Below are 121,896 nucleotides of genomic sequence, written 5' to 3'. Positions count from 1 at the left end.
GTCTTAAGCAATGCAAATGGTGAGAAAACAACTAACTAGCTTGCTAGCCTTACGCTGAATTGCATACTGTATATAGTAGGTCTTGTCATCCTACAACAGACATGTGCTATTCTAAATATAGAAGATTCTTTAGCCCCATGTGGACAAACCCCTTGCACAGCTATGTGTTAACTGAGGGGAAGAAAATGCATTTCCTGGGGCTGATTTCGGAATGTTCAAAGCCCCCTGTGTTTCCCTCAGTGAAAGCATACCGGCATACAGCCACCACGTTCAGCAAAAAAGATTATGCATAAAAATATATATATTTGGGTCAATTTGTACGGTGTATTTAAAGTTTACAGAGACAGCTGGGAGCTCTTTCTAAACAACCTTAAAAAAATAAAAAATAATAATAAATTAGAAATAGACAATATTATCCATGCAAAAAAAAAAAGGGGGGGGGATCTGTATGCAAGGTATGGCATCTAGAAGTATCAGAAATTACCCAATTCAAATACCTTTAGATGGGGAAAAAGCTTTTTTTTTTTTTTTTTTTTTTAAATGCAAATCCATGCTTTTAAAAGAGCGGAAGTCCACTTCAGTTTTGATTCATCACTGATGAAGTGTGAATGTAATAAAGAGACAAATGTGATCCATGTTTGTTTATTGCACAAATGTATAATTTTTCTAAAAAACACTTTTTCCAGCGACATGCCAATTGAATTTGGATCAATGTACTGTACGGGAAGCGCTTGAAATATTACCAGATGGTGAAATGGGCAACATGTATGAAGGTAGGAACAATGCCACTTTGAACCTGAAGAAAAGATGCCTTATTCTTTTAAAAGAACAATGTATACAAAAAGCATCAAGTGTTTTTACATAGTATAGTTGATAAGGGTTAGGGAGATCAACAGGTTGGTCTATGGTAAAAAAAACAATCTTTTAGGTCTTCTGTACTTCTGCAGCCAACATTAAAGGATACATAAGCAAGTAAGTTATTGAATTCAATAATAAAAAAAAAAAAACTTTATATAAAGTTTTTAAAATATTTATTTTTCAAGCATACAGGAACAAAACCAGCCCATAGAACACACATATATTTGAATATTTTGTACATCTCACACTAGTCTGTCTATAATTTTGGTCACTATTTATGTAAATCTTTCTAAATTACAGAAACCGTTTATTGCACATTAATTAATTTCACAATTAAAAAAAAAAAAAAATGTTTTGCTGAATGTACTTCCTAACCCTGAATTGCACAGCAACTCCAAAATAATCACAAAACACAATGTACACAGCAAAGGTGTGAATTACAGTTCTCCAAGAAAGACACAAGGCAATATACATTACAACGTGTACGTGGATGTGACCAAAAACAGGGAAGAATACATGAGTAACGTGTTTTATCTATTTTCAATAAGAGTTGTGGTTCCATAGATTTCCTACATACAAGCCTTTTTCGAAAGACCCAGAAGAAACTAAATTCTCTTTTTGTCATATTGTAGATGGCATTAACCTTAAACATAATTACAAATCATCATAATTCTACCAAGTTTTTAAACTATATCTGGTCTATGATTATGACAATAAACAATAATAACCTTAAATAAGAATGTGTTTAACCCTTTAAGGTACATAGGACATGTGTCACACACATAAAAATGACGAGTCTCTCTCCTAATGTATTTTAAGAAGACACCATTTGAACAACTACTCAATTCCTTGTGCATCTTAACAGGTTAAAATAATATAAAATGGCTCCTATCACTTGTACAGTAGTATCCAACTGGTTATTAAAGGGAACACAGCACTTAGAATAGCCTCTCTTGATGGACTTCACATCTAAAACATGCCTGGTACCCCCAGAGAACTCTGGTGTAAGTTCATCTAGCATATGTTCACATTTTGTAAAGTACAGGGATCCTGCAGATCTGTGCACAGTTAAACATTGATCGAAGCACCCAATGGTACAACTAATAAAAAAAAATAGGAGAGGGTTCCTGCATTGATTGTTTTTTTCAGTCTATTACTTAGATTTGGTCTGTGTTTGTAAATCTCCAAACACATTCTATGAAGAATAAACAAGGTTTAATCAATTTTTCTTGGGGCGGCGGGGAATCCTGTTTTTTTTTTTTAATTTTGTTTTGTTATTATTACTACAGCTTTTGCACGAGTTTAAAGCAGTACATAAAGTGAGATGAACCAAGTCTCCTGGAACTCGGTAAGGTATTTATTTTTATAGAATAAAATACTGCCCGTACCAGCTTGTTGCCATGGACTGAACAATAAAGTGATGCTGCCATCACCCGACTAGCCTTAAAAGAACAATTTAGTTACATTTAATGGTATACTGTGACAGCCAGTCTTGACATCGATTTTGATAAGAGTCAGATTCAGTAAAGCATGGTTTTACGTTGTGTCCCGCAGTCCTTCCAGGACTGTTGCCTTGTTCTAGAAGAAGGACAAAGGGGTCACGAGAGTAGAAGTGCCAAAAGCCTGGTTGTCCATTATGAGCTCTTCAGCACTTAGTATCACAGATGCTAAAACTGTGCTTAAAGCAAAGGAGTAGCAGGACTGATGAATAACTACTGTGCATTAATCTACTGTTGGCTAGTGTAAAAATTCATATAGCAGACTGGCTACATGCATGTATTGTTAATCATGTATTTAAAATATTATATATAATTTTAGGCTAGGGGGTTGTAAATCAATCTTCATTAACTCTGGCATATTTATTAAGATTGAAATGATGCAAAATCCTATTGACTGATTAATAAAATTCTATATGCAATAAATACGATTTTTAAATCGTGCACTTGAAATATGGACCAGTTGAAAAGCGTATTTCTTTTTTTTTGTGCAAATCAAGTAAATGCCAGTCTTATGAGCCACTGGCTGCAGGCTTAAAAATGAAGTTCAAAATGTGTGCTGCAAGTCAAGATGAGAACAAAGAGATCAAACGCAGGCTCTTGTTGACACATGCACGATTTAGCTGATTTTCCATTAAAAAGAGTACTGGGAAATCATCACGTTGGTCCCAATTACACAAAGCACATTTTAAAATCGTGGTTTTTTTTTTTTTTAAGATTGAAGGAAAATCTGCAAAAACGTATTGCAAAGTTTTGTGACGAATCTTGAACAGCTGGCAGTAATTGGCTGATGATTCTGCAGTCTTATCTCAGAGGGGTTTGGGATTATTTCCCTACAGAAGGGAAGATGAAAGTGCATTGGGCAGACACTGATTGAGATGTATTCTCACCGTCCTCATTACACCTGCCTGCTTTTCTCACATATACTGCACACACACACACACACACCAATGGAATTCAAATCCCACATCATTGATAAAATTTAAATACTAAACCCCACTCAAATTTTAACAATAGTTTTTCAGCGATGGGACAAATGGTTTTTCATATTTTCCTTTAGAACAGCTCCACACTGTAATGAGGTATGAAGGCAATTTGCTTTTACTAGACAATGGTAATAGCATTTGCCATAAAATAAAAAAAAAAGAAATCGCCAGATGGGAATACGTCAAATAAATCCAAGCCAGGGATAATGATGAAAGAAAAAGGCTGAAAGGTCAGGCACAGGATCCAAGCCAAGAGACAGTATGGTGGTGCCAGTTTGCTGTGTTAGGGTTTTAATAACATTGCTGTCATTCGTTAAAACATTACAATTTGTTTTTATTTATACAAAAAGAGCTTGCTATTGCAGTAAAACATCTGTATTTATCCTGTTTCTAGATTGCATGGCTATATATTACATACCGATAAATGTCAATGAATAACAACATAAGTATGCAGAAATTTCTAGGTTCCTATCAAAATCACAGGCTTACCAAGATAAACACCATTGGATATCCAGGATTTACAATTTAACTAAATAACACACTATTACAACCCTAATCAAGACTACAGTAGATCATATTTCTATTAGTGATACAGCACTAGTTTACATTCTTTCCATAGGAGTCTTCACTCTCTTTGGCTACAAACAGAGATATTTAACTTCATGGATAATCCGGATCGGATTATAAAGACGGATTTTGAAGTCTTCCAGTCATGTTTTTGCTTTTTTACTTTGTCCAAGGGGGTCAGGTGTTTCCTTAACCTCATTCCAAGTTTTGGATCCAAATGAACACTGCTGTTTCCAATCGCTAAATAACATTATTTTAACATGTACAATTTACAGTAATAATGCCATCATGAAATGAACACACACCAGCCAACCCCTAACCATCCCAGCCACGCCCCTGCCCCCGTCCAATCACAAGAAAGCAAATGAGGTCACACATATACTAAAAACCTTGCAAGGACCAAAGAGCATAAAAACATAAAAAATGGTTAAGTTGTTTTTTTTTTTTTTTGGTTTTTTTCTTCATTACAGCTAGTAAATATTCAGATTTAAATAATTAGTTTTGCAAGTATAAACATCTGACAGTTACAATACTTCCCAACTGGAAACTGTATATCCATATACAAACAGCTGATTTAAATCCCATAGTATGTAGGACCCCACAACCCTAACTCCTAAGGTCACATATAAGTCATGTTACATTCAGTGTGAATGCCTACTACTTAAAAGGGATTGTAGCTAACAAACTAATGAATTGAATCTGACCTGTTTTGTACTTCCACTAGCGCCATAGGTCTAAAATGTGCAGTTAGGAAAAAATGCATGTTACAGCAAACGTGTGTTTTCATGTATTATATGTGGTTTACACCAGGTTAAACAAAGTTCAATTCACAGCTTACTCCCAGGAAATCTGTTACACTTGCAAAACTGCACATTTGATACCTATATAATACATGGAAGAGCACAGCAGCTAAGATTTAGGGAAGGATTTTGTTAGCTACACATTATTTTAAAGTTGAACAGATGATTGATGTTTGAATCATCATCATCCTTCTATTACAACTTACATCAACATTATTAATACTGGTAATTAATTCGATCTAATTCCCTGTTTTAAGTACTGTACAAAGTGGTACTGATAAACTAGGACCGGAAATAACGCATTCTTAAAATAATACATTTATTTTACCACTAGCAACATTATCACCAGTCGTCCCTTCTACTGTACCCCTCCATTTCCTTATTTATCAGGCCAATGTTACAGTGAAATACCTAATGGAGCCAATCTGTATATCCCCCAATTAAAGACCTTAAATTATAGTTTGTTTTTTAGTATTTTAAAATGACCCAACTTGCTGTAAATACAACAAAGAGGTGAAAAGTAGGGATTTCTGAAAATGCTGTTTTACTTTTAAAAAAGGACATTATGTCAATAATAAATTAATTTAGTAAATCCTACCTTGAATGGTATTTTTTATATATGCTCAATGGGAAACCTGTATTGGAATTTGCATTGATACATTCTGATGTACTGGTGTCCAAGGAATCATGCATGTCACATAATCACGACTTAGAGACACAGCGGTTGGAAGATTATTGCAGCAGACTTTGGAACATCCTTCCAAACGCTGTGTCTCCTATGGGTTGCATGATTATCTGACTTTAGTGAAACCTTAAAACCAGAAAATCCGAAATATTCAGCAAGCTCCAAATGAACAAACAGACATTGAAACATAACCAGTTCAAATACAGATTCCCCAGTTATTCTAAGGTACGATTTATTAAATTGGTTTCCTATCTAGATGCCCTTTAAATACATCACATTATTTAGACAGCTAATTTTGACCAGACCCTTGTACTACATCCTTAAGTAGTAAATAGCAACTCAAAATGCCAAATTGGTAAACAAACAGTAAACTGTTAGAAAAAAACAACTATCTAATTCTGAAAAAAATATAAAATGTGCATTTTGTTTGATAAAAATTCTGCAGAACATCCCATAACAAATTCACAAAAAAGTAAAACAGTTTTTATACAGCTAAGCATTATATAAATACCTACTAACTCTTATAAGAAATATGCTTTGACTGAAATTCACCATGTAAAAATACAGGCATTTAGCAAAAACACACACACTTCAAGGCATTCAGAGCAGCAAAGGTAAAATAACCGGCTTCATAAAGCTACTAAAATAACAAGTATACAGTACCAGATATTTTATAACGGAAGCCAAAAGTATGCTGGAAAATAATTTTTTGCTGGATAGTATATTACCAAAGAATGCAGATCAATATAACAGCTTCATTTTCTTAAATTAAAATTGTACAGTGATAATAGAAAAAAAAAATTCAGTGTAAACTGTCTCTCCTAGTCCGGAACCAGCGCTAACCAACATAGTCTGAGTAAACAAAACATCCAGAAAATCACTTTTAAACGGTCTTGAAGCAGTCAAAACAAAGAGGGTTAGACAGAGAAGAAATTATTTCTGCTTCTTCATCGGTCATTTCCAAACCCACTCATCTTTTAAACCTAGTCATAGTGGACTGGCTTTAAAAACACGTCACTTTGATCCCTAGTACAGTACACTTTAAAATCAACATTCTCCAAACAGAGTTTCAATGTTTCAGTCTGTTGGGCAATAATTAGACAAATTAACCTTTAAACTAGCACCCCCCACCTCCCCCCCAGTTTGACGGTTGCTGCAGAAACACAGGCCTACTGTAAACATCATTCCAGGTTTGTGTAAATCCTACCCCACCAAAAAAATGACCAGTAAGTTAAATGTTTGTAATTCCGATTTTCCAACCTGCTTCCACCAAAATATATGAATGTGGCTGTGCAGTTTAAACCTGATAAAAATCTATTGAAAATCACCCTATATCTGAATCGTTGGAGCTAAACTCTTGCTGTAGGAATACAATGTATGACCAGACGAGAAAGGCCATGTGATTTTTTTTCCCTCCTTTGTCCCGGGTTCTATTTGTTTGGTTCAGGATTGCTTGGCACGTCAGAGCAAAAAAATCACACAGCCGTTTCCTGGTCCTCCCGCTGGATCATCTGGTAATGTTGCCGGTTTTCCAGGTACGCTGCCAGCTCCTGGTCCTCGGATTTCTCCGCCCGGTGTTTTGGAGTGTCACCCTGCGTAAACAAAGAAAGAGGGGTAATCAGGCAACTGGACTCAACGTGGTTCAACAGTAAGTACAGAGGGGGCTCAGAGTGTACTTAGTAGCAAATCAGAAATATTTACAGGACTAGATCACTATAGGTCTCTCATTCACAAGAAGCAAGTTACTTTGAGAACCTTACTGTAGCTCCTTACTGGAGAACTGTGCAAGTATTTGGTTGTAACACATATGCGTAAACTGAAAGCAAAGACCTTGCAACACAATTCAAAGCATCTACTCTGTTTCAGAACAAATAAAAGGTGAGCATCTATAAAGATATGCTGTACAACAGTTTAAGCCATTTATATACACCGTATCTGAAGAGTTTACTAAAGCAGCGAACACAGGCAATTCTGTTGTATAGTGGGATCTTTCTATATTACTCACCCACTCTCAATATAAGCCATAACGCAGCAGCTATATCTGTGCCATTGTCAAAACAGAAAACAGCACAGTTATATAAATGCATTTCATCTCTGGATCAGTAGAGACCTGTGAGCTACATGGAAAATGTTAGAGTTTCTGAGCTCCAGTCTCCTGGTTGGGGATGAAAGCTAATGCAATAAGCTTGCTGTGCTCTCCGACTCCCCCACCTCCTATCCCTTTCACGAATACCAAATGCTGTTTAAAAAAGAAAAAAAAACATCTGCATGCGTTTACAGTGCCCTGTTCTATTAACAGGGACAAATCTCCAGTATGTTGTTTGGTTGGTTGGTTTTTTTTTTTCCTTCCCAAAACAGCGTCTGTTCAGGTGTCATGTTATCTTTTCACCATATGGCTGTACTCAGCATGAATATTCCTTGTTTTTTTTTTTTTTTACTTTCCCTACTGAAAAACCCTTGCTTGATTGCTAAGGCAGGATGGGATGACAGCAATGAATACAGGCACAGCGGTTGTGATTGCTGTACACCAGAGTACAACTGCTTTGGCCCATTTTCATAAAGCGTTAGTGCAATGGATGGCAGTGTGTGCACATCTCCCTGGTTAAAGTGCTAAGCTACTTCAGCAAATAGGTAAACTAGAGAATACAGGCTAGTACACCCTAGTAGAAGTCTGAATGGATCTATGTGGGTCGATTCCCAACCCAGCTCTTTCCAGCTTTCGTTCTTTCTATCAACAGTTTCTCGGGTTTTTAATTGGTTCTGGTTGCCAGTTGGACTGTGTCCACTAATGAGCTCTGTCATGCTATAAAAACAAAATCTGTTAGCGGCACTCAGTTACTGCTCTCGTACTGCCAGCAAAGCTTCCAGCCTATTCTTAGTGCAGGAGCTGGCAATGAAAGAATGGAACCCATTCACTTTACCTTTGGTGCACATATGGATTTAGGTTTGCAACAGCGCTATGAGAGTCGTCATGAAGTCACGTGAATTTTAGGGTAGTAGTAATGCAGTATAGTGCAGACGATTGGGAGATGTTTATAGTGTATAAACATGCCGAGTATATGTTGAAACACAGAACAGTTTTAAACCTGTCATTCTGCAGGCCAGTAACGACTCCTTTTCCCTAACACAGAACAAATGTTGTTTTTGAGGAAACGGAGAAACATTTTTCCAGGCCCCAGAGTTAGATGTCTGCCCTTGACTGACAGCTAAATAGCATGCAAAAAAATGTACAGTAAAGGGGAAAGCTGTGCATAGAGGAAACAAAACTAAACTAAAAAGCCTATTTGAAATTAAATTCCAATATTATGTTTTGCTGCATTCGGAATGATTGATGCATGCTGACAGACTGTGTCTTTAAAACTGGAATTCATTCTTCGGAAAAGGGCAGTTTTGAACGTGTCTCATTGGTGTATTCCTGCTCACAGCCGACACTGCTGGTGATATAGATACTGAGCACTGGGGAAGCACTAACTTAAAAAAAAAAAAAAAAAAAAAAAAAACCTGCCAAAAAACGCAACAGCCAGCTTTTTGGCACCTTGTGGCATTAAAACCAGCTCTACTAAAAAGACCAGACTGACACTACTAAGTAAAGAATATTTCACAGCACATTGGAACACAAACAAAATGCACCGCCTTTTACAGTACAGGTGCAAATCTGAGCGATTGTGTTTCGGCTTATGGCACACTTCCATGTGTAACCAGGGTAAAAGACCACTTTCAGAACAAGATAATCCACATGCCTTTTTTTTTTTTTTTTTTTTTTTTTAAGTAGATAAATTGCCAAAGCATGACATATATGCAAATGCTGACCTGGAGAGGGAGGACAAAACCTTTTGTGTTGCACTATAAATCCCCTGGCCCTCCCTGTTGGTCTTCTGTGGTTGCTGAAGGAATTCTAAATTGGAGTGATGAAAATGCTCCCTCGCTCCCTTGATAATCTGCACGGTTGTGCACTTTCCTGGATTGTGTACATCTGCTTTAAATAGTTCCCAGGGTTCCTGTTAGCAATAGGTTAAAACTGCCAACATTTTTAATAATATGGTTGTTCTGTTATATCAAGTACAGATTCTACTTTCTTTACCTGATTTTGTTGGGATTACTAGATACATAGTCGTTATTTATCTATTTCCCTACATTCATATATTTAGCATACAACAAAACCCCAAAAAACGGTTCCTAAAAAAAACCTAAACACGTTCCTTGGATTGTTTTTTAATTTTCCCAGTACCATCAATCCACAACTGTGCATTTCTTTCCTGGTGATCGATCCAGGATCCACAGTCTGCACTTTACATAGCAGACAGATAGAGGTTTCAGGTGATAAGGTTACATGCTTTCCATTAAACAACGTGTGACCTGTGTCATTTGTTAAGCATTTAAATGGGCTGAAGCCGGACTAAAGTACTTTTTGCAATTTGAAGCAGAAGGGTCTGTATAAATCGGACTGTACAATCACTTCTCTGTAATGGAACGAAAGAGGTAAACGTGTATACAATACTTGCAGCTTTTTAATAAAAGCTTTTTTCTGTTGTCTTTCTAAACGGCTAGTTTGTTCAATAAACTGGTGACGGCATGCTGTACTGTAGATGTTAACAGTATGTCAGGATTGGGTTAAACAGGGCTGGGCAAATCTTGGTGCCCCAATTGACAAGAAAGCCAAATATCTTCGACCACCGCCTGTTACCTGTTACAAACACAACAGTAAATCATCACTGCATTATACATTATATCATTACACACAGCATACCTTTCAGTAAAGTTCACACAGCCTTCAGCCTGTCAACATTCTGGATCTTGACAGGAGCCCTAATGCTAATCTAGAAAGGCGGGAGGGGGGGGGGGGGGGGGGGGGGTGTAAAGACTTGTTGCCACACTTCTGGGAAAATCTATGTCTTTCTGTCTGTCCCCAAAAACGCACTGACTAATGATCACGCAGTTCGGCAAGTGTTCTGTGTTCTGTGTTCTGTCACAAAAACCCTAACCCATGCCCATTCGACACTACAAATAGCACATTTTGGGGGTGATAAAATTACCCAAAATGAAGGCCAAGGGATTTGGCTGTGAAAACAAAATTTGCAGTAAAAGCAATTCCTCACTTTACACATGGATCATATAACAGATCAGGTTCCATTTGTCTGGTATGCTGCCACTTGCAACCAAACTAAGGGATTTACCACAGGCAGTTTTTATTTTTTGTGCCTGTTGTGTTTTATTAAGTTATACTTATTCATAGATTAAAATGCCAACGCAGACACTGACAAAATGTTAAGTTCAGAACTGCTAATCACTGCCAATTTCTTTTATTTAAAATAGTTTAACCTCATGTTGATTGTTACAGGAGAACCTTCTAAAAACCAGGACCTAAAGAAAAGCAGCTGAGTTTGTGGAATAGCTCCAGAGCGCCATGCAAACTCATCGTACCCAGGCGCAGGCTTTAGGCTGTTGATCTATATAGTACATCTGTCTGCATAAAAGAAGATGCATTCCAGGCTTGGAGACTTCTCTCTCGCACTCTCCCTACAGGTAGGCAGGCTGTGCTCTGTCCAGACAGACTAAGTAAATAAATCAGCCTGTCGCCACTGTTCCAGAATTACATTTCTCACGACAGCCGTCATCCATCATTCCAGCTGTATCTGCACCTGCCACAGTTAATATTGCTGACATTAACACTGGGAGACCATTGCTGAATGCTGCACTAATATAACAGGTAGTCAGAGTAGGTATGACTAGAGGGGGAGGGTGTTTTCAGTGCACCTGAGCTGGCACGACATGGAAAGTCTTAGCTTTAAAATATTCTGAGTAACTAAGTGCATGCCACAGTTACAGCTCACTGACTTCAATTGACAACGGAATATAAACTTCTAGTTCCTTGGCTCCAAACTATGTTCCAGAAACAAACAGTCAAAACCCAGATGCCTGGGAACTCAAAGCACAGACGGCTTTCTCAAGCTTTCTACTTTTATAATGTCACGGTTATTTACAAAATCCTTCTCGCCGCTCAAGTGCGAGATCGCTGGGAAGGTAATGAATGCAGATTTCTCCAGAGTCATTTCAGCTGTTAATATAAAAAATGTCTGTTTCTCTTTGTAACAGATGACTAAAGCTAGTCTTGTTCATGTTGTGGTACCTCTTAGCACATGTGTATACTTGAGCAGTTTGTTTAGTGTGCTGATGTTATGATCAATCACACCCCCCCCCCCCCTCCCTGATTAGGCCAGCCTGCCTGCAAAGCCACACTGGCGTCTTGAGTTCTCTTTCATGTGGTGGATGAAGGCATTGTTTCAGCAGCATTTCATTTCAGCCTGATTTTCAGCTGTTGAAAAGCTAATAACAGACCTCAGGCCCTCCAGATGTTGCTCATCTCTTTACCCTGAGAAAGAAATTAGAGACTGGAAAGATATTCCAGCCGATGCTCTACCCCCTAATTTGCCATCCATCCTTGGGCGTTATTTTAAGAGAGTGGGGGTGGGAATGGGGATGGAGTTTAACGTACAATATCTTGTGCTCACGCATGTGCTTCCCTATGTATGTCTATTTACATATGTACAGTAACTTTTTGCATTACAAGGGCAAGGATTATGAAGAGGTTTGCTTTATACAATAAATGCGCGTTCATGGGGAGGTTATTTTATTAATGCCTTTGCTATGCTACCAGTCAGTGATCGTAGTGTAGGCTGCACATGTTTCCAGACATGCTCCAAGGACTGGGTGGTAATTTAGTTTGCTACAAGGATGAGCCAGTGGAGACAGCTGATCCGATCCACCCTAATCCCAAAGTATCTCAGTTACATATTCAACATTTTCCTATCTTATAAATAGTCAAATGTATACATAAACACACAAATCCCAGGCAATGTTCTGTAATTGTAGATACTTATGGTACCCAAATGAATGGTGCACCACAACCCACGCCTCACAAGTCTTCAAAGCAATAAGACGCATTTGTGTTTGTTTTCAAAGGTCTTGGTTTGAGATCATGTATTTTGCTAAGAGTTTTTTTGAAGCAGTGTCTGGCAGAGTGTTTGTGTTCTCTAGAGGCCACAGTACCCCTGGCCCTTTTAGTGAACTTTAAAAGGATGAGTCAAAATGCCCTGCAGTGACTTACTCTGCTGACAAAGAAGACAGACTCATTTTTTTCTTATTAAAAACACATGTCTACATACAGCATACAAAAGATTTGTATTACTTTACTTGCTGTGTATACAATACCTAACCTTGCCCAATACCATTTATTTTAGAGGCTGTTCTTCAAATGTCAACCTTTCCTTTTCAGTGTGGAATACACCTAGCCTTGTTAATTTCACTGCTTAAAAGTTGCTACAGCACCTCACCAGATACCAATCTCCCCACCTCTTAAAAAATGTTATGCAGTAGAGGGTGGAAGTACCATAAAAGCTGTTATTACCTGCAGATCTGTTTTCATTAGCGATGCCCCGGCTTCCACGAGGTAGTGGCAGATCGATCTCTGGTGCAGGGAAGCTGCTTTGTGTAACACTGTCTCACCACTGGAACAGAGAATTACAGAGCTGTGAATATAACTCAATACTGGGACCCGAGACTGCCTTAATACTCCATACTTGTCTCAGCTTAAGGAGACCGTGTTTAAGACCAGTGTACTGTAACTGCCCAACAGCAGTCTAGTTTCAAACAATCATGATCCAGACAGTAAGATATTTGGATCTGGAAACAAAATACAGGTTCCAAACGATCTAATGGAAATGAATTTGTGAATGATTTTAGCCTATGTAAACAAAGTTCTATTTAAAATGGCTAACCAGGAGGACAGTTCTGACCTATGACTTTGCGCTAAACATTTTTGAAGTTCTTTTTTTAAATCGGCTTTAAAATTCTAAATTCAATGAATCCCAAAACTTGCTATGCAACAAATTAGCCCCTTGAGGATCACCTCATATTTCTAGAATATACATTTCATCTCTAGCCAGGACTAACTCTGCCTTGACACACTGTAAGCCTTCAAGTAAATAGATGCTTGTCTTAGTTGTAGGCAACATACAATCTACATACAATACAACATACAATCTCTTTAGTTGGTTTGATGAGCACACACCCACATGGACCCCAGTTGGTAGCTACAGTGGCTTGCGAAAGAATTGACCCCGTTAGCATTTTTCCTATTTCGTTGCCTTACAACCTGGAATTAAAATGGATTTTGATTTGGATTTCATGTAATGAACATACACAAAATAGTCCAAATTGGTGAAGTGAAATGAAAAAAATAACTTGTTTTAAAAAATTCTAAAAAATAAATAACGGAAAAGTGGTGTGTGCATATGTATTCACCCCCTTTGCTATTAAGCCTCTAAATAAGATCTGGTGCAACCAATTACCTTCAGAAGTCACATAATTAGTTAAATAAAGTCCACCTGTGTGCAATCTAAGTGTCACATGATCTGTCACATGATCTCAGTATATATACACCTGTTCTGAAAGGCCCCAGAGTCTGCAACACCACTAAGCAAGGGGCACCACCAAGCAAGCAGCACCATGAAGACCAAGGAGCTCTCCAAACAGGTCAGGGACAAAGTTGTGGAGAAGTACAGATCAGGGTTGGGTTATAAAAAAATATTCAAAACTTTGAACATCCCACGGAGCACCATTAAAGCCATTATTAAAAAATGGAAAGAATATGGCACCACAACAAACCTGGCAAGAGAGGGCCGCCCACCAAAACTCACGGACCAGGCAAGGAGGGCATTACTCAAAGAGGCAACAAAGAGACCAAAGATAACCCTGAAGGAGCTGCAAAGCTCCATAGCGGAGATTGGAATATCTGTCCATAGGACCACTTTAAGCCGTACACTCCACAGAGCTGGGCTTTACGGAAGAGTGGCCAGAAAAAAGCCATTGCTTAAAGAAAAAAAATAAGCAAACACGTTTGGTGTTCGCCAAAAGGCATGTGGGAGACTCCCCAAACATATGGAAGAAGGTACTCTGGTCAGATGAGACTAAAATTGAGCTTTTTGGCCATCAAGGAAAATGCTATGTCTGGCGCAAACCCAACACCTCTCATCACCCCGAGAACACCATCCCCACAGTGAAGCATGGTGGTGGCAGCATCATGCTGTGGGGATGTTTTTCATCGGCAGGGACTGGGAAACTGGTCAGAATTGAAGGAATGATGGATGGTGCTAAATACAGGGAAATTCTTGAGGGAAACCTGTTTCAGTCTTCCAGAGATTTGAGACTGGGATGGAGGTTCACCTTCCAGCAGGACAATGACCCTAAGCATACTGCTAAAGCAACACACTTGAGTGGTTTAAGAGGAAACATTTAAATGTCTTGGAATCGCTTAGTCAAAGCCCAGACCTCAATCCAACTGAGAATCTGTGGTATTGCTGTACACCAGCGGAACCCAGCCAACTTGAAGGAGCTGGAGCAGTTTTGCCTTGAAGAATGGGCAAAAATCCCAGTGGCTAGATGTGCCAAGCTTATAGATACATACCCCAAGAGACTTGCAGCTGTAATTGCTGCAAAAGGTGGCTCTACAAAGTATTGACTTTGGGGGGGGGGGGGGGGGTGAATACTTATGCATGCTCAAGTTTTCTGTTTTTTTGTCTTATTTCTTGTTTGTTTCACAATAAAAAAATATTTTGCATCTTCAAAGTGGTAGGCATGTTGTGTAAATCAAATGATACAAACCCCCAAAAAATCCATTTTAATTCCAGGTTGTAAGGCAACAAAATAGGAAAAATGCCAAGGGGGGTCAATACTTTCTCAAGCCACTGTAGATCCTGCATTCCTGCTGGCAAGGGTTTACTGTGTTTGCAGGCTCAATAAACCAACTAAATCTTTACAAGCTACCAAAACAAAGCTGCAATGAAAAACAGAATCCTTCTAACCTCTCTTTCTCTGTTAGATCCAAAATCTCTGGAGGAGCTGAGGAAGAAATGAAGAAACTTGAATAATACCCCAACAGTTCTAGTTGATAAAAGTTTGAATACATTAGAACAACACAACTTTAAAATGAATTAAAATAAAATGCATATTTGCAGAACTGGTTTGAATGAGATGATATTATAATGGGCAATTGTTATTATTTGATGTGATCTGTGGTGTCAGTTTCAAAGCGATTTATAAAGCCTTGAGTCTTTATCTCTCCTAAATACCAGGGTCTGATAAGCCAGAAGGCTAAGAAAACAAACAGAAAAAAAAAATTGACCAGAGGTGTCGTCTGTCACTGCTAGTGTATTAGCTGGACTCAACATATTCCCAGGGCACGTTCTTTATCTTACAAGGAGAAAGGAATAAATGTTCACGCTCTGAACCGCGCTGCATGCAGAAAGGAATCGTGACAGAATCCAGCGGGGTGACCCATTCAAACATGTGGTTGATTTTAAAACAAAACTACAATTTTACTGACCCTTGTTAAAATTCACTGTGGAGTATCATGATAAAGCAAAAGCAGGCCTTGTAAATCATAGTGAAGCACACTAGCAGACGTGAGAGTCTTGATAAACAGAGATGCGAGAGTCTTGATAAACAGGATGAAGTGTTGCTGTACTACCCCAAGAATGCTTACTGCAAATGGGAACATAGTCAGAAATAACACAATGATAACAAATGTGATAGTAGCTTCTCAAATACGAGGATCTAGAGGTCAAAATTATATCAATGTTTTCATAATGCAGTTATTTTGACTTGGGTCGAAACTAGAAAAGAGTATCTTATCCCATTTTTATCAATTTGCTCTCCAGCCCATTCGTTCAGAACAGGAACAGAGCTGGAGAACAAAGACTACATTCCCTCAGTACATTCAGTCAGACATATATATGAGTAACTAGGAGAGCCACTGGGGACTACCAACTCCCAAATATGAGACTCTGTATGAATTTATGCAGAAGGGTATTGAACTTTCTTACCATTGTCAATGATGTATCTGACAATCTCCTTACTGCCAACAGTAACAGCATGGTGGAGGAGCGTCCAGCCTGTGCAATCTTGCACCATTAGGTCACCTCCCAACTTGTGCAGCTCCTGGAACTGAGGGGGACATTTTTTTTATTAATTTCTTCCATGAAAAAACACACCAGAATCATTCTTTCATCCTCTTGCAATTTAGCTACAGAATTCAAGTGTCCTGTTACTTACCTTCTGAAGGTCAGTGCTCTTCACAGCTTCTATTAGTGCCTCAGCTGATACTGAAAGTAAAAAAAAAACTTTTACTGACGGAAACATCTAACCCTCAATAAATGTCACAGGATAAAATTAGGATGTTTCTCAAAAACTTTGGTATTCATTTGAGCATGAATACATTTTTTATACATTTTACTGTGCATACGAACAACCCAATATTTATCATAATTTTTCTTAATCTCAAAGATGGGTGTCAAAAGCAAAAAACTTAATAAAACAGCAAAGAGAAAAAAAAACAAACAGTGGGACTTGTTTAACATTTCTGTTAAGAATATAAAGCAGTCTTACACTTTGCCTTAGTCATTGGCAGTTTACTGAATGTTTGGAGCTACAGTAATCTGCTTTCACAACAGTAGATGATAAAGTGTGTGTGTGTGTGTGTGTGTGTGTGTGTGTGTGTGTGTGTGTGTGTGTGTGTGTGTGTGTGTGTGTGTGTGTGTGTGTGTGGTGGGGGGGGGGGGGGCGCGATATGGATTTAAACCTATGAATGTCTGGAGTAAACAAAAGGGATACAGCCATCAAAGTCATATCTACAGACATATTCAATCTGAAGTGTTTGCACCATCTGTGTGGGTCCTGTATTACCTTTGTCTGAGTTACACACTGGAGTCTTCTCAGGCCTGAAATAAAAGAAAGTTACATTTATAAAAAACACGCTCAAGTTTCATTGTCTGCTGTATTTACAGAGAACAGTACACAATTAAAATAAAATCAATTTCCTTTTATTAGAGAAACCAGATTATCGTTCAATAGCAACTGTAAGGATCCCATTTGACACAGCAGTGTGACTATTTTTCTATCCACAAACAATCCTGCACACACAATAAATAAATCAGCCTTCCCATCTATTTTTGTAAGTTAATTATTCCACACACTTTGCCATGCCATGCCAGAACCATATTCCAAATCCTACATGAAAAGAGAAAAAGAGCCAATGAGACACACTTGTTTCAAATCATGTGGTGGCTTTCTTTAAAAGAACCAAAATACTGTCTGCTTAAATCTCCCAACAGAGTGCGCCTCCCGATCCGGGGCAGGGAAAGAGTCCGGGCGTGTCAGTGTTGCGTCTAGTCGCCCCCTGATCCCTGTCTCCTGCCCCCTGCCCAGGGTGAGTCATGGAGAGATCTGCCAGAAGCCTGTGCTGTCAGCCTCGCTCTTTCACACTGTGCCCTGACTGCCCTGTCAAACCGCAGGAGGGATGAGTGAGCTGACACCAGACTACATTCAAACACAGCTCTGTCACTGCCGGTTAGTCTGCGCCAGACCCCGCTGTCACTTTGCTTCAATCCCCTTTAAGCTGACACACTTCAGTTTCCAATATAAAGGTGCTTCAAAAAGGAAAATACCCCTCGGCTTTCTTTATGCAGACTCCTTGCCCAAACTAATTTATAAAGCAGTGGGAGTACTGTCTACTGTACAGGCTGTTTAACACAACATGACCCACACACATTCTTGATCTGGCCTTATTAAAAAATGGAAAGAGAAATGCATTACACAGTCACGCAAGAGAGATGATGCGCTCAATCATATTTTAGTGGGGGGAGGGGTTGAGAAGAGTGCATGCAGTATTTGGGACCATGTTACAAAACAGTTCAAGTTCATTAGAATAATCAATAGGAAATTGCTTTAGAAGTAGCTGCAGAAGTTTAGCTGGATTTTAAAGTGTCTGGCTTAAGACTAACAGGATTTCTATTCAACATCAGTAAATTAGACTTCCTATTAACTAAGTGAATGTTCACACCACAGGGTTACAGTCTTAGCAAACACCCCTTGACTTTTACAATACTCCCACTGCTTACAAGGAATTGTTGCAACACCATTACAATGTGTTGATATTTTTATCCACAAGCATTGCACGATAGCTGGGGATTGCTGATAGTTCTGCAATGGTAGGAATAGTACTATTTTCAATTTCCAGACATCATAGCGCAGGAATCCCTCTCAACCCTGTTGCTATTTTCTGATTCAATCAAAAAAAGGTGTTCACCACTGCTAACTGCATGCATAGAAATGGCTATTTTCTACTAAAAACTATTTGTTTGAATCAAATGACCGTGAAATCGAGAAAGGCACACAGAGATATCTCTATACTGCATCGGTCTGGCAATACAAATGCAACAGTCTCTGATCCAACACCAACGATCAAATCTAACAAAATAACAGGGCACGCAAGAATGTAGAAAATATTTGCATTGCATCTTTAAATTAGAACTGATTAGAACTGATTTAACTGCAGTAGAACTGAAGCCTAGAGCCCCCATACTATTCAGTGACATCAAAGCCAGAGTTATATACCTAATTGTAAAATAATAATCAGTAGGCTCTCTTCAGCTCAGTGGCCCAGCTTTACCCAAAGAAATCTATTCCCCTTGTGTTAGGATAATAAAAGGCTATTCAGCATTCATATCTCTGTATGTATTATTCTTCTACTGACCACTTCTCCTGCTGCTGCTTCTCCTTCAGCACATGCTGACTTTTCAAAACAAAAGACCAAATACTTGTAACATGGTCTGTGGTCATCTTTCTTCCCCCCCCTTCAAAATGTACTATTTTGCTGTGCCAACCGATTTGCAAAACAAGCCCACATATGCCTCAAGCCAAATCATTCTCATTTTTCCCCATTTTTATCTGTGTTTTATAACAAATAGCAAGTACACGGTCATGGAAGTATGGTACGGCCTTACGTGTTCGGAATTGCAAATTGTGATGCAACAAAATGACGCCCTGGGAAAAGCATGACACCGTACATCAAATCACCCGAGATAAGAGCAAAGACAAAGCAGAATCTTCTGAGAGGAGTCTGACTTCAATCCTTGTACATACATTCATACCGTTAGAGCAGAAGTTTTTTAAAGCTGTCCACAGAGGCAACTGTGCTTTGCTCCAGTGACACCTTGAGGTAGTGGTTGGAATTAAGCAGCCATAGGTTCCTCAGTAATGGTGATTTCATCAAACTGTCTATTTGAATTTGAAATCGACGACACAGATGCTGAACTAATTCCACTGCCAGATCGCCCCTATAAAACTGATTATACATTAACATCACGTATAATCAGCCCCACAATTCAACCATTATTATCTGCATCAAGTGTCATTGTTCTTTCTACAGTATTACCACAAATGGGATTCTAATTTTAAGAACTTAAAACAGCATATTCAAATTGTTGCGTGGGCAAATGTAGCTTTATGTGAGTTGATCCTTTAGTCAGAGAGAGAGAAGCCTGGCTCTTTAAAAAAGTCACCGGAAGAAACAGAATGGTCTTCTGATTACCAAAAGAACACAAAGAGATCGGATTAGCCTCTGAGCCAAGAACCTCATCCTGACGCAGCTTCAGAAAGTTTTATTTTCTCTAAAGTGCATTCTGTCACTTTGCCGATTAGGAGCTAACCATCCGGTTAGAAGGAAAGAAGCGAGACTCGCGGTAACACAAAATACTCAGACACAGATGGATCAGAATGAATTAAGGAAGAAGAAAAAAAACTAAAAACAAGACAATAGAAAGATGGAGAACAGTGCGGTATCTAGCACATTAGGAGACGTTGGCGCAGAATGATCAATTTCACTTAACACTAAATTGTCTCCCTTCGATTAGTTCAAACTGTTTAATAACTGCTCGTGGGAGTGTCATCTTCAAACTGGAATGGAACAGCAGCCACTCTTGTTGGGTTTGTTTCAATGAGCTGACCAGCAAATCTCAATACCGAGGTTCTGTCCCTGTGAACGGCTCTTTCCTCAGTACCTTTACTCTGTTTAGTGATACTAGTAGATCGCAGCTGGGCGGTGAATGATATTTAGTTAAAAGGGTGGAGGTGTTTAGACCTATCGCTATTCAGATGATTAAAACAAACAAAAGCATTGAAACATGCAACTCTCTGGCCCGTAGGGAGGTCAGGACATTCTCCCGAATGCCAAAGCAACCTCTTTTTTTATATCGCTTCCTCTTCTTTCCCCCTGTGGCTTCTTTTACTTGGTATAAACAGACGCTGCAGTTGCACACAAGTGCCCAACCAGGTGAAGCAGAGGGGGTCATACAGGGAAAGTGCTTCCCATTCCTATGGGATCACAGACTGAAGATGTAACTCGGAGAACCCCAACTATATACATCAACGATGTAGCAGAGTGCCGTAATTTCCAGGGAATAACAAGGGTTGAGTGCAATACACAAGGCATGCTGTACACTGTACTTGAATTGCAGAGCTCTATAAAAATACTATGATATGATTTCTAGGGGAATTATGCAAGCAGAGTGTGTTATACACAGGGTGCACGCTACATTGGTAAAATTATGGTATCGGAGTGCACCAAGTGTTTTTTTTCGTGGTTTGCAAAATAACATATGTACGCTGTACCACATGTACCCAAAAAACATAAATGACAGCCAGCGTGTTCTATGGGGTTAAAAATGTGTCCAATTAAACCCAAGTTCCAAGCTGAAGTGATTTTTGTATTACTTTTCTGCATTATTTACTGCTGCGTCATTCTTCAGCGGACACCACAAGCTCTGCAGGCTTGCCGGTTTCTACACACCCTGCCATCGTTGTCATCTCCATTTTGATTTACTCCCTCTCTGAAACGCTCCTTTGTGTTGTCTTGTTTAGATGAGACGATTGGAACATTCCTCTCTAGTCTTACCCACCCCACCCACACAGCTTCACAACAGATACATTAATCTGTTAAAAATCTCAAGGAAAAACAAACAATTAAACAAATCTGTGTTTACCTGAATATTGCCGTTTCATCCAATAGGGCATTGTGGAATGATTTACCTCTAAAACGGAACCCTTGATGTGATGTTTTTGGAACAAACAGATTATGCACGTAACTTATACTGTCTACATTTCATTGCTCTCTCAAGTAGTAGATTAAAATCCAGCAGATACTCATTGTTCTCGTAAATAAAAAAATTAATGGTTGCTTACAAACAAAACCATACGAGACAGCCCATGCAGATTGTCAGGCAAATGTAGATATTTTGTTTGCCCAGGCTTGTCTAATTCAGTTCTTTATAGCCAAGTCAGCTGTGGTGACGGATGTAAAGAACATAACATCACTTTTTCCTTCCTTTCTTCTTGCTGCAGGCACAATGTCTAAACAGCTGTCTTGTGAGGAAGAGCACACACTCTATCCTTCGTGCTCCTTGCAGCTGTGGGAGTCGAGTGTATCACTGAGATACCTGGAACTAGATTAGACATGTTCCCTGTAACCAATGGTAAAAACAGCAGTGTTGTGACTGAAATAACAGTAATTGTGTTCAACTAGGAATGTCTCATACTCTGTAACAGGAGTCTTATTTGCATCACTTACTGTGCAAATACACTATGTAGCTAAACTGAGATACCGGGACAGATGAACCAAAAATATACAGTATCGCTCTCTCTTAGCCTTGAGAAGTGACTGCTGAGCATTGTGCACGTCTTCCAGTTCTCCGTCTCTCACCTGATTGATGGTTTGAAATCGGCGGCGGTCGTGTTGGAACGATGGACAGTCACATTTATTGGACCCATCCTAAAAAAAATTAAAATACAAATACATTCCTAATACAGTTCCGGGCATGAAAAGAGACGCAAACACACAAAGGCAGCCACACAGTGTTCTAGGTATAAATCGAGAAAGAGACAACTTTCTGAAATATTAAAACCTAATAGTCAAGTTCCCTGCCAGTACGCTTAATCTGTAACTAAATAAATTGTCTTGCATTGCATCTGCTGACAAGACGCACATGGAGTCAAATCCACTCTGTATAATAAAATCTAGACTCTAGCAACTACTCAGAGCTCTATACGTCAGGGGAAATATAGAGCTAATATACTTACTGGCTTTGAAAAGATAATCGTTTTAAACTTTCTTCATGAGTTTGAGATGAGCTGTATTTGTTAAGGATTTGAGATATGCAGTACTCCAACACTATCTAAGGGACTTTTACATTTCTTTTTCACAATATCGCAAGCTGTGCTTACCAAAGGAGAGGGGGGAGGGGACTAGAACCTTGGGATGTGATGAAAATGTTGTTACTGTATGTGGCATGCATCAGAGAAGTACTGCTGATCTCCACAGGACAGAATCTCAGAGCTTTCTACATAATTCTGTTGCATAATGCCTCGTTGTGCACAACACCATCAGACAATCGCCTTAGTGGAAGAAATGGAAGACATGTAAACCAATGTGCATAGGCTCTTGATCTAATATTTCTACACTGCTGTAGAACAGGATGCAAATGTAATTATCAGATTATAATGGCAGTTCGAAACTTATTTTATAATATGTTTTGATTTACAATTGCCAGTAATAGATCAAGTTCCGTCACGTTTAAGTTTAGAATATGCAGATTATCAGTGATGCATCAAGGTCCCTTACAACAGGCCCAGTTTCAGGTGATACCATCCACGCTCTGTCAAAGGTTTTCAGGGCTGTACTGCCCTGTACAACCACCCATTCCCCACATGTGACAAGCACCCTGGCTAGTTTATTTGGCCAGTTTTTACACTGGTATTGAGGTATGCAGATGGAGTTCTACGAATAGAAGCTGTGATTGGCTGCCCTACCGCAGTAGCCTTGACAACACAGGAATTGTAACTAAAGTCCAAAGCTGTGACGAAGTGTTAAAGAGCACAAGCTTGTTTCCTCCATCCCCTTGTTCTCGAATCCTCTCACCTGCTGAGGGGCGGCTTTGTGGAACTCAGAGACTCGCTGTGGGCCAGCGCCTCGGCAACCAAACTGTCGCTAGAAATACGCTTACGCTGGGAGGCCTTCTGTGACTCCAGGATCCTGCGGGAGGGGTAAGTGAGGCAGTGAGAGGCACAGAAAACAAAGCTGGCTCGCCAGGGAGGCTGAGATAACAAAAATCTGCATTGCTGAGATTATTCTGAACAGTATTATTATTATTTCAGTCTAAACCTTTTTTTTTCCTTCACCCAGGATTGGGATCAATGAGATCTTTTAAAAGAAGGCTGTATTTAGTTTATATCTAATCTAGTGGTGGCACCGCTAATACAGCCCTGGACCGTACTCCCCTTGAAGGGCATCTCCAAAGAAATCCAGCATGCCAGGTCCTTAGACAACAGCTACTTGGGCTATCATCCACATGTCAATGTCTGTCACTATACATTATATAATACATTCATTATGTAATTTAGTTTTTAATACTAACGAGCTGAGAGACACTTAAAAATTTGAATTATTACAGGGAAAACATTTTTTTCGTGAATTGAAACACTTTTACGTTGCACACTTATGTTTGCACTGTATTTGCCACAATATGTTTTGCAGAGGCATGTAGATTGTAAATGTATGGCAGCTACTTCACATTTAATCCAGGACAGCCCACAGCAACCCTGCCTATTCATTTTTTTTTTTTGAGAGGTTTATGAATATTTATAACCTGCAAATCAACAGGAATTTGCAGAGGGCTAAAGCAGCTCTCCTTCATACCTGATGTTAAGTGGGACGCAGCTAGGCCTGGTATAGTATATTAATTTACAGGATAAAATTTTTATTTTATTCCATCTTATTCAACAGCGAACAGCGAGGAATTTGGGTTTAGTATTTACTACAAGAGTAATACACAAGACAGGACAGCGGGGGTAGAATACACAGCTCACTTCTGTCTTTTCAAAGCTCTTTAAAAATCATGAAAATGCGGCTCCCATGTTTCAAACTGCCCTGACAACTTCACCTGTTCCACTGTCTTAAACATTCCCTACACAGGCAGCCGAGGCTGGTACCCTTAAAAATGTACAGAGAAAAAGGATGCACGAACGTCAGAAGTATTTGAGTGCCAACGAATTTGGAGCTAAAACAGAGAAGGAAATAAAAGCGTTAACGAGAACCAGGGCTCTGGTGGAAGCAAGTGCTGTCCAAGATTGTAACGGCCTCCTTCCAGCCTGCCTGCCTTCCTTGCTGCTTTCACATCCTTTTCATCCCAGATTTTATCAGTGCAACTCTCAGCTCAAAGCCCTGCTGTTTTCAGTTTCCATGCTCGGAAACTTTAATTATTGTTATTATCCTTTTCTCTAAATCCCACACAGACCTGTTTTGCAATTCAAATCACTATAATCTAGGTTATAAGTACAGAAAACAATGATTGTAATTATTATTCGTTCGGGGAGAGAGCTGTCTCCTTTAAATGGTGCTTTTTTCCCCGGTCTTCTTTATGTTGATTAAAATCCTCTGCTTTGGCTTTTTTTGGGGGAAGCAAAAAAGCATGCTGCATTATCATGATGATTCAGGCACGCTGCTTTTATGTTCTTTTCTCTCTTTTTTTGCTAATAGCAGGGTTCTACAAGCAACCGGTCAATGAAGCCTTCCAGTTCGTTATTCCCCAGTCAATCGTGTTTTTAACTCCGCAGTTGTGCTAAAACTCTTCTAGAGCTGATTTTCAACAAATATAATGTGTATAAGCTGTACTTTAAAATATATACTGTTTGATTTATTAAATCTTGCGGATCTCTTAAAATTGGACAATTGTTTTAAAGGGCATAAGACTTTCCACACGTGCTCTAGCAGGGGAGATGATTCTGAAGGTAGTGTTTTCAGAAATAGAGAAGCATGACTGAAGCAGACGGGTGTGGAGTTAGAAGAGGTGGTTGCAGAGACACAAGGGAGAGCAGAGATAAGTACCTCTTTTTGACAGGAAAGGGGAAGCCGGAGTGAGAGGAGAAGAGAGACTTCTTCTGGCGCAGAGCCAAGGCCTCGCTGTCTGATTGCGGGCTGGTCGAGCTAGCGGGGTGGGGGGGTCGGGTTTGGGGAGCAGTTAGAGAGGTGTTGGTGGGAGGGAAGAAAAGAGAACAGGAGAAAGTCAGAAATGAAAAAAGAGACACGCTGCAACAGAAATTACGAAGACAGAATTGCATGATGGCTTGTTTTGGACATTGTTAACCTTGTCATCGACGCGTAAGCTTGTCAACAGTCCCCTTCAAATGTGTGCAGTTGAACTTTTCAGGTTTTAATACGGTTTTGTGACACTGAAAATGACCGATTCTAACTGCCAGATTCTATAGTAATTATAACAAAGAGAGTGGTCGGCACATCGCATTTCCAGCAGATACTGACGTTCACCCCGGGAGAAATTGAGGTTACAGATCTTTGTCCCGGGTGCATTTCAACTCCTTGCCCTTTTACATCTCTTACAGCTGTTCTCTTTCTGGATTTCAATAATGGTGAAAAAGGAACAGCTTTCAACTTGTCTAAATAACTCTGTAACCATCAGCAACCTGAAAGAAACTAAATATGAAACATCTCAGAGTATAATCTTGCAACGGTGAGCAAAAACAGGAAAGTGTCTTCCTTATCTGCTCTGATAACAGGACGCAGGTGGAGGTGGTAGCTGCACACAACAAAGGAACTGGGCTGCCTATCTGCATTTTGCCCATAAAAGTGCCAGTATCTTGCACATAACCTCTATCTGAGAAGTGAGGCCTATCGGTGGGGGCAAATCTCTGAAACAGGGTGAAGAGAGCTGAAGAAAGGTATTTGCAGAAACAAAGAGACAAACTAAAAAGGTAAGACTTGCAGGATTTACGAACAGGGGCTCCAGTCAGTCCCAAGACCCTCTGGTAGGTCACATGACAAACTGACAGAAGATTTCCATTTTTTTTGTATTTCAGCATTCTTTGGTTCTGAATGTTCTGTCTGGGAATATGAGATCGAGACAGTAGCTGTCTGAATCTATTCACAGACCAGGTACAACTCTGCACCTGTCTTATTAGATGTGTCAGGCAGCTAATAGGGACTACTACCTCTACCTGTATCCCAAAGTTATTGCTGCTAGGAACTATTTACTTTTTTTTTTTTTTTTAAACTTAATAGGTTGAAATACAGCGTGAGTATTCTAAAGTTAAAACACTGATGGATATTGAGTTTTGATCTTTGAATATTACTGTCTGACACAATCTAATTTTAAACATACTACTGTGAAACCATCTGAATCTGTGGAGGTCTGGACAACCTCTTTTAGAAGAAGCTGGCGGTAAAGATGAAATCAGGTAAAGCAGCTCTCTCTTAAAACCTCAAACTAGGCAGTCCTTTGGTTGGCCATTTGCAGATTGTAGTTGGCTGCTTGGGGATCTGTTTTACTTGAACTCTAATCTGGACCTGCCTGCAGTCTCTGAACTGCATCCAGATTCACAGAGCTGCTGTTAGTTCTTACCTTGGGCCTGGGGAGGAGGGCGGAGAGGATAATGGGAAGGCAAAGTGCCGTGCCCCAGGACCGGAGAACTGCCCCGAAGAATCAACCAGGTCTGGCATTCCTGGAGATGTGCCAACGGTCTCTGTGATGACCAGCTCTGGGTCCAGAACAAACAGCTCATCCTGAGAGATCTCCGTGACGTAGTTTAAATGTTCCTGGAACAACCAAAAACAGCACGCAACTTCGTAAACAATGACAGATATAGGCGAGAATGCAGAAATTACATTACTATCAAAAGCACTCACCTGTGCACGATCTATTCGATAAAACCGATCCGCTGTGGTGGCTACAAAAAAAAAAATATATATATATATTACATTTTTAAATCATCAACCACACGGTACAGCCCACATCGATGGGCTCTATCGTTTAAACAGCCGGTTTACTATTCATTTACTAGGTATTTATCCTCTCATTTCTTTGATAGATAATCATACACGTTACTAAGTTTATTTTACATTGTTTCAGCCAATTCAACATGTTCGTCCCAGATTTCAAAATGAAAAAAAGAACTTCTACTTATTCTTCATTTTCAATGCAAGGAACTGCTAACAAAATGTAGCCAATACCTTCACCTGACTGCAAAGGCTTAGTCATACAGCGTGGACTCTTACAGAATGTCTGCTTAATGGGACAGAAAGCCAATACCTAATGAAACATGATAAGGCAGAATATTTGCTAATTGGTATTTGCCATCTGGAAGGCATTAGCAGGTGGTATCTGATATTATTCATCCCTGTATGGTGCTGCAAGCCATATACTGTATCTGGACTTTGTCTCCAACACAACTAAAACTGGAGTACATTGTATTAAGTTTTGCCTGATTAATATATTACACAGGCTTGATTGTTACTGAGCCTTAGGATGAAAAACAAGGCTTTGACCTTTTCAAGACCAGCTAATATTTCCTAACTCAATAAAAGGTAATATGCTTTGGTAAAGTTCCTGCTTAACAAACGCAATGACAGAAATTCCAAGATACTAAAAGGGGGATGGTTCAGTTGTATTGTTTCACATTATCTTAATGAAACTGTATGAAGGTCATTATTCTAACCTATTGATCAATTCAAACCAAATGACATTGCTACATCCTCCAAGCATTTTACTGTGCACCAGGTGTGCCAGCTTTTAAACAAGAAAACCTAAACCTTGCCACACAGCAGCCTATGGCGTTGGTCATTCTTGATCCAAACCAGACAACACCTGCGTTAATAAAAAATTCACACCACCAGCAATTATTTAAAAAAAATAAAAATAAAAAGGGGGACTAATCCAAACGAGACACTTTTCATTGCCCAACAGAAACAACCAGAGGAAATGTTGTACAAATGACAGTGTGTTTTGTAATGCATATATAATCTAAACTATTTTCTAACCCTACACAAAGAGTGTGTCGCCTCTCGCCACACTTCAATGCAAGTGCTGTACAACCCTAAATCTGTGCTGCTAGCTCTGTTTCAATTATGGATTTCAGTGCTTAATGTTGAGAGATATGTGATGAAAGGAGAGAAGTGTTATTCTTAGTTGATCAAACTAGTGACCCCTGTATCTAACCTACACAGATGCTGAACAGTACAAAACCCACCATACCATAACATACCATACCAGCTTGGGCTGGGAACATGATGCATGGGAGCTTGTCCTTTATATATAGTTTAAGGTTGTTCCAAAAATGAAATTAATTTTAAATGCTTTATTTTCTAACTAAGTCCATTTGTTTTAAATGACATTAACACTGTCTTCACTTAAACAACTGGCAAAAAACCAAAAAAAAAAACCAACTTTTTTTTTTTTTTTATTATAATATATATATATATATATATATATATATATATATATATACTATAAAACATATTTATAGCCCAAAGGAAAATCTTACCCTGACAAATGGAGAATATTAGCAGCACCAAAAAAGGTTTTCAACTTCAATTTGTTTCCTAATATTTAAAAAGCCAATGTTGGAAAGCGCTTGCTTAGTGTATTCATGCTGCAGATGAAAACAATTACACTCGCTTTCATTTCTGCAGAAACCATCATCTTTCAGGGACCAGAGCCACATGTTTTCCACTGAGCAATGGTCAAAGCTTGGGACAGATCTGAGGATTTTTGGGATTGAATTTCAATAGCCCCCCCCCCCCCATTATTTTTAATTGCTTGCTGTTTTAACTCTTAAGATTAAGCTCTTCTAATAACATTACTTTCATTCTTGCCACAGGATGTGTCCATATGTCCATCGCAGCCTGGCAACATTCACTGAACTGACTATGCCATGATCTCTTTGCAGCCTGAACACCATAATGGGGTACATTTTTACCTCAATTTTTCTACCCAATGTGCAATGTCCGATTTGAATGCCAGCTCATCACTGCAACCCACTTATCGATCAGGAGGACTAAAGATCAACACTCTCACCTCGTCTCCTGCCATACCTCAGCTAATTAATGCTGCCAAGCTACGAAACCATGGAGACGAAGCCCAGCCTTGCTGGTTTTCCTCAGGCGCTCCTTCAGTAGGGGGGCTTGCAGAATGGGATGATGTTTACAATCCCCAGACGAGTTTCCTGCCCAACCCACTAGCAATGAAAACCTTCCACAAGTTGCATAGCCATACAATCTCTACTGGCCAGGCAATTCACATTGTAAGTGGGCCTGCTGGGTGCTGTACATTCACTCCTTTACTTTTCTGTGCTGTGCACTTGTGTCAAATTGCTGGGTGCCCCTACACATTCCAGACACATATGGCAGCTAAAAACACAACAGTACAAAAAACAAACAATTCATGTTTTTAGCTTCAAACTATTTACAGGTTTAAACTGTGATCCGTCATCAACAGAGACCCTTTAAAATAACCTCAATAAGATACAGATCTGGGAACAGTTGGCCCGAGAGGGACGTCTCTCTAGACATGTCCTGCTGTATGTTTCAGGTTATACCTGTAATTACTGGAATCAGCGAGGCAGAACAAAGAGAACGTAGAGAGCAAAGAGCGAGAGGAAAGGGTTGCAGCAAATCAGCTCTGGACTGGCTAATCACTGCAGTGCATCCTTCTTATTGATCCCACGATTCTGTTTGTAGCTGCTTTCACTATTATATTTTTCTTGAGGGCGAATACTGCTCTGAAATGCATTCATTTCTCTCCCACATGCAGGTGTCATGAGTGTAAAGGTGATAAATGAAGCACTGAATTACGTGTGTGTCCGTGTGTGTGCATACGTGCGTTTCAATGTAGGTGGTTTCTAAATACTACTTTTAACCTTGATGGTTCGGATCAGTGACATTTTCTAGATGGCTGTTTTTGAGTTGAGACATTTTCATTGATCACTGCACTGAAATACAGTGTTTAAAAGTTCCTGAACAGTGCTGGTCTATCACTTTTTACTGTAAAATGTGTCGGGGTTTTATACAGCAGCTAGTTATCCAGTAATTCTAAATATGTGTTCCATTTCTCAGATTTTGCCAAGAGCACCAGCAGTTGCTGGAATTTTGAGTAGGGTTGGTCACATAAGTTTCCAAAGGCTTTCCATACACGTCATGCTGCTTCCATGGACGTTCTGGAAAGCAATGCTGGTTACTGACCCCAGCAGGAAAGGAGTCTGGCGTAGAGCGGAAATCCACACAAAAAACAAAACACAACGAGAGCCCCATGTCCTCACAATGATGCTGAACATTGACCGCTATGCTGAAAACTGTCACAGCATAAATTGAATTTCTAATATATTACTTAAAAAGAAAACGCACACACAAAAAGTAGTGCTGAAGAGAAAGAGAAAATGGAAATGAATTCTGGGTCCAACAATACTTTGCTATAATATTGTTCTTCCAACCTTAGCTTTTTTGTATGCTGTCAGACCATGTTATGTTCTATCTAGATCTATAATAATTCTAAGACAATTTTTAAAACAAGCTGTTTTTTTTTTTTTTTTAGCCTGAGAAGCCTCCAGAGAAAGTGTTGCCTGAATTTCATTCATTATAACCTTTAACTTTTTATTTTCTTTTTTTCACATATATTACTTTCAGATTTCGTTACTTTCAGAATTCAGAAAACATATAAAAGTCAGGAACGCTGTAGCTTTAATATGATCCCAAAGTCCCTTTATTCTATTTGTTGGATGCCTTTTTAACTGTTTTATTACAGTGCTCTTATTGCATTGTGCTGTGAAACGCTAGCAGAAGAAAAAGATGCTTTTCAGTAAGGCAAAACTGTGTTTACTTTTAAAGCCAGTGTCTGAAACCCTGACATTAAAACCAGGGCAGATTTAATGCAAACCTCTTACGCAATGGAATGGAGATCAACGTCTTAATCCTTCTAGGAATGTATAACTGACCAGATAGGTGACCTTAAAAGAACTTCACGGTGTGTATTTTGTAAAGGTTTAAAATTATTTTATCCCATGAGTTTGAAGGGCCACACACTTCCAAGAATGTGCAAGCACAGCAAGAAGAGGAACCTTCATCTAACTTCTATCCAGCACTACAAGGTTTCCAAAAAAAAACACTTCAAACTATAAATGTTAAAAGTTTATATTTTTCAAATATTTATTATATATATATATTATATATATGATATGCATATATATATATATATATATATATATATATATATATATTTATATATATATATATATATATATATATATATATATATATATATATATATATAGATATATGGCTTTTAACCCTTTCATGCATGGCAACCCTATATAGTCTTTATATGGGGACATATGGAAGAGTGAAGTGTGAACTAGGGAGTGTGAACTATGCAATCAGCTGCAGGGTCACAAACAACAACGTCTGAGCTGAAAGACGGAGCACAAGGAGGTTAAGTGACTTGCTCAGGGTCACACAGAGAGTCAGTGAGTGAGCCGGGATTTGAACCGGGGATCGCCTGGTTACAAGCCCTTTTCTTGAACTACTGGACCACACAGCCTCCTTTTAGGGCTAGGATTATAGCGTGTTACTTTAATTCCATGATGATCTCATATAAAGCAATGGAAAATATATTCATCCAATGTTTTAATTTTTTTTTTTTTTTTTTTTTAGCTACTTTCAATAATTTAAGCATAAAAAGGTTACGCCAAAACACTCCCAGCTGCATGAATTTTCATTAACACACACACACACACACACACACACACACACACCCCCAGTTAGAAACGCTTTCCCACAAATCAGTACTCACAGTCCAGGAAACACCATTTTGGAGAGAGTTTCTGAGAGGAGAGGGTCTTTGATTTTGCACCGTCGCCCTCCTGCAAAGCACAAGAACAAAGGTCAACTGCAGCATCCCTTTTGACTACACAGAGATCACACAGACTTAATCCCTTTTACAAATCAGCCAGATGCAGATCAAAACCTTCATACAAAAAAATAAAACACGCAATTACACATTACACACAATTGCCCAATTGAATTACCATGACCAATAATTCATGTTTAACTCCACACTGAACATGTACTGGTCACCTTTTATGTCCTATATAGGTATATTTCTGTAAATTCTATTATTTTTAGGGTCTTTTGAAGTTAATATTCACTTTGTATCCTCTCTAAAGCCTTTCAATGTGCTCCCGAACTCCTAATCCTGCACAGTTGTTCAGCATGGGGGGGTAGCACAGGACTTGCCTATAGATTTCCTCTCAACCTTGTTATCCTGGAATCATTTATTTTGCCAGATTCCCTCCCATAGTCTGCATGACTCATAAACTGGACACATCTCTTCTGCTTCTTGGCTGTGGTTCTTTGTATGTCACTGCTATAGAAAAAGCTCATTAAAAAGCCCTCATCTTGCTTGCTTGTGTGCTGGTGCATGCATCATCCTGTTTGGTCTCTTTTCGACTGTCAAGTGTCACCACTAGATAATCGCAAACTCCCGTTTTTTAATCATGTGCCAATTCAACTGAATCATCTGTGAGCCAGAGCAAGTTGCAGAGCAGCACTTATGAGGTGCTATCTGCGTATTGGATTAAGGCTGCATTAAATCTTAAAATATCACCTCTACGAAGTAAACAATCATGCATGGGCATAACACAGAGGAACAGTTACTGCATGCACATTTACACTTCACAAAAACCACAAGGAGCAGTCCATGCTCGCCTTACTAATCTAATCAGCTCATGCACTTCACAGAACTGTACACTCAAGGTACATGTATTCAAAAGGAACAAGTCTTTGCCGGTCTTTACGTTCTAGCGTCAGGTAAAGCAGTCTAAACTAGGGGAGGTTTATCTGGATTTCAGCCTGAATCACATGAACGTCTGTCCAGTCTCAGCCAAGGAGACTGCACAGGTGTGATGAGAACTTCATAACTGAGAGGCTGCTGTTTCACTGAAGTCTGAAGTGGGACTTAGTATGCAATTAGAAAGATTCTACCTGCCACTTCAGATCACCTTAAATATTCTACAGCTCCACTGCCATATTTAAACCCAAATGGGTTCATGCTCGGTGGGAAGTTCACTGAAAAGCTTGGGATGAAATCAGATTAATAAATTGCCACAGCTTCCTAGTGCTGGGGAATGTGTGGAGCCAGGATTCTTGGTGAGTGTATTTCTACAGTGTATTTCTACCCGAGACCTATCCTGTATCAAGAGAATTTCTTTCTTTTTTTTGTGGCTTGTTCCTTGCAGTACCAGTACAATGCCGAGGCGTACAAACCTGCAAGACAAGGCGCTGGAAAGAGGGGTGAAACGAGACGAAATCCTGTGGGAAGACATTTGGTTTAGAAGAACCACTTGCAAGACCCTCAGGAGGCAGAGACTGTTTATGAATGGGCTTCCATGCATTTCGTTGTTTAATAAAACACTATATATACACTCTATATTGCATGCACGCAAACATCATAAGGAAGCTTACTGGACTGAATGCCAGTAAGGCTAGACAAGATAAACTACATCTGAAAAAAGCGCACTTTCAATTTGACCTATAAAGATGAAAACTGAATAAGGATTTGAAAAAGAGAACACAATTTCAAGCTGATTGCAGGTACAGACAGTACATGCAGGGCCCCTTAATTGTTTGCACATTTCATGCATGACTTATTGTATAGATAAAAAATAATATTAAAATAAATAAATACGAAGGCATTGTGGCAACAATCCAGGCTTGTTTTTACTACATTAGAAGGCAAGACAATGCCGCCAGCTCTGCTCACACTGGACCGACAGGGCTGGCCGAGACAGAGAACGTCTTGCTCTTGATTGTCCAATATCAGGACTCAAAGTTACTGTAATTCAGGGAAGGGCACCAAGTTCTTCTTACCTCCTGTAACCTCTCAATGTGGGATCGGCACAGCTCCAAATCACTGTCTCCCGGGATGACGATAATGCCCATTGGGATTGCTGCAAATCAAAGGTTAAACAGACCTCCATTAGAATGTGCGGCATCTCAGACAGATTATTTATTTATTTTTAAAAGCCTTAAAATCTTGGCTAGATCCATCGTTTCCCTTTATCACAGGGTAAAGAGTTTCTATAGCAACATCATAAACGTTGAGTGCCACTAGGATGTGGACTAATTTAGATGGGTATATGTCGGAAATGTTTTGAGGGCCAAAACTTTTCAATCAAAAAATATATACAAAAATAAGCAAAATTTAGAACAGGTGTCCTTCAAAATCATGGTAGCATATTGCCAAATTTTCAAAGTGTAAATTCTGGTCCTGAAATGGTTAAACATACCTGGGGTTGATCTGCCTGCGATCCCCCCCACCCCACCCCCACAAAAAAAAAAAAAAATGGTCAAGTTTAGTTTTGAATCTGTTATTCTGCCTACAGAACTTATTATATGCAGTTGCCAGGAGAACACGTGCGCTTCTTAACCTGCCTCACTGCGTCCGCAACTTCATCGATAACGCCCGTCTCAATATTATTGAAAAAAAACTCGATATCCTGTGTGCTGTACGAGTTCCCAGAAAGTCGTCAAAATGGTTCATACTCAATTTCCGTTGGGAAATAAAAGGTTAATTGCTAAATGTAAGCATTGTGCAATCACAGGCTGCATTCTCCAGAAATAGCTTTTATGAGACAGCCATAAACTTGCTTTAAAAGTACAGCATCTCCTTCACAGTGAAACAAAAAGCCACGCAGCTGGGACCTTTTTTTTTTTTTTTGTCTAACTATTTTCCTAATAAAAAAAATTAATAAATTTAAAAAAGGAATTGTGTTTATGAGCTTGGAGAACAGACAACGGATGGAGTTGAATTCTGTAGCCAGACTTGGTAAAGGATTAATGGATAGACATTGGGATTGGCTCAGCATCACTGGACAGTAGTGTGCCATTGGCCGTCCGTGACCTCAGAACCCACCAGGTAATGTTGCTTAACAACATACAAAAAGTGTACCAAATAGCCTGTCTCAGTATCACTGCACTTTCATTTGAAGATCAGCCTTGACAAACAACACCTCCGGTGGTTGTAAGTACAAACTGCTTTAAGGGATGATTTTCATAATATTGCTTCATGCCAAGCTATACTTTCAAAACAGAAATGGAGCTTCATTTCAGTTTGCAATGTAAGCCCAACTGGAAAACGAAAGGGACTGTGTTCAATCAATTGAACAAGTAAAATGAGCAGGATCTCTTCAAACTGCCTATAGGTATAAGCAGAACAATGGTCTCCAGGGATAAACATAAACAGCAGTCCCACTGCCAATCAATACCGATTGACTACTGCTCGGCCTTTCGGAGACTTTAAATGAAAGTAAAGGTTTACACATAATTAACTCTGGTTTTGGGGTCAGATTGGGTCAAAATTTCCAGATTTTCAAGCACATTACTGTCTTGACGCTGAATGCAGAGCCACAGTTTCTGTACTGTTCATGCCAACGTTCTGTTTCATTTGATTTCCCTTCAAACGTGTTGGCAACCTCACTTGGCAGCCAGGATTTTATTTTACTGCATCTTATTTATTTTTAAATGAAGACTACTTAGAATTTGAAGAGAATCGGAATGATAAACGTCAGTGAGCTGTAGTTGTTTTTTTTAAAGCTGCATTGTTACAAAGCAGTAATGGATACTGCATTTTTATAAACAGCTGCTCAATTACTTGAAACGCTCCTGTCGTAAACAACGGACCTGCCAACATTAGGACACAGAATTTCTCTCTCCTATTATCAATGCATTAATACATGCTCATTTTCTCTAACAAACTGAAGGAAATAAAGTCTGGCAGAGCAAGCAGAGAAAAGCCAATTGTTTGAGTTATCATGCAATAATCATCTATTTGGAAGGCAGGCAGATATGAAAAACATGTCTAATTTTAGCAGTGTCTGAATACTAATTTGTAGTCTGAAATGTCAGGTCCCATTATCTAAACAGTATCCAGAGGGTATTGCTATACAAAACAAAACAAACAAAAAACACTATTGGTATTCCAAATGAATATAAGGAAAAAACATGCTTTTAAAATAAACATCTATTTTGTATATTGAATTTTTATTTTATAAAAGATGCAGACTATATATTTCAAATCATAGCATGAACCCACTGATGTGTGGGTAGCTTGTGTTATACATTGTGTAAATACTCAAGTAGATGTGACTAACAGTCCTGAATGCAACTTCTTCCTATTGCTGACATCTAGTGGATACCTTTAGAACAGCAGGCATCTTGTTGCAAGTTGGAAAACAGCAGCGATCTCAAGGAAAGCGTATTCAAAATCGTCAATATACTATATTAAATCATTGGCTTCAGACAGTATAGTGGCATCTATACTGTATCAAGCCAGGGATTTAATACAGTATATTGCTCACCTGAGGCATGAACAGATTACTGTACAGGCATGTTAAGAAGGTTATATATATATGGTTATAAGGTAATAAATAAGATTTATTTGATGTTTGTTTCTTATTAAAGTTAATTCTGTACATAGTGCATACATGTGTGTGACCCTAATACAGTGACTGTATCATCAATGATTAACAGTCAAATAAGATCTGAAACAGGATAATCTCACAAGATAACATGGGAGCAGTGTAAACAAGACATATTTACCTGCTAAGTAAACTGACTCATTGGCCAATGCATTATTTTCTGAAGACTTTCACTGCACAGTATTGACCAGCCTCAGTCAATAAACCACAGAGTGCATTCTGGATCTCTAATTTATACCAGATTAGAGAATTTAAGCACTGCACCACTTCAAGCAAGGGCAATTACCAAGCATGATGGAATGATTTTGTAATTAATAACGCCAATGTCAAAATGTGCTCCGCTTTACATTGTGGTTTGCAAATCATTTTATCGACCTATGCTGGAGAAGGAGCATAGGGTTTAACACATGCCTTGCCTCATGTACACTTATCTATTTGTCATGCACTGCAGACTGTGGTTTGTATAAAAACTATCGATTGAGTCGGTTTTCCAATAATGTCAAAAATAGATCAGGCTTCATAGCCACAGGTCACTTTCCATAATGAAGGACGGAGTTAGAAAAGCTCTTGATCATCACTACTGTGCTTTTTTTTATGCCGTGTGTTTGCTAACTTTTCTAGATGCTGCATTTATTTTTGCAACTAGACTCTCTGCACTTGCATTTGATGAATGTTTAGTGATTTACAGAACAGCTGGTGGCATTATCAGTAATCCCAAAGTAGCACGGGTCAGAATCATTAAGCTTTTGTTCAAATGGAAATAAACAAGCCGCTTTCAGGGGAGGTACGGCTGCAGTCACATGGGGATAATGTAAACAAACCCAGCAGTCAACAAATCTAAAATAGAAACGATGGCAGGCTAAACTAAACCGCATGCGCAATCACATTTTAAAAGCAAGCTGAACGCAGCGTTAAAAAAAAAAACAAAAAAAAAAAACATATTGACCTACACTGGACCAGAAATCCAAAAGCTGGGACACAGATGGAAAGTCTCACAGCTGCAAGTATCAATTAGTGACAATTTACAGCAGTCTTCTCATTATGCACTTTCATGTACAGCAGGCCTGGCCAGCATTGCTAGTAAACACCTTGCATGGTAAGCGAACAGCTGTTAGGATGGAGTGGTTTTTGAGCACAGCAGTGTGAGCCAGACTCTGGCCCTAGAAGGAACAGGGAAAGGTGCAGCGGCAGAGGTAGCAGCTAAGCACCCTGTAAATCAACCTTCCTGGTAATCATCTCTCTTCCCTGTCTATTTATTCAATTTAAAAACCAATAAGTCTATCTCAGCCAAATGCTGGATTCTCTCGGGAAACCAAATCAACAGCTGTGAATAAAAAAAAGGAAGATGTTCTAATATGTATACTTACAGGCCTCCCTGAGTTTCTCTTTGTCGTAATGTAAGGCTTCATAGTCGTGCATGCTGATCCGATTCACTCGGATCCGTAGCCTCTCTGGGATTGGCTGCTGGCTGCAGGGACAGACACCAGGATTACAGTGAGACACACGGGAAGACTTTGAAGGCACTGCTCCATGTTACGTGAAATGGCTAAGCGTGGGTAATGGTTGCATCACATTGCAACATGGCATCCTCGCCATTGAACACTTCAAATTGTTTACGATTCTGGAACAATTAGATCTGTGAATGTACAACAATTGCATTCGGTCTCCCAGCATTGTTAAATCAAACACCCATTCTCTTTACTGATGTACTGCACAAAGAAACCTGAGTAAGTACAGTAGATTACATTAATGGAATGGAGAACAATACATGAGCTATGTCTTTATCTGCAGAAAACCTACACACTTAGTGTGAATAAAGCCAAGGGGGACACCAGTCTACATGTTGCTAGAAAAATGTTGAATGAAATCAAATTTTAGGGGACACTGTTCTACAGTATGAACAATGTTGATGGACAGACAACACAGAGAAGACAATACAGAGATGATATTTCCTATCAAAAAGTATTTTAGTGTTTTTTAGAGTCACAGATTTTCAACAGAATTCCTAATTGTCAGGTGAGGTTATTTATATTTTTTTTCTACAAAATCAAAAATTGATAACTCTGTAACAATATTTGCAAGTTGTTCAAGCAGCACAAAATGTAGGACCCACTCTGTCCCTTACTATTAATTTCCATCAGATGAAATTCTTTATTTGAGATTAAATGACCAGTGAAAATACAATTTGGGGACCTTAAACGTAACATACCGTACTAATGCTTCACCATCTGTACCAAACCGGCTTTTTTTTTTTATTTTTTTGTAATTTCTAAACATGAGACTACAATGCCAACACAACAACAACAAAAAAAAAAATTACCCTGAAAAAAAAAAAAAAAAATCATAAATTCGTTAATTGGACTCCCTCACAATATCTCACATCGGCTCCGCATTCCGCAAGTCACCTGACTTTTTACATCACTTTCATTGACTGATTTATTCTATGATGTAATGTTGCTTCTACAAAATCAACAGTCCTTTCATTCAATTGTTTGCAACAAAGTTGCCTGAAACCTGTAGCTTGCACGTCAATTTCTACAAAAAAGTATCCCTTTCTACATTTTTCTAGCAGCATGTAGACTAATGTCCCTTTGGCTTAAGATATTTGCTATTTTACATATTTATGTGAAAGCTCTAGTTTATTAGTTTATCTTACTCAGCTGAGACTGAGCACTCATTTCCAAACCACTTCTTCAAATCACACAGCACATCTCATGAGGACATCCAGATGTTAGCAGCTCTTGCTAACTGATCATTAATATGTATAAGAATAAGAGGCAGGTTCCTAGCGATTCAGTTAATATGCATGCAACAGATGTGATGTGTTTTTAAACCTAGAACTACAAGCCTGTACACTGGATATAACAAACCATTTCCCAGTGGGGTATCAGATTACAAACCTCGAGCATGAAACAGAACTGAAGCAATCAAACAAGCAGCAAACCATGTACTGTGATGGAGTAGACCAGTCAATATTGTGGAAATCAAGGGGAGGGGGTTGTGTCACTTGTCAAAGAGCTTTTCTTCCTGACCTTTAAGAAGGCTGTCTTTCAGTAGCAGTTTTTCACACTCAGATGTGCAATTGCAATTTGATCTTTTCCAGTCGTACGCGCTAATCAGAAATGATGCACACAAGTTACAGTTACAGTGTGTGGATTATTTTAAAGTTGGGAACTGGAGTTGCTTTCATTGCTTTTGTTCTTACTGTAAGCATGCGTTTAAGGTGTGGAAGGAAAGTGTTAATGAAAAGATTGCGAGTACAAAATTAGGGTTGAGATGTAGCTGTCTGCTGCTGTTGTCAGGGAAGGAATGTTTTATTGCTTGGGAAAGGGGCAATAAAATGAGCAGAACTGACCACTGGGAGACCAGGTGCAAGCAGGAGTTGTCTGATCAAAATGTTGCAGACAGAGATAACCCAGTAATTTGCTTTGCACGCAAAGGGGTGTAGAGACGGTCCTCTCCTGACGACTGACCATTCCCGTGCCCGGTGCCGTCTCCCAGAAAATTAGGTGTTTGATCGCTGCTTAATTTCCATTTATAACTAGGTGTTACATTATTGTGTCTGATGATAATGTTTAAGCAATATGTATGAACATTTTTTATTATTGGAATCAAATTAAATTCTGCTTCAATTCAATACAAACATTATTTCCTTACAGATGTCATAACCAAGCATTCCATTTTCCAGATTTTACTCGGACGAAGCCTACTTAGCCAGCTGCAACACTATACACAATATTTGAGGATAGACACAAGTCCACATCCTGTGTATCTGGTATTAGGGCCCCACCTGATCCCATATGGAGTCCTATACTATGTGCAGCACAGAAAGTTAGTATTTTCTTCAAAAGAAGTCATCCTATATTGTGTGTGGCAGAACAAACATACCAAGGTGGAAACAAAAGGTTTAGGTCAGTTACTGTATTCGAAGTTTCATATAAGGGTTGATTATATGTATGATTTTCTACTCTTGAAATGGGAAGGATCGATCATTTTAAAAGCAACCCTATCCAATACATGTCTGTGTTTTACAGGAAGTTGATACACCTTGTCGTAAGATATTAAAATCATTGAAGGGTTATATGATGGCAATTCCACTAAGTGATTTCTAACACTAGCCTTTCTTTCAGGGTACAATCGAGAATGTCAGTACTGGCATTTAAAAAAGTTATTCGCGCCAAAAAAAGAAACTCTTCTTGTCAGCTTAACATACAAGCAACCTTTTCACAAATCCACTTCCCTGTGCGGATATTTCTGTTCCCCCCCAGTCTCAAATATCTTAGCAAGGACTCCCTTCAATATAATGAGAACACGTCGAGGGACGGCAAATATGTATGAATGACGGACTGCTAACATTTTCACTCACATTTATAAAGCTTGTCAGTATCTCAAAACAGGCTAGGCTGTAAATGCAAGCCCATATGCAAAGATTGAATATGATTTCACTTTTTGCTTGGGACTCAAAAAAGAAGTCTGCTTGCTTGGAACGCATGTCCAGCTGGAGGATTTGGATGATAGCAGCTTCATCTGCATAACCTAACAGCGGTGGAAACACTTGCTTCTCTTTCCAGTCCACAAACCCTCACATCTTTAATAGCCATTACAGCCCTGTCAGACCTGTGGGAGAGCTATATATGATGCAATGTGCATTCAGGATTGGTCTACATTGATGTAACCCAAACTCGAATTAGCTTAATTAAACACAGAGAGCATTGATCATTAAAACAGCAATCTTGCTCTGTTCCTGCCAAGCACAGTATGTATGTATGTATGTATGTATGTATGTATGTATGTACATACATACATATATATTGGAACAGTGGCGCACAACTCAGGCCATGGAGGGCCGGTGTCCGTCCCGGTTTTTGTTCTAACCATACATTAAATTGGTTAATTGGACCAATTAAGCTTCTAATAAGGTCCAATAAAAGTACATTAGAGTGCAGCTGGAATAAAAACCTGCAGGGTCACCGGCCCTCCAGGACCGAGTTGTGCACCACAGTATCGGAACAGCTGTTTAAATGTATCCACCAGATTTGCCATTAATGCAAAGCATTCAACACAGCTCTAGTGCATGCGGTAACACTCACTCGTTGAGTAAGGGGATTGAGGTGCGTCTCTTGGTCTTCTGTACCATGTTGGCCTGGTTTCTTAGGGAGATGCGAATGATTGATGGGGCCAGTTTGCAGGGCTCCCCATCCACCTGCATGGGTATAGACTTGAATGTGGTCAGAGTAACCTCCCGGCACTGATTCAGTCTCTCCCCATGACCTCCCACCTGCAAAGCAGCCTGAAATAATAATGAGAAGAATTATTACACTTTAGACAGGGAAATCTCAGGACACTTGCAGCCAGCCTTTATAGATTTTTTAAACACCATATCTAATAAAATTAAAATAAAACCAACTGGGCACACTTTCCAGTCCCAAATGAACCTGATGAGGTTGCCTGTTAGTTTTGTGAAATTAGCAGTTTTTCTTTCATCCAGAAAGTATGAGACTGCACTTTGGCATAACGACCTTGGTAAATGTGTCCCACAGGATATAGAAAGATATACACCAAGGTGCATGGGTCTTAAGACTACAATTTCCACAATTCAATCTTCTGAGACTCTGCAGTTCCTGGCATTTTTACTTAACCAAATTTCAAAGACTTGAGCAGATGATTAATGGAGCTTTAGCTGGCCTACCAGTGATGTCATGGTGAAGCCAATGACTTCAATGTACCCGTCGTCGAGCCGCTGGGGTTCAAAGTCACGGTGTTCACTGGGGTTACCCCAGGGCATTGTACCAGCACAATACCTATTACAGGGAAAAGCAAGAGAGGTTAGAATACACGCAGTCAATTCAAAATGAGAAGCATTTTATAATAGAACGGTAGCGCCTTCGTGATCTTTGAACCTCAATTCCTGGTTTCTGTTAATCCATGTAGTAAAGTTAACAAAAGTCATTACTGGGGAGAAAACCTGAGTTGGGTTAATATCTGAGCAGTGGTGTTTAGAGCATTAAAATAAACCACAATGTGTCTCCTGCATCCTGTTATATATGTTATGTAATATGTTAACAGCGAATCTCGGCTTCTGTGAAGGTTAAAACATGTACAGATGAATTTGTTGTTAGTGAGCTGTGATAAAAAAAGATAAAAAGTTTTACAGGTATGAATGCATTTTATGATCGGCAATATTTGTTGTGGTATTTCAGATTAAAATGTTGATGTAAAAGTAATTTTGTATGTGTTGCATTACCAGTACTACAGCAATGTTATGTCTTTTCAGACTTAATGTGGGAAGTGACTAATAGTAGATTAAAATCTACCCTATCACCGGTACAGCCCTTGAATTATCTTTACTTCTCTCCCAGCAAGTTACATGGATTTGAAATTGATTTAGACGTGTTTAAAAAAAAAAAGAAAAAAAAATTTTTAAAAAGGCTACCGTGCAAAATGAAACTCTCTGTCTGCCAGACATCAACCTACATCCAGATGGCTTCCCTCCCACCACTGCCGAGCGCGAGTGTGAATATCACTGGGATGAGAGGGACACAGCCAAGTCACGGAGGTCAATGCAGCCCCCAGAGGGGCACAGCTGCATTAAGAAGCTATCATCTTGCTCTCTCCTACTCACTCTGTTCAGCCTAATCACATCTCCACCTGTGGAAGCCATTTGCCAATAGCAATTAGCCAGCATGGCAAGCCACTCAATAAACACTTCTCCCCGATGAAAGACCTGTCACTTCGGGCATAGTGGGGCTTGAATTTAAACGGTGTGTACAGCTGTGTTACAAATATTTCGATTAGTTATATTATATATATATCCCCTCATTATATTGCCCCATGCTATACTGCGGATTCAGATATATCGTGGTCTTGGAGTTGGCTCCCCATTTTTACATGCCTTTGCTGAAATATACATAGGCAATTTCCTTTAGAATGACTGTTCATTTTATTTTGTACTGCACATCACAAAAACAACAATATACAAAACAATTAAATACAGCATTAGTATCACACTGTTATCATATACACACGTATTGCACAGTAACACAAAGCAAATTAAATATCTACTTGCTGAATTGGTTTTTATTTTAGCCAACAAGGTGTTCACTTGTGGCAGCGACGCACTCGCAAAAGCCACAGGGCAGTGATGTCAGCTCCCTAGCAACAAGCTTCTTATGTTGACAATGTATTCTTTCAATGCAGCAGGTTTGTGCATTTGAGAAAGGAGAGGAAGACGCATGAAATTAATTGGATGAGAAGCAATTACCCTCTGCAGTACGAATTAAAACGGTGTGCTGCTTTTTTATGAAAAATGAGAAAAAGCAGGTTGCGTAGAGGACTTGTACTGGACCCTGACGCCCTGAAAACGAGGGAGTGGTTGTACTGTATTTGTTATTAGCCTATTTGTTTATCTATGGGTCTCTCATTATATCGCGGCCCTCAATATATAGCCGCCCCCCATTAACAGTTCTGCATGGATAAGGCATGTAATTTAAAAGATTCTTACCTTGGAATGTTAAGAAACACTAGACACTGCAGTTTCAGATCCTGGATCTTTGATGTGAGATCTGTGCCATCACACTAATAAACCCAAAACAGAGCAGAGCGAGGAAACAAGTGAGTTAGACGGCTTGGAACTGCCTGTTAAAGATGCTGCACATCACCTGGAAGGACTCCTTCCAAGACACAGGGGCCAATTAAGTGGCACTGCAGCGAATGAAAAGGTAAAGCAAGTTCTGAGCGCTGTGATACACTGAAGAAAAGGACAGCTAAACACAGCGCTTGTACCCTGCTGCACAGGGTAACAGCCTAGTCCTGCTTGCGAGTCCAAGAGCGCTCCTGTGACAAGTTCAACCAAGCCATCCTGGTGTGGACTTTACAGTGAAACAACCAGAAGGAATGTATTTCACCAATTATCTATAAGCACGTTCACTGACTTGACAACCATGAGAAAAGTGTCAATTTGCTAGAGGTTAGGTTCACCAGTCTCTGTGGCTTCTTTTATGTCCCACCATTAATATTTACCCTGAAAATAAATTAATTATTTGCACTGATTTCCAGAAAATTGTATATTAAAATTAAAAAAGGGGCTTTGAAATTTGGAAAATCAGGATCGTGGCTGGAAAGGGTCAGAGAGAAACCTGAAGAAGTTCATTAAAAGAAGCTTGACTCGATTCAAACCCCAGCTTTAGTAGAATTTCTACTCTTTCCAGGTTTAACCCTGTGCGCTAAATAGCCTGGTATTGGTGCAGCTGAGACGTTTAACATTTCATTGAAGGTGGCCGTGGTTTGTGTTTTAATACTCACCACCACTTTGATGTGCTTCGCTAAATCTTTGGAGCTACCCATCAGGAAATCTGAAAAAGCAGTCTGAGAAAAAAAAAAAAAAAAAGCACAGAACTACAATCTGTTAAACGGCATTCCTGAATCTGCTGCAACACATGCTTTTCATCATAGCTTAGAGAAGATAAACTCACCCCAGCGTAAAACATTTTATTTCTAAACCGGCTGTTAAATTTCTCGGGATTGGCTTCTAGAAGGAAATGAAAAGAAAAACTTCAGATTGCATCACACAACTAAAAATCCTATTTCTCTAATCCTGTCAGGGCAGACCTGCACACGTTCAGCTATGCAGCACTCAGTTACATAGAGCAGAACACACCACTGGGAAGGATGAGAATGCCAATAGGATTTTCCACCAGGAAATGTAAAAAAAAAAAAAAAAAAGAATTACATTGATCTCATTTCAATTGACAGAGACTAAACTGGCACCACAGTGGGTAGGTGGCATGGCAATGCACTATAGTCAGTGCTGTTCCACATAATGTACAAAGAAGCTCAACGCCAGTTACTCTTCAGAAAGGCTACAAACTGCATCAAATAGTAAGCGAAATGTACAAACAAAACAAGGACATGCTACTGACACCAACAAGGCATGGAACCCACAAGCAGATGAGAAGCTGAAGCATGTGGGGAAGCTTCTGTAAAATCAGGGCCAGAGAACGAAGCGATGAGTAAAAGAGTAAAAGTTTGAGAGAGTACAGTACCCCTGGACTCGTGAAACTCCAAGGTGACATGAGCGTCAAAGCCAAGGCTGAAGTAGTTATTGAAGACATCCAGGGGAAGCTGGAAACAAACACAAAACAGAATGATTGGAACAGCAACAGCACCCTCTTACCTTGAAGACTGACCCCAAACTTTCCTGAATGTTCCAGTGATTTCTTCTAGGGTGTGAAATTTTATACAGTGACTAAAACCCTGCCATGAACCACATAATCTGTAAGCAAGTCTAAATCTAAATGGAAATACAACTCTGGCAGCTGCAAGATATGCTAACTGCTTGTCATTGGCTGCAGTACCAGAAGATAGATTTTTTTTTTTTGATGGCACTATGATAAGGAAGGGGGATGCAAATTATATTTCACCTTCAGCCAAACTGAAGGCAGACAGAAGCAGCAGTTTGTATTGTCTGTATGAATATCCTTGTGAGCCTCACAGAGTACAAGGTGCAAACTGCTGTACTTGAACACATGTAAATCATCAATATCGATAATAAATGTGCCATACATGTAAATAAGTGGTCAGTTAGCATATTTCTGCCTTGCCAGTTCTTTCAAAATAAGTGACATTCATTGACACCACATTACACCCTCCTGCCACTCTCCTACCACCTCTATCAAAAGCAGGGTATTAAACAAGGTGTACTCCAGTGCTGCAGACCCAGGGAGTCAATTGCATGTCAAAACCTGTGATATTTTCTCTTTCGCCTTGCCTAATCAGCTCCAGCCTTACTCTGCCACTGTAAAAACCTCATCAGCTCCTGCCAGAGAGGCTGTAATGGAATACTGTCAGACTGGGATGGGGGGGGGGGGGGGGGTCAAGCACAGCAAATCTTTCAGTTCCTGATTCACAGTGAGGCATTCCTGCTGCGTTCATGTCTCAAATTATTACACAGAACTACGACAAATCATTAGGGATGGTTTTATCTGTTACAGGTTACCACAGTGGCAGCAGGCAACAATCACTCCGAAGCCTCATCTCACAAATATGAAGCATTTACTGCCATTAATCTGTCGCCCTCTGCTCAGATTTCAGTTGCAGTTGCAGACACCCTTTCAAATAAACAGACTTGTTTTTAACACTGAAGAATTCTACAGGTGTGCATTGACTAGCACATCAGGTATTGTTTGCTGAAGGGAAAGCTACAGTGGGCTACACCGCATTGAGCAGAGTTGGACTCTGGACTGACCTTGTCAATGGCAGTCTCGTCCTTGTCCTCTGGATTTGTCTCTGAGTTTGGATCCACGATCAGGTTCCAGCGGTCAAGCTGAACGACATTTCCGTCTTCCACGTGGGAAAGGATCTTGGAAACGGGCTCGTCTGTGTACCCCTGTGGCCAGGACACAATATTAGTCAGTGAGCATTCTTTACACACACACACAAAAAAAAAGTTAATTTAATAAAAGAATGATATCTCAATAATAAAAAAACATTTTCACAAAACATTGAACAGATTTCAATTTTAATTTCAACAGTCTTATTTGGAGGTTTCGAAAATAGCTTTAACACAAATTGCTGTTAAGCTCCTGCAATTTCAGATAATTTCATTTAAAATGTGTGTTTCAATCAATGCGTGGAATCAGACAAGTACGGCTCCCAGTAGGGAACATATTTTAGGCCTAGCATATTCCTTGAACTCCATAGCCTCCTAGTCATAAGACACCAGGTAAACGATCAATTGGATGTAAAAACTTTGGTAAGCTGGCATTTTGAAGAGGAGTGTGCAGTCTTCAGCAGACAGCTGTGCTTCCAGATAACGTCACCCTGATAATGTCAAAGCATCGGAAGGGCTGTACTCACCCCACCCCAGTTCAAAGTCCTGGCCAGGTCATTTCCAGTGCCCAGAGGAAGAACAGCTACAGCAGGCTGAGGATTTAACTGAAGCTGATCCAGAATAGAGAGGATCCACCCCACCTGCAAGACAAGACTGACGTTTAAATGGAGAAAGTCTTCTGAGAAGGGGGTTGCTGAGGGGTGATTTAACAAAGAGGATCTTGTATACCACCACCACCACCACCACCACAGCATGGCTGCGTGCCTTTGATGAAGTCATCCAATCTTTTCTTTGTGAGCAGCTAAATCTCCCCAGGAACATTTCCACAGTGACAAGGAAAATCGCGTGTATACTCAAAGGCCACCTAATGCAAATTTCTTTAAAATCTAATAACTGCAGATCAAATCTCAGTCCTAGAAAAGCCAGAATTTTATTTAATCAAATGAGGAATGGATTAGTGTGCTCTCTTCTCAACTGATCATAGTCCCTTGTCTCATTTATCAATGCTGGCATATTTCAGTGAGGACATCAAAAGAAATAAAGAAATTTAAAAAGATCACCATATATATGAAAGCCATGCAGTCACCAAGTGTGCCATGCAGTCGGGTAGAAAAAAAATAATAACGCGGACGCCCAGTCCCCATAAATAACAGTGTCTGTCAAGATGAATCAATAAATGCTGCCTGGATTATGGTAATCATGTGAAATGCTAGGGTTATTAAGTCACGGGAATAATAAAGCTAGGATGGCTGCACATTACTGTGAAAAAAATGATGAAGTCTTCCCTGCTACCTGACACGCTCTTTATAATAAAACATAAATTTCAAAAACCCTCTGGGGCGTGATGGTAAGAGGTACGGCAATGCATATTAGCCTGGTAGTTACATATGGCAACACGAGAGTGTGCTGTGAACATTTCCATACTGTTTCTAATGTGGGGGAATCATTATAGCAGGTTACTGAGTATTGCTCATACCTTTACATACACACAGACACACGCAGCAGTGTGCAAATTTATTACAACATAAAGAATTGTCATTGATATCCTTTATATACCCACCTGCATGAAAACCTTTGGTTTTGAGAATTTCAATTTTCGGTCAGTAATCGGTGATATAGATACAATAGGCACTCCTGTGAAAATGTTAGACCACTTTGTGCTTTAGAAATTAGGCATTTTATCATTTTTGGCTGTGTTCCTTTTCTCTTACTACTTTAAATGAATTGCATGTGTGCATTTTTTTCAGATTTTTTTCACAATTTTTTGTTACAATGATTTGATTTGCACAAAACAACAGAAGTAATGGGGGTGTTACAGACATTTGCACAATACTATATATATATATATATATATATATATATATATATATATATATATATATATATATATATAGACTGCCATTATATATAGTAACTGCCACTTCTTTATATCTGAAACCTTTGTTGTAAGCCAGAACTCCAAAGTTCCCCCATCATGCTAATGGAAAGGCTATTAAATCAGAGGAAAAAAATGTTTTGATGCAGACAATAAATGGAAACTTCCCTTTCTGCAACTACTCATAAGCACAGCACATTTTCCTCTTGAAGTGTCAATCATTCTTTTAAATGAATGACCTGAAACTGTTTTACTCCCCAAACAACCCTATATACAACGACGGTCTGATCTGACTGATGTGTGCGTCATCCACAGCTGGGTAATGCCATTCTTATTACACTAGAAAAATGAAAAGGAGTACACACATCATAGTAATATCTGGCGCAAGGTGAACATAAAAGCTGTACAATACAAAATGATACCTTCATATATTATCAGCTTGAATGTGCAATTCAGAAATGACGCAGCTTGACTAATGAAAAAGCCAAGTATTAAGCATCTCCCACTGTTTCAAGATGAGAGGCCTGTGAGGCGCGCAATCTTCCTGGGGGATGTGGTGCAACAAACCTTGTTATTGGACTGGAAAAAACAACAACGCCCTTAAAGTTTTGTGCAAGGGCACAGTGTGTGTGTGTAAGTGTACCGTAGGCTTCTTCAGGTAACTACAGTTTGATATTTGAAATGTTCAACACTGTGAAAATACTACATTCTGGCAGTTCAAGGTATTCAACTATTGTTCTGCTGAGATGACATTGGGGTCTATTTAAAATGGCATATTATGATGCAAACAATAAATCATTAACACTTGTGCATTGTATTCCCTTGCCACCCCACCCCACCAGATCTAGCTGAGAATACTTGTGAGGTTTATAATAATATGTATATGAAGTGTTATCAATCCCCGGTATTCACGCTGTCCTATTCCTGAATTTGAACTGTGGCATTATTGGGATGAAAGGTCAAAGAAACTAAATGAGTTTTCTCATTCTCATCAAAGCCTTCCTGATAGCTATCTGCTCCCTTTCCCTCATCCCAGATCTGACAACACTGACTGAACACATCGCTATACCTCTGGAGGACAGAAAGACGTCATTCTGCACATCTGCAATTTTTATTATTTGTTTATTTAGCAGATGCCTTTATCCAAGGCGACTAACAGAGACTAGGGTGTGTGAACTATGCATCAGCTGCAGAGTCACTTACAACAACGTCTCATCCGAAAGACATTTCTTGTCAAGACAATAGACAAAGCTTATTTTTTATTTTAGTGCTGGACCCTAACGAGAAATGTTTCACAGAAACAGCCAGCAATACTTTCTCTTGGTCGTCAAAGTATTCAATTGACATTCATGATGTTAAAATAGAGATGAACAGAAGCAAGCGCTAGACTGTAACAGTTGTGAACATCTGTACAGTTAAGACTGAAGCGCAATGTAACACAGAGAAAAATGGTTTGCATTGAACTCAAAATTACCCCAATATACATGACAAGATCCTTCAGCTCTTAAATGCAGGCATTAAACTTTCAGATATTTCATTCACAACCTGCATCAAAACCATTTCAAAAGATGCACATTGATTATCGCCTTTTTGCTAACCCTGATCATCTACATTTTCAGGCGTTTTTGCTTCAAAACCACATCTTGCAGACAAAGATCCAAATATCAGAACAAAACAAACAGCAATCAGTCTATACCAGTGACATTGTCCAGGTGAACACTGAAAAAAACTACTGTACAATGCACCATTTTCCTAGCCATGTCCTTCTAAAGCTTGCAATTCCAAGTCCCTCAGATTCCCTGCCACTAAGAGGATTGGTACATTTCCCTTCAGCTAAGAAAAGTTCAGTTCATTTGGAGTGGGAGAGAAACGTTAACTGTGCTGTTGTAAGTGATGGAAAGGGCAAAAACACTTGTTTATATTTTGCAAAAAGGGTTGCAGTTACGCTGTTGTTATATTAGGCGAGGGCAGAGTTAGAGCAGCTTTAGTGTGTGTTTTCAAGGATCAGGTAAAAGCATCGCTAATGGCAAAAAATAAGCACCTCTATGACAACAGTGTGTTTCAACTTCAGCTTTTGAATAGCTCAGTCAACCTGTGATTTTGAAGAACCATTAGCATAGCGATCATTTGGAGGTGTTTCATCAGTCCCACTGACACTCTCACACCTGTAGTCAAGTCACTTCAAGTCCCCAAGTCTCACAGACAAATGGAGTACAAATTGAAAGTACTTACAGTGCCGTCACCTCCACACGCCAGTATACGAAGGTTGTGAACCTTGCGGTACATCTCTAACCTTGGAGAAACCAGTGACAAAAAATAACATTTTACAAAATGGATGGACTCTCCTTTTTTCAGGTTGCTTCACAAAGCCATAGTGAGTAATTCCAGCTCATCTCGCATGGAATGTTTCTTTTCTCGTGAAATGTTTCACAAGTTCGGCTTACCCTTCTTTGGGTCCCCCTTGACTTAGGTCAAACACTTGTCTGGGATTGAGGTACCACATAAAGGACTGGATTATCTTTGCTCCCTAGAAGAAAAAAAAATACCCATACAGTGAGAAGGGCGGTACATGTCTGGCTCAAGCGAAATACAGTATCACCACTAAATGGTAGGACTTAGGTAGTAAAGGGGGTCTATGTTATTGTATTTAAACAGTGCCACTACTGGTCATCTCCACACAGTCAGTACAAGTCTGCAGTACAACTCTGAAATATGGACTTTTTCCTCACTATCTGGCAACAACAGAGTTCAACAATACCATTGCTTGGATCCCTAAAACACACTCCCATGAAATGTAATATAATTTGCTGTTTTATTTTACAAACTCTTGGAGGACTACGCTAAATTAGTCACATAAAACTTCAATTTCTCATCCCCCACCTGATTGCCCCCACTTTTCGGGTTCACAAACACCAGCAGCGGTTTCATCAGTGGAGACGGGACTGGTTTCACTATGAACGGCTTCCATCGCCCCTCCTGGACAATACAAAAAAAAAAAAAAAATAATGGATTCAGCATCTTTCAAAACACAAGAAAATGCTGAACACTTTTGTGTTAATGCAATGTGCTAAGGAAGCTGCGACACTGATAATCAATGATTTGCATTGTCCTCCATGTTAATACAGTCAAAAGAATAGAAACGTTAGTATATTGAGATGAAGGTCCGCTATAAAAAACAGGGACTTGATGCCATCTAGTGACATTTAGTAAAATATGACAAGGAGCAACATGTAGAGAATGAAGAATAAAGAATATTCTCTACACGGTAGGGTGACGGAAATAAAAAAAAGTTTAATAGTAAAAAATTAATTTTGTTCAGAAATAATAATAGAAGAGCGATAACCTGGTGTCAATAAAAACTGTGTTTTAACCAGGACTAAACTTTTCATTTCACTCTTAGCTCTTGCTAGCACCAGGAGCAGCATCGCTGATTATCAGATTATTTTACACAGGATTTCACTTACTACGCTACAGATTAAGGACGTTTGCTTCTAGAGTACATGCAGGTCAGGTCTTCACTATCTGTGCAGTTGGACACATGTACTACAACACAGACAGTGATCAGGTACCATCCATACACAGTATGATTTCAAGTAGAAAACAAGAAACAAAGAAAGATCTTTAGAACTAGGAAAGGATGGGCAGCGATAATGTTTCTAGCCATAATAGGAGGTAGGAGATTGTAAGAAAAAGGGTATTTCTCGGTCAAGAAAAGCCAGCTGTGAGACAGCAGTGAACTGTACTAAAGATTACCTAATACCATTGTCTACAGTGACGGTGCTTGACTCTCCAGCTCCTTTCTTTTTGACTTTAGTGCTGAAGGTAACAGTTTCATTACCGGGACAATCATCTGGAAGACGTCATTTGCTGAAAAAGCCATTTCACTGGGCTAATTGGCTTCTTTAAAAAGATTACACACCGGCAGTAACTGCTGTACAGCCTTTTGCTGTGTGTATTGCAGAATTTTCTTTTTATACACCAGCATTAAATCAGTATTTTTTTATTTTTTTATGAAAGAAGCCATTTCTGCTTTTTTTTTTTTTTTTTTTTTAAATGCAAATTCATCGCTTCGCTGTGAAGTCATACTATTCTGCTCATTCAAAATCGGGCGAGGCATTCTGCATTACAATGATACCATGCATAGCGATTCTGAGTTTATGGATCATTCTCTTGTTGCAGCTTCCGTTCTCTACAGGCAGGGGAATCTCACCTCCGCTCCCTTCTTACTGGATTTGCGCTTGAAGGAGGTGCGCTTCTTCTTCTTGCTTGCTTTTAGCGAGGTCTGAAAAGAAAAAGTCATTCTGAGGAGATGTAAAGTATTCATCTGAATAAAAATAACAAAATAACTGAAAAACATTCAGAAAAGCGAACACTTTAATACACAAGGACTTTAAAAAGGACAGTAAAAATAAACTGGACTATACAGACTGCTAAAATGACAGAGTCTTTTTTAATCCCAAGTAACCACAACTTGCATTACTGAAAGGAAGTGGACCTTCCAAACATTTTCTTACAATTGGTTCTAGGATTTTACTAAAGCTTCAGACTCCACAGGCAGTACATATAAACGGTTTTACAAATTCAAAATCAGGTTAGCTACCTTGGTTTCACAAATTAACGACAGCAGCTTTGGTAAAAGGAGGACATGGAGTCTGTTTCTCCCTCACAGACTACTGTGTTAGTAAAACAATCGAAAACAAGTGCATTGACTTGCAGGTGGACCATTACTGCCCCCTAGTGGTTACACAAGGTCAGTAAGTGGCAATACAGAAACCTCCTTTACCTGCGCCACAGTTGTTGGATGAGCTGCTGTTACATCCATGGACTGTTTTAACTGCTTAGCACTCACGGTTTTAGAAAAAACACTTTGCATCCAATTTTGACAGCGTGCTCTGTCTTTTAGCTCTTGTTTTAATGGTTTGCACTGGTTTACCTGGGACCTCCTGATCCGAATGATCCAGGTGGGAGGGACTATGACAGCAGCGTGGGCCCCAAGAGAGCATGGCTCCTCAATCTGCTGCAGCATAAAACACGCCACCTTGTTGTGATACTGGACATGAGAGAGGGGGAATAGACGGACATAATCAGCACGGTTCACCTCATTCAAATAACAATAATAATATCAAGAAGAAGATGATACTGCTACTGCTAATAGACTACAACACTACAGTGTGATAAGAATACAGTGTAATTACTAACAAGATACGGATTCAAATATCTTTAGAACATACACCCCCCCCAAGAATGGTAATCAACATTGCAGTAAACTGTTATTCTTTGTTAATGACAGAAAGACACAGAGGGATGCGTTTCTTCAGGGTTAGAGTGTTAAACGTTTGTGACCACACTGCTGATACCAGAAGATTATTATAAAAGACACTTTTTTTTTTTTTTAATTGAATGATTTAAAAAGGAGTTTAAAATAAAACAACGACTTACTGCTTGTTTACACCAGGAACAGCTGATTGCCACAATTTCTTTACTATGAAATGCAAACTTCTGCTGAAACCCCTAATGGAACAAATGAAAAAACAAAATCTTTACAAAAAATTTTCTTTGGAAAATGCGCACTATGAATGTGATGTGAATAAAAAACAAAGTATTTCTGCATGAACTGTGAACACCAAAACATTTTGGTTAGGATGCACTTGTTTTGTCTTTCACAATACAAATGAGGAGACGTACCATCATATGTCCTTCACATTTCATTAAAACACTTAAACATTTGGATTTTATAACTAAAGGTTTATTTATTTTGCAATGTAAAGCTGAGTAAACACAGAGCCACATTGTGGCTTGGAACTTGGTTTCAGGGGACTAGGTTACAGGCTACTGCATGGCAGACCAGGGGAGACTTAGTGTTTGACACAGCAACCTCAGATTAGGTCTCCCAGTCTCTTGGAACCAGGATTCAAGCCACTGTTCCTGAAAAAGTGGCTTTGTGTTCCCTCAGCTTAAGACAAATCAATACTCTAGAAGTCACATCTGAACTGTGAATTCAGATCTAAGCTATACTGCTGTTTTCACGTTTATTTCAGTTGCTATATAAAATGGCAATAGTTGTCACCTTTCCACACTGACGACACTTCCCCTCCTGCCTCCTCCTGTGAACCCAGTGGTGTCGGACGAATGTCGGCTACAGAGAGAACACAAAGCAAAGTCTCACACCCAGACCAGCACTACACTTGACTGAACTGAGCCACAGCGGCTATCCCTTTGATTCCCTGCAGTGTCCCAGAAGAGCAGCCCTTCTTTGCATTTACAACACATCCACATTTCAAAACTACCTTGAAAACCAGCATCTGATGACTGTTATATTTAATACTGCAGGTTGGAGTGCAGTGTCATTCCAGAGCAAGCAACAGCAGATACATTCAGACAGTAAGGAAGGTGTTATTCTCAATGCAACTCGAGGACCACTAGATCCTTTCAACATTTAATTAAAGGGTTAAATCCAACATGCAAACTATCCAAGGCAGGGAAGGTGAAGTCATGTATATACATGCCTGTGCATGGCTACGGCTGTAGTCACAGCATGTACTCTGCACTAATTTATTAGGTACAAAAACTATTAGTGTATGAACTGGAATAGTGAGAACATAGTGGATATATGAGAAGGATTTAATGGTCTTCAAAAAAGTAAAAATGCACTTTCATTTCATTGTTAGCATTTACATTTGCAGGAAAAATCTGGGGGTTATTGATTAATGTCAGCATAGGGTTAAATACAAGGTTGCCATTCGTACAGAAAAGTGCATGGGTGAATGCGTATGATTCAAATTAAACTGTGGTAGCACTGAGAAGTTGTAAGAGTTGTATTTTACAGAATCATAAATGTTAGGCAGCACTCTTTTCTGGTGTCTATTTTTTGTGCAGTGCAAGTGTTTTTGTGTGTCTAGGAATAGGCTCCCCACAAAGGTGAGTTCAGTACCTTCACCCAGGTCATGCATGCAGATGCCATGCCGTTAGCCGTCAACATAAGGCTCAAAAAGGAGTGGCTTTTTTAGGAAGTCTTCGGCCATATGTGGGCTGGCGAGAGCGAGGGATGGATGGAGGGTAAAAGGAAATTGTAGGACATGAAGACCAGTCAGAAAAAGAAAAGAGAAAGGCGTGAAAAATTCAAACAAAAAGGACAAAAAAACAGAGCGAAAGAAGACATGGCTATAGATGGTAGGGTTGATCAAAGGTGATGGAGTTAAACAAGGAACAGACGATGTACAGTACAGTCCATCACAAAATGTAAGCTGATGGAACAAATAGAGAATAGCTAGTCGGGTAGGAAATATGCTGTATTGGATCTGAGAATGAAACTAGCCATGTCAGTGTTTACCACTATAATGATAATCCCTACATGTGAGATGTTTTCCCTTTCCTTTTGATCCAGCTTCCCTGTTCAACAATAAACATGTGCATCATACAATCATGTTCAGAACAATTAATGTCACATTAAAAATAAATAAATAATAAATAAATAAATACATACCTCTCGGACATTCCTTGAGCCAGATTCCCTAAACGAAGGTTTACACCTAAAGTTTATCTAGGAAAAAAAAAAAGAGAATTATTACCAGCAAGAATGAAAAAAAAACATACATTATAGTCTAAAACTCAAGCTTTTTCCCCGTAGGTAAAACCAAATCAGAAAACAGTAGTTTGGACACCCAAAGGATCATCAAATCTGAAACCAAATGTCAATCTGCACCTCTCAAACACATTACCACAACAAGCTTGTATGTAGTTCACCCTGTTATCACTAGGAAAGATCACGAACAGGGATGGGAAAGAGTGTGTAAAGCTACGGCCGAAAGTTTAGCATCACCTAAAAAAAAAAAAACTACAAAATGGTATCGCAAAAAAAAGGCTACCAGAAACCATAACAGTATTTCATGTTAGATTTCAAAATGTCAAATTTTTCAATTTGTCAGGTTTTTTTTTTTTTTTTTATATATGTGGTAAACTGCAAAGCGCTGTGTAATTCAATATGTTAAAGTAACACTGCTCAGCAGGTTTCACTCGACTTTATGAAGCAAAATTAGTTTGTTCTATAAGGTGATCCAAAAACTTTGGCCACAGCTGTAGAAATAAAATCAGATCCCAGTGACTCCTCTTCCCATAGCCCTACCAATAAACCGCCTTCCCACTCCATGAAACTTTACAATTTGATCAAAGTGACCGTGTCTCCTTTTCAGAAGGCCATCTGGTAACTAGGTTAATAGAAGTACCGAGGCGAGTGAAGAGAAGAGTCATGCACATGCAACCCTTGTCTTCAGTTTTAGAGACTGCCAAGTAGGTATTCACGATTCGAACCCAGGCCACCAGAGGTGAAAGGCTGTCATATGACTCCAATATCAGTTTAAAAAGGTAGACACTGTCACTTAAAAAAATTATAATTTAGGTTAGCATAAGATGTGTATTTAGTATGATTTGCAAATAATTCCTGTGGTTGATCGATTTGTGTTTGAGAGACTCCTTCAACGCTTATTTTGCAGACCAAATCACCATGCTAAGGAGTGAGGTGGTTGAAACAGGGCAAGATTGCTCCCAGGTAAGATCAGACAGGAATTAAGGTGGATTTGGGAATCCTCACTCTAAACTCAGTGTCTTTCATAGCCATCGTGTCAGGAAGATTGTCAAGCTCTGGCAGAGAATCTGCAAGGGAGAGCTGGGGAATGGAGTGAAAACAGTGAACAACTTTTTCAAACAAGGGTTATTACAAACAAGGATGTTTTCTGGTTTTCCAGAGGCTATCAACAATTGTCATGCACTTACTTTTTCTAGCTGCTCGACACAAGGGGTGTGGACCACTATCTTGCACGCCGCACACTTCTTCCGAGATACTGATTTTTGCTGTATAAGGAAAAGGCCAAAACAACATTTGTCATAGCACAAATAAGAGATCTTCTGTAAAAAAAAATGTACGTGTGCAAACTGACATCCACAATATATCCCCACATTGTGACACATTAATTTGTGCTAAAGAATGACCTAGATGATCAGATCGCCTCCATTTACCCCCAGATTATGATACACTCAAGAACTTGAGCTAAAAACTCTTCAATCAAACCAAACTGAAAAGGAAATCTTGAAAGGCTTCAAAAGCCAAGTGAAACCAATGCAAAACAGTTCCACCACTAGAGGGCAGACCATCCTCATGTTTGAGAAAAACCTGTAATTTAGAAGCAAGCTCTCTATCCACCAGAGGGAACCCTTATATTAACCCAGATAACAAGGGGAAGCAATTCTCCAAAACTGAAATGTTACCAGCTTCATCTCACTCTCTTCAGGATATCATGCAGCACTCAGAAAAGGGCAAACAACTAGATTTTCATAACCCCCACAACTTGAAAGGAAACAGATTTTTTTGTTTACAGGCAGATGACGACCTCTTCAATTAAACAAACTGTCTGAAATTACCATTTCTCCAAACAGCTATTGAGAGCTATGTCTGAATGACTCTAGAGGTTTCAAATAATAAAATATGCAAATAAAACTGCATTTATATTCTAATTTAGACACTGAGAACAGGATAGCCCTTAGGGTTCTCTGTGTATGCCTTTCAATGACAGTAACACCTTGATTCTCCGAACTGGTAGCCTGTCCTGTTGTGCGTATTTGCTCTTCCATAAATCTCTAGTATAACTGGCAGATTTAGGTTTTATATATATATATATATATATATATATATATATATATATATATATATATATATATATATATATATATATATATATATATATATATATATATATATTAAATATATATATATTTATATAAACTTTCTTGACAGAGAAACCAGATGGACACATTTATAATAATAATCCAAATCATCCAAACAAATTTATTTTACACATATGCACTGGGACCCGATTATTTTGGACAGCAGAGGCTATACTGTATACACAACTGAATGACCTGCATCAAATAATTGTTCCATGTTTTTAAAGTTCCGTGACACATACGTGTTTAAATGGATAAGCCATTCGTTAAACCACAACTTTAAAACTGCAAAAAAAGGTTAAAAAGGAAAAACTAAAAAAGCATAAACTGGAGAATTAAAAAACAAGGAAGCCCAATCAAGCACCAATCCAAACCGATTCATCGCTCATTTTACGAAAAACCCGACAACTGATAATAAATGTGAACTATAACATTTAAAACCAAAGCCGCAGTGTTAAACTGAAAATGAAATGAGACGAGGGTTATGAGTAAGCAGAGCAGTCTGGTGGTGTGTGTCAGGGGCCGGAAACCAAAAGATTCTGTTTTAAAACGGAACTCGTGTGACATGGAGGAGGAAGGAGGAGGCCCCTTTTGCATCAACAACATCAATCCAGAGGCTCTGCCTCGTTATTGGTTGACAATAGCAAAGCATAATAAAGCATGGGAAAACAGTGGTTAACTTTTTTAAGGGAATGAAATAGCAAGACCGTGACAATTTAAAACAATTTGGGGGGAGCTGCTGGAAGTGCTTTGGCGGGAGTATGTTTAGGAGGGATTTTTGAGGGGCTGTTAACGTACAGTATGGTTCTAGCTGATCTTGTAACACACACAGGTGGAGTAAGTGAGGTGGCTCTCACCAGTGCCTTCGCAATGCAGTTCTGTTCTCCAACATAACAGAAATCACCAGAAACGTTGGTCTCGAACCAGATGTGCTCTCCGTACAGAGCATTCTCCTGGAAAACAAAACCAAAGCGCCGAATTAGGCAAAGAGTGTAACAAGGAGGCCGTCCTTGCTAGCTGCAACACCAAGGAAGTATTAACCATTGTGTAACCTGCAGCAGATTCAAACAGAGAGAGGACACAAGCCACCTGCTGAGCTGCCTACACCACCACGGCCTGAAGAAATCTCTCATTCAAGCAATGACCAGCAAACACACCCTCACCTTCTGGAACCACAGTCAGGAGAACCAGCAGAAAACCACACTAGATGTGCTTGTCATTCAATTCATATATACAAAAAGAAAGGGCTTGGACTATGAGTAACGGTTACATATGCAAGAAACCATTTGTGAAGTCCATCCTGATTGCATACTCTGCTGAATTTCTTATTTTTGTATTCCTCTGAAATGGATCTAGGTCGCATCTGTGATCACATTTTTCAACAGCTGTTTGCGAACTAAACCCAGTGATCTAACTTGCAGGCTGCACAGAAACCCAGGAAAAAAACTGCGGGAAAAACAATTCTGATTATATTTCAAGGCTTTAGAACTTTATTTCTGCATTTTACAGCTCTCTGATGTGTTCATCACTAGTTTTCAATTTTTTGAGGCATGATTTAAGCACCAATGAAGTGACCAAACTACATTCACATATGGCAGTGGTACCATAAAAAGGCAGCTAGACCATGTTTCAAATATCAGATCTAATCTAAGAGGCAGCGCATGTTTCCTGATCAGACAAACCATGACTATCAGAAATAAATGGCAAAGCTCTACAATAACCTGTAATGTACTGAAAAACTACCCTTTTATTCTCTATATTATTAACTATAAACAGATCCACAGAAAGCACCTGTAAAGGTTGGCTGTGAGTTCCATTAGAATGTAATGTTCTGGATAAGTTTTATTGCAATGAGTTATTATTATTATTATTATTATTATTATTATTAGTCATTTAGCAGACGCTTTATCCAAAGCAACTTAGAGACTAGGGGGTGAACTACGCATCAACAACTGCTGCCGAGTCACTTACAATAGGACCTCGCTTGTTTTACATCTGAAGGACTGCGTACAAGGAGGTTAAGTGACTTGCTCAGAGTCTCACACAGTATCAAGCCCTTTTCTTTAACAACTGGACCACTGTGTCTCCTGTGATGAACTCGACCGCAATGTGATGAAAACACAGTTCGCACTGTACGTCATTGGAAACATCTACTGTACGTGAAGCTGCAGTGTGGACAATGTGCAGAGTCTGCAACCGTACAGGATTTACTCACACTCCAGTCCGCAGTACTTCGGATCTCTCTCTCTGGGTCACTCTTCACTGTCGCAGAAGCGCAGGGCTGAGCAACCAAATGCTGAAGTCCCGATTTAGCAATTGCTTTCCTGAAACGAGAGGATCTCTTTTTAACAGATTCCCTAAAGATCAGAAGCAGAAAGGGCAAGCAGCTCAAAACACATGGGCCAAGTGGTACACTGAAATACAAAATGAGCTTACCCTTTTCTTTTTTTTTTTTTTTTTGCGGATTACAGTGAAAAATACATACATTTTATTTCAGTCCGAACTGATGGAGGGCAATAAGTCAGTGATCCATAAATAGCTTGGCTATAAAAACCGGAGGTTGAATACGTGGATGAAACAGAAGCATTTTATTTGACTACCCAAAATGTATGTAATGCTGATTGTTATTAGGGCAAAAATGGCTTACCCTTTCACCAATATAAATGATCCCTGCCGCTTTTTGGATCTCCCTGAAGCACATGGCTAAAGCACTAAATCTTCCTCTCCCTTTAACCCCTAACTGACCCTTTAATCTGTCTGGCAGTGGCACTGTGCTGTGTGCAATTGGTTCAATAATCAATAAAACTGGCGACTCGCACAGCAAGCAGGAAAGGCAGAACAGTACAGTAGCTGCAGCCACTTCAGAAGGAGGTTGATCATTAGGGATCATATTTGTTTGTTGCGACACAGCACTGCAACACATCTATTTCTGAACCTTGGCAAGAAGAGATTTTAACCGCGTATAAAATGACGCGTGTCCAAGTTCTTATTAGTAGCCTGTTTCATGGAGGATCTGAATGTGCAACACTGCAGTGAAATGGGTTAGGGGGGTGACATGTTTTCAATTTATCACACTTAACACTTCCTGCGTGCGGGTGAGAAGAGCCGTCTCAACCGCTGACAGAGGGCTCTCTACAGGTGTAAAGAGGTATGTTCTCTCCTCGCAGCTGACAGCACGTGTCTCCATTTCACCACTGGCATCTTTGTGGTCGACTCATTCTAACGACTGCACTGCCAAGCGTTCTACTACTGTCACTACAAAACTCTTTTTTAATACAGCAGCTCAGTGCCATGCCATGCCACGCCACTTGGGTGGTGCAGCCTGCCAACACTAGGGTCCCAACTTTGTTTCACTCAGCTTAGCAAGACTAACAAATGAACAAAGGGTCAAAAAAAAATAAAAAAAAATAACCCTTTTTTTATGTTCCATTTGCCTCGTTAGTTAAACACTATTAAAGGACAGCATGCTTGGTATAAAAAATATGTAACACGGAAACATCTATTAATAAAACACTAGGGTTCTGCTAATGAGGAATCTGCATTACACAGAGTACAAGGCCATTCGCAATTAATTGCCTTTTATGCCAACCATAGTAAGAATAGTAGAAAGGGTTTTTTTTTTTTTTTTTTTCAACAGATGGTTTCTAATTCCACGTACTAATTACATTTCAGGACTAAATGTTCCATAGTCCTGTTTTGTATACCCTCTCAGAAGTAGCCCAGCACACGAACCAAAAAAACGACAGACAATCTGGTTAGAACATGTGGCGAGTCGTATTCAAGCCGTTTGTGCACCCAAGGCTAGATGTACATTTCTTTCAATCATATTACAGTTTCCATTAAAGGAGATTCATTTTAGAATGGAGAAGTGCTTTAGTTTGACAATACATCCATTAGGTTCTGCGCATTTAGGGCATATTACAACAGCATTACTAAGCGGTTTGGTGGCTAGTTTCCAAATAGGTTAAGTGGAAACGAAGCCTCATACAGTACACACTAGACATAATAGAAGCATATGTTTGATTTTAGTGCGAATATGCACATTAAGCACAGCCAGCTACATCATCAAGTTTGGGGTCAACTCCTGTTTTTCAATTCCAATTCCTTTTTAAAATCAGTTCAATACCAATTCCTTTTTAAAATCAATTCTCAATTCCAATTCCTTTTTAAAATCAGTTCAATTCCAATTCCTCTTTAAAATCAATTCTCAATTCCAATTCCTCTTTAAAATCAATTCTCAATTCCAATTCCTCTTTAAAATCAATTCTCAATTCCAATTTCTTCGAGGGAATTGGAATTGATATCTCAGCTGCTTTCATTTGATGCAAATTGACTAACAAACAGCGACCTCAATTTAAGCAATTTGTTGACACTGAGAACCTCGTTTTTAACAGAATGCTGCTAATTGCCATTCTGATAGCGTTGGAATTGATTAAAAGGGGATGGGAATTGGAACTGGAATTGAAAAAACAGGAATTGACCCCAAAGCTATACGTCATGTCCATTAGTCAGTGACGGTACAAAAAATGACTAATATAGCACCCAAAGAGTTTGATATTAGTTGCTACATTCTTAGCTTTGCTGTGAAGTAGCAGTGAACAGCTATTCTTTTTGAGAGTGGTTGTGGAAATTGGCAATGCACTGTACACCAAGACACTATCAAGGTTTGTATTTTACACCTAAGAGTTTTTAAAATTCCATCTGAAACAAGAACCTTAGGTACATCTACTGTGCACGGCTACATGCAGACCCCTCTTGAAGCACACATACTAGGAGACAATGTAAACTGATTGTCATACCAAGACAACAGGGAGGTTGTAAGGAACGGAACCTACAGTGACCGGATTTTCTTTAAGCTTTGCTCTGTGCAGCAATGTTATTGTGTGTTCGGTATGGCTGTGAGGACTTAAATGTACCATGACCCTGATGAAAGTAATGGTTTACATACGAGAGAAACCCACTCCATGTTTCATGTCTGGGATCATAGTAGCAGCCTTGCAGCGGGCTGAGGGAGCTCCTCCTGGTGCTGTGCCTCCAGCATGGAGAGCAGTTCCTGTAGAGGGACACGGACGCTCGCCGGGCCGCCACTGAACTGCGTCTGCTGGGCAAGGGAACACCCCGCCCAGGCCAGGGGCTGCCCGCTTTGGAAACAGCCGAGATCCTGCGGCCGCCCAATGTTAAGGACCCGTTGGAGCGCTGTCTCCGACTGGCCCGTCGGTATTTCCCGTACATCCCGTAAGAAGTCGTTCTGCAGTAAACGGCTTCGGCAGGCAGTTGCGATGAGTTCCGTCTGAGACACCTGGGGGCCCTGATAAGGGGTTTGGAGTTTTTCAAAGAATAACATGCGTCCGGAGCTTCTGGCCAGGTGGAGTCTTCAAACTCTCGATCGGAGACTGATATTTCACTCCAGCTGTCGTGAACTGATGGGCGCTCGCTGTCCGATCCACAGCTGGAGCCAGAGCTGTCTCCTTCCGAGTCCGAGTGGGACGGCTCCTCCCGCCGCACCTCAACCTGCCCCTCTCCGGCCGGCGCCAAGCCACTCTCATCCTCCTCCGTCATCTGGATCAGGCTGGCCAGCAGCATGGAGGGCCCCAGGAGGTGCGTGTCGATGGTCCGCAGCCTGACACCTCGTTTCCTCCGCATGGCGAAGCGTGGGTTGAGGCAGGGGGTGGTGGTGCTGGACCTGCGTCTGGCCGAGCGCTCCTTGAGCAGCTGGCTCCCACCAGGACAGCGGCTGGCCGCCCCCAGAGGAAGGCCCTGGATCTGGACGCTGGAGCGCCGCCGCTGCATCAGATTAGCCGAGGGAAGCCCAGCACTCGACCGCCGCCTGGCTTTGCTGATGGGCACGGCCACGCTGGGGCGCCTGTGCTTGCAGTAGTCCGTGACATTAACACTAGAAGCCACGTTTTTCCTCTTAAAGTGTCGACGGAAAAAGGTATCCATTTCTCTGGTAGAAGCAGCCCGGGCTGGGTTTTAAATACTTGCTGTGATAGCTGTTAATGCAGAAAGCAGTCGGTCAGCTAAGAGCTTAAAAGGGTTTTAAAACAGTCCTTAGTTTATTATAATTAATTCAATTCACCTAACAGGCAAACATGAAAGCTATAGAGTGAATAACAAAAATAATTCCCGATCCAAATGGATACCTGCCAAAATGAAGAATCGCAACACAATGCCTTTGCAACTGTAATATTTTTAATTAAAAAAAAGGAGAAGAGTTATAACTGGCTGACATCTGATAAAATGGCCAGATACAGATGTTTAAATCTAAAATTAAACATCTAAATACAGAGATCTGAGTTGTCTGGGAGATTGTAAGCAATTTTCAATTTAAAACATTTAAAATAAATCAACACTCGATCTCTCACCCTTGCATGAATGAAAATATGAACTGATTATTAAACTATGACGACAATCTGAAAACTCTGAGGGCTCCCTGAGGCTCCTGTTTAGGTCACACAAGCCCAGCAAGTCATTTAGCATGTGCATTCTTTATTGATGCTGTGGCTCCTGTGCTACCACTACAATGACACAGAGGACTAGAATCTTGCATCCTGAACAGCCAGTCCACAGCTCACTACGAAGCAACCCAAGCATGTCTATTTAAACCACAGTGAGCAGCCCTCTCAGCTTCTTCGACTTTTTCAAAAGGCCATTTACGTAACATCAAAATCAAGTGGCTGGGGAAAAAACCTTTTGTTGCCGGGTAACTTTATTAAGTTCAGATCATTCAAAATAGGTACAGTGTGAGCTTACAAAAACAATAATATCAGGATTAAATTAATGATTGCTACGTACTGATTACGTGTGTGTTTGAAAAATGTAGAGACGGGTTCAGCATTTACTTGCTTTCCATGCTCTTTAAGCCTGTTGTCTTCTACTAGCTGCTGTGTTGCTGCTACTATTTCAAGTACTATGTTACTATCATGTATTATGCATTTCATTGTATTTAAAGTACTACTAGAGATTAAAGTGGATTTTCTTGTTGTTACTGCATCTTGTAAAGCGCTTTGTGATGGTGGTCCACTATGAAAGGCGCTATATAAATAAAGATTGATTGATTGATTGATTTCTGAGCTTTATGGAGAAACTCACCTATCATCCACTTACCTTTACTGAACCTCTTCATATAAATAAATATTTACTTATATGAAATAATAAATATATTAGTAATTGGAAAAGTCCACTTCTATGAATCCAGTCCAGTCCAGTTAATTAACATTGACAAATTTTCAATTAGATTCACATCACAGAGAACAGAGCTGTGTACTGTGCATTCGGTATAGCTGGTACTTAATATGCTACCTTGCTCCTCAAACATCTAACCCTATTGAAACAGGCCGAGGAAGCATCGCTTCTGAAAATACACCTTCTCTGTGACTGCAAATGACAAGATGAGTATCGGTAACCACTGCTTATTAAAGCACTCCTGGAAAACCTGAACCCACAGGTACACCTCACATACTTGGAGAAGAACAAGCGTTTCATTTAACTCAGTAAACCACATCATTATTAAAAATCGCAAAATCTTTCCGATAACTTCCAACTAGCTATGCAACCAGAAGCTAAACCCGAATCTTCACACCTTACCGAGTGCTTTCAAGCAAAGGGCGCTGGGTAATGTGGTATGATCAAATGAATAAAGTGAAGACAGAGCTGTAGTACGTAGACAGCCAAACCCTACAGCCATACTGAGAAACCGCATTGAGTCGAACTTGGCACACTTCAGTAACAGAAGTGCCATTTACTGTACTTCTCAATCTTTTTTGTATAACTTGCATATAAAAAATAACTTAAAATTTGCCAACACATGCAAGAACTGCAATACGTAAAGAAGAACAGTAAAGGGTTTCCTAACAGTTTGAATGGGGTTGGGGCTGGGGGGGGGGGGGGGGGGGGGGGGGGTCACGTACTGCACGTAGTGCGTTAGGATTATATCCATGTCCTCGAAAACATATTTCATCTATAGGGTAAAAATAAACTCTGATTATGAATACTACAGTATCAGCCGTACAGAGACACCGCACTTGCCAGAGGGGCTTATATTTTGGTCAAAGGAGTTGCCTATTATTATTAGCTACTGCTTTCCTAGATCCAGATTAGCGCTAATCTTGAAATATCTAAGGTTAACAGGAAAAGTTTAAGCAAACCACTGGGTGCAATGCAATAGATACACACTGTGTGCCCTGTGTTTGCCCAGCGGTGAACCAGTGGTACCACGTCCTAATTGGTAAAGTGGTCAGGTTTGCCACTGACAAACATGCCCCCTTTGTGTACCACAACCGCAGAAACGAGCATTTCTTAACTGTGCCATGTAAACTCATATAAGCGCTGCGATATTTTTTTGAGGCCATTTGGAGCTAACATAACAGTGGAGCTCTTGTGTACAGCCCACACAAAATTCTGCCTGGATTTAAATAATAAATAAACTGTCCCTGGAGGCTTTGATCTGATTGGTAATTAATTCTTTTGAAACAAATAAAACGCACTACCAAAACACATCCCTTTCCTTGCACACAAAAAAAACAAAAAAAGCACAGCCAAACGCTGTGCATAAAGAGAAACTCAAAAGAGAGCCGCAGTTTCCGCTTTCCCCCAGCATACAAAAAGAATAAATTGCTTTAATAGTGCAGGGGAGAAAACATATGTATGCCACTGCATGCTTTACAGTGTGTAACACACACACAGTTACATACAGTGCATATAAATCTGATTTGGTTTAAAAAATCTCTTGGTAATAATATAAAACAGTACTGACTAATGCAGCTGTACCCAGGTTGCGTTTACTTCCTGGATGAAGCAGGGGTCAGTGCCAAGGTAATAAAGTTTCGTTACCCTGTACGTGCCAAGAACACCAGGGAACCAAAAAATAAAAATAGAACAAAAACAAAACAAAAAAAAGGGCAGATTCTTGTTGAACTGTTAACCAACAGCCAGGTTAAAAACACCCTTGTTATTTAGCCCCACTTTACCATGTAAGGAGTGACTCGCAGAAGAAAACGAGGTTACACTGCAAGCAATTCTATCAGAGACAAAGATAGCGTGTGACTTGATGTGGCAAGGGAACAACTTTTCATTCTTTTTATTTTTGTGTGTGTTTGATGGGCTCGTTTATAGTGAATACGGGGTCAACGCAGCTTCAAATACATTCTGAACATAAAGCATTGTTTTAATAGAGATATTTTCAATGCAGTAGGATTTCCTCTCTGGGGCACCCAAAACAGCAGACTGCAATAGAGGCCAAAAGGCTAGGTCTGGGCTCAATTATAATTATAATTACAGCAGGATTGTTTGCTGAAATTCCAATTCCAATTCCAATGCTATTGTGTTCAATTACAATTATGCTGCAGTAATTACACAAACGATTGCACACATTAATGTGTGTGCATTCTAAATAACCAAGCAATAATCTCAGGTACAAAATATATATTCATGAGTTAAGGCTTTGTGAATAGAGCCCACAGTAATTAAATATATCTATATTATATCATATATCATATGATATCTATATTATATATATATATATATATATATATACACACACACACACACACACACACACACACACATACACACATAAATAATTTTATGTTAATATGGTTATAATTACGACATATCATTACTGGGAAGAATAATGCAAACTATTGTATGTCAACAAATATGGAATTCTGCCATGGTCGAAGGACAGACCATGTTTTATTGTCAAAAAGGACGACAGCAAATCGAAACTTCCACTTCAGATATCCCTTCCTTTCCCACCCCTTCAGATATCTATTTTTATTTCACACCATTGAAGATGCATCATGAATCAATAACTGCCCACACTGCATTCACCACAAAAGTGCAACATGCAAAAGTAGCAGCAACCCCCCACCCCCTCTTTATAATAAGTCTGTTCTCTTTTCCTTCTAACTATTCACAGACAGTATTAGGAACATATTCTGAAAGAAGGACTGGTGAATGGTGGTTGTAACAGAACCCACTCACTTTGTCCAGTACGAATGCCTACATTTTCAGTTTTAGCTGATGTAACAGTGTTGTCTGATAGCAGATACTGCATGCTAAAACCGATCACTGCATCATATACTCGACTAAAACTTTTTCAACAGCTGTGTACAGAGGATCAGAAAATCGTACAGCTGGTTGACTGTGAAATTGTTACGAAAACATTCACTTTTTGTAGTATAAAGTTAATCCTACCAAAAATACTTGTTCACTGAACTGAACGAACCTGCTCAAAAACTTGGTGGCTCTTAAAATGTGTCATATTGTTTATAGCCTGCGACTTTGTCTTCCAGTTCTATATCAACGGATGTCCAAATCCCATATGCTTTGTTCATTTCCTAAGGATTCTCATAATCATTAATGGCTATGCTTCATAATGACTCTTTAAAATATAATTAGGCATTTCATGTATCACAGTGTAATCTCTTTGAATAATTCACCAACCTTCGCTCCCCTTGGCAGTCACAGTAAGAATACTGTGTGTGTTTCCGCTCCATATGGGCCTACTGTGGAACGAAATCCTTTGGCAACCAAACCAAAACATAAACAGGACTCATCTGAACAGCAGAAGAGGAAATGCATATTCCCACTTATTTAGATTGATGTTTATCTAAATGTTACGACTGGTGAACAGACAAACATAGGCACAAATAGGTTTGAGCAATTTGCAAATACTGTCCTAATGCGACTTGTTGATTAAACAGGGAAGCAATTCATTATTAACTTATCAGGGATGAGTTAACTTTACACCACGATGGGCAGAGTACACACACACTATATAAACACTTCCCTCACTATACCCTAACCCATTGGATAACACAATGTAAATGTAACTCCCCACCCCAAGGATAGAACTTACACTAACAGGCCTTAGTTAATTTGTGGAAAATGGACCTAGAGAAAAAGAAATGACCATGAATATCATTTACTGTAAATAGTACAAAAGCACAGTTGACTCTGCTTTAGGATATAACAAACAGAAAAGCAAAAATGATCCTGCTGCCTGGAAATACACGTCTGAACTTTGAACAAAGGAAGTAGAAAGCAGAGACACAACTACAGTATGCAGATCTAAGCAGAAAAACCCTACTGCAAGAGCCTCAATAATAGCTTTAAAAAAACAACTCAAAGCCAGAAAGATTTTAATTCTGTATTAAATATGAAGGAGTTTATCAACTAGGTCATTTCTCAACATTTCATCAAGTATTACACAGACTGCATTTGCATGCACACCTACCACAAAAGACCCATGCATGAGTCGTAAAATCACTTACCTGAAGTAATAAAGCTATGAAACAAATACTGGTAAACCTAGTTCAACAGTTTGCTTTTCTTTTTACAAAAACAAAATCAATAAATGCTACAAACCTAGCACTAGAGTAACTGCTTTGGTAGTGTGGCCCTGTGTCTATTACACCAGCCATATTTCACTAAACCTTCTCAATGTTATTTATTGCTCTTAAATGCTGGTGCAGAGGTGTCCACTCACGGTTCTGGAGGGCCATTCCACTCCAGGTTTAACAGCTAACATGATATAACTGACTATCTGAGGGTCTGGATGAGGTTAAATAGGTGAACTTAAACCATTTAGAACTGTGTTGGAACAAAAGACCAGGAGTGGAAGAGCCACATTTGGCCAGTCCTGTGCTGGTGTGTAATCTCCAAAGAAAGTATGACACATAATGACTAATACCTTTGTCAACGGCCTTAATGCTTAATTATCACACCAATGAGCAATGGGTATGAGTGGAGTATTAGCTGCTAAACTAGAATTTGCATCCATGAGGAGATGAAAAGTAGTATGAGAAATCAACCAATCACTGTAAAGGAGTTTTTTTGTTCGTTTTTTAATTTTTTTTTATTCAGCAAATATTATCCTATGTTAAGGGACCTTCAATAAATTCTGAAATCCTTTTTTTCTTCTACACCTTCCATCAACTGTAAACCAGGAAGCAGACAAATCCTGGTCCTCCTTAACGTCATTCAGAGATTGGATTACAATGAACCGCCCGCCCACTCCCTCACTGATCAAGAGCATTCTATCTGAACGAAATCATCCTTTTCACGAACCTTTCAGTCATTTTGGCAATTCAGATTATGGCTCCAATTCGACTCTATTTATTTATTTAAATATTGGTTAAATGCAGCAACTCTGAGTTGGGTAAAATGCAAGCAGTCTATACAGAGTATTTCTCTCTACCTAAGGAAGTGTCATCATCCAAATGATTGTCCTCAAGGTTAAATAATACTAAGGGATACAGTACAGCTAGCGGTGGATTACAAATGTGGGAAAACCAAAGCAGAATGTCTTTTACACAGCACTGTTGCCAGCATACAGTACAGTGCTTTTCCATTGTCTAAACAATAAATCTGAATTATTACTAATAATTTGTTTTTAAAAATCAATATCGCCTGGTGGTTTGCAGTGGCTAGCACCTTGCTCAGTAGATGAGTAGTTGAGTACTGTTGAGAGTCCACTTTCACATGGAGTACGTCACTCTGGATTGGAAAAACTTGACCTTAGCTGACACTGCAGCTGTCAAGTACAAAAACAAATGAAACACAGCACGCTCATGATTTCAACCAAGGAGTGATCCAAGTCCACTCCTGACAAGTTTGAATCTTTCTTTCAGGTGCAGAGACAGCAATTGTTAGGCCCAGGATGGAGAAAATGAAGGCATCATTTGCATATTTCATATTCTAAAAGAAGATCATAAAACTACAGCAGCATTTTGGAGTATGCACGTGTGTGAAGTGTGGGTCACCAAATTATCCTCCTGTTGTCTAGAAAAACAACCTGACTTTGCTGCCGCTGCATTTTCTCATAAACTGCAACACTTGAAGGACTCCTGCCCACAAAGGCTGCATTTTTAAAGATATTTCAATCTAACACTCACATTTGTCACCAGATGCATGTTATGCTTCATTGTCAAAATCTTAACAACCTTACCCGCTGCCTGCCTACATCCTAAAACGGTCTAGCGCCAGCTTTCTTAATGTGTAGTACAGTAAGCAGGGGCCCTTTTATTACAAATCTATTTAAACCTATAAAGTAGTCAATCGCATGTTCAGGGGGATCCCAAGAGACAGATAAAATAGATAAAATTGTAAGCAACTCTTGTATATTATTAGTTAAAACGCAACTGCACTAACAAAGTTATTACTAACCACATGATAAATACCCCTGAACCAAAAATAAAACACCAGTTCATATTTTCAAATCCACAAGTTGCTGTAACTACATTTGTAACATAAATCGATCAGATATGGATATCATTTGTTTTATATTCATTCAGCCAATTTAGCTGTCACTATTTAGACTGTAAAAGGTACAGTGAAATACAGTTGCTATTTATTCAAAATTATTCAAGAATTATGGACCTTCATTTTGACAGTGTTATTATTCAAGCTAATGGGAACTCTTTCTGACACAATCTCCTTAAGCCAGTCTCATAGACACAGGTCACCTAAGGACCTATAATTACTGCAAGCAAACATTTTTGTTTCCCAAGCGAATGTTATTTAATATGGCAAGAGTAAATGCAATTGCATCATGTTTATAGTAGCTTTGGGTGGCACATGCTGTGTTAGTTTCTCTGTGTGACAGTCAGTATTCAGGATTGATAAACTATTGTAACAGCCAAATCACCGCGTATTTTGTTTTTGGAACAAGAATAATATTTTACAGAAATCAACTTGCCAGACATGAGAAGTAATTAAGGTAAGCAGAACTACTTTCTTCAGAATAATTCTATACTGGGCGGTAATTACCACAGCCCGTTTTACTTTCACACTAATACAAAATTAAGCAAAAACAAACATTTAAATCCATATGTATTTCAATAAAATCACTGCTAACATTTCTTTTGCCAAATACAACAATTACAAGCAATTACTGTGCTCATTAGTAATAATGATGTGGGCTGTACACAACGAATTATCTTTAGGAGTAAAGACACAGTTTGCCCCTTTGGGACAATCTGTTGCCTTTAAAACACGATTTAGCAAATCAATTTATCTCCAGTTTCAACGTTAATTGTCCTGGTTTCATTGAGCTTTGTTTTAGAAAAGGTTTACCAAGTACAGCAGGCTGCTGGACTGTTATTCTGCTTTAACCTTGCAAAGAGGTTATTTTTATATACTGCAAAAAATACGTTTGTCTTGTACTTATACAGTTCAGGGCAATATAAAATATATTGCAAGATTTTTGACATTTGCCATATGGGAAGTGATAGCAGTGCTGCTGTTACGAGAAATATCATCTCAAGTGGTGATCTATCTTAGACCTTTAAATTACTTAAAATATGAACATGTATGAGAGGATCTTTACTTTTGATTTCAGCTTATGAACTTTAAATATTTGCTTGCAGTTCTTTCCTCCAAATATGACTATATTGATAGATCTGTCCTTACTTCAATGACATACTACACTGTATTGTCCATACACTATTGCCACCACTGTAAACTGGCAAAATACATTGAAAAAAAGTTAGCGTTTTTTTTTTTTTGTTTGTTTTTTTCATATCTGAAACTCTACAGTCCAATCTGAGGTCACAGAAATAAACACACATGCATTCAATATACTACTTATCAAAAAAACAAACAGACAAAATAAAATGTTTACAACCTGATAGTTGAAGAGGCACAAAGTGAAAGAAATATCATCCAGTCTTTCGTCTGTGATATAAATTCTGGTTTGGTTCAAAGAACGAATATAAAACCCAGTCAACAGGAGTTCAGACTGATAAGGTTGGAGATATGCGGTGGTCGTCCTAGAGTAGAGGACATACTCCAGAGACAGAGTGAGACAGCGAGCACAAGTGCCTGTATTAAAATAGCTGTCTATCCGTGTACTTCCTCTACAAACCAGAGAGAGCTTTCTGTCTCACACACGCATACAGTGCACTTACTGGCTCTCGACACTTGAGAGAGACAAGCTAACCAGCAGATTAACTTTGCCCTTAAACAGTTTCTATAGCAACCACACTTACAATTGACCCACACACTGAAACTCTGCCCACAAAGAAGAAAATTACTCTGCCCAGAGGAGGTAAAGAGTACTCACATTAGAATGACACACTCCGTATAAACTGCAAGAGTTACTGTACTGTACAGGGACTCCATTTTCTTCCCTGTTGTTTAAATGAAATTATTCTTCAGAGTATTGCCGGATTCTGTTTATTGAAACGAAACGTTGAATTAACGGGTAATGGCGACTGATGTTCTGTGTTGTTTATGGGAGAAATGCCAAGGGGTAATACCTTACTAGAGATTGGAAACAACTGGACTTGCAACGCAGTTTTCTGTAAAGCATGTCAGTCTGGACTATATACAGGACAAGCCTGATTATTTGCAGTTAGTGCATGCAGACAGTAAACTGTACAAGCTCCTGTACTTTAAAAGTATCTATACGTCATGATTTATTTTATTTATTATTTTATTTATAACTTAAATATTTTATCCAAGATAACCAACTATCCACTGGAGGCTTAGCCACACCAAACTACAGTGGAAACCTGCTTCAACACTCTTGGAAATTACTAAAAGGTGTAATTAAATGTGCACCTTTTTGCACATTTTAGAAGACTATAATTTTATAAACAGGTGTTGCATTATACAGGAGATGCACAGTATACAGTACTTTAGTATATTAGGTAATACAAGGGGATATGCTCAAGGCAGCTCAATCATGCATGCTATACACAGGGTGTGTGTTATACTCCTGAGATTACAGTATACATACAGGTGATTAAACAGTGGAATATATACTGTATATGCTGTACACAATGGTTAGCCACACGGTTTGTTTGCCTACCAAAAGTGTTACTTCCTGCCAAACAGCCACATTGACATGTACTTTCTTCCCCTTCAGCAGACGACCTATTTTATCTTTATCATTGACCCACACACTGACACACCAACACAGTACAGTTCTGTTGCCAGGCTGTTTTTTTTTTAGTATTGGAACATTAATTTGCATGAGAGTGTTGGAGTGGTGGAGAGGCAGGGGTTAATTATTCAGGGCTAACAGAGAAACAGAAATAGAAAAAAGAAGCAGGCGATTGTAAATTCAATAACAGGGTTTTTAGAGAGAAAAATAACAGATGACAACCATTTTTAATGCAGGTTGTTGCTCTAACAGACTTGTGATTATAAAAACTCTTATATCAATTCGGAGACCCACTACAATAGTAGCCTAAATCCACCAGCATGCAAGCCTATCACGTGGTGTGCCGGGTAGTCTTCGTGGGCAATATCACAGTGACTGGTGCAACAGCCACAGCATCCTATCGTATAAGCAGCGAATTTCTACTTTTATCAAGCTTCAAAGTAAACTAGAGAGCATTACTAACTTCACAGAACACTTTTCTGGAAGATAAACCCCACGAACTTGTCAAAACCACAGGGTCCAAATACCATCAACGATTAGTGCTGTATTAATCCTGCTGGTGTAATGAATTCAATACATCTCACCTGAGCTTGTTACCCATTCAATGTGGCTAATCAAGCATACATTAAAACCTGGAATGGGTAAAACTGCCCAAGTCTTATTTCTACCCCTGTCCCTGCATGTTAATGTTCACAGTTCAGGCAGTCATCCTTTACAAGTCATGCATGGAAGCTTTGGTGGGGGAGGAGGTGATAAGAACAGTTGAGTCACCAATTCAAAAAATCGATTCCATTCCAAGAGATTATTAAAATATAGACCGTGAGAGAGGGGCCATTTCACAGCCTTTAGACCTTTAGTCACTCAGCAGCAAAGCCAGCCGAGGAAGTTGTTTCTTTCATTTAACCTTATAACCCTCAAACACCTGGTAAGTGTTGCTTAACTGAAACACCTCTTCCGACTCGATGCTAAAGGCGCTTCTTCAACACAGTCAGGTAGGCGAGGCGCTTGACCCGTCCCACAGAGTGAAAAGGGCACCTCTCAGTCATAGACGCTTAATAAGACTGTCGCGTTGGGCTTCTGCGACAAAAAGCGGAGAACATTCTCTTCGTTTGTAGCTTCTTTGGGGCTGAGCTCTTTAAAACGAGTGTGTGATTTCTTTGGATGGCAGTTTTATCATTCTGTCTCTGTTCCTTGTCTTGTCTTACCAATTCACAGAATCTGTTAATAGTATTTTTTTTTTTTTAAGCAGACAATAGCAGTTTGCAACCATGTGCAAGCAGGTTTCATCCAAATTGCAAACGCCAACAATCTTCTCCATCACAAGAGCCCAACTAACATCCTGAAATCACTATGAAGTGATCACATTGGGGTGAGGATCATTAAACTCAGCAGGGATTCACGCTCACACTGTGTCCATGTAGGGCCTCAGCGTGATGGTGTGCTAATGAGCACAGCCACTGCTGGGGCTGTTTGAATAGCAGATCCGGAATTGCAGGAACAGTCAGAAAAAAAGCACCATAACAGAAGCTTTCATGGGAACCATTAAACCCATCAGACGAAACGAGTCAGTTATATAACCCCAACCCTTCACCCAAACCGGTGACTTGATTTCTATAACGTTTGGACAAAACGGTTTGGGCTGATTTATGAAATCTTAGACCCGGCGATTCAGATTTTACATGATATGACGGGGGTCTGTTGATGCTTTCCTTCTCAGTATGACAGAATGCTTCTAATATCACTCTTGGACAGCCGAGGTTATTCTACTCAAAAGCAGCATGTGCTGTACTTTAAGTCTACTTCGTGTTTATTCTTCGTACAGAGACTATGAACGGAAAGGGAAAGGCTGTCAGTCCTAATCCCTTGTAAATATCAAGTAGTTTACCAGCAGAGCCTCCTGATCACCAAGCAATACCACCCTCCATCTGTGCAAAACCAGCTTGTTACCCAGGACCAATTTCACAATCCAGAATGGCCCCAGCATTTCTAATGCACAGCATCTTTCATTTGAAAGGTCAACACACAACTAGTATGAGACTTAATTTCCTGTAATGCTACTTATGTGGATGTGAGTTGTACTAGTACTTCATAAACTGCTTCCTGTCTGGGAACAGACCAGTTTGTAACCCTGATCCAGTAATACACTGATAGATGCATACATAACCACACTTCCATCTTGAATGGATACAGCATGTCCAAATTTGACCAATTTTATCTGTTTTTTATTCTGATCCAATAATGACCACCCAAAATCTCTCTTTTTTTTTCTTTATGATGGCTATACAACACAAAGCGAACCATGAGCAGTCTCATTGTGCATGCACAGCAGGCACTATATAATTATAACCAGTTTCTTCAGCCTCTTCTAGCACATGAAAGACAACAGCTAATGTACTCCAGCTAGCTCCTAATATTCTATTAACATTTCAAGATATTCAGTTAATAAAATCACCATTTTTTTTTTTTTAAGTATCTTCAGAAGAAATCACTTCAGAGGATACATATGGTAATACGTTTTTTGAAACTTGCCCATTCACCATACAGCTAATGTGACAAAATATATAAATACAAATAAAAGGTTTGAAAGCGCGCTTCTAATTGCTAGACCTTCGCTGAGGTTTCCAGTGCTCTCCAGAAGCGTTACCATGGAGTGTCGCACTATAAAGAAGTCCCTATTTACAAACAAGAGCTCTCATTACAAGTTCCCTTTTCAATATAAATATCCATTCTGCTTAATTATTCTCCTGCTCGCTAGGGGAAATGCAATGAATAGCTAAAACAGTCGGCAGACACCGCTCATGGAAAGAAAGAGTTCAGTAACCAGTATTTTTAATTATTATTTGTTTATTAGTGATTGTTTTATAAGCTGGGTTGCAAAGCTCACAATCTCATAGCTGAGCTGGAACAGGTTTACTGTTAGTGAAGTACCAAGAGAGATGCTCCCAGGGTTGGTGCAAATTCTTGTTTTTCAATTTCAATTCCATTTCTTTTTTAAAAATCAAGGAATTTATATTTTAGAGACACAACAATTGTTGTGATTGTTCAACTGCTTTCATTTCAAGCCAATTTAATTGACTAACAGTGGCTTCAATTGAAGTGATTTGTTGCCACTGTGAGATGCTCGTTTTAACAGAATGCTGCTGATTGCAATTAACGATGTGTTGGAATTGATTAAAAGGGAATGAGAATTGAAAGTGAAAATAAATCGGAAAAATTAACAAATCTTCACACCAACTTTTTACGTTACACTGTCCATTAAAAGCTGATGCCTGTGCATTCTGGGGTCCCAGCACTTTTCCCAAATTGCTGCACGTAACTGATGTTCTAATGAGATCAAATCCTTTATGGCATTTGGAATCATATCCTGTTAATATTGCAATGCTGTAAATAAATAATCCCACATTAGTGCACATTAGGAATGTGTATACATTCCTAATGTGCAAGTTTGCAGTGTCGTATGTATGAATATCACCGTCACCTGAGACTTCTCCTGGTTTGCATTATGCATTAAAACGACACTAGACGAGTGTTAGGCATTATAATTTGGGGATTTGCAAAGATTAATATACAGTATGCATCTCAACATCTCCCTCGCTTGTTTGTAGCTGTGTATTAGCAATGAGATGTGGTTCCAAAACAGGCTTTCTTTCCAGATGGAAGTGATCCCACACAAAGAGAGGTTCACATTCCTGAAGTAGGTCACTAGTAGTTTTCAAAGGCTATTTGCATGCTGGTTACTCGAAATAGACTCCTGATTGAAGCCTGATCAGATCTCTTCTTTCCAAGGAACACTTATTTTAATGTCTTTCACATATGCAGATATGGCCCTTTGACAAAAAAAGAAATGGAGTACAACATGAAATTTAACAGACAATTAGCTTTACGCAACAGTACTTTGTACCCTAAATAAGCTAGTGTCTTCATTAAAACATGCAAAGCATTTAAAAAATGTACCAATAGCTACTGCTTGTTGATATACTAGTATGCTGGCAATACAAACAGAGTTATGTGTCTTCTTTATGTAAATGTTTGTACTATACTTGTCAAGAACACTGACTGATGTTAAAGGGATTCTCCCATTGTATATTACAAGATTATATTCAAATCAGTTCATAACAGCCACATTTATTTATTTATGTCTTCTAAATGCTGTAACAGGAAAATGAAATAATTGCGGCACAGACAACTAGTTTTTAATATATGCAAATGAAGACACTGTATTGTGATAATTAGAGCTTCTTGGTTGTTTGCTCCTCTAGATCTTTAATATGTCTGCAACTTATTTTATTTGAACGATTCAGTGAAATGACAGCTGTGCCTTTAATTGAGTTACCCTGCCTCACCCAACCATGCATGGAAATGCGAGTTAGAACGGAGCTGGCTGCATTACAGTGTTTTACTGCATGTCACTGTATTTGCATGCTGAAGGGAACTGTGTGACACAAAAGGGTATTAGTTATTGTTCTGTAAATGTTTGCAGAACTAAACTGAAGTTCCTTTCATAACCGTAAACTGTGCAGATCAAGATCATACAGATCTTCAACTGGCATAATCTAGAAAAACATATTTACAATGGTATAAAGCAAACTGCTCGTCAGTGGACAACATTTAACTTTAATGAAATAACCACAAAGTATTCATACTGAAGCAAACAGCTGTACAAAGAAAATTATTTCAACACGGTGAGAAGAGTCTGAGGAGAATAAAACAACACAGCTGTAAAAAGAAAAGAAAAAATCTCGGTAAAATGAATCCGCTCTAACTGGTGAAGCTGGTGTTACTTAAGCCGAATTGACCGTGCTGGGTTTCAGCCCACGTCATGGAACATCAGGGGAGTCTTGGGGGTTTGCTGCAACAAAGCAGACTCAAACTAGGCCTCCCAGTTTCAAGCCACTGTTTCTGAAAAAGTAGCTGCGTGTTCCTTCATTAAAAAAAAAAAAAAAAAAAACACGACTAAAAAAGGTTGCTTGCAGAAGACTCATCTTACACAAACCCCAAAGGGCACAGAGACCTTTACAGTCATATTGGAAGGGAGATGAAACCCATTTACATGCATGGCTTTACGAAAGAGAGGAACCCACCTGCCCACAGACTTCCAAAATCAGCAAAGATCAAAATATCAGCAGTTACTGAGTCACAGCTCAGGGTCTCCCTGAAACACAAGCTGTTTCTTTTCAAAGCCCACACAAAGCATGGTGCAATTGGAGGGGGCATATCTACGATCACATCAACTTGTATTGGCTTACACATCACCACTTAATATCTGTTTCTAATACTCTGTTTATTAACAGCCTGCTAGCTAGGGTTGTTAGTGTTAAGCAGAATGATTTAGTTTTAAAAATACAGTTTTGAAAATGTTGCCCTCAAATATGACATAAAATGCTCCATTTACTATTTATTTATTTATTTATTTATTTATTAAGTGTCTGGGTAGTATACCTAATCCTCTTTTCTACTAGAAAATGCTGACCAGTAAATTCAAAGTCAAGCCCAACCAGGAACAAGAGGTGCCAGTTTATCTGTGATAACTAAACAAAACAAAACAAAAAAAAAAGAATGAAAATAAACATGCAACAGGGGTGCCCTCTTGTGGGCGATGTCTGCCATCACACTCTGAGATTTGTTGCTGTTTTTTTCACAAGCCAGCTCACCACAAGTTCCCCAAAAAGCTGTGCAAAATTAAAACCAAACAAAATGAATCCCACCAATATTGAGAGAATGCCAAAACAGAAACTTCCCCAGTTAATATCCAAGCCTAGGAAAGAAAACAAAGTTAAAAATCGCTCTTCTCCTTGCTGCCATTGACTGCTGTTTTTAACGGAGAGGCGGAAACAAGAGCCGCAGATGATATTTCAGTCCAAAAACAGCTATTCCATACATGATGCCAAATGCACACTGAACTACAACAGACATTTATTTTTGTACATTACAGTACTTGCAGGACATGACAACCAGGAATGGCTAAATCAACAGGTTTTTTTTTTTACACGTGTCCAAGAAAGAATAATGACAAAAAGGTGTAGCAAAGGCCATGCAGCTTTGTTCTGGGAATTGCAGTAAAAGGCGCAGGAAAGGTTAGCCCCCCCTGGGGGGTGTGATACAGACCTGCTGTTAGTGTGAACAAGGGAAGCAGGGAGCCAGGGGTGTGAAGAACCCACCCCCAACTCTGCCCGCAGGGGAAGTGTTGCAACAGGGGCACTCATGCTGCTGCTGCCACAGCTCTTACTGTATCACTACTCCTATGCGCTTGCCAAGAGAAACAGATATACTTATAGGACGGCCAGCCTATGTTTAATCTTCTGAGATCCATGGTGGCTGCTGGGAATGTTGGTGAAACACGCAATGGCACCTTTAGGAGGAAGGTGGAGGAGTCTGAAGTGAGAGACAATTAAGAGGAAAGGTTTTCAAGTTACAAGAACAAAAATACAGTAAATCAAGTATGATCTTAAGTGCTGACAAATACATGAATCTGTAGGTCTTCTCCAGCTGCATTTGAAAGCAGTATTATCAGCGCTCAAACAAGGGAAGTAGGAGCATTTTTAAACCCTCTTATTAAAACAGAGGAGGAAGTTATTTTGTCATCGGCACTCAAAGCTTTCCCAATTTCTCTTTTTACTGTGGCTTATGAAAAGCAAGTGACAGGCGAGGGTACACTAGTGTCAAGACACAGACGGAGGAATCACATGTATTTTGGGGATGTGGCACAGCTATTTTAGTGTTTTACATATTTTAGTGTGCAGTTTAGTGCGATTGAAGACCTGAGGTCAATAACACGTCATAATTAATTGCAAATACAATGTCATTTTTATTAGAATTGACCCCAGGTCTGGTAATAGGTTTGACAACACACAAACTGTCTTGGTTTCGCACAAAAGGAACATTGCTGAAGAGTTCCACCATACTACCTGCTCATTAAAATAGTTACAAGATTGTTCAAAACGCAGTCAAATCATGCCAGCATCCTATTTAAATCAGCTACTGTAACCTCTGTGTGAAGACCAAGCCTGACCCAAGTCTGTACTTCTGCCATGCTTTACTGTTCTAAGCTCATATGGCATGTAAAATAAAAAGAAATATATTTTATTGTGTTTTCAAAGATGACTTGCAGTTATAGTCAGTGACCACAAGATGGCATATGGTATCAATTAAAAAAAAGTGCTAGCACACTCAATTGAGCAATTAAAAGTACATACCTAGAATGACCTTAGCAGTAGGTGGAACCATGTTGCTCACAGTTAATAGTTTGAATGGGAACTGGTGTGTCATGTGTGTGATTAGGGGCACTGTGGCCTGGTCTGTTCCTTGTCATAATGACCTGCTTGCGACCACAGCCAATGTGTTGAGAAACTGAGATGCTTTCCCATGACTGTTTGAAGTTACACACAACACTCATACAGGCAAGGCGACCACATACAACGGGATCCAAACATTTAAAATTGTACTTACACCCTTCAATTCCAACCAGTCAGTGCAAGTAATTAACAGCTTTAAAATGTTGCACACAGAAGCTGCTACAGCGAATACAATGTAATTTTTTGAGTCTGTAAAGGACTCTCTTGTACACTCTACAGCCCAGTCGCCATATTTTCTGAAAAACAAAAAAAAGCTATATTTTCCTTGAACTTCTGCTATTTCACCGGATAACCTTCTGCTAAGAAAAATAGTCCCTAGCATAATTAGAACAGAAAAATGACACACACGCAGAGAAAGTGGTTTTTACTATTATAATGACATTGAATAGTCCGTGTAGTATATCAAGTTGGACTCGAAACTTCTTGTTGGAGGCGGGGCATCATTCAAGCTGGCAGAGAGTGGATTGGCTGGTGCGGAAAGAACTGAGACAGGGTTGGCAGTTTGACTGGCTGGTTTTGAGGCAGGGTGTTTGGACCTAGCTGATGACAGAATTGTGGACGAATCGTGTCTTTCCTGTTGGTTTGCTGTCCAGTAGCTGTGAATTAAGCCCTCATTACAGAGACATGATTTCCCTTGTCTCTAGACCAGCGTCAGAAAGTATCAATGTTTCATTAGCTTTTTATGTTATCAGATTAGTTGTACATTGGACTGTTAAGGGAAAAAGCTGGTATTTATGTGCGGATTTATTTAATTTATTTCACAGCACTATGCAAAATAGAAGCCCGCTAGATCTGGAAGGTGATTGGCTGTTTGCACTCAATCGTTTTCTAATTGCAGTTAGTTTATTCTCACCTTCTCTGTTTTGGCCACTATTAATCTACGCCTCCTAACCGAGATTTTAAAGTCAAAGACCATCATACCCTGCCACCTGAGGTACAGTACCTGCCTGCAGTTTCAGGGTTTGCAGACACAGCCTCCTTGATACCCTGGGATGTTAATACGATTGTCATTCACCGGCCACCTGCTGCCAATCTCATTTTCTGAGTGTGGAAAGAAGCTTAATTTGGCTTGCCATTTACTGATTATAATGGACCATCAAATCAACTGTACCATTTGAGCATGACTCAGTGCTACTCAGCAGCGATGCAGGTGATTGGATGCCTGAATTGCCGAAGGTCAAGTATATGGAAGTGATAATTAAACACTCCCTTGGATGCAATATAGCCTTCGTTAATCTACATTCTGCCAAAAGCAAAAGAATCAATTCATCTAGATTATAAAAATCGCACATTTTTATTTAAAGGTTAGATTAGGGGGTGTTTTCAGTCAGCACTTCAGCATAACAGCTTGGATAAAAAACACAGGATTCTTCCTCACACATGCATTAACCTAATTAGATTGTTTGGAAATATGCCGTCACAACCTGAAGCAACAGTAGCTGGGGGGGGGGGGGGGGGGTGTACAGGAGTACCAGAATGAGAAACATACTTGCAAACCACGCTGTCTCTGCTGTGTTATGCAGCTAATTGTTTTTAATTTTGCTACAAGCCTCAACAAGGAGATTCAGATGAATGCAAGCCTCTTCATTTGCCTATAGTAATGAACCCCAAAGCCACAGCGTTGGATTAGTGCAGGGGTTTGGCTCCGAATGAAAACAGGAAAACATATTATCCAACCTCCCCCCCAAAGAACTGCAAAGAAAAGCAACAGGTTTACAGAGAATATTACGTAGGAGTGCAATGCTCGTATTGGGGACCCATTTCCAAAGGACGTACCCACTTCTGATTTCATCAGAAAAGACATTATGTACAGTACTTCATTCTTGTCAATAGTAAAGGAAATCATCTCAAGTGCTTCTCCTTGTCAGCATAAAATCCCTGGATTTCTAATAATTTTTAAAATCCACAACTGGATTCCATTTTATAGATAAAAAGGGGACTGGAACTGTTGGGGCCTTCTCACAGCTAAACCTGCAAGAAACAGACAAAGAGCTATGTTGCATGCACACATTAACTGAAAAAGTTGGCTTCTCATTGCAAATTACAAGGGCAACCGGGATCTCTGATCATGCACAGGCCACATCACTGCGGATAGCACAGAAAACACAGATCCTTAAACATGTTGAGTGGCTGCTTAGCCACACGATTCCTGTTATAGGACTGATCTTTTGCAACATACAGTAAGCCCTGGCCTCTCCTAGCCACGGTCCCACTGGTGGTATCTGCCTGTGATATTAAATTACAGAGCACCGCCTACCAGACGCAGCATCCGAAACGCTGTGCTCAAGATCGATGCAAATTTGCCCACACGTTGACCTTTCACTGTAGCTTTCCTCATTACCGATGAAAACCACGTGAGGAGGCCAACAGCGTAAAATGACAGGAAATATCTTCCTGCCTTCCTATGTAAAAATCTAATGGATGGGACTGTGCTAATCACCTAAGCCTTTACCCGCTGCCTTAATTCCCTCTGTATTCCTCCATTTACAGTAGAATACCTCTACCGTACCCCCTGCATTTGACAACAGGTTTTCACAGGAGGAGCCGAGGAATAGGCTCCTGAGTGATAACACCACCTGAGGGAGGTGTACAAATATAATGACTCTGCTTTTACAATGAGACCAGTGGCAAACAGTCCATTTTAACAAACAAAATCTCTTGAATTGTCCAGTGTTGTTTGTAAAGTGTTACAGACCAGTACACTGCAGGGTTGGAAACAGGACTCCCATTGCACAACACCACGAATGGACCCACCCCTGCATTCAGCTGTTCCATGAATGACAGACACATTCTGAATGCTATAGTTGGAAGCCATAAGTAAGAGTGCTTTGCATCAGGAATTTGGTTACCCTGGAACAACTCACTCTGCTGGATGCCAAGAAAAAGCCACTCGTTTGCAGACGACATCCGTTCGGCATTGCTCTGCATTTGCAAAGGAGGACTATTCAAACCGGTCCTATTCAAATCAGCCTTTCAAAAGCAGGTTGCATAATTAAAAAAGACTGGGTTCGACGAGACAGGACCTGCAGAGCACTTTACTAATGGTCTCTCGGCCTCGTTAGTGTCTTCAAAATAGGACGCTCACAAGCATTTCGGTAGCCACATGTTCATAATATGATTTATTCATTTTTATATGAAAACGTTCTCTCTTAAAAACGATCAGCCTAGACTATCCCAACTGTGATGCAACATCGAATATCCAGAGTAGTATATTGCAACTGTGCATAACAGCTTTGTAATTATGTGTAAGTACACACGTATTTACCAAATAACTACTATGTACATACACAGTAATTAGAGACACTTGATGTAAAGTGTCACTGGGGACTTTCATTTGTTTTCTACTACACCAGACAATCAAGCAAGCCACCAAGGCAGTGTGTGCATTTTGAAGATTTAGTGCGGTTTCTTTTATGCCCAAGGAGTTCCTGACCAGCACAGCCCTGCCATGTAAGAGAAGATACCGGCAATTAGTTTATTAGCTTTTAGTTCTTGAAGCCAGGATTTCAAAATTTTACTTTGTGTTCAAGATTCATTCAGCCAACACTGCAGATTCAGTTCTGCCCACAGTCCCTGTGATTCCACAAAACTGATTGCAGAGCCACACAGCGCACACAATGATAAGCAGGGCTTTACCGGAAGACAGTCCCAGCTAGCGTCAATGCTTTGAGCTTTAAAACAAAGACAACAGAAAAAAACTAAAACCAAAAGGCCTTTACATTCCACCTTTTTAAAAAAATGTTTTATTTAAAAAGAATAAATCTTGAGATGAAAGGTTTTGCTGCGGTGAACTTGCACTTGACGGTAGAGCGCGGAACTACAGAGAATAAAGAGATGAAACTGTAAAAAGATTAAACCAATTAGACTCCAGAGCACACCTTCATTTTCAGGACCCATATTAAAATATAGCTAACTAACTATTATATTAACTATTTAAGAAGAACAAGTTACAGAGACCTCTCTCACAAAGAATTAATTATTATCTTTGTGAGGGGGGTGGTGCTGGTGCGACAGAAGGAAATGTGCATTTCTAAAGCAAGTACAGGACAGTATTTTCATTTCATTAATTAGCGGCTGGATTCATAATTAAAACATGTTAAGCACCTATCAGACTGAAAGCTCGACACATATTTTCAAAGTTTTAATATCAATAGGAGAACTTCACGAGCAATTTAGACGGTACACACAGTAGTAAGTAACACGTACAATGTTATGTTGGCTGTCATTTTCCGTGCGTTACCTGCAACCCCATGCTAACAACACACTAACAGCACGGAATCTTGTATGTTCTACTTTTAGTTCTAGTTTGTTTTAAAGGTAAGATAACACTGAGAGCAATGCCCACTTCCCCTCTCGCCAGTAAAGAGAACACTGTTTCTGCTTCTCACGCCCCATTTAGCTCTGTCACCCCCAGCTTTCTAGATCATGTCTTCAAAACAAGAGATGGAACTCTAAAAGGGACTGTCCCGGGCAAAGCAGGACATCTGGTCAATTTTTCTTCTGGCTAAAATAGCCACCTCAAGCAAAACGCCAATCTTGTGACACAATGAAGGCAGCAAACACAAAAGAGAAAGATCGGCTGTGTTATACGTACAGAAAATAAAAAAAAAAAAAAAAAAAAAAAAAAATAGCCTGCCAAAAGAGTCATTGATTATCTCACAGGATACGGCACGTTCCCAGAATGATGTGCTCCACACAGTTATTGAAATGTCAATGGTCTAAGGGGCAGTTACTGGATACTGCACGCAAGCCAACATGCCGCAGAACTTGAGTCCGGCTTTTTGGTTGAAAGATTTCACCAAGTTGTGATAAACAGATTCCTCTCTTCTTTAACTGCCACATAAAAGTACCATTTGAATTTCACAAAATTTCAAAAACATATTTTAATAATAACAGATCACTTGCACCTTCCTTTGCTAAGAGGTTTTGGGAGACAAATTGCAGGCTTGTGGTTTATGACACTTCTGAAAACCCAGGCCTTTTAACCCATGTATGATAATGGGCTCCATGTCATCTGTTTGGGTATCCAGTATATATCAGAGGATGTGCTGAAGAGAAGGCTGATGAGGGGAGAAAAAACACATAGTTTTACTGAAGTTTCTGCACTGGAATCTCTCATCCGTCATTCTACAAGCCAACTTTTCCATAATATTTCGGTTAAGTTTGTCATTAAATTACATCTAGACTATTACCGACATAGAAAATAATTGCACCTCTAAGCTTTGCCTCCTTCAGCAATACGCACAGCCAACAAAAATGTATAATTAAAGACAACTTGGCAATCGCGTACAGCAAACCACAATATCAAGAGAGCTGTCATCTCACACATGCAAGCAGTTGTCTGCAAGGATATTCAGACGTTGAACATCGCTGACACTTTGCCGAGATAAAAGTTACGGATAACGTGGACTGATAAAATCTTAGTCACAGGAAAAAGACACACAGTGATACAGTGACATGCAGCGGCAGAGAGTCAACAAAGCAGCGCAACCCCAGGCACTTTATATCCTCCCAGAAAGCTAACAGCCAGGGGAAACGTAGACCCATACAATGTGTTTTAACCTGTTATTCGTCTGTAGGCAGCCACGAGTGATATCCGTTATACCTGCTGGTTGGCCAAACGATTCCAGGTTAAAAGAACTATCAGAACAAAGCTGTGAATGTTGGCAAACAGGCCCATTCTCTCCTTATGCTGTTGAGCGGTTTGCAGCCATGACTGTTCATTGCATCCATGTGGCATATTAATGTATATGATTTATAAGATCTTTAATGATCAATTAGACCTAGGTGATAATGAGAAGCCAGCCCATCCCAAGTCAGCGAGCCCATGTCAATGATGTACTCCAGCTTCCGCCCTCATCATTACCTTTTCAAATTTCGGTTTTCACTGCAACTGAAATGGAACCGATGACAAAGCACGGGTCACGAGCAGAGGCGATCTGAGGGGGTGCACTTTTTCCAGAGGAAATTAAATAAAAATGCTTCACGTGGTTCTTTTGTGAACAGAGTTAACAAGAACCAAGAGATCTGGAGCACCGAAATGGGAGGGAAGGTGCTTCAAAACTTCTGAATAATCATCAAGTTGATGTTTCAAGACAAAAGGACACTGTATAAAATGGAACGCAGGCAAAAACTACCTTAGTTTCTGAGACACATAAATTAGGGAATCAAGCCGAAACCCTTCTTTCCTGCAGGCTTCTGCATGCCCTGTCACACTGGGTTCATTTCTAGAATAGACCTATTAGGAAATGACCCCAAATACCTGAAAAACTATGCACTGCTCCCTCGCTATAAGGCTCTCGATCATAACGCTCCTACAGCATGTCCCCCAATTAACTATACTAGTGATTCAATATTTCTACAGTAAATACAGTACCAGTGTTGTTCAGACTATAAACAACTTCTCAGACTAACTTCCCTTTCCGTCTCTCCCTTTTGATATAATATCTGAACTGAAGAAAAGGTTTTGATTACCTTTGATTACATGGTGCATTTTTGCTTCACTGTATGTGCATTAAAGAGAGAGAGTTCTTTTATTTTGTATTTTAGTCAGATGTACGTTGTGTCCCACAAATCTGCTGTGATACTGTACACTGTAAACACAGTCCTCGTTTATCATTCGCGATAAACACTCAGTCACTGTGCTATCTGTTAATGCATTGCTATAACAAGCGCGACAGAGGCTTGCATCCTCCAGCACAGCTGTATGTTCAGAAGTACAGCTTTCAGTAGCATGAGAGCACTTGTACTTGGAGACAAAAAGGCGTAATTTACACTGGGAAATCTCCTCCTCACATTGAAGCAGTACTAAAACTTTTACTTTTCAACAATGCATTTGTGTAATCACTAGTCAGTATACAGTCCCCACAAGAACCCAAATTCTCCGATCATCTTAATAACTTGTGCTACAGAATACCCTTAGTAGGTTTCATCACAATTGGAGAAGAGGTCTGCTAGATAGATAGATAGAGATAGAGATATATATTTATTGCACACACACACACACACACACACACACACACACACACACACACACACCATATTGTTAAAAAATGTGACACACAGACAAGACAGCTGGACGAACAGACAGCCTCCACACACCTGGAGATAATCTGCACTGAAAAAAGTACCAGCATATTTCATCACAATTGGAGCAGCACTTTCGCTACTGATGCAAAAAACAGCAGAAATACAGCGAGACGGACAGACAAACAGCCTCCAAATTCCCTGTGATTATGAAACAAAGTAACTTGTGATAAAGATCACTAGCTAGTGGCTCTCTAGATACAGTATGCAAAACAATAACAAAACGAGCAGCCCTGTATTCATTAGATAGTACCAGTAAAACTTATTTGGGTGCTGCTCTGTAATTTCATAATGTAAAATCATGGTCACTTGAAGACTTCTCTATTCCTTACCACATACTGTATAAGGTCTTAAGAACAGAGGACTTGCTTTGGGTCGGGTGATGCCTGGTATCTGTGTGGTCCAACTGACTTTCCTGACTCGTTTAATCCTTTGATGTTTTTGGTAAGTACGACAGCAGGGCGGGTTTGTCTCTTGTCAGTTATAGTGGACAGCTGTCCAGAAGAAAGTGGGTGGGCACTTGCTCCTCTATAAAGTGAGTTTATGTTCAAGCCTTACAGTAAGAGCTATGTTCTTGACCTAGAATTATAAATACTGCATCGGTATTTATGAGTTTTACGTTTTAAAAACAGGCCTCAGAAAGTCTGAAGGCTTAAACCTTTTTCCTTTTTTCAGTTGTGTAAGTGGGTGGTTAGTCAGATCTACACTAAGATTTATCATTGCAGTTTTACTTTTTTTTCCCCACCATCAGAGCAAGTTGCAACAATTCCCCAAGGCAGGATTTACTACAGATAATTACCATTTATTTTTAGCCTCTCTCTCAAAGCCAACGCATACATTTCCTTCCACAATACTGAATATATTTGCAATACATTATGGCTGCCCAAACCTTTGAAATAAACTTCCATCTAAGCTACTGATGCTAACAAATAATAGCCACTGTACAGCCTGTTTAGTAATTTCCCCACTAAAACCGGATTATTAAAAGCCACTGGATATCAAAGCGGGCAGCTTCCTTTTCTAATCTCAGTATCTTAAGATATGGGCTTCTGGTTCACTTGTCAGCAATATCTCAAACTATGCCATTAACCTTCTGTTCAGAACCATTAGGTGCATGCATACAGTATGCCTCTGTGTGTGTCAGCTGTGAACGGTGTAACACTGCAGGAGTATAGGAATACCTCACAGGAGACAGGTAGGACTACATTTTAGCACCACTTCCAGAAATGACCATCAGGGGGTGCTGCAGTGTACAGAATATAATGTGTCAACTTGTAAACCATTGAGGGTGCTGTACAGGAATCAAACATATTAAAAGAAAAAAAAAAAAGTGTAGTAACCCTTTAAAATAATGAGTGTAAAACCATAATGAATTCTGACTGAACACCACAGGAATAACACCTGAATATCTTCTGCACTACAACACATCTCCAGTATCTGTTGATGAGGGCGCTGTTACAGTAAATCAATTTGAATGATTCCTAGTTCCTAGGGCGTAGAATAGGTTTGGCACATTCTGATTCTAGAACTGCTTCTGCTTGGAATTCATTGCCTTCAGTAGCAGGTTTCGTGTTTTTTAGAGGTATTATTTGACCCAAGAGTGTGATTGTTTTTAATGACTGTTCTTTTTTTTTTTTTTTTTTTTAATAGATGGACCGTGTCTTGGTAATGTCTGTAATGTTTGAAATACTGCACGCTGTTCTCTTCAGGACTTCTTTGAAACAAGATCTTCATCTCAATGGATTTTTCATGATAAAATATTTTATATAAAAGTAAATACAACTTTACATTTAATTTAAGGATAAAAAAACAGGGGGTGGATATATCATTAATGCTGCATCCTGCAAGATGACTAATAAATAAATGCCAACACCTTTGGCTTCAGCACCGCACTTCAGAAAAGTACCTTTTCTAGATGTAAAGCCAATTATTAATATTACTAGCTACTATTAGCACTCACTTTCAACACTGCAATTACTTAGCGCAGAGAGAGCTGTGATATGATCAGTTTCAAAGACGCTTACAGAGGGGATCTGGTGTCCCGTTGAGCAATATCGACAGGCTGGTATCCCTTCTCTCTGCCAAAAAGTGCTGCAATGTTAAGTATGAAGTCAGAAAACTGCCAACTGCTCTGCGCCCCCGTACACACCACACAGAGATACTGGCAGATGGAGAACCACGGCTTACCTGCTGTCAAAAATATGCTTTCAGGCTCCACAAAACCAATACGAAAACACTTGGTTTTGTTAAATGGAATATCCACTGCCAAATTATTACTCTATAGCAACAGAGCACAGCAAATCCCCATATTAATTACAACTGGGGAAAAACTGCACTAAAGGGCAATTGGCTGTTCCTTAGAATATTGTTTGACACAATATCTCGGAACCATTATCTCTGCTCACGAGCAATATAATTCAAGCTGCTAATCTGCCAAGTCATAAAATGTCAGAGGTTTAATGTTTCATTTAACCCTTTCAGCACCAGCCGTTACTGCGGCTGGAGGCATATACTGTATTGTTGGCATACCAGGCTCTCATAGGCTTGCAAAGGAAACTCTTCTTTGTTATGGAAAGGGGTGGATTTATACATTCAGTACATTGTAACTATGCATAATAACATTGTAATCATATGTAAGTACACCTGTATTTACTAAGTAACTACTATGTATATGCACAATAAATTAAAGACCCTATGTAAAGCGTTACCATATAATCTTAATTGTTGTAACTCATAAAAGGACATATAAATGGATAGCCCACATTGATTTGACAGAGAAAAACTAAAACTCCAAACTGGCAGATTGACGAGTGCAAACATTGCCAGAGACCCAGTGTGGTCATTTGTGAGAACGCATTCACTTTTACAAACTTTTCTGGCAATTTCAAACCACACCGCACTATACCTTAACCGTTATATAATCTAGATGTCTTGCAATATCTCTATTATCCTTCTTATCACCATTCCAAACCACTTGCCCACATTTTCATTTTTACAAAGCGCAGATAAAATTATCCTCCTGAAACCTGCAGCAGAGGTTATGCAGGGAACAGACACCAAAAAGATTCCCTGAATACAACACCGAAATGAGACAGAGACTGGCAGGTGAACCCTCAACAGCACTAAGGCAGCGCTTCAGCGGGAGGATGCATTCCACAGAAGCCCAATTAAAGCAAGCCATCTGTGTTCACATTAGCCACGTATACAGGCCCAAACCCGGTGTACAGAGCAACTTACATTTGCACAGAAAAATCTTAAGCCCTGTAGAATGCAACTGCATTAAGCTTCTTATCGACTGGAGAGTAGCCAGTCTGGATGGCAGAGTGTGGTCATGCCAGGTGACTCCACTGCCATGCCTGGCTAGGACTGTTCCTGGCCAGAATGAACCCTGCCAACTATTAGCACAAAAGTCAGACATGACACAAAGAACATGCTATGACTATTGTTATATCCAGGATCAGAGAGGCAGCTCCAGTCCCGGAGGGGTATTCCATTCCAGGTTTAATAGGTATCCTTCTTAGGCTGAATTGATTCAATTTGACAGTAAAAAGGACATGGCTGGAACAACACTGCCCACCCCCTGTTCAAGATCATCTTTTAAAACAATGATGCACCTTGTTAAAATACGAAAGCATGCCCAGATGCTAGGGAATACTTCCAGTAAGCTTAGACTAAAGAATAAAGGCTCAATAAATAACCGCAGAGTGTTTTTCAACCACATCAGATACGAGTGCAAGGCTTACATGAATCAAGATCGGCAATGCGGAAGGGAGGTGGTTACGTTTTTCAGCAAGACCATTAGGCATAATTAAAGCACATTAGCTTTAGGTCATTTATGGTTTTTGGTAGTTGGTCTGTGCTGGATTTGCTGGCTGCAGTGCACTTACTTCTAAGTGAATGTAACAGATGCATTAGTGCTCTGGAGAATGGGTTTGATACACATGTGGAGAAGTGCCAGAGTGACAGAAAAAGCACAGGTTCATTTTAAACAAACATTCCAATAAAGAGACCACAGACACTGCCTGGCCACTTTATTAGGGTCTGTCTGCTCGATTGGATTTGGCCTCATCCCGGTGTGAGGCATCCTGGTATAGTCTTGGTCCCTTGATTCCTCTGGAAAGCTGAACAAATGCTCATTGCTGTTGTTTATTTAAGCACCGTTGTTGATCAAGCCCATCCACTTTAACTCCGACACTGAAGGCTACTGTCAAGATGACGATGACGCACCCATCTGCCACACCCGAATTGTGTATGAATGGTTTGAGGAGCACGGCACAGACTCAAGGGACCTTCCATGTTACCCTACCTCTCTGCAGCAATTACGTGACGTATTAACTGAACTGATAACCATCCCTCGACACAACAGCCCACCTGCGAAGTCTGTGCCATGCTGTGATCAGAGCAAACGATGTCCCAGCAATGATGCGCTCCACCAGGCTTGGTAAGGCTTTAGGATAATAACAAATCTTGCATTTAGTTCTGATTTTAAGATAATTATACTGTACCTTATTCAGGCTGTCAGACAGTTGGAAGTATTTCAATAGTAGATTTTGAAAACAGATGTTCACAAACCAGTAGGAAACAGTGTAAAAAAAAAAAAAAAAAAAAAGCTCCTAAAAATAAAGATCTAAAAATAAAGAGCTCTAAAAGTAGCTAGTGGTTCAAAGGCTTTCCTTCTCAATTACGTCTCAATTAAAATCTGTAAACTCAATGGTTTAACTGGGTTAGCTCAACATGCAGTTTAATGCATCTCTGCAGGATGCAGCAACTGAAAACGCGGCTTATTCTTCATGGGGACTTCCATCCACCTGATTTACAGTGAAGACTTGTTTTTGGGATGTACAAGGGTTAGGGCTGGAGAATTTAGCGATTGTTATTCAACTGTAGGACACAGGGATTACATGCTCAGCCTTATAAAATGATTATCTTGCCAGCTAGATAACACTAACCTTACCAAGTAGAGAGGGCGGGGCTAAACGTTTCAATGCTTGTGCTAAAACATTGTCGCCACAAGATATACAGTATTGGGTGAAACACGTGTGTCCTGTCCCATGTGGAAACAGGGTAGCATAACTCTGGTCACGCACAAATGAACATCATTAAATACAATCTATTACTAAATGACTGCCATGAACACTGAAGTGTATAAGTTGACCACAAAATGCATTTTGTGTTTTGTTTTTTTCTCCCCATTGCCAAAGCAGCTGTCCGTAAACCAGATGATAATAAAATCAGATTGGTTGAATAAACACGACACACACACTGCACTATAACAAGATGCCTCACCATTTATAAAAATGAATGAAGCATTTTCCACGTGGCCCAATCGACGGTTAAGGCAATTTTAATTCCTACACAAGAAAGGCTGTAAACAAGTTAATACTCCTTAAACAATGTTACACATCCTAGATCACGTGACAAAAAAAAAAAAAAAAGCATGTCATTTAAGAGAAAAAAGGAAACTGGTGCAATTATGGAAAGTGTGATTACAAAATTCGTTTTCTGATCTTACTAAAATTAAACTGAATTACTCCTTAATCATTACAGCACAGCAATAAAACAGACCAGATAAGTCCTGGTGCCTAGGTATAGAATATCGTTACGCTTTCTGGTAGAAGAGCATCTGTTTTATAACATAATTTGTTATCTGCACAATATTGTTAGTAGCAACACTCTCAAAGCTACAGGCTAAGTCTTGTTTTTACAAGTGCATACTTTAAACTGATTTTTGACTAGACAGGGCCCACATTATGCAAATTTTAATCGCAATGAAAATCCATAGCAGCTTCAAAAGGAAAAGGATTAATGACAACCTGTGTCACCCCTAAGGACCTCAAAGTGTCCAATTCTCCAGCAAGGAGTGTAAGTGTAGAAATGCCCGAACTGTAACCCTGTATTCAGGCCTAAGCAGATGGGCAGCGGCTTAATTTACTTTTAAATCTGCACATGCACACCTCCATACACACATAAGATCCAGTTGTTCCTTAGATACAATACCAGGGAGCTTTGTCGTCCTTTCACTGTTCTGTTTGTATAGTTCTTCCGTGACATTTTTCAGGGAAAAAAGAAATATACTGTATACATGCAGGTTCTGTACTGAAACAGCTAGCTTGTTAGCAATTCAGTAACCGCTCTTTAATTTTCTGTATGCCCAAAACCATTCAAATTAACCAGGAGGAAACTAGTCAAGTCTAAACAGACAGAACTACAACACACAAATATGTTGATCAGGATATGCTACTGCTGTAACTGGCTGGCTGATTCAGAAACGCTGGAGGTAACTGCAACAGTGACATTTGGGTAGCTGCAAACTATAATTAATGCACTGACAAGCAATGGTCTGCTTTAAAAAGGTGAGCAAAGGTTAAAAGCATTGAAATAAAAATAAATAAAACACTTGTAAATAGTCATTTGAAGCAAGCAGCATTATTAGTGTTATTAGCACAATAATCATATGGGTTGTGTGTTACTTAAAAGCTCCATTACCAGATAGTTAACTCTACTTTGTACAGGTAGTAAACTACTCTCATCTGCATTTTCAAACAAAAAAGGTAGATGGTTGTGCAAAAGGAATGAAAAAGGGTTCTCTTCACAACAGATGTTGCATAGCTCAATTTGAAATTGAAAGCGGAAAAAGTAGCAGGGAAGAAAATTAAATCAGCATGCAAAGCATTTTATTTTAATGAAATGTTGGTGCTTGCATCCTTGGACTTTACTACATATGTAATAAACCCCAAGGAAGACAGCTACAGTAGCATCAATCCTTCGGGGCAATGAAATTGCCATATAGCACATCAGTGACTCACATCTTAAAACAGCAGCCCTTGAGGCCAACTGTCACATCGTGCAACAGACATGCTTGCTTTTTTGTTTTGTTTTCAGGCAGAGCTGCAGAGCTGAAGACACTACAGCCAAGGCCTGGTACAGTAGTTTCATTTGAAAAGCCTACAAAAGTCATCCTAATGCATGCACTGATCTAGAGCTATGGTTTAGCATCGCCTAGAATTTTATGATTGAGACATAATGCAAATTAAAATGACATTGTGAACATAATTTAGGTCTTATTTAACATCATGTAATCAAAGAATACAAATTATAAAAAATGCAAAAAAAGTCTACCAGAAGCCATCATAGTTGTACAGTGTTTCATGTCAGATTCCAAAATGTCACTTTAAAAATTGTCAGGTTTTTTTTTTTTTTTCAGTATATGGACTTTATGAAGCAAAATGTGTTAATTCTACAGAGTGATGCAAAACTTTTGGCCATAGCTGTATATGTTTGCATAACTGCAGTTTAATGCATTGAAGGCAGCTTTTACTGCAGCAACCTACAGCACTAGTCCAGTTATCTGGAATGATATGAAAAACACTGAGCTGCTGAGAAGCCAGAAAACGTGTGAGAAACAGCGATCACACTTAATGCGTTCTTCACACATGAGATGCGCGTGCTAAAAGGATAATGCATGAAGGTTGGTTTTGGTTGTGTGCGCTTATCTTCTTTAGAAAACTGTTTAAAATGTAGTTACACAGGCTAAAGCTTGCTCTTAATTGTTAGAACCATGCTGATTGGACAAAAAAAAAAATTCTTAAAGGTGTCCTTGCATTCTGTGCGCGTATTCTGTTGGACCAGGATTCTCATTGCATACAGTGTCTCATTTATCTACCTCAATCATTCAGAGATAACCAACGGATACTGCAGCTTTAAAATCCCCCCCCCCCGAGTATTCCTTGTTCTGTATGTGACGTTAGTGCCAGACTTCTTTTGAGACTGAACTCCATGAAGAATAGCATAGCAAACTAATTGTCCCACACTGCTATAGTTTTGTGCAAAAGATACAACAACCTGGGTCACGGCTCAATTTATTTTAGAACATAACATTAGAACATAAAGTTTACAGACAAGAGGATGCCACTCGGCACATTTGGTTGTTAGTAGCTTAATCATCGCAAAATCTCATCAAGCAGCTTCTTGAAGGATCATCAATTCTCTGTGTAAAAAAGCGCTTCTTATTTTCTGTTCTGAATGCCCCTTTGTCTAATCTCCATTTGTGACTCCTGGTCCTTGTTTCTTTTTTCAGGTCGAAAAAGTCCCTTGGGTCGACATTGTCAATACCTTTTAGAATTCTGAATGCTTGAATCAGGTCACAGCATAGTCTTCTTTGTTCAAGACTGAATAGATTCAATTCTTTTAGCCTGTCTGCATATGACATGCCTTTTAAACCTGGAATAATTCTGGTCCCTCTTTGCATTCTTTCTAGATCAGCAATATCCTTATTGTAACGAGGTCACCAGAACGGAACATAATATTCAAGATGAGGTCTTACTAATGCATTGTACAGTTTTAACATTACTTCCCTTGATTTAAATTCAACACTTTTCACTATATATCCAAGCATCTTGCTGGCCTTTTTTATAGCTTCCCCACATTGTCTAGATGAAGACATTTCTGAGTCAACATACTCCTTGGTCTTTTTCATAGATTCCTTCTTCAATTTTTGTATCTCCCATATGATATTTATAATGCACATTTTTATTATGCGTCTTCAGTGGCTGGGTGTAACCTGTGAGGATTACTTAGACATGGCGCTGCCTCAATAAAAACAGGATTTAGCCTGTTGTGTTTTGAAATCAGTCAAAAGCCACTTGCTGAATATGCACTGTAGCAGTTTGAAGAAGTATTTGCTTACCTAATCCATATAGTCAAGCCAACATATTGCCTCACATGGTTATAGATTTTGCTTAAGTACAGTAACTGCTAGCCAAGACTGCACGTTTTCATTTCATGTAATATATATATATATATATATATTATATATATATATATATATGACATATATATAATATATATATATAATTCAGCATATTATATTATATATAATTAATAATATTATTATTTTAAAAATTTTTGTGTGTCTTGTTTTTAAAAAAAAATAAAATAACAGTTTAAACAAAAACGTTTTTGTCACATCCAAAATCCCGTGCAAGGCCTGGAAAGAGTTACTAAAGGATTGTGATTCTCAATGATTTTCTGCACATTTCACATCTTGCTTGTGCACGCCCACATGTTTTTGTGGCCTGGACAATTCTGTTTTTTTTTTTTTTTTTTTTTTTTGACTGATCGCATTATTAAAATGTTTAGGTTTTCGTTACAGGTTAACTTTGAGGGCCATGCCGAGTAAATATTAGACCCTTTTCACGCCCTTCCCTGTCCCATGCTAACTGTCTCACTTTAAGCTTTGTGTGCCCCCAGGCCACCATATATAATTGTACACACAGAATCCAAATGAATTGTTTAAAAGAAAACACAGCACTTCAAACTGTCCATTCATACTTAAGAGCTTTCCAAATGTTACATAATAAAGAAACATGCTGCTTCTATTTAGACTGCTTGGTCAGACAGAACACACACACACACACACACACACGCACACACACACACACGCACACACACACACACATGCACGCACGCACACTCACACACACACGCACGCACGCACGCACGCACGCACACTGACACACACACGCACGCACGCGCGCATACTGACACACACACAGACACACGCACGCACACACACACACACACACACACACACACACACACACACACACACACACACACACACAGGGGCACACACTCACACACACACACACACACACACACACACACACACACACACACACCTCTCACACACACACACACACACACACACACACACACACACACACACACACACACACACACACACACACACACACACACACACACACACACACACACACACACACACACACACACACACACACACACACACAGCTTTCAAAGGGCACACTTTAAATGGAATATGTTTCAGATTGACAGAGCTCAGTGTTATAAAAGCAGTGCCCAAACAATCATTACCAAGAGTGCCCTACGTACAGAAGCCTCTTAACATTCGATAATGAAATTATTGCTGGGATTGGAGATTGTGCACATGACGCAATATACAGCATTAAAGCAATTTCTATTGTTTGGGTGGAGACCAATCAAATCAATCTAGTAAAATGATGAATGCTACACTGTCCCATGAAAGTGTCCTGATTATACCAGGCCCTCTGAAAAACAAGGTATGTCAGTATTTCAAGACAGGAAATAAGACTCCCATTGCATAACAGTTTGATACATTCCTGGTTTTACTGTGTTTCAAAATATCCTGACTTACACTTTTGCATTATCTATTGTTACATACCATAAACATTTGTACTTTTTTTAAATGACACATCTACATTCTATAAGCCCACTCCCATACTGTACCAGCACATTACAGTACCAGCACAATATAAACGCACTGGGAGCGTAATCAAAAGGTGCAGCAGTCCATTGGTCATTTAAAAGACCCTGTTACACCCAAAGCCGACCACAAATGTTACATTCTTTACCCTTGTAGGTCAGTGTTGGTATTCTGTAATATTATTTATAATATTTTGTTTTGTAACTTGGATACAGAAATGACACCAATGATCCAATGTAACTTAATAACCCAGGGACAAAGTGTTCTAGGGAAAGTTTCATCATTTCATCCTTATTTTCTGATATTTCTCAACTGCACAGTTTTGCAGTTTTTGTTTTCATTCACAGCTGTATCATTCTTTGACAGTGTATCAAAACTTCCTGCAACATAAAAATAATAAATCTGTTTCCTGGCAGTAAAGAAATCCTCAGTTCAACTGACAAACAAGCTACAGCACTCTGTGTACTCCTGCAAGTTCACAGTGCTTTGATAGACATGCTTACAATACTAGCGAGACAGTAGCATTAACAAGCGTGGGCTTACCCTGTGAACGAGACAATCTGCAAAAACTAGATCACGGTTAGATGATTTCCAAAAGATAGCTTCCTGACATCAGCAATCTGCTCTTTCTCTTCACAACACCTGGCCACACAGAACAAAACATTGCCTCTGCAAGACTTGTTCTGACCAGTCATGTAGTCATAAATCAGAATACCACTAAAATCTAGATATTCTTAAACGAGAATTATTATTAGAATACAAATTCACATTGTATTTGTACTTCTAGTAACAATCTACACATACACCAATACATTCCTAGTGCTTGGGGTGTGTGTGGGGGTGTGTGTGTGTGTGTGTGTGTGCACACTCTGCAAGTGTCACTTACCTCCTTCCAAAGAATCTGATCCCAGTAAAGGTTTTGCTACTGTGGCGGCGAACGATGGTCACTTTTTCGCTCTCTGCAAAGGAGGGCAGGTCAGAGTTGGAGGAAGAAGCAGAGGTCGAGGTCACCGCCTCCTCCAAATCCTTCAGGTTTTCACCGCTTGCCCCATGTTGTACATTTGGTGGCTGCTGATTCATTTTCCCCCTTCAATTGTATTACTCCAACAAAAATATGGTCTTTTTCATAGTCCTCATTTGGAATGTGTAACAGTTTCACTACTTACAGTATATAAATCCAGTGTAGTATTCTAATATTAAAACAAAAATCAACAGTTAGCTAGTTATTTTCCCCATGTTATTCTATATGCATCTTCAAACCAAAAAAACTGATTTTCCATTCTGTGGAATAAAATATATCCAGAGATATTGTATCCTGCATTCCAGTCCTGATGCACCACCAGGAGGTTAAAGACAACATTGAGACCAAACTCCTGTGTCCATTTCCAGTGTTTCTGTTTGTGCTGCAGGGTTCAGGGCTCTGGGCTTAGGGCTTGTGGCACAGGGAAGCACTGCCTGCTACAGGCTATCCCTCCTCTATCTCATGTTAATCTCTCGCTCTGCTTTCCTTCTTGTTTTGCCTTCTCCCTGCTGGAATATCAACGTCTTCATGCTCCCAGGCTCTCTTTCTACATAGGATTGCAACAATCCAGGAAGCGTCAAACAGACATGTAGCACGCACAGGACCCAAACATAGGTGCCTTTAAATGTGCCTTTTCTGTGTGTAAATGTGTGTGTTTTTCCCACTCTCATTCCATAGATTAACCCAGGGTAAAAGGAGGGTGTAGTTCCATCTGCTGGCCAGACATGGAAATGCAAGCAGATTACCATTTGGTTTTTTTTTTTTTTTTTTTTTTTTTTTTTTAAGGATGAAAACAGATTTGTGGAGTTGACATACGGATATGCCTATTTCTCAGGTCACCTTCACCTGTTCAGAGGGGTGTGTACCACGTTTCCATAATGCACATTTAAATATCTGCTTCTGGGTTGGTCCCTGCTTCATAATGTTTAGACAACAAGCAGGTTTTAGGTGCTGTCTGCAGATAAGAGACCTGTGAGTTTCCTCTCTTTTTCTGGTTTACAAGAGGCAAGTTGTTTCTGGTTTCTGGGTATCGCCCCTGCTTTGCATGGAAACCAAAAAATGCTTTCAAAATCTATCGTCTCCGAGATCATTACACACAGTTGTAGTGGAGCCTCACAATGCATTGTTTAAATAAAACACCACAAAACGATTCTTAGCATCTGTATGGAGAAAAAGCCCCCACCCCTACCCTCACAAGGCTGAAATAAATACCCTTCATGTAGAATCCTGCTGCAAGAATGCAATAGTCACCCTGCAGGTAGATGCTGTAGATAGGGGTGGACCAATACACTGAGGTCTCCTTACGAGTTATTTTGCTCACGATCTAAGCACTCCTCCTATCACAATAAGATGTAAAAGAAGTATCACGATTGCATCCAAAAACACAGAAACATTATTTCTGCCACCCCCATCCCCCTAAACTGCAAATTTGGTGTGGCCCCTTTAAGAAGGAGATTGAGTCTGTGCTGGCAGGAAGTGGTTAAAAGAGGCTTGTTCTATTCTTCACTTCAAATAGGCAGTGATTGCAATGCTGGTATCCTGCCTCAGGTACCTATTCCACACCCTGGCTTTATGGAGAAAATAGGACACTGGACAAAACTAGGACTCCAGTAAGGAAGTGCAAAACCTATTCTCCTTGCTATTTCTTTCATTGGAAATCTTAACTCGGTGCAAAAATACTGTGACTGCAATTTATCTGCATTCATCTGAACTTGGCATACAGCACCATCAGGTGGTTAAATGATGTAACGTGCTGAAAGACTAGACAAGAATACAATATATTTATGTATTTAATGGTATTTACACTTGCAAAATGTATCACGCACTTAATAAAGACAGAGATCGATTGATAGAGAGATGATTGGATAGATACAGTAGACATGTTGATACAGTCAGGATTAAAAAAAAGCCTAAACTGGCCCAAATGTCGTAGTGTACAAGCAGGCAGGTGGAAACCCTAGATATTGATAGACAGATAGGCTTACTGGGACAGGGTCTGTGGCTTTAAGTCAAACTTCCTTTAGTCATCTACCAGTAGCTGGGTTTTACACGTGTTACATGGTTTATCAGAGCTGTTAAGGTGGACAGAAAAGTATTAACATTGTTTCTTTGCAAAGCTGTACAGTTCAACCCTTGCGTTGCCTATTGCTAATTCCCCACATAGTCACAGGCATTGTAACTTTTGTTCTACTGTTTCCACAGCTTGTGGTCAACTTGTCCTTGCCTTGTTGTTACCAAGTCCTGGGCTGTCATTAAAAACGTGATTTGAATAAATCTAATGTTCATCACGTTTGGTGCACAAGTTGTTTGTTTGTTGCAAAAGGCTGCTCCTGACATTCAGCTGCTGGTAGATAGACGTTGTTCAGGGCAACGGCAGATTTAGATTGGGAAGAAGGCTCTCAGTTTCAGATATCTGTTGAGTTCAAACAACAGCTAAACAAAAAGGAGCAATTAGAAACCAAAACAAGCAACTGTACCTCCTGGCTTCTCACATAAAGTGTTTTGGACCCTGCTAAAGCAAGAACAAAGCAACAGCAATACAAAAAACAAGAACGGTTTGTTGCACAGTGGTCCATGTTTAATTTATGAGGCCAGTGTGAAGAAGTGTTAAAGAGTCATGCAGGAGACTGGAACAGCTACCATAGGATCTGTATTGACAGACGGGGTCTTAACCACTCGCACATTACCTGTTGTTTTCTAAATGAAGAACCCCCCCCCCCCCGCTGTTCTGTATTAAATGCTCTTTATACAGCTTTTTCTCCTTTTTGTTTTATTAGTCCCTCTGTAATCAACTCTCACCTCCCCTGCCCCCGTCTAATTTCTAACCATAAAAAAAGGATAAAAATCTTCACGAATAATTAAAAAGAGCCAATTATGCCACAAACACACGAGGCAATAAGAAAATCAAGCTGCTCACAGTTCACACAGGCTCTACGGTTAGCCGCGGAAGTGTTTTCCATCAGCCAATAGTCATATATAACATTTACACTACTGACATTTATCAGATTTGTTTGTTTTAAAAACAAATACTCTGGCCCTGTCCAGAAGGGGGAGGGGAGGGGCGCACACACACACACGTTTTCGTTTCTCTACACATGTTCCGTTTTAACTCCAAATGCAAACTCAAGCAACATGAAGTGGGAGTATAGAGTACAAGACAGCACATAACACAATAACACAAGGATCAGCTCTGTAGCCATCACACCTTCGATGGTACAGTACTTTCGAAGTCCACTTAACTGTCGGGGCACACATGCACTTGGATTGACATGGAGCAGAGGAGAGTCTATAGTAGGGGATATGTACAGCTGACCCAGTCTCTTATGGTAAAAGTATATCTCCTAGTGAGCACTTTGTGCAGACAAGAGGACTGAGGAGAACTCTTACACCATAAGGAGACAGGGTCAACTGTGCATCATACATTTCTAAATAAAAATAAATAAATCAAAACATACATAGTAAACGTTGTTAATGCTGTCTAATATGCAGACTTGAACCATTACAGTAAAATAAGATGTACTGGCATGGTCTTCATCTGGTGTTTTGATTGGCTGGTAGCCTTTCATAGACCTTTCAAGTGATGAAAAAGAACAACAGTGACCGAACACTGCTCCTTTAAATGGTGTTCCATCACAGGCCACCTCAGTGTCGCTTTCCATATTTGCATTTCAGGGATTGCAGGTTGCCATGGTTACTAGCTGGGCACAGATTGGAGAATACCCCTCCAGAGCCTCTCAAATTATAGACTCCAAAACCAAGGTCATTCCAGCATTTTATAAAAGACTGCAGAAATTAAAACAGTAACAAAAAAATAAATAAATAATAATAACAACAACAACAGACATTAAGAGAAGCTGATTGTGTCTTCAGTACCTACTGAAATGCTTTATTAAGACTACTGTTCTGCTGCTTGTTTTTCCATGAAATTAGAGTGCAAGATCTAGTAGCAATTAGCCCGTTGGGATAACACAGGACTGGATATGCACAGACAAGTGGAATGCAGCAAGCTTAAGGACTGTTCTGTTCTGAAACTGTGATTCTGTAACAAAGTTTTCCCATTTACCAAGTTTCCACAGTTGCACAAGGTGGAAGTTTATGAAACCATGTAGTGACTATGTTTGTTATCACTGGTGCCCACACCTTTTCCAGGTCTATGACGTTGTATACCACACGTGCAAGACGAAAGCAGACAAAGCGTGTGTGTCTCGCAAGAATACCATATACATGTCACTACAAGGTATTGTATGTGAAGGGAGGGGCCGCTGTGTGAGTGTGGCTTTTATTGGGTGATGCAGATGGAATCTGCAAAACTGCAAAACAGAGAAATTGCAAAACAGAGGGACTGTCTGAAGTAAAAAGTTGTTAAGAGTTGCCAGTCCTACCCTGCTCCAGGCATGTTGTTTATCCTGGTATTCCCTTATTTTATGCATAGTGTTTTTGCAGTTTTGCCACGCTTTTCCCATGGTTATACTATACCATCATTTACTCTGGTTAGCTATGTTTATTAATGTGCTTTATCAAACCTTGCTATTCTTTACAAGGCTTTCTTTATTGCAAGTTACTATTCTTTTACTATGGTAAGCTTTTATAAGTCATGAGAGGACTCTGCAAAAAAGATTGGGCCTGCACATAAGCTACAAGAGTGTGCCAGCGCTTTGTGCTCAAGCAAATTCAGGAACAAGCAAAACACACAAACACACAAACACACACACACACACAAAAACAACCTGCAATGCGAGTGGCAGAAAGCTGTGGCAGCCGTCAAATTTACATTTTCAAATAGGAAATGATGTCATGAAAAACAGAGGCACACAATTACAGTTTACCCACAAACCACTTCCTGCTATTCTTGTATTAACTGAAGTTATAGCAAGGTGTTTTTGTTTGTGTGTGAGAGAGAAAGTCACTACCAACTGAAACGGCTCACTGAATCTAGTTCAATCCACTGAGCTAGGGATGCACGTGGTTACACTTTATTCAAACCTATTAGCAGCAGCTACACTTAGAAATCTCCTGAGAGCATCATCTCATGAACAAAGACAGAAATAATTTAACATACAGTTCCTTGCTTGGTAGCAGAAATCCCAATGGGAAAAGAAAAACAGCAAACAGAGTTTAAAAAAAAAAAAAGAAAGTCACCTGGTATTCTAGTTCTGTCAATCTCTGTTAAGAAGTCTGGAACCGAGTGCTAACAAATATGATGCAAGAGAGAAACTGAACGCATTCTACAGCATGATCATAAAGGACACAGATTCAATTCATCTTTAACTGCGAAAAGGCTATTTTAGGAAAACACACTTTTTTTTTTTTTTTTTTTAATTGCACTCAAGAAATGGTGTTGTTACGGTTACAGGCTGCATGTTTGACAGCAGCTTCCGTTCCTGCTGGGACCCACCTGCCTGGCAGACTGAGGACCAGCTTCTCGTGTGAATAAAATGACCAGTTATCTAGGACACGTGTTACACACACCAGCATGGATTTTTATGACAATGAAATAGGGTGTATGGAAGTCCCAGTGGCTCCAATTCATTTCTTACTATATAGATACAGCTGGTGTGTGACACATGTGTATATATATATATACACACACATATAGGGGGAGGGGGAGAGAGAGAATTTACAAAGTTTTTAGTTGAGCAGCTCAAAAGCATATTTTCTAAGGTTGTTCCACCAGTACCACTGTACTAACACCTCCCAATCCTGTTAATAAACAAAACAGAAATATTGTGTTCCATTTGGCAAACATCCTGACTACCAACTAAACAAACGTCATTAATCCAATCTGAACTCTTCTGAAAAATGCTGAAGCGCTATTAAAGGTCATATTTAAATGGTCGTTTTCTCCCAAATGGAATATACTTTAAAGTCCCGTTTACAAAAATATGTAAAAAAAATAATGCAAATGTTGTCCTTTTCTCATGTATACTGAATAAAGGAGTCCATTTTTGAATTATATAACTTAATTTTGCATTCTTCAGCTCAACAAAAATCAATTCAGGACTGCAAGGGTTAAAGGATGGTTAAACCGAGTGTGCCATTCCCCCCCCAGAACTCACGTCAAAGAAAAATTACTAAATAGAATCTAAACACATGAACGTCGCTGGGGCCACTATATTTAAATAGTTCCCTAGGAAAAAATGATTGCGCAGGTCATAAAACACAGTCATCCTAAATTGAGTTCAGGTTCAAACTCAACACAGTATTAAAATGTACGTCTGTAATGTTAAGTCAGGCTGCACAGTGCAAGGTGCAGATGACGGTGGAACCAGGCTGCTTGAAACATCCTGAAAAGCAGAGATTGGGGCTCCACCTAGTGCTAGCCTTCTGTAATTGGTTGTTTATGCTGTAAATGGGTGTTCACAAATGCTTCAACATGAGTTCTTTAAAGACCGTCGTGTTTTTCATTAAAAAGTGTAACAAGGAAATTAATTTATGAGACCACATTTAAAGCCCACAATAAGATAGTTCACCAGGCAGTACTGCACTGCAGCTCACATCCAGGTATTACACAGTAAATGTAAAACCTCGCATTTAAACCTGTCAGTATGGCTAAAAGAGCCCGCTCCACTAGCCAGGCTACCTAGTGGAATGTCACAATAACAAAATGAGCATTCCGAGCATGTTCCCGGAAACTGGATGAAATCCGCCTGAGCCCCTAAGACTGTCGACTGACACCAGGACATGTGCTGAGCACGACAGGGTAAGCGCAGTTAATCCTTCAGCCGTCCAACTGCAACACGAGTCAATGAGGAACAAGCAGAGTTCATCACGAAAGAGTAAAAGCAGCCTTGAGTTAGGAACTGTCTAAATAGATAAAAGTAACATCCCAAGCAATAAAGCAAGCTGTGGGGGGTGGGACGGGGGGGGGGGGGGCCCACTCAGGCCCTCGTCAGCCTTGCGACAGCTGAACAGTCCAGAGGGGGAGATCAGATAAGCAACTGATTTTTAAAAGGCGTCACATTAACTCAATCACTCAATCACAAATGATTAATTTACATGTACGAGTTTCCTTGCATTCTCAACAAATTGAAGCATTACATGTATATTTTATACAATAGGTGGATGCACAAAATTCAATGCGTAACAAATAACACCCAGTCTTGCAGTGCGAGGCAGTGAGTCAGTACCAGACCATTTAAGTACTGTGATATATTAAGAGCAGTTAAGAGTGTGAAGTTTACAACTCTAAAAAAAAGAAACCAGGTCCTTGTTAAATCTTAAGCAAGAGGTGTTCTGAAATACCTCTTATCCAGTTTTGCTGGTGGTGTCGGGGGGACGTTCCATTTCTTTTTCTTCCACATCTGTCAGCAATTCCTGTCTCCGAGCCTTGCGCTGGATCCAAGGCTACTCCACTAGCTGGGGCATAGCTTTCTGAGCCAAACCAGTAAGCACAAACAATCAATTCTTCTAATTAGTTCTCTGGCATTCGGAGTGCTTTTCTTCTGTTAAAAGTTGAGCTTCTTTTTCCAGTTCCTCTTTTTATGACTTCCTCGTGGATTATGACACTATCTGGACAGCTGAAACACAGCTTTCTCATTGAAAAATAAATAAATAAATACAATCTTTATCTTTTCAAACCAACCTAGTAATTATAATGATGAGGATCTCTGCCCCATCCCCTCCGCGATTTCTTATTATAACATAAATGTGACTTCTGTTTTGCTGAAATATCGCAAGCACCAGAGTACTGCTTTACATTCTGATGTTTTTCTGCTTCACATGGGGTACATCTTGTGAAAGCCACAAAGGACTCGGCATGGACTTGCATTTTTTTTTTTTTTTTTTTTTTTAGTTGTTACTTCCCCAAGCATGACAGTGCAAAACTGTGGTATTCTGCTCATTTACATAAGACCACGCGTAGCTAGAGGAAATCGGAAGACGGATTGGAAATAAACTGGTAAGTTTTTTTCGCAGAATCACTGACTGTCAATGTACTGCTTTTGCCTTTTTGTGCGATAAAGGTTTTTGAACTTTTGGGCTAGTTACAGTGCCTGGTCTACCACTTCTGCAAAACTCTATGCTGCAAAATGTGAGAATCAACATAATCTGCATTTACACTAACATCGAAATACTGTTTAAATAATGTTTGAGAACCAAGTTTTGAAGCAATTACTTTTTACTTTCCGAAAAACACTGGTGCAGACTCAGTAGTATCAATCAATCAATCTTTATTTTATACAGCGCCTTTCATAGTGGACCACCATCACAAAGCGCTTTACAAGATGCAGTAACAACAAGAAAATCCATAATACTTCAAAATACAGAGACATGCGCAATACATTAAATAGAGACATGCATAACACATGCTATACAGTAATATTTAAAAAATGCATAATACATTAAATACAGTGGAAAGTACAACACAATAGTAGCATAATATATAAAATAGTACATTAAATACAGTGGAAAGCAAAGCATGTAAAACACTACGGTTATGGTTAGGTTTTAGAACAGAGATGGAAAGCAATGGAATCCAAAATAAAAATAACATTAACTGCTGCTTCTTAGGAATACATCAGAATGCAGGACACATGATTCAAAGGACATCCAATATATTTGCCAATAATCTACTAAGTGTGGGTAGAGAAAGTTAAAACACGTGCCACAAAACCCTGGCCTCTATAGTGAAAGCGTGTAAAAAAAGTAATATTCCTAAGTGTGTCTAATTAGAAGTTACAGCAGCTTATACATACTAACTACTAGTACAGAACTGCCTGGTAGTGAAGTTTAACCATCTCTTCTGTGGTACTGCATGTTTTGTACGCTTCAGGGTTCCAATGTAAGCAGGTTTACATAATATGAACTAAACTTATTACCAAGAATAGCTTTACTCCCAGACCAATAAATCAGTGAAAGAACAGTGCTCCCTTGGCATCAATGCTATTAACTTTACTGTACACAAAACAAAATGTAAAATATTGTAGGCAGTAAATGAGTGAAAGCCAGTATACAGTGGGTAGTAGAGGTATCGTGGTCTGTAAACACGCTGCTGATGAGTTGACTTGACAGAAGTTTGGGTCAGACCAGCACTGACGGACTGAATCTTACAGTGTGTTTCTTATGTTCTTAATTAACAGTAGGGAAACCAGGTTCAATTCTTAGCAATAAAGCCATTTACTTACAAGACAAGAAAACTTGAGAACAGTTTGTCTTAAAGCACACCTGTATACAGATAGAGATGCAATTCCACTTCGAGACAACCTAAGACAGACTCTGGAGGAAAATAAAAGCAAACATGTTAAAATCCAGGACAGTGATAAAAAGATTTGCAAAGCCTCAATACCACTGAATGTCCCGCTTAAAAAAAACCTAAAGATAAAATGTACAGTATTGCCACTGCCAAAACTGCCAATGCTCAACACTTGATGAAAGCGACATGCATGGACTGTGGATAAAAGCAGGTTTGTTCCTTTCCTAGGTGCACATTTAAAACTCATGTAGTGTCGCTGCTCACCACAGTGTCGAAAGAAAACATGGGATGCTTTTAAGCATGCTTACTGCAATCGTGAGTTTTGTGCAGCGATGTGAAAGTTGAACTCAGTTTATCCAGAAGCATGCATTTTGGAATATAATACGTTCCTCTTGGTTTACGATTTTAAAATCAGCAAGAAAATTTGATTTGCTGCTCTCTTCTTGACAGAACTTGGGTTTCCCAATGCAAGCAGAGTACCTCACTGACTCTTAATATAGAGGCAGGCTGCTGGTATAAAGGCAGATCTTTGCTGTCGGTCATAAGACTTCCTCCGATTGTCACAGATTGGTCTCAACACAGATAGGGTTTTGTAGTTATGCAGAGACATGGCCTTAAGCACACAGGTCCTCAGTCCAATGATCATCAATATATTTAATCCACCTAAACGCCTTCAAACCTAATCCCAGGAGACAGAGTTTGAGGCAACTTTGCTGGATCAAACCCCAAGTCTCCCCTGGTGTACTATGCAGTGGCATGAAAACAAGCCACAAAAGGAACCTCTACACTAATTTGTGTTAAGACAGTGCATATCTGTATCCATTCATCCCTTCACCTGAAAAAGAGTTTGCGTTCCCCTAGATCAGCATTGGTCACATGGAGCTGGTAATAAACTCAATCGTGCAACCACAGTGGCACTGCAATGACTGCTCTCCATTTGCTGTACAGACAGGCACAGCTATCATCTCTGTTTCACTGCCTGTCAGGCTCTTCATGTTTCATGCTTGATTGGCCCAAACCACAGAACACGTTTCTATACTTTGCGTTTGATTTTGGTGAGCAAGGCACATGGGCTAAATGACACAAAGGCATCCTCTAATGCTGTATTTTTCATCCAACTCACAAATACATAAACAGTCATTTAAAACAGTTTTCAAAAGGACTGTGATACCGCATTAACAAGGGAGTTCTGTCTTGATACAAGTTTGTTTGTGGGACCTATGAGGTTTCACAGCATGTTATAGTTCACTGTGTTCTTTCAGCATACAGGGCTAAAATGTAACTGTGCCAAAAATAACTAACATTTTACCAATTCCAATATCCATAAGAATATTAACAACAACTTCCTTTCTGAATTAAAGTATTTTGCATTGCTGCATTTTTTTTTCTTTAAAAGCTTTCGAGCCATGATTGATTGATACCTTTTCCACAAGAGGGCACAAAAGCACAGAATTGAATTTCCATCAGCCCAAACTACAGTAACACATTGGCGTGCAGCTCTTTTGACAAACAGACCAGAAGCTAATTTAGACCTGAACAGAACAAAACAAGAACAAGATCCAACCAGGAATAACGCATAGGAAAGTGAGGTTATTTCAGGTTGCTCTGTGCTGTACTTTCTAAGCTAGCTGTTACTGCGAGATCCATTGAAAGGATGGAAATAAGACTCCTATTGCATAGCAGTGTCAACCATTCCAGGTTTTAACACAAGCTTGATTAGCCACAGTTTATTGGTAACAAGCTCAGGTGTGTCTTGTTAAATTCTTAGTAAAACCAGGTATGGATCAGAACTACAGCAGACTTCAATAGGAAGTATCTCTTGTGGAACGGAGGGGAGAGTGGTTTGCCTTTCCCAGTCAAACATGCAGGACCCAGCTGCAGCGCCTGTCCATCTAGCTGGAGACTAGACAGGCACCTGGGCCAGCCTCAGATAATGTATTACAACATGCCTGCCAGCGACCTCCAATGAGCCATTCCATTAATAGCCCTTCTGAGTGCCCAATGGTCTGGAGGGAATTCATTTAAGGAGGATCTTTTCAATTCAATAAAAGGGACAAGCACTCAACAAGTGTTGCATCTCCCTGTACAAATTAACTAATTCACAAAGTCAGATGAAACCTGTTGAAGAATGTGTACGTCAACATATTGCATTACATACCACTTTGTAGATATATACTTAACTAAAAACGTCCTAATGTCTCAACTCTATTATTCAAAGCTTGGCTTGTTGTACGCCGAAGAGAAGCTGCATGGTCGCACTGTGTTAGCTGCAAACCCTTTTAAAGTGTCTACCATGCATGTGTACTGGGATCAGGGCTGAATCCACAATACATGTACGACCTAGCCAATAAAACCCCGATTCAAAAGTAATTATTTGCCAATCCCAGTCGGTTGCCCCTGGTAACCTTACTGCACGTAAATAATAATAATAATAATAATAATACTTTACTTATTATCCTTGTGGTACGAAACAGTATGCACATAATATATTTATTTTAAAGCAAAACCGCCTTCAAATATTTCCGTTCACACCCCAGTGATATTAAAGGGGAAGTAGGCGTTACAAACAGTAGAGATTTGAGAATTAGGGCTAAAAAACTGTATTACACTTTAAATGTCATTCTTCATGATTCATAGAAAACTCCATTTGAATTTCATAAAAAATGAAAAATCAATGCAAAGGAGACGAAGGATCAAAGCTACTTATATCAAAGGCCAGTTCCCAAGTGATTTGAAGTTTCAGCCTTAAATTGCAGACTTAAAATGCAATTAGCACCTTGATTATGTTTTCCGTTGTTCCAAGAGCTTTGATGTAATTCAATGAACCACACATTGTGAAAATACACACACAGTAAAACTACTAATAACCAAGGTAATACTGACCAGAGGGGCTTTGTATAATCGAACTGTTCTGATAATTGAATTATGACAGCAAAGACAAGAAAACTCCTAAAAAGACATCATTCCCCCTTTAAAAGTTTAACAAATACTGTCTGAATAACACTGTAATACCAGGTCCTCGAGAAACTTAAGCAGAGCCATGAACAATGTTGCACACTGATCCTGTACTGTAGCACTATATTTTTTATATTATATATGAATGAGAAATTTCACTCGTTTCTAGTTTGCTAGCCCCTTTTTAATGCAGATCCTGACACAAAACTGTGGGTTCTTAAAGCACTTACATGCAATTTTATTATTTACAGAAATACAAGAAAATAAAACAAACCCTAACTCCCACACGGAGTACTACCTAAACATTTTTTTACAGTTCCTAACCGTTTACTGATACAAATAACCACTACAAAACACACACAAACAAAAAACACACTACCCTTAGATAAACCTTTCTCTTCGTCCTTGATGCATTCACTGTGAACCATCCCACATAATTACATCGCTGGTCTCTGGAGTCGTGATTCATATTTGAATTATGTTATCTCAGAGTTTAATTGGGGCAGAGTTACAGTGAACCACAGGGAAGGCAAAAACAGCTGCCAACTCGTCAGTGTAAACACCAGCAACACAGACTAGAGAGCAGGCCTCGGGCTGACAAGCCTGATTGGTGTTGCTCTTCAAACAACACCCTTTCACCCTTCACATCTGACAGGCGATTAGAAAGGCATCTTCTGCAAATCCCCATCTATTTCTAACGAGTGTTAAAACCAATTGAGTTATCACCTGAAACAGTACATCTTTATGATTCAAGTGGTATAGCTACAGCGAGTTAATTTTACCTTGCCTTTATAAATCAACTTATCGATCGATATGTGCCTAACATAATACTAGTTTGATGAACAGCACCTGGACAAGCCTTAATAATGATAGAAGACACTAGGGTCTATTCAAGCGTATGCACTATAATAAGTTGTTCAATAACCCAATAAACTTTTTTTCTCTTAGCATCTCCCCCTGGTTCACAGTCCACTGACTGTAGGGACATTAACTGTGTTTGATTTATTTCCATATAGACATACAGTAGATCAATACCAGGGATGTGAAAGGACTCTCTACCCTTAGGATTTTGATCTGCTATGGGTTTTCTTTGTCTTGTTATGCAATAGGTTGAGGTTGTGGCTACTACAGCACTGTATATAATATATTGAGTTTGTAGTGCTCAAGCAGTTTCGATTTGTTTCCTTCTACAGATGCTCAGGTGTGATCTTTCGAACTCAAAAGAAACAAGATCGTTTCTAAAATGAAGCACACACAGCCTGTGTCGTCAATGACCTTTTGTTCTGCACGGGACATGAATCACTATGTGCACTTTTTTTTATTGTTTTTTTTTTGTATCTGTGATCTTTAGTTGCTTTTGTGCATATTCATTTGCAAGTGAACAGTGCTGTTAGGCTCTTATCGAGCACTATATTCTGCAATTTTGCATACTGACTTTGGATACTATTTGAATTCTGGAAACTTTATGTTTTGGTTTTGCTAAATTGCATTGCCTTTTACATTTTACGCAGTTCTGTGCACGGATAACATTTAGATTTCACTTTGCTGTTTGGTCATTAATGGGAAACTTTACATACTGCTACAACACATACCGGATTTAAAAGTATGTACTGTATTGCAGTCAGCGTGTCATCTCTAGTTTTAGCAAGGGATAATTTTCAGAATCATATCGTTCTGGATTAAAATACTTATTCTGTTGAAAATATAGTACTGTACCAACAAAACCAATACAGTACATCTAAATGGAAGCCTACTTATTTTAAAACACAGTCCTTTCAGCTATGTATTTCTGATATTGAATTTTTTTGTTCCCTGAAAAACGGATAAGGGTTGGAACGGGCCAAAACGAAATAATCAGATATGCATCACACGAGTTCAACCGTCACTGAAGTCAAAATTGTATAGGGTCTGATATGTGAGTGCTGGCTGTAATTTAACACCTTCTTCACATACATTTCATCTGGCTTTCTTTACATTGCATGCCATTTTATTTCGCATTGGATCTGTGGGAGAGTTTTCTTTTAAATGTGGATTTAAACAAGAAAAAAAACAGATACCACTGAAAGCTTGAACATATCTGAATGACAGGATAGATGTTGGATTATCATATTAACTTTTGATTGCCTGATATTGTTTTTCAGAGTTGAATTTCTTTAAAAGCAATTTGAAGGGCTTGAATATTAGTAGAACAACATGAAATCGCTATTGAGAAAAATCTCAGTCCGATGAAAGGTAATGAGCGATTTAGAGATTTATGCTACGATCTCAAAGAGAAGGAAGCTTGACAGCTACATTGACAGCCTTCTTTCACTGTTGTCAGCAATACAAAGTTATTCAACTAATATATAGTGCTTACAATTTGTCCTTTCCTTTCTTAAAATAGCAACCTTATTAATGCTGGTTATTCGCTTGCTTTTTTCAAGATGCAATATGTGTATTTGAAAAAAATCTAATGCTACAGTACATATCAACTTTCTAGCAGTTTCAAGTAACCTCAGCTCTGAGTGAAAGCAACTTTCAATCACTGTTGTATTAAAAAAAGAATCTAGACAAATAAAAAAGCAAAGAACCAAGAGACATTCAGCACAAAAAAAGGAATCACCACAAATATTAATGCCTGCACTCATTTTCTGGTTTGCCTATTTTCAAATGAAAACCGAGATACATACTATACCTAACAATACAGTTCTAGAACACCAATACTCTGTAAAGTGCAATGTTGCCATAAAAATGACAGTAGCAGCAATTGGAATACTGTCCGCCCCTGCCTCTGGTGTAGTTGATTATTCAGCTTTATTTACATTTCCATTAAGGGTTTACACTCTGAATACTCTCCTGCTATTTACATTGCAAATAAACCCTGTTGTGCGCATGACATTTATTTATCGCCCTGCTGAATAGGGACATGCTGCACGTATTTAAATAAATCTCCCCGGCCCCTTATCGTTGTTTTATTGAGGGAAAACATGAGCTGGACAGTACTGAGACATGGAGGCAAATTAAAAGCAACTACCAAGCATCAGAAATCTTGGTTTTATTATTTACCAAATAATCAATATCCTTTTAAATAAAAGGCCTACAACTGGATGTGTACACAAGAGCTCTTGTTGACAGAAGTGTCATTACCGTGTTGCTGCTATTGGAACGGTTTTACAGTGCTCTTGGGGCGCTTGGCAACTGCAAGACTGCAAGGCTGGAAATATAGTAGGGCTCCCCCTGCAGATCAGTTTGAGCCACTCCAAGTTTTTGGTGGGGGTTCCAGAGCCAGGTTCCAAGACGACAAAGAGCACCACTGAATCCACCCTTAATGCACATGCATTGTTTTATTTTCTGGTCCATAAGTGGTGTAGTTCTAAATCTAATATATAGATTTTCTTAAACAATAATTATTATACAAATTCACGTTTTATTTGTATGCTGAGCTTCTAGAAGTACAATAGGTAATGCATTTATCTATTTCTGTAAGTCGTAGCACTGTTGCTTAAAATAAGTCGTTTGCAATCGAAGTTCCTAATGCTCCTTTCATTGCATCAAGAGGACTGAATTAGACACCCTAACCTCCCTCAGTTAGGTTGATACTCCCAAGGAAGTCTCTGCACTTAAAGTAAATATATGACCATGTTTTAGTGCTTTTAAGCAGCACGTATTTAAAGTTATCATATCGGATTTGCAACTTTGGACTGACAACTCTGCATTGTGCAATTAGCAGCCATTGAAGATTTACTGAAATGAATGGCCCTGAAAGGAGGAGTCTGGTTTAGTATTACATTCCTCGTTTCATGGTTGCAATAGTAATTCCACTGCAGTATACTATAGCAACTATAATCAAAACCAATTAAATGATAATAAAACAGTACTTCCAAATAAGATTTAAAAAAATACATGTTGCTGTTATAGGAGTTAATAAGATATATGGAATCTGTGCCAAAGCTTTTGTCAGGCATACCTGTAGTAAATTTACATTGCAGTACTAATTCCATCTCTCTTATAATTTCTTATTTTGTATTATAACTTGGCTTACTGTACTATGGATGATGTCTATATTATTCACAAACAAAATGTTTCCAGTTCTCTGCCAAGACCAGATCATTCTGACCTATTTACTGAATAGAAGACCAATGACTATTGGGATTATTCCTTAATGCAGCAAATCTTTGGTTTAACGTTGATAACGTTTTTCTGATTTTCATATGCATTAGTTTAAACTACTAATAGACTTCAGCAAATAGGTGGGAAACATAACCCAGAGATAAAATGTACTTGCTCACTGCAGTCATGAAGAAAGGTGTTATCTATTTAGTAGGTAGTTTGCGGGAAAGGAAAGTATTTCCAACACCTCTTCCAGCCAGCAGACCAGGATTAATGGATTTGTAGTTCAACTGAACATGTTCCTTGAGCCAGAAAACATTATTCTTCAAGCTGTCTGAATGTTCTGGAGACTTGGTTATCGTGCCGACAGGAGTTCACAGGGGTCGGAGGTAGGAAATGTACATTTACAAAAGCCAGGTTCAGGAGGAGTACCACCAACTCGGTTCGCAAAGTGCAGTCAATATATTTTCTTTAAATGTATTACCTCTGTGTGTGTGTGTGAGCTGACAAGTATGAAGACCCAGAGTCATCTGGTAACCCTCCCACTTACGAAACAGGAGTGTGAAGATGATGGGGAACACGAACCCAAGGAGAAACAGGAGATAACTGGGTTAACATAACAGGTGCCCGGTTAATTAGACAAATTTCAAAACTCTCTCCATTAGAGAGCTAACTAGATTGGGAAACAGTGTGCAAAAGGACACAGTCTTAACAGCCAGATAAAAAATATTCAACCTACTGTGATGGGATCAAGTGACGATTCTTTGGCAACCCTCCAATTGTGCCAGTGCAGTTAACGCTCATCAAACTACGCACTAAGCAAAGGAACAACAAGCGACTCTCTCACTTATTGGACTCCAGATGTTTTAATATTATTATCTTCCTGTTATGGGGCCATGTGCTGCCGTTTTTGAGATGTTCGTTGTTCCCGTTATCTCACTGGTAAAGATAAATCTTTGTTTATTTTTAGCCAAACAATCACAGACTATAATCTCATTAACTCGATGAACAGGGAAGCACTGCAACCATGGAAGCCTTGCCGATAGAACCGTTTTCCAGCACAGCAAACAAAAACATACAACTGAAGATGGATTCATGTCAATGGCAAAAGAATAACAGTCATAGGTAGAAATTAGACAAGTCAAACAGGCAAGGGGACCGCTACTGCTTTCTTTTTATCTTGCTACTTATGATGACCCAAAAGCATAGCACTGAAACAGCCTAAGCCGATTATATACCGTGGCAAAACAAACCCCCCGTCTAATCAAATCAATTTTAAATCATTAATAATCTTTTATGGCATTCCCTTACACCAAACACAAAGAAAGAGTTTCAATTGCATCAACAGCCATTGGAAGCTCTTCATGAATCCATAAATAAATACATCAATCATTATCAATGCAGAATGTGGGGTCGGAATGATTATATTCTGGTATCCCAAGCTTATCACGGCTCAAATGGCCACCACAGAAGCCTCGCCAAAGCAAGAGCCACACAGTTTTTACACAGAGGACAGGGTTAGGTCCTTACAGAGTGTAGGCTATGTGGCTGAATGTCTAGTCAGCATGGGGGTCTTGGCACATCTTTCATTGTATCGCTGCTTAATGCCTGATTCAAAAGATGGTTTCACAGACAGAACTACATTTGGTTTGCCCCTGCGGGGACTTGGAAGCTAGTAGAAAGCTCAATTTGAAGACCTAGTTTTAGACAGATCTAGAATTTATTTTTCTAAAAGGACAAGGAGCGCATAAAAGAGGACTAATTAACAGCATTGGGGCACCTAGGTCCTTCAACGTTCCTGGTTTCCTCACTTTTCATCAATGCGAGTTCACCCTGACATAGGTGAATAACTGTTCCAATTAGCTCAGCTTGGAAAGAAAACTCACGGCTTGCCTTTTGTGCTGTGCAGCATGTGGTGAATTGCAGGAGGACAGTTTTGAAAATCACTCACTCATCGCGAAATTAAGGCCACTATCATTCACTTGCGGTCAACATTTTCTTCATAAAATATTATTTGATCCCTCTTAAATGGATATGAGGGTTTTTGAAAGCATTTATGACATAATTAGTACAGTGTTAAGTGGCATGTGCGCCACAATGAAGGCATAACCTTTTTGTTCATCCTGTTTTTCTGCCTTTCATACACATCCATGACAACAGCTCATTTCAGAGTGAGGCTGTTTATTGTTCTGGGTAATTAACACAAGTGGATGTTACTCGTAGAGAAAAGAGATTTTTATAAACATTCTGCGATATAAAATAACATGCAGATAAGGATTTTTTATTACTGCTTTCAGAGATTATTATTGATTTTGTATAGAAAAGCAATATCGTTTTTAAACGTACCGTCACTTTAAATCCACTTCAAGACAAGACTGCTGTTGCCACCTTTGTTTACAATCTGCATTTGTCTTGTTAGCAACAAACTTTCAGAAAATGTTCATCATTTTGTTTTTCTGAGACACTAAAGCAAAGACTTAAGAGCTTAAGCCTTGACAAAGATATTCATCAAGGTGCCAGTGTTTATAAGCAGTGATGCTTGTTAAGCACAGTTCAGGCAGAGAAATAAACCCATAGCTACATCCCTGTCTGCCAACGGTGCTTCTGCCAGCACCTTCCCATCTCCACCTCTACAGCTGCTCCTAGGCTTTCACTGCCTTCTTGGTTTCATTAGAAATTAACTTGGTTCCTTATGTTTTCACACGACTGTAAAGCTAGCTCAGTTCGCTTGTCCAATAAACCTCAGTCTACCATTTCGAACACATCCAGTTCGGTTTGAACCTTACTGAATAAACCACCCTGAGATTGCACTAAACCCCCAAAACGAACCAAATACGTGAGCGTCCTCAGCACCGAATGACTCTGCTTACTAGCTGGGCAAAATCAAGTTATTGATTGGCAGTGTTTAAGCATTCCACCAGCTGTCAGTCTTCCAGTACCCAAGTATATTAGGATATAGCTGTAAGAAACATTATGCTAATGCTTCTGTCAGTCCTTCCATGCACTGCTTTATTTTACTAATTCTGTATTTCTGGGCAGCAGTCGCACTTAGCAAGAAAAGAAACCGCATAGTTAGTAGCCTTTTTTTTAGTTCTGTAGAAACAGGGCAACACTCTTACATTGCTTGATGACATATAGTATTTGAAAAAAGCATCCACTGAATGACAATAATCAACGCTCTGGTGTTCCTGCTCATGTTTATTATTGTTTTAGTACATAGATCGATACGTGGCTCATCATAATGGAAGACTTGGCCCTGCTTACAAAGACTTTCTAGTACACAGATTTAGATACGGCACATCACATAAACCAAGATTTACAAACTTTTTTATTTACACTTTTATCAAGAGTTCCTCATCTTCAACATTTTCATCAGCGGGTGTTGACCGCAAATGATTGCCACATGCTAGACAATATTCACTCCCTTCCACAAAACCGTTAGGCTGCTTCTGACAGCCAGGAACTGACATAGTGTGCTATAACCCAGTGCTCACAGTCCTGATCTCACTGGAAAATAAATCCGCAAGGTGTCACTTTCTATTCTGCTTTGTGAATGCCAAGACCAAGATGTGATTCGTATGGATAACTAGAGGACACTCAATGAATGTTTGGGCTGCCGTATGGATTGTTTACGAGTAGGTTGTTTATCACCATGTTCCTGATAAAATGTACATCATGTTTATATAGCATATGGTACAACGTATGGAAAAAGAAAGCATGTTTACATCTATATCACATCAAAGAATGACTTTGATCAAGCGCCGCATCTGCTTAGCAACGCCTCGCACAGTAATTTGGAACAGTGCCATTTGCCCAGTCATTCTGCTGTTGGATTTGAATGAAAATGTGACCCAACTCTCATCACTTGCTGTATAAAGCATGGTGCTGCTGTGAGAGGTAGGATTGTCTTTGTGCTTGATTAGTCAGCAGGTCTTTACCCTTTTCTCCTCTGAATGCTCCCCCTAATAAACTTCCCATTTCCATATTTTTACTTAATTACATAACCTAGTACTTACTTTTGTGCATTTCCGTGCATCCGTTCTCAGCGTTTTACTGTCTAATCCACTTAGCCAATGGTAAAATATTTCTAGGCATAATCTTCAACATGAGTGCAAAAACCCTGGCATGCTTGATGTGATTATGAGCAAAGAATATTAGTTACACTGGGGGATAGAGTACAGTGTAGGCAAATGCAGCTATTAGGAGTCTTATTATAGCCTGGTGGTGTGCATTAGAGTGTCAGCTGGTGTTATAGCTGGTGGAAGGAAGATAAGCATTTGTAGTCAACGTTAGGTCAAAGACCAAGACCAAATCCATCATCTCAAATCTGTTATCTACATTTTAGGAGTTTGTGACTGGTTTAATCTCATGCACAGGAATTTCACATTCAGAAACGTGTAACAGAGTCATTTACCAATAAAGGGACACTATGACTGGGCTTTTACAGTGACCAGGTTTAATTATTGCTACTACACACATTGCGAGCTGAGCTGTGCTTCTCCAGTTGGGATGCATGTACTGTGTTGTCAATGTTTAACACACATACAGCACTTGCACGTCTGGAAATAGACTCTACTCAGATGCAAATTGGGTGTATATCCAGAGAAGGCGAAAAAAATTAAAATACAACAAAGCTGACTGCAGCTAAAAATAAAATCACAAAAATACCGTGCACTCCAATTAGCAGATACTGTCAGTCTTCCAGAAAGCCAAACCAAACCAGTTAGCTTCTAAAAATGCTCCTGAAAAAGCTGACGGTTGGAGCTGCTTTCCTTAACTGGTTTTTAGCATGGAAAAAATGGTGTACAGTCCAGCCTACTCGAGTCTGTGGGAGACACATGCCTTTGCCGATAAGATTAGTGGGACACAGACAAGTCATACAATTGTTACATTTTATCAATATTAGACAGGTTTTATTACACCTTTACATTATATAGGTAGCTAGACAGCTAGCGTGTGGGTGCAGATGTGTATTCATTATCTACTAAAGCCTTACTACTGTAATAATGTAACAAATGAACACAAATTCCATCCATCTCTGGGATGTGATAAGTCATACAACCACCTTGAGCTTGGCACTCCTTTATTTCTCAATCTGATCCACTCAATGGGACTATACATTATGTTATACTAGCCATTGCCAAATGACTTGTACTGTATAAAAATACATTTGAAAAAAGAACATATTCTTTGGCAAGGGGTGATTGACAACATCTACATCACAAGGATTAATGTGTTGGTCTGCCACCTTTATTTGCTTTTCTATTCTTATTGCGCCACAACAAATATTAATGTGACAGTTTTAGTTCCTGATAGTGCATAAATCTAATTGATTTATGGGTGGGAAGAAAAATATATTTGTTTGGCAGAGTGAATAAGAAAAGTAGGGCCATATTTATTTTTTAATTAAGTCTTTAAAAAAAAAAAAGGCGGCTGTAGAGAAACAAACAAATCAGATTAGATCTGGAATTACCTCTCTGTTTATATGGTTTTAGTTCTGAAAACAACACGAAAAGGTGTTTTTTTTTTCTC

The 121,896-nt window shown here is 39.3% G+C and overlaps 1 protein-coding gene and 1 long non-coding RNA gene across 8 annotated transcripts; one reads left to right on the top strand and one right to left on the bottom strand.

The window, feature by feature from the left end:
* Window positions 1-442: 442 nt before the first annotated feature.
* dgkza (diacylglycerol kinase, zeta a) lies at window positions 443-107,866 on the bottom strand. 7 transcript variants are annotated; one of them, XM_041218700.1, is made up of 36 exons: window positions 73,142-73,476; window positions 63,461-64,505; window positions 60,728-60,836; window positions 59,370-59,465; window positions 57,565-57,642; window positions 56,279-56,335; window positions 54,863-54,931; window positions 54,235-54,306; window positions 53,729-53,845; window positions 53,006-53,077; window positions 51,676-51,771; window positions 51,240-51,322; window positions 51,028-51,088; window positions 47,447-47,560; window positions 46,836-46,976; window positions 45,634-45,712; window positions 45,064-45,119; window positions 44,894-44,956; window positions 44,094-44,167; window positions 42,282-42,393; window positions 41,683-41,882; window positions 37,960-38,060; window positions 33,984-34,063; window positions 33,381-33,425; window positions 31,909-31,978; window positions 26,976-27,016; window positions 26,692-26,885; window positions 25,164-25,262; window positions 23,199-23,312; window positions 21,984-22,052; window positions 17,132-17,166; window positions 16,502-16,551; window positions 16,273-16,393; window positions 15,253-15,289; window positions 12,798-12,897; window positions 443-6,984 (listed from the first exon to the last, which is right to left on the bottom strand). In XM_041218700.1, exons 2-36 carry the CDS (start codon window positions 64,453-64,455, stop codon window positions 6,868-6,870), a joined length of 4,017 nt encoding a protein of 1,338 aa, XP_041074634.1. In that variant the 5' UTR covers window positions 64,456-64,505; window positions 73,142-73,476; the 3' UTR covers window positions 443-6,867. The 7 variants fall into 7 exon arrangements, with proteins under 7 accessions (XP_041074634.1, XP_041074640.1, XP_041074639.1 ...); XM_041218706.1 differs by lacking the exons at window positions 63,461-64,505; window positions 73,142-73,476 and adding an exon at window positions 107,373-107,866; XM_041218705.1 differs by lacking the exons at window positions 63,461-64,505; window positions 73,142-73,476 and adding an exon at window positions 99,996-101,522.
* On the top strand, window positions 72,070-94,185 carry LOC121294701. Its single transcript, XR_005946815.1, has 3 exons — window positions 72,070-72,235; window positions 89,190-89,286; window positions 90,493-94,185. It is a non-coding gene; the product is annotated as an uncharacterized LOC121294701 (long non-coding RNA).
* Window positions 107,867-121,896: the final 14,030 nt, after the last annotated feature.

This window comes from Polyodon spathula, chromosome 19 (genome assembly GCF_017654505.1).
Source record: "Polyodon spathula isolate WHYD16114869_AA chromosome 19, ASM1765450v1, whole genome shotgun sequence".
Lineage (NCBI taxonomy): Eukaryota > Metazoa > Chordata > Actinopteri > Acipenseriformes > Polyodontidae > Polyodon > Polyodon spathula.
This window is presented reverse-complemented; position numbering and strand designations above follow the sequence as displayed.

Excerpts from the sequence above, each read along its gene's own strand:
- dgkza (XM_041218700.1), bottom strand. The coding sequence starts at position 64,455 with ATGGATACCTTTTTCCGTCGACACTTTAAGAGGAAAAACGTGGCTTCT. Across the intron at positions 57,643-59,369 it reads ACTGCATTGCGAAGGCACTG|CAAAAATCAGTATCTCGGAA; the intron begins GTGAGAGCCACC and ends TTCCTTATACAG. Across the intron at positions 34,064-37,959 it reads AGAGAAACTCAGGGAGGCCT|CAATCCCAATGGGCATTATC; the intron begins GTAAGTATACAT and ends TTTGATTTGCAG.